Genomic DNA, 135,892 nt, shown 5'->3' on the forward strand with positions numbered 1-135,892 from the left:
AGCTTTAATATATTTTCTTTTGCACATAGATCGCCAATGTCAGTTTTTTGCAAATTTGACATTTTTACCCAATCCCGTGATTTCAAAGCTGTTGAAAGCTCAATTCTTGGGATTTTACATCGATACATGATATGCACGATTAGTCCGCCAGAACACATTTAAAATCATTTTTTCTGCACGTAATTTCATCAAAACCGTTTCAGCTTTAGAATGTTATCAAACAAACGTATCTCAGACACATTATTTGCTGACAAATGTAACAAAAAGCTCAATTTCTACGTTTTATCAGGACTATTTTGCGGGTTACACATTTGGCCGCGGAATCTTATGGTGGTGTGCTCCCTTATACATACTTATGTCAGTAAGCTTCAGCTACCATAAAGATGCTGGAACTGACTGACAATAGCCATAATATCAAAGAATAGCAACACTGACTGCTAATCTGCAATTATCAATGTGAGGCTTTGAAATTAGTGCAATTATGAATTCTACTTCGCAATTATGCAATTTTCAAATTGTCAGTAATGTTCATGATAGCACAATTATGAAGTCTACTTTGCTATTATGCAATTATCAACTATACATTCTAAAATTAGTGCAATTATGAACTGAACGTTGCAATTATGAAACTTTCAAAATGCTCAATGAAAATAGCGCAATTATGATAATCAACCTCATTTTGAAATTATAGTTGATAATTGCGTTATTTTATAAAATGACATTTTCACTTTACCTCTCCACTGAAGTGATAATTGCACTATTCCGCTAGCACTATTTGATAATAACAGTGCTAATTTCGCAATCTTAGAAATAAATGACAAAATAGCGCAATTGCAAGAAATATAAGAAAGAGCGCTATTATGGCTATTATCAGTTATAGCACCTTTCTCTTAGCTACTGAGCAAGTCAGTAATGGTAATAATTGAATTTTCAAAATGTCCTACTTTGGTCCAAGTGGTTCCGATCGCGTCACACATGTAAGTTGGAAACAGGGTTGTAGCTACGCTGGGCGGTGGCGGGTGGACTCGCCCGGCACTTTTAATTTCCACCCGGCACTCAAGTTAATTTTGAGCCCAAATACCTGGCACTCCAGTCTCAAAATCAATGAACAATCAGTATAAAAATGAGCAATTCTTATCAAAATTTGAATTTTTTACCATTTATTTTATGTTATAAAAATTTCACCTGGCACTAAAATTTGCCTAGCTATAACCCTGCTGGAAAAGATCATAGGGGTGGTACATAGGTTGAATATGGTAATAATTGATCAAAAAGAGAATTAAGCGAGACCGAGACAAAATAAATACAATTTAATTTATTTTATTGCTTTTCACATACTTTGAAAAATTCAATATACTATACATGTAAATAATGCAGAATACCAATTTGGTTTCCTAAATGAATACAAAACATTACAGAATAATGGTGGGAAAGAAATGAATTACGACTCGATGAAGGCAATATAGGTGGACGGATGAGTACAATGCATAATGCGAATTAAAGAATATACAGGGTGTAACAATAAAATTTGTACAATTTTGAAAATAGAATGACACAAGTATGCCGCCTCTTTTTTGGTTTGATATTAATATGTCTATCAAGATAATTTCTTTAGCCACCAGATGAGCTTTGTTTCAATAAAATTGTAGGTATACAAGTGAAGATATAGCCAATTATGTAACCTAGTCTTAAAACCGCTTGGGCCACTTTCGTCTAAGTGTTACAAAAGTGACTGAATAGAGTTAAACCATGGACCAGTTAGACGGTGCGCTTATGATAGGTCAATTTAAACAATGCGGTATTCGAAGTGGTAGAAATGATTACATAATAGAATATCTCCTTGAGTTTTTGAAAGTCACAACTAAGCACTAACATAACAACCTCATTTACTAGAAATCGTGGCTGCAGCTCAACACCTTCAACCCCAATTCATATTGGAAGAGCGTATTTTAATGGTTGTGACATTCGGTAGCACATGTAGTCAAGCAGAAACCATCAGATTGTTTATAGATCATTTTCCAAACTCACGTCTTCCTTCAAGGCATACAATGAGAAGTATGTAAAATTTGTTGACAGAAATGCTGGCAATAGTGGTCGCCCAGCCCAGCTGAACTTAATTTCAAATTTTTATTGTTTTGTACTTATGGGTGCAAAAACTGTTCTTAGTTTTACCAATGATATCTCAGGGATATGAGAAATTACTTTATTTATAAGATAATTCGAAAGAGATTTCATGACTTCACTTATAGATTTTAAAGAAATATCATATTATTATTAAGTTCATGTTAATTATTTGAAGAAACACCACTTATAATTCTTTTGTGTCAGTTCTTTGATGTTCAATGCACGATAAACACAATCTACGCGGTTCAAACTTGATATACGCTAACATGGCAAAAGTGGCCCAACACGTTTTCTGGACGATTTAATTAATCGGACATAACTTTTGAACCTTAGCTAGTAAAGAAACCAACTAAACGTCTTCTTTTAGCCAAGATATCACTAATTCTATGGCATATTACATTTTTGCCGTGACGCTTTTAGTTTTTTCCTGAGAAGTCAAAATGCAATTGTACAAATTTTATTGTTACACCCTGTATAGTTCATATACTGAAAATGTCGTAATGTTTACACTTGCAATTTCTCAGGCTTAATTTAATTTCCAATCAAGTTTATTTGTGTCAATTTCGTTGTTGTCTTTGTGAGCATCATTTGAAAACGATGGGAAAAACAAGTGACTGTATATAGTACAATATTGATATAAAATTGGATTGATTGAGCTCATCTATTGTTGGTCGAGCTATGAGTTTTAAAATAATGAACGGGACATTGATACAATATGTGTACATCCATATCAAAACGATGCACTTGTCGGTTGCTACATGTGTCTCATTTCACATAATAGAATAAATACCAAACCAAATCATCCCCAGGTCACATGGTTTAGAAATACATTCTCTGTATTCATAAATCAAGTGAATTTAGTATGATTTGAGGTGATCTCCACTTGAGATGAGTCTGGTATTTATTCCTAGCTATTATGTGAAATGAGACACATTTAGCAACCGACAAGTGCATCGTTTTGATATGGATGTACACATATGTCAAATCAAATGTTTTGAATCTAGTCATAGTGAGATCAATAAATATTAGGTGCAAAGCATCCAATTTTATCATTATTATGTTTTAGATCCAATATTTTCACACACTTGGATTCATCAAACATAATAATACTACAATAAGTAGTATAAGAAAAGGCCACAGACCCACAGTATACCATAGAGACATTTTTTCATCTTTCACTTATCTTCCCAATACAATTTTAGTTATTCAATGAATTGAATTGGAATTGATCCTTTGGAGCAACTGTTGAATGCCACATTAGACACTTGCACACAATTTAGTACTAAACACAGAGAGTCACGCTTTATTCCGTGTTGATGGATGTTGCATTCAGCAGTCAACCCAATCATTTCATAATCTTACAAATTACTTGTACTTGTTATAAACATTTCATTAATTTTCAATTGAAATGTTATTATCAACAAGTCTTGCCATTCTTTTTCAACATTCTGTCATATTTTCTTTTTAATATCATTTATTTAGAATTCCTATGATAAATACACCATATACACAAATATTCATTTTTTTACATACATTATTTTCAAATGATTTTAATTCAATAAGGCATTTATTGTAGAAGACAAGGCACAACTTCACAGCTTACGTCTCATATGATTTGGTTCAGACACATAAAACAAGGTCAATACTATAATTATTAAAAGTACTAGTACTGGACATATATAGAGGAAGTACTTGGCTAGACTGCTGAACTCAGTCTTCAAAGAAAAGAGTTTCAGACAATAGCTAGGGATTACTGGGGTATATAGGTTATCTTTTCATGGCAATGGAAGCATTGTAAAGGAAACTCACATGAATTACAACAATAGAATGTCAAAGGGCATGATAAACAACTTTTACTTCACCTTATATGCTGCTTAAAACCTGGCATATAATTATTGCATACCCTATCAATTAAAATTGCTACTACAGAAGAATGGCACAACTGGTATACCGTAAAAACTCGATAGTTAGCATATGTGCTTACTATCAAGCGCTTTTGTAAACACGAAATTGTACCAAAGTCTGGCGCATTACCAACTGAGCTAATGGGGTTGAGACACACATTTGCAGGTTTACTAAGTTCGTATAACTATGTGTATCGATGATTTGCTCAAAACCCTTTACACTTTTGTGCATGGGGCTCTTCATGTTTGCATGTTTAAATTCGTATAACTATGTGTATCGATGATTTGCTCAAAACCCTTTACACTTTTGTGGATGGGGCTCTTCATATTTGCATGTTTTAAAAGCGCTTGACAGTAAGCACATATGCTAACTATCGAGTTTTTACGGTATATCACTTATATAGTCATATCAAATTTGATCCAATTTGGTTGATTCACAATACAATGCACCGCCAGTGATTGCTAGGGAGAGGCAAATTATGCAATGCATCACATGAAAATGTTGACATCCAAAGCCCGCGTAATACGATTTGCAATTATTATACATACATTTTCAATCTATTGATCACACAGAAACCTTTGTGGAGCTGTTTTAACATTATCACAAGAAAATCGCTAGAACGGCGATGTCGACCCTAGAGGTCAAGGACTGGCAAAAGCAACCGTTGGTGGTGAATCGGAAGAATCAGGGCTTTTTAACAGGCATTACTTAATGCAGCTAAATCCCACACATTTTTCGAGGTACCTTTTCTGGAATGTTTTACTTTTTCTACTGTGCTGGAAAGGAAAAGGATTTTATAAAAATTATAATCCAAAATAAGAAAAATATAATAAAATAAGTAGTGCACTTGCACAGTGCAGAATACTATCTGTAATTTTGGTACCCTTGTGTCAAATATCACTCTACATATATTGTGGTAAACAAGAGTCCATTCACCCAACCCAAACGTTAATTTCTCCGTAACGACTCGACACACGGTGCTGGAGAGCTAAAAGAATGCGTCTTCGTCAAATGCGTCTCTCTGTCTACCTGAATATCTTCTCTTGAATTCATCATCAAATAATTGTAAATCTTGCTCATTGCGGATGACGCCCTGTAAACATAAAAGGAAAAAAATACAAAATGATCTCAATAAGTTGAGTTTTTATTCAAATGCTCAAACAAATTAAAGTGTTATAGTATACCATAACATTTGTATTTCCAACTTAAGGGGGTAATACACCCCTGTGGTAAATTTGTGACTATTTTTGCATTTTTCTCAAAAAATAATTATACAATGGTAACAAAGGTTATGTATATTATTGGGGCAAGGAATTTCAGTGACTCAAGACAGGAGGTTGAGTATATATGATAGGAAATGAGGTACATCCTAGCGGTACCTTATTTCTTATCATAAATAACAAACCGCTTGTCTTAAGTCACTAAAATTCCAGTGTAGTAATTGGATTCCTTGCCCTATAATATACATAACTTTTGTTACCACTGTGTTATTAGTTTTTGAGAAAAATGCAAAATAGACACTAAATTTATCGAGGGGTGTAGTACCTCTTAAAAGGTGAGTGGTCCGATTGTAACATACATGGTGTTTTTTATCTCACATCTCATCACCCAAACATTCTTATTCCAAGTTTTTAGTTAAATTGCTCCAGCGATTTAGATTCTAGAAGCAAAACTGTGTATTACAGTTGTTCACTTATCCAAGTCCAATCAAGATTCCTAGTATTCTTCCCTACAGAAATATTTAGGGATACAATTTGTTATACAAGTTGAAAGTTTTGAAATAAAAGAAAATCAAGAAAGAGCAGAAAACACAAATGAAGATAAGAAAGAGAACTAAACATTATTGTACATTGTATCATTGCAACTTTTACCTTTGGTAGATATCCCAGTAGTTTTGTGGCATGTTCCTGTAGTAATCGTTGTCGTTCTTCCTCTATGATTTGCATTCTTAGTTTCTCTAGGTTCTCTTCCTCTTGCCTTTCTGCAAGCTCCCTTGCTTTGTCTCGGGCAAACTGTTCCCGGCGATCTGTTATTAGATCCTCTACCGCCCTCTTGTGCTCTTGCTGTTTCATACGTCGCTTCTGCGCATTCATCTGTTCTATTCTGTCATCCTCTGCGAATTTGGCTAACATCTGTTGAAACAAGCAAGTCAACCAAAATATTGAGATAGAATTATGATTGTGATGCGTATTATTCAGTGGTTTCAAGAATAACACGTACGAGCCAAGGCTACGCAACCTAAAACAGGCAGCGACGTCATTACCAATCTTGTAAGAAGCAGTAAAGTAGGCTGAATATTTGTATTCTACCAACTGCGCAGGTCTTTTCAGTAAATGCTTCAATCAAGTGTTAGTGATGACTGAAAAATAGAGTTTCAGTAGCAAGACTTGTTATTGCATAACTTGGAATTTAGCATGCATCAGTGAATGTGTTCGGTGAACAAATTCTCATACGGATAACTATGGAATGTCCAGAATTAGTGAACTACATTTTGAGCAATACCTGCCGTAAAAGTCTCATGTTTTCTTGACTGATGGCGCCAGTCTAGTTTAGCAGGTAGTCTGCATCAACAACAACAACAACAACAACAACAACAACAACAACAACAACAACAACAACAACAACAACAACAACAACAACAAAATCTGCCTTACATTTCTTCTGAATTCTTCCTCCTCGTCCCTCTCCGCCTGTAGTTTCATGTCCTTCAATCTGAGCTGTTCCATGTGTGTGTTCTCTGTAGGTCAAGACGCTGTCTGATTCGGCGCTCTATCTCCGCCATCTCCTTCTGTCTCTCGGCTTCTTCTTGTTCTTCCAGATACAACTCTTGTCTCACGTTCTCCATCTCTTCTTGCTCGGCTCTCTTAGCTGCAATTTCTTTGCTTAACTGCAAAGTGAAGAAACAATGTGTATTTAAGTTAAAAGTTAACATCATTAATGCTTTTATTTCATTTTATGCTTACTGCCTGGCAAGGGTGAAAATAAGAGAGCTTGAACCAGGGCCCACTTTGGCAAAAAAAGTGGCCCCTGGTTCACCAACATTTGGAAGAACCAGGGGCCATTTCCAATTACCAAGGGGCCAATAAAAATAAAGATGTGCTGGATGAGTTAAATAAGCACTATTTGCTTGTAATTTGATATTTTTGGTTCACTATCCAGGGGGCCAGTTTTGTGAGAAAAGTGTCCCCTGGTCAACTAAAATTGAGATGGAACCAGGGGCCGTTTCAGAGTTTCTGGGGGCCAAACGGCTCCCGTCTCCCACTTAATTTCACCCCTGCTGCCTGGCTCATAAAATGTGATTACTACATGAAAAGAAGAGATTGCCATGTGACTTTTGTTAAATCAGAATTCTTCTTAAATTTGCTTTTACCTGACTTTGCAGTTATCACAATAGATAAGACCCAAAATCAAATATTTTCAAACTATTATTAGATCTTAGCTTAATTCTCATTCTTAAAATTATGAGTAATATTTTTATAAGAAATTCTATCAAAATCTTTGATATCAGTCATGCTTGTTATCCCAGCTTGAGCTGAGCCTTGAGATGCAATAACCAATGGTAACATTGTTATTCCAAAAATGGTCAGCAGACCCATTACCGACAGACCAAAGGATGTTATCATTCAGGCTTTACCAATATAGAACTTTATAAAGAGTAAAAACAAGCAAAAAGATCAAAATCTATTATTCACACCGACTTTGTCCCTCAAAGGAAATTGGTTAATTTGGCCATACCTCTCACCAATTGGGTTATTTCAGTTGAAATCCATATACACCCAATGGAAGACATGCCCTTAATCTCCCCAATCTAGGGGTGTAGATTTCAAATGGCATCACCCATTCAGGCAACCCCATTTCAAATTCACACTCCCTGTGCGGAAGATTAAGGTCATATCTTCCATAGGGGTGTATGAATTTCAACTGGAATAGCCTAATTTGGGGGTCATGGCCTCATCAGGATTCAAGCATGTTTCCACACAAACCTACCTTATTCTGCACCAATGCCTTGGCCTCCTCTTCTTGTCTCTTGCTCTCCATGCGTTCCTCTTCCCTCGCTTGCTGCATATGTGCAAATTCCATAATGCGTTCATTCTCTTCCTCCAGACGGCGTGTTTCCTGGTCCTTCCATTCTTGACGCTTCACCTTAAATTCATCCACATATCGCCTGGTAGCCTGTTGCTTGTTGAAAGCTATCTCACGTTCTCTGCAAAAAATTGAACAATTCCACGAGTAAAGTCGCACCCCAAAAGTTATTAATTTTTTTCAAATTCAATGCATTTTGAAATCATTAATAGAGTATGACATGAAAACAAATTATCAATTTTCATATTAAATTTTTTTTTTTTTTTTGAAATTGAGTATAGTCCCACCCCCAATTTTGAAAAATGTTCACCCAAAAAGGGGTGGGACTATACTCGCGTCAGTACGGTATGTTAAAAAATAATGTATACATGTCGTGTATGTTGCATATAAAAAAGCCACAAGACTTAAAAACCATTGATATTGTTAAACACTTTCACATATACCGGTATTCCATTTCTTGGATCACAATTTACACTGAACAATGTTGTTGCAGGACGAATAACTAGCACAGGGTCAGAGTTTTGTTACACACTGCAAGGATTCATTTGAAATGGGCTATTCCAGTTGAAATCCATACATCCTCTAAGGAAGACATGACCTTAATCTCACACACAGGGGGTGAAGATTTCAAATGGATTCACCCATTCAGGTAACCCCATTTGAAATTCACATTCCCTGTGTGGAAGATTAAGGTCGCATCTTCCATAGGGGTTGAATGGATTTCAACTAGAATAGACCAATCTACTGAAAGAATTTAATGAAAATGTTTTGATTCCCTAGCATTTGACCATTGTATAACCCTAATACATTACAACAAGAATCGACTTGTCATAAATGTAGTCAGGAGAGTCTTTGTGAGAATGGATTCGTCGAATGTTGCCAAGTTTCTGACCCTGTAGCAATCTCTTGTAAACAACATTTTATTGGTTTTGTGATAACATATGGGACATTTGTAGTCGGGTAGTACAGCATACTACTCATAATCATAAAATTGAGGATTTGAGCCACAATATGGCCTTGCATGTTGTTCCTTGAGTATTCACTTCTTGCATGGTCATCAAGTTTGAAGGTAGAGCCGCGATCTGGCAGCATGGATGAATGGGAATTGAACGAGTCAATATAACATTGTGTAAAGTGACGTAATTCTTTCTTTCATGTCTATTACCATTTTGAGGCTCTACCCAATATGGCAGAACCAGGCAAGGGGTGAATGACACAAATCTTTTCCGCCCATATGTATACATGCCAGAGCACAAAAAGACAGGATTTATAAGTACTTTTCATTAATTTTACCCAACATTTTCTCTGTGGTACATAAGCCTCCTCCCACCACCCCTGACCCTTACCTCTCATCCTCTTCCTGAATCTTGCGTACCACCTCATCAATCATCAATTTCTCCTTGAGGAACTCCTCGTAATCTTCCTGCTTCTTACGCTCCTGCTCCTCTAGTTGTTTCTCTAGCTCCTGCTGGTATCGCACACTCTCATGGTATCTCTCTACATCTTTCTGGTACTCTTCTTCCTCTGCTCGCTTTGCTTCCTCTTTCATGAGTCGGGCTATTTCTGCTTCTCTTGCCTGCAATACAAGAAAATAGATCCAGTTTATACCAAAAAACTCAGCATGTGGTGCATTCTTTTCTTTTCAGATGAAATGGAAGAGTAAAAATAAAACACCTTTCTTTGATATTCTTTAAGGATTGTATATATTGTGTAATGTGTTTCTTCAATCAGGTAATATTTGTTCAAGACAAATTCTGGTTAACTTCAAACAACAGAGACAGATAACAGAGATTTCACCTATATCATCTTTGTCCGTGCAGAAGGAAAATTTTCTCACTCAAAACGCATGAATGGAAGTAATCGTAGCTTGTGATACAGGGTGTCCAAATTTATTATTAAAATGAACTTGAATGGTGTGAATGGGCAACAGGGTATATTTCTTAGATTCAAACAAATGTGCAAATACTTCCATCTTACTAACCACTTACAGTATAAATGGCTCATAATGTCAAGCTGAATTTATACTCAATCGCTTTTGCAGAAAAGCAAATTGCGTAAATGCTCACTGAGATTGCTCAGTATGCAAAACTGTAGTCATTTTTACACACACTGAGCATGTGTGTGATTCGCTTTTGCAGTCAGGTATAAATTCAGCTTTAGAGTAAAGCATAGGCCTACTGCTTTTCTTACAACCTGTTGTCATAACTAAGGAAATCTCATGACATTATCATTTTAATTTCTGAGATTATGCAAATTATACTTACAGTTCTTTCATAAGTCATAGCTACTTTCTCAGCTATCTGTGCAGACCTTTCCCTGTTCATATACCCGGATTTGATTTTCCTCTCCAGTTCTCTCAGCTCTAGACTATTCTCCCGGATCTGTTGTCTCATCTTGGCATCACGTAGCTCTTCCAGCTTCAGTTTCTCCAGCTCTCTGGCCATGCGCTCTTCTTGCTCCAACTGTTGTTCATGTTGTATTCTGGCCATTTGAGACTATGGGGAAAAATGTATTCAATGAGCGTAAGATTAAGCTGCTTCTTTTTTTCCAAATGTTCACAAAGTTTACAAAACATGCCAAAACACTACCGGTACTACAATCGAAACTAAATTGCCTGGGATATTATTTGGAAGTCTTAAAGAAGGCATAGAATTTGATGACTCGTGGAAACCATTACATTTTAAGAACTAGTGATGTATGAACTTAAGACCATTTTTGCATTCCCGTAAAACTTTGCCTTAAACTATAGCAAATTAGCTGTGCCAAAACAACGTGAAACCAATATCATTAAGTTTTGCTTGCTTTGTAAAGATTCCATAGTTTACCATTGACAACATTTTCTTAGGCCTATGCTTCACTAGCCAGATGGGCTAGTAATATGAAGTTCACACCAACTAACACTAGCTCTTACTGAAATTGCCAAAACACAGGTAGGTTAGGTGCCAGCAAAATATCCACTCCTAATTCCTGTGTTGAGAATTGGTTTGATTTTGGGTAATAATACATACACAAACTGGCGGGTGCAAGGATGAAGGATTCATGCAATGTTCTTACCTAATTTTTTATGGAAATGTTACAACATTAGCTTCAATCTATACACTGATACAGCCCTAAAGTTGTTTTCTTTTAACTTCCGTGGTCGTGCCTGTGCGAATCGCGTACACGAGCGTAAACACAAAAGCAATAAACAATCACGCTGATTGGCTTATCAATGCACTTGACAACAAGCCGGCTGACCCATTGGTCTTCGGCGCGGCGCGTAGTAGGCGACATTGTCACTTCTACGCGATTGCAATTCACCAGCGCGTACCCGGACCACGGAAGTTTAAAGAAAACAACTTTATGTACAGCAAAATCATTTTTACATAAAAGTAACATACCTTTATAATAGATTCCTCTGTTTCCCTCTCTTGTTGCTCCCGCTGAAGCGTTCGAATATATCGCTTGTTTTCCACCCTCTCATCACTTGCCATATTGGCCTCCAGGAGCTTTTCTCCAGCAAGACGCTTGAGGTGGTCATCTCGCACGTCTTCTCGCTTTCTTGTCTCTGCCAGCATGCGCTCCTGCTGAGCATGTGTGAGTGTCCGACGGACGGTTGTCTATTTATAAGGAAAAATAATAATTTTTGATCAGTTTCACAATTTTATCTCAATTACCAGCTTCAAATATGATGATAAACTTACAAGAAAGTCTTCAGATACCCTTTAAAAGATAATAATAATAATAATAATAAACCAATATTTCTAATTCTATAGCGCAATTTGCATCACAGATGCCCCATTGCGCTTTACAACTAAAAAAGGAAAATGCACATAAAATATACAATATAAAAATTTACCCATACAACAGATTAAAATTACAAGAATGATGACACTGATAAAAATATACCGGTAATTGTAAAATTTTCCAACGACTCAGGGGTTGCTCCCAGCGCCCGCTTATTTCAAGGCTTGATTATGTGTACCCTGGGGTGGTGAATTCTCAAAATGGTCTGCCAAAATTGCTTGCCCCCCTTTGACTGTGCCAAAAATCTTTGCCCCCCTTTTGAGTTTGACATGCCAAAAACCTTTGCCCCCCCTTTTGATGTGCCAAAAAATCTCTGCCCTTCCTTACACATGTAATGCAAGATTTTGGGGAACCTGAATTTAAAACTGTAATCCGTATATAGAAATAGGGCCAATAATATCTGTGCCAAAAATCGCTTGACCCCACCCCCTTTCAACCTGCCAAAAATGCTTGCCCCCCCTTTTGGCCTGCCAAAAATCTTTGCCCCCTATAATTTAGGTATCCTAGGTGAATTCAAATTTGCCATCAAATTGCATCGTTTTATATATCAAATTAAAGCCCTTGAGTAAACTAAGCCAACACTGAAAACCTTTTTTCATAGCACTTTCCGTAGCAAAGTTACATCTTGTCAAAGATTGACTTTCATCAAAAGATTCAGCTAGCAAAATTCCCCAAAACGGCATTTCGGGGTGTTTCTAGATCTTAGTCTCATGGCGATGGCAGCTTTTTTTAATGGAACTGCTATCAAAATCCTCTAAAATTCCATGTATGCGACTTGATTATCACCATAAAAATCATATATTTGGGTCAAGTGAAGTATAGAAAACATATTTATGTAGGTTTCCTTCACCCACCTATTCTCGAAAAAAAATTCAAATTTCTATGTAAATATGCATTGTGTTGGGGCCCGGTCTCGGCGAATTAAGCTGACTAGTAAATGTGTTAACTAAGGTTTGCCTAGGTTACCTATATAATTCACCACCCCGGGGTACACATAATTATTGCAACACCCCCGACAGGGGCACATCCCCTCGACAGCCACCTGTGTGTTGCGCAGGTGTAAACCACTTTCGGATCATATTTCACAAACATTCTGTCCCCCACGATCAACTTCGGATCGACACCCTTCTTCTTCTTTCTTGCTGTACTCCGATTAAGCAGGACTAGCCTACATCACATCAGAGGGTTATCTGCTTTTTATTTTTTTATTTTTACTGTACAAAAATTATCTTGATAAAAAAAATGAGTTGTCCAAAAAAAAGCAATGTCAACTTTATTTATTATACCCCGTCTGGTTTAAGACTTCGTTTCACACATTAGCCTTCATACTCACCATGTTGACACCTTATTTATTATTTTAGATCGAAATTCGTGTGAATGTTAGACTCTTTATAACCTGCAAAGTAAGAAAATCTGTCCACACTTTCCCGCAAGTTGTTGTTGATGTCGCCAAGAGAACGGTCAAATATCGAACTTTCTCGTTTCTGTTTAAACGAGATTCACCATAGACAGCAGTGTACAGTTATTTGAAAAAATTTAGCAATTTAATTTTATTCCAAATTTAAGAATTTATAAATAGTAAGTTTTTACATGTATTATATTAAATATATATAATATATTTATTTGATATTACAAATACTAAAAATGATATTTTAATGTATATATTATTTTAATAATTTCGACATTTAAGGTACAAGGTATGTATACAAAAACATCATGGCGGCCTACGGACAGATTCAAGAACAATTTTGGCAAAATGGACCAAGCCCTGGTGCTCTTTATGGGTTCCCTGGTGGAAAAGTAACATCACCATGTGGACCCGTAAAACATACTTTGTAAGTGAGGAAAGTTTGGTTGCGATTGCTGGTCTCGTTTATGTACAAGCATTGAATTGATGTCTAAAAATGTGTTCGGTCACAATGACTAGCTTATTTTTCTACACTAACGTATTCTAACGTACAGTTTGTGATGGACGATAATTAAATCCTGGTGTTGAATTCCATTTTTCTGATCTTATGTCTTGTTTTGTAACCAGTTTTTTGTAATAAATAACATTTTATTTACTGTGTCTGCTGGTTTTTGAAATTTATTTGTGTCAAGATATGATTTTTGATTATTTTTTAACTCGGTTGTTACAAGGTCATACTTCATCAACTGAGCGGTATAAATATGAACATTTTATACAAAAATTATAAGCTTAACTTGTGCTTTTTGTTTAGTTTTCATTAACCCTAACTCGTAAAAATCTTACAAAGGAAACCACTGTGCATGCATGCATTTCATGTGTCCACAAGCAAACTTCCGTACAAATTCAAACTATGCAAATGAGTCGACTGTGCAGCTCATTCATTAGGCCCTTCGCCCGGCTTCGCACTTGATTGTTAGTTTCCTGTTAAAGATTTTGAAAAAGGGACGAGGTGACTTTTAATTATTAATTATTAATTATCTTTTATTTTCTTTATTTAGTTTGAACTATTGACTCGTTTTGACTAGAGCGGGCATTTAATTATATCACAACAATATTTGATTTTAAAATATAAAAAGTGGAGTTGTACTCTTTAACTTTGTTCATTCATCATTATTGTTGAATTATTAAAGTCAGAAAATGGCAAGCAGAAGTACGGTGGTTGAAAGTTATTTTAAAGGAGAAAATTAGAAATAAAAATAAAATAGGTCGCAAGTCATAAGTTGGGTATGCAAAAAGGGTGGAGGGATTACACTTTTCTGAAAATTGCGTTACAAATTTGATTGGCTTTACGTAACCATATCCTACAGCAGTGGTTGATACCTCATTTTAAGCCTAATTTTATACTCTTTCAATCTACTGAAGCATATAATTATACATTATTCAGTAAAAAAAAATCACATCAGTTGAAATGAAAAATGCCAGGGGTGGAGGAGCAGGCGGATGTGGAGCAGGCGGATGCGGAGTGTGCAATAGGGCCTATGTGAAAATTCACATGTCAGCATGTCAAAACTACTGGTTACTTTTTCAAATCTAGTGAGCGTATGGTGTATTGACAGCTTTGAATGTTGAATTTGTACAACTAAAACAATTACTGACTACTTAAGGTGGTACTACACCCCCTGATAAATTTTGTGACTAATTTTGCTTTTTTCTCAAAAAGTAACTTCAAAATTACTACATTTTGTGTACACACTGGTAACAAAAATTATGTATATTATTGGGGCAAGGAATCCAATATACTTTCAGTGATTCAAGACAAGGGGTTCATTATATAAGTTAAAAAATGAGGTACATTCTAGCAGTACCTCTTTTATCATAAATATTAAAGTATACCGCTTATCTTGTGTCACTGAAATTCCAGTGTAGTAACTTGATTCCTAATACCCCTATAATTTACATAACTTTTGTTACCAATGTGTCATTATTTTTGAGAGAAATGCAAAATAGTCACAAATTAATCAAGGGTGTAGTACCACCTTAAATGGTTATATGTTCCATTTTTTTCATTTTTAATGAAATCCTAGTTGAATTTCAGTATTTTTAGCAACATGCTAATGTACATTTCTCTTCTTGATATTCACTTCCTTAATAATAGAATAACCGTCTCGCACATTACTTGTAAAAAGGTCATTGACCTTCACAATGTAATTAACATACGTACAATTATTTCAAATAGTTCATTTGAAGCATTAATGTATTGAAACCATATCCTCCAAATCTGATGACATTCAGGGGTAGCACTAGGTTTTAAAACCAGGGGTTCTCAGAACCCCTGAACCCCTGAAAGTGTTAAAAATATGCGCTCAAATCCTAAAATGAGGGGTTCTCTAATCTGTTAAGTATTGATGTACCATTTTATATGTATCAGTATCAGATTTTGTGATTTTGGCTATAATGATGTGTTACCGGTACCATTGGTATAATAGTTGTTTAGCCCAGCAAAAACGTGATCTCGCTTTTCACGGCACGATTCTCGCCTGTAACCAACTATCTCGCTTTTTAAGAAAGTTCCGAGCAGTTTACTTACTATAAAAGTGTTGCTTTATGCCATAAAAGTTCGCGAATTCCACAAAATGCAGTTCAACTTGGCAAAGTGCAGAATTCAACACCATTGGCACCACATGGAAGCAATGCTTTACTCAATAAAAAATGACTTTTCATTGCAAATGAGTTCAAGTTTAGGCCAACTATTATGATATTTATTGGATTACTGGAGTATTATGACTATAAAACATAACTAAAGGGCAACTTTTTGTCATTTTTTTCTTCTACTGACCGATCATTGTGTCGTATTTCACTGATGGCATATCTCTACACACCACCCACAAAGCATTTCTTTCCGATCCTAGAATTAGAAATTACCAACTCACGACGTGTGTCATCATTCAGTACTGCAATAATTCATCAGCAGTGATTCTAGACAATATCGCAATCTGTGTAATTATGCGGTGGTGTGTATTTTATTTCTATTTTTAAATTATGTTACAATGCTACTGGCGACTTCAATTCAACATTTATGTTACATTGCATTTTATGTTACATAATTTCTGGACGGGCCGTAAATGTAAATATTGGAGATCGAAGCTTTTATTTTTCTTTCACATGTTTTCATTTTTCTCTGCATGAAAACCCCTGAACTGATATGCAAAAATGAATATATGCGCACAAACTTAAAAATATGCGCGTGGCGCGCAAGAACGCAACTTAGCGCGACCCCTGATGACATTCTTGCATAAAATAAAAAATTTACAGTCATTTTTGTAATTGAGGTCCGATTTGAGAAAAACTCATTTGAAAATTGAGATTTACATAGACACCTGTGTATTAATTAAGTAGTAATTAAGCATTATCTCATAAATTAAGCATGTGATAAGGTTAAAAATGGTGTTAATTATTAGAGGTTTTCAATATATACAACATATCAAAAATACATTTTTTGTCATTTTTGACCATGTAATGGAAATTGTACCCAACTCATGACATGCGACCAATAATTAATTATTTTGCGATTTTCATTTTTGGACGCGGGCGGTAAACAGGAAACTAATAATCAAGTGCAAAGGGCCTTACATGATTGATGATAATCATTGATCATGAATTATTAAACATGATGATTATTCAGATTATAACCTACATCTCGCACAACTGAATGACTAGCTCTATTAGTCCCATTGAAATACATGTAGGCCCTAACTGATGTAAGTGGCACCAATATTACCGGTACCATACCCAATTTTCAAGGGCTTTTTTTATATATAGAAAAGTTTTTTCTGGGGTTTTTAAAGTTTTTTGTGCTTGTTTACAATGATCGGCTCTGTAAGTTTCTTTAAATTTAAAAATTGCTTTCTGAGGTACCGGTATAGAATGTTTCGTCATCTTTTGGTTGAGATCATTTCCTGTGATTTCCTGCTTGGTGAATTACTAAATACAGTTTGCACGATTTCAATCACTTCACCAGGAAAATGTGCCCCATCATACTCAACAACATGAACAAATTTTGTATCAATCATACAAATCTCAGTATCAACTTGAAATGTCACTGTGGCTGTTAGCTAGTCTCAGGATTTCCAGTATCTATATTTCTTGGGCTAGATTTGGGGGAACTAAATTTTGGTTGTATCATTTTGACCAGGTATTAGTAATGGGATACACTAGAGCATTTTTTAGAGAGACTGTACAAGTTTAAGTCTTCAAGCTTCAAAAAAGGGACTTTATTTTGGTAAAAATTTGGTATATTTACACTATTTTGGCGCATGATCAGGTGAAACTGGCTCCTTGAACCTTTTCTCTATCTATGCCTTCCATATTTTTACTTTCATTTTTCTGTCAGAAGGGCACTTTTATCTTTAATTTTGGGCCCCCACACATGTGTGTTTGCCTGGTTGTTTCTTTGTTTGTTTCTTTGTTCGGCTGCTCGGGTGGAAGCAAATTGATTAATCCACTGTGCAGCTTCAACGCAATAATCGATCAACTACATACTTGGTATACTATGCCAGATAGATAGATAGGTATGGTGATAGGATATGGTGGCTTGGTGTGCTGTGTAGTTTTGTGTTATGTTATTTGCATATTTATGAATATTAATGAGCTTATTTGCATATTTTGCCTACATTTTGAGGAATTGCAGTGGTGCCCTTCTCAAATTTTCAGCAGTTGCCATGATGCCCTTTTGACTTTTCAATGAAAATCCAAGGCAATTATTTATCAATTTACCCTAAAAAAGTTGCTGTGCCCCTTCAGATCCTTAATTTGAAGGGGCACATTCATTCGATCGTAGCAAAACAACAACCTTACCTTGTAAAATATTTTGTTTACTTCAAGATGAGCTCTGTGTCAATAAGGAAACTGGGGAAAGGGATTTAATATGGGATGAGCCATTCCAGATGAGTGAATCCGCCATCTAGATCAGCTTGAGCTGGTTCATCCAACATTGAATGAATCTTTACCTAGCTTATGGCACATAAAAAGCAGGAGTCTTTCACTCTTTCTTGTGAAGTTTAATTTCAACTTGTGAATTTTATTTTGAGGATGAGTGATGTAGTATTTGATAGGGTCTATGATATTGGGAATTTAAATCAGAACTTGCTAAGTTATCATCTATCATCTTGTAGGGAATGAGTTGTATAATTTATCACTACATGTTTATTTATTAACAGCTTTTCTCAACTATATATTTTTCAGACAACCAATGGTAACAGGAACCTCTGTTCTTGGCATCAAGTTCAATGGTGGTGTTATGTTAGCTGCTGATATGGTTGGCTCCTATGGCTCCATGGCACGCTTCAGAAATATGTCCAGGATGTTCAAGGTCAATGACAAAATAGCGCTCTCAGCCTCCGGAGATATTGCCGACTTCCAGTTTTTAAAAGACATCCTAGAACAGAAAATGTAAGTTAATTTTCTATAAAAAAAAGTAATGGGAATACCCTGTACCCTCACACTAAACTGTAACCCCTCCCCAAACCCTAATTCTAAGCAAAGCCCTAAGGTGCGACATAAAAGTTTCCAAACTTTTCCAGTTAATGTGTCTTTGCAGAAAATGTCGGTTACTTGGTCAAACATTTTATTTCACAAAATATATTTTAAATCCCGGTCACCTGCTGGGGAAGAAATGGGTCAGTCAGTCTTAGAAATATTTTATTATCCATAAATATTTTTACTTCCATTCCCATTTTCCAACAAATTGCAATGAATAAGCAATGTCTGCAAATATATGATTGCATTAAAAATATATTTGCTTAGTAAGTCCCTTGCATTACATCTTGCAATAAGACTGATAGATAACGATATCCTATGCTGCCAGTATGTAGCTTAGATGATGACTGATAGATATAGCTTGGGGAACTGAAATTTTTTTAACGTTTCCAAGTTCTAAAAATATGAAGAAGGAAAATGCACTGCAAGTCTGTCAAATTTGGTCCAGAAAAGTATGCTTGTGTGTTGACTTTAGACTTTACCCATATTTTATCTTTTAGTAGGGATAACCATCAAAATTTCATGTTGCCCCCATTGCTACAAAAGATCGTTTTCTGGATAGAACTCATCAATAGAAGTATTTTGGTGGTTAAATGGTCAAAATCGGTCAAAAACTTTTCGAATTATAAATTTCCAAAGTTTCCCATTCTGACCGGTTAAATGAAATGACAAGGTCCAAAAATAGCAATTGGGAGCAAAATTGGCATAAGCATATATTTACCTTTATATATTTCTGTATTTTAACATATATATAATGCAAACATGAAACAAGCATATTGTGAAAGTATCAAAGGGGTTTCTTATGAAATGGCACTTTACTAGTCAATGGCATAAATTATTTTTTCAAACCGAGGCATTGAAATCATGCATTTAGAGAACATTTGGCAAAAATCATCCAAGATGGCCGATATGGCACAAAATCCAAATTGCACTAAGTAGGCTACAGGTGAACTTTTTTTTTCACAACCAAAAATTTCAATGTTATTGGCTTTAATATGGCCAATTAGTAGGTGTATGCAAAGAAAATCTTAAGTGTCATTGAAGGTCATTGACCCATTCACAACAATAGAGGTTATCCACTTCACTCATCATGCTCATGTGTGACTTCTAACAAAAGGTGCTGGTTCCCGTAGTATTCCTTATTCAATACAATTCAATGCATGACCTCGAAGTTAGCTGCATGACTTTCGGCGGGCTATTTTGAAACAGTTATGGTTGCACATTCAGGTACTTCTTTTGAAAGTTCTAAACAAGGTATAGCCAGCAGCAAGTTGTAGATGGTATAGGCCTAAATATAAGAAAAGCGTTTAGGGTTGAAATCAGGTGAACAATACATCGAATGAGCACGAAACTTCACATTTATGTTCAGAAAGGTGTCTTCTTAGCATGATTCGAAAGGAGTATGAAAATTTCCAAAGGGAAGCTGGTGATTTAATTTGTAACTAGAGATCTACTTGTTCAATTTTTTAACCTTTTTACAGAGGGTATTATAGAGGTATTACTGGCAACTCTGCCAAATGTCTGTGTAGAATTAGATGCCTGGACCCCTTTATTTGCCAATTTGGACCCCTGGCCTCGGCAGGTCACCGCTAACCCTGCTCAGTAGGCCACATTGTTCACCTGATCTTATTGACATGAATATTTTGTGCCATTCTTGAGCAGTGCTGAACTCAGCCACTGGCAATTAAAGCGCACTGTGGCGATGGACCAATTTTGACTCGCACTTACAGGAAAATGAAATAAGTTATGTTGCTGTAATTTGCAAGATAGTTACAAAACATAATTGGCATTAACATCCCCAATTTTTACAGAAAAATTATGAAAAATAAAAGAATGAGCTGAATTTAGAAATGTCTGTGCAAGCAGTACACAGTTGAGCTCCCTGCACGTCTATGGGAGTGTTCTAATCAAGTTGATGGTTCATTGGTCATCCCTACTTTTAGTATTGATGATGAATGTTTAGATGATGGCCATGGCTACCGAAATTTATTCTTGTGTGTTCACTTTAGACTTTACCCATATTTTATCTTTTAGTATTGATGATGAATGTTTAGATGATGGCCATGGCTACACACCTCAAGCTCTCTACTCATGGTTAACAAGAGTGATGTACAACAGACGCTCTAGGTTCAACCCACTGTGGAATGTAGTTATGATTGGAGGATACCATAATGATGAAGGGTGAGATTACATATGCACATGCAGAAGGGTGATGGGGTGTTTCTTGTGGTGCATGATGCACATATTGATGGGAACTTCAACTGGGTACATGGTGCTAGTGTTGGCTATACAAATTGGAATGATCATACAAATGGACAATATGACTGTGACATTTGTATATATACAGTCAGTCGAGTATTGTGCAGGTGCCACTCTGTGTGTGGGGGAGTGTCAGGCTTTGACTTTGTGGCTCAATTACAAAAATTATATTCAATTTAATCACTCCCCTCTCAGCTCTCCTACACATCTTCAGTGAAATGTCAAACCCTGATGGGTTTTGTATGGGTGTGGGTGGGTTGTGTGTGTGGAGGGGGGTAGTGACAGTATATGTGTGCAGTGAAGATAAACTTGGGAGTAAGCTGTACAAGTTCTCAATTTGTTTCATGTTCTTGATAATATACTTTCTGGTTGTCTTTCAGCTTTCTGGGGTACATAGACAAAATTGGTGTAGCATATGAAAGTCCAACAGTAGCCAATGGATTCGGTGCATACATTGCTTTGGTAAGTTGATATTATCTACAGTATCCCAAAAGTCCTGCTAATATATTGAAAATTCAAAACTTATATACTTATCTAACATCAAAATGAGAATACCTTTGAATCATGAGATCTTGCTATTTAAGACCACACTTGACAAAAAATTGATAAATAAATAGTAAGTACTGTGAAACATTATGACATGCTACATACAAACGCATGTATATTTTTGTATGTATATAGTCTTGACATTTTTTTCCTCAAGTACACTGTAAGACGTCAAATTATATCTCTGGCTTAAGGCACATAGTCTTCTATAAATAGCAGAACTTTTAGAGTCGACCAGGAACCATCCAATTCACATAGTTCTCAATCTCAACCCTTGTCAGGGAGCAGTGGGGCACACTGGTCATGGACCTTGTGTTTGGTGCGAGAGGTCCCAAACAAAGAATTCAAATAAAATCAGCTCTCCCTGTAGTCATATGGAAAAGGCGGGGTAGATGACCCACACGCTATCTACTATGACCCCTTTTACCAGGTCACTCTGCCTGTTTGAAGTTTTGTCAGCACTATCTCCCTGATTGAAGTTTTTAATGCCTAGATGTAAGCATGACACTTGGCCTGTTCAAAGTTTCGTCAGTGTTATCCCCCAATTTGCAGCTTTTGATGCTTAGATGTATGTGTGACATAAAAGATGACGGGACATTTGAAGTAATAACTTCGTTGGTTTGAATGTTTTCCTACAGCCTCTGATGAGAGATGCCTATGAGAAGAACCCCAACATGTCAGAAGCAGAGGCAAAAACACTACTAGAAAGATGCATGAAGATCCTCTTCTACAGAGATGCTAGGTCATTCAACAAGGTCAGTCAACTTTGGTAATCATAAACTCACTTATACAAGGAATGTTCTATTTTGAAATAATTGATGTGTGCTGCTGTTGACATTCTGATGATGTTTTTAACCAATGAAACAAAATGATTTTCACAATGCAACAAAAAATGCTCCAACTGTTAAAATCAATTGCAGCAGCATTGTCATGGCACTCTGAAACCATCTATCAAACATTTTATTTCAACACGATGATTGCAAGGATTCAGCTAATTGATTGAAAAATTTGTTGATGGTAGATGTATTTGTGGGCAATGTGCATTTCTATTAGAAGAAAGTTACCTTTATACTTCAGCTTTGATTAATTTACTGTTCAGAAAAACACATGGTAAGGTTTTGTTGCAAAAAGGATGAACCTTTAAAAACAATGGTAGTGATTTTTGAGTGAATGTTCATACGTGTTGGTTATTCAAAAAGCGAAGTAAGTTTAAACAGTCATTCAAGACAAAATTATGTGCATTTCTATTAGAAGAAAGTTACCTTTATACTTCAGCTTTGATTAATTTACTGTTCAGAAAAACACATGGTAAGGTTTTGTTGCAAAAAGGATGAACCTTTAAAAACAATGGTAGTGATTTTTGAGTGAATGTTCATACGTGTTGGTTATTCAAAAAGCGAAGTAAGTTTAAACAGTCATTCAAGACAAAATTATTGAGAACTAACCTCAATATTTCGACGTGTGACACACATCCTCATCAGGAGAACTCCAAAGATGTTGTGAAGGAGTTGACTTCAAGATTGACCTGAGATGACCTTAGGTCTAATCAGTGAAGTGTAGTCTTGATCTCGCGGCCCTGGTCACGGTTGAGTTGCGGCGCGTGTCTCCTGATTTGTATGGCTTCCCTCACTAAGCGTGAGTACTCTCTGTCTTCTCTGTCAAAAACTTGACACAATGGTGGTGATTATAATAGGCTTGTCAGAATATCGTTTTGAACCAGACAAAATTGATATTTGTAAGCTGGTAAATTTAGTATAATTGTATTCAATAAATTAATTTGATTCTTGTTATTTTGTGTTTTTCCAGTATGAAATCACAGTGATCACAAAGGATGGAGTAAGAATAGAGCCTCCAGCCTCTGCAGAAACAGAATGGAGTATAGCACACATGGTAGAGTAAGTATCTCATTAGGTGTTGAAATCAATTTAATCTAATGCCTTAGTGGTGTTAAATCGAATATCAACTTCGCTTACAGTTAGCTATTAGGTCCTACAACCTTATCTTTTCTTGGTCACCCCTTAACAAGCCAAAATTTCAATGATGTTCTATAAACGAAAGTCCTTTTGTTAGGGGAGAGGATCAGAGAGTCTGATTACGTTTGTCAAAGTTGATCATTTGAGGTTGGTATATTTAAATATTTCAGAGAGGGAAGTAAGGGCAGCCTCCAAGCGAAAGCACTTTTATTTATAGCGTCATCTAACTTTTGGGTTGTTCTCTTACTGGGTGGCTGGTAGCATTGTAACAGAGTGGCCAAACATTGAAGTCTGTGTGAAGTCTTGAGTCACAAAGTGCTATCCTATGATGAGGAACCTCTAATCATTGCCATGCCACCCAACATTTTCATTTACCTGATTTTTAAAATGTTTTTAAAAAAAAATATTTTCAAAGTAGTTTTTCATAGCAGAAAACTGGTGAAACTAGGAGTTTTAGATTTTGAAAAATTAAGATCATTTAGCCAGCCACAGGATATACCAATATTATCTTTGGAAGCATTTTTTTTTTGATATTATGAAATTCTTGGGAATTGACACAGGTGTCTTGTAGTATTTGCAATAGGTTCACTAGCTTGTTTTCTATTTACTACTGTTTTGAGATGATAGAAATAATGTTAATATAAGGTTGTTCAAAGAAAGATGAAATAGAAATATGATGTGTTATCAAAAGTGAAGTTGTATGCTTACACAATGTGTTTCTTGTGTTTTGTTCTTACAGAGGCTTTGAATGATGATGTTTCTCATGGGAAGGGGTTTGGGTATAATACAACTGAACTACACCAATTGAAGACAGGCAGCACAGCACTAACCGGCTTGAAACCACAGATGAATGATATTAAAAAATAAGGACAAAGGCCATATCCATCATTGGATATTCACACTGTCAGTCAGTGGGGAAAATTTGGACACTATGAGGAGTCTGTCTGTAAAATTCTGATGTAAATATTTGTGTGTATACTCTGACATGTGATGTCTGAGCAAGTTGATAGGGAAACTAATAGTAAATTGCTGAAAACCACTACTACATACGTCACACATTCAGTGTGTTTACACAATCTGCTGTTGTGGTGGCAATGCTCTACGCTTTGTAATGTGTTGTCTGCTTCGCCTTGTCAAGATCATGGAAGTACGGTCTCATCGAAAGTTTACAGCAATTTACTATTATGCAAACATGCAATATATAAAAGAGCCAAAATGGTCTAATTTCCAATTTCATAGTTCAAGAACCTATGTGGAGTATGAGTATAAATTTGTATCCAGATTTTCCCCATTGCCTGAAGTGAACAACATGTCTATCGTATTTAATTATGTGACTTAGCATCTCAACCGATGTGGATAGGATACTTTGGATCTGCCCATGTAGAATCATTTCTAATGTTTTGAGAAAACACTGGCCAAGTATTTCTCTTATTTAATACACATTTTATGGGAAATGTGTGATTGCAAATTTCAAATCCAAGCAATCCTGTATAAGTTTTGATTTTGTATGTAATTTTGAGATATCATTTTCAGCCTTTGGTTTCTGATATTCAGTTTTTTAAGACTGTTTATTTAAATGTTTACGAGTTAAGTTGGAAATGGCATTCTATATGTCAAATGTAAGCTCTGCTCAAAGTATATTTAAACCATTTTGGGTATTCTGGTTATTTTGTTACCGGCGCATGTAAATGCAGCAATTGATTGTGTTTAAATTTCTGACTTTTAAAGAGTACAGAATTCACAGGAAAATCCAAGTCAACATTTTGGTATACTAAATAGTCTGAAATTAAAAATAAAAGCGGAAAAAAAACTTAATGTTATTAATTTCCCTTGACTTGGGAAGAATTTTGTTACACCTAGCTTAATTCAGGCAACATCCTTTTACAAGAATCCTCATTCATTTAGTGTGTAGGCTCAAAAAATCGGGTGAGAATTTTGCAAATCAATTTAGAAGAATTCCTGTAAGGATGAATTCTCATATTTTCTTAGAATTTCTGAGCGTGTGACTGTTAGCAACTTATAGATTTAGTTAAACAGAATAGAGGTTGTCATCATAACATTACATGTCGATTCTCTTTAGGATATGTACCAGTGTCCCAATCACTGCACCTGTTCTACATGGACAACATCCCACCCGTACCCATCTATGATGGGATTATTCTTATTTGATGGATGCCAAGGTGCCACATTCCTGACCAACTCGACATTATTTTTTGTCTTGGCGAGGTAGTGACATCAATGTGATGAGGCAGCTGTTTTGTGCACACATTTATGTGTTGTCTTTACACATGTGTATGCTAAGGCTTTGATCGATTGCTCTGTTTGAAACTGTGCCTAGTTATATGCGTACTGACGTCACTGCTTCGCCACATGCTCATACAGGGTGTCTCAAAGTGATTGATACTGGTATTTGCCACCTATAGATTAATAACATACAGATAGTACCCCATCAGGCAGCATAGCCTAGCATCGTCTATAAATGAGGGCTGATCATTCCATGAAATATGAGACAAAGATGCTACACACACTCTGCACCTGTCATGGCATATTTTCTTGATATCTTTTGTGGAACCGCGAATGCACACATTAGTGTGTGATTTCTTACGATGCAGGCAATACATGTAGAATGATGGCCCTCGTGGTTATGCAAGAATGCTCATGCATACAAAGCACAGGGATTTGTGACTGCTGGTGCACTATCTGTCTCTGTTAGTTTATTCCACCTTTCCAAAGACTTTCCAGTATCAGTGCAACGTTGGAAGTCAAATGCCGCCATTCAAAATTCAATAGTTACTGTTATGTCACTGATTTAAATGGTCACATAACATATACCATGTGAACTGAATGGGTACTTATCATTTTGGGAAACCCTGTAGAAAACATCCACAATGATATTGAATGTGACAGGGAGCATTGGATAAAAATACAATCTTAATTCACAGCATATCCCCCTGTTAAAGTAATCCAGTAATGATATAATGAATCTGATGTGTCCTTGAAAGTCCATTTGGTGTGATAAGAGAAATCCTGATTTGTTCCATTTTTGTGTCTGTTCAATATGGACATCTTTAAATCAGATTTGGTTGCCATGGTTTTTCCATGTCAAACTCTCATTGATAAAATCTGTGTGAATTGTTAATCATCCTTGACATTTTTGTGTTGTAAAACAGTGCTAAAAGTGACTGTGAATAAATATTTGAGCAGATGTACTGATAACATCAATCTCACTCTGTCTAGTTTCTGCTTAGTGGTCAACTGCTTCTAGGTTAGATTTAATATGCAGGGCACAGAACCAGAACTTGCAATATCCGAAATGTCTTGAACTAAGATATCATCTTTACTATAGAAAAATAATTTAATTCATGTACATTGTGGAACATACTTTTTGCGTGGCTGTGCGTAGTAAGCTGTTGTACGCAGATAACCTCGCTAATATGGATGCGTAGAGTAGCATTGTATGCTTGCATATTAGCATGATTAGTCGCAGAGTAACAACCATAGTTGAATGTTCCACGATGTACACAAGTTAAAGAATTTTTCTATAGGATAAACATCATCTTTGTTTAAAGTAGACATTTATAACTCACAAGGACAAATTTTATAATTAAAAGGATAAGGACTTATTAGTGAACTTGTGCATAACATGCCTCTGTTTGAAACCCTAATGTGCACATTTTATGAAAAACAAAATGCTTGTTTTTAATTTTGGAAGTGTTTTTGTAAACAGGTTGTTTACATGTAATTCTATGGAGATAATTGATATTGTCATTGAAGGTGCTGTTGCCTTGGATTCATTACGTTTTAGGTTGGCTTGTAGTAAAAAAGCAACTGTTTTTCTCATAAAATTTGTTAATTAGTTATTCAACAACTCTTCCTATACCTTTGTACAGGAGCCAACCATTGTTAAACCGTGATGAACCCACACTTTTACTGGAGCGTATACTGTGACGCGAAAGCGAGACTACTGGCGTTCTGGCGAGAAGCGTAAAATTCGTCATGCCTGGAACCTTTGTGCGTATGCCAGCTTACAAGTTGAATTCAGTATTTTTCAGGTAGCTGCTAAACATTGCCGTTTTATTCTGTAGTTTTATTGCTGATATCAAAAGAGAAATCATCCAAGTTTTTGTAAGGCTGAGTGGCAATGATTAACTGACATTCCTCGTAAAATAATCGTGAATTATACGATATTTAGCTTCTTTTCGTTGTTGAAAGGATTCAATCATGTTTCACCGTTGTTCATCACCGTTTAACAACTCGCGTCCGGCAGCGTCTGCGTCAGTTTACCCGCTCGGGCAGCTAAAGCTGCCCTCATGAAATAAACCACTCAGACGTCATGACCGCATCGTTGTTAAACGGTGATGAACAACGGTGAAACATGATTGAATCCCTAATTCAAACATGTGTATACTGTGCAATAGTTCACTCACAAGACCTTGTCCTCAAATAATATCTGTCCTATATGCCAATACTTATGAAACATGGGTGCTAATGTTAAAATAGTGGACAAAACCGCACTACCCCCAGCCATTTGTTTCGTAAACTTTTAATTTACCTGCATATGTGACTAGTTAACCAGGCCACAATTCTAGTTTGTTCTGCTTATAATTGGTGAAAATGAGTGAGAAACGTTGTGTAGTGATATAATCATGGAAATAGTAGCTATTTCCATGATATAATAGAGTGGCATGCATGCAGTTAGGCACAGCACAATGTATGACAGTCGTGCTTAAGGTGGTACTACACCCCTTGATAAATTTTGTGACTAATTTTGCATTTGTCTCAAAAAATAACTACATACTGGTAACAAAGTTAGTATATTATAGGGGCAAGGAATCCAATCACTTCACCGAAATTTCAGTGATTCAAGACGAGTGGTTCATTATATATATTAAGAAATGAGGTACATTCTAGCGGTACCTCTTTTCTTATCATAATAACGTACCGCTTGTCTTGAGTCACTGAAATTCCAGTGTAGTAAGTGGATTCCTTGCCACTATAATACTTAGTATACATAACTTTTGTTACCAGTGTGTTATTATTTTTTGAGAAAAATGCAAAAATAATCACAAATTGATCAAGGGGTGTAGTACCACCTTAAGCGAATTTACAAGATAGTTTGCAGTAACAAAAACCTCTTTTTGCCAATTATAAGCCAAACAAACTATATAGATGTGCAGTAATAGTTTCAGCATGTGCAGCATTTTCTTCCATTTCATATTCATATAGTGATGAGAAAGAATCTGATGAATGTGATGGGATCAAAGCATTCCTATTTGAAAAAAAAGAAGCCAGTCATTATTTGAATACACATTCGTATGAAAATATTTATTGACATTGTGTAAAACACAAAGACACAGATATACATAACGGCACTTGATTACTGTAGTGAAGACAAAAATACTTTATCCAAGGTGTTCCTTTAGTTATCCATTTAGCATGTTTTAGTGTGCATATATTTAAACGCATACCCAACATTTTGTAAAATAAATACAGATGCTGCATGTGGCTTAGTATCCCTGGGCTTTGTATGTGCCCAGTATTAGGTAATAATATTGTTTTTTCTTTATAACACATTACACAACATGTTTGTCATGCAAGTCTGTAAATATAATCCCTTTGGTTTTGCACTCTAAATCACGAAAAAATATCTGCACAAAATCCCTAATGTTAGTACATAAAAGTGGACATAATATATATTAAGTTTTTGGTAAATAGGTGTTATATATCCTAAGAACAACTGCTTTCTTAAGTAAAACAAACAAACAAACAAACAAACAATGAAACTGTATTTGGTTTCATGGAAACATTTGATGACTTTCAAGGGGCGCAACAATGGATGTGCCACTAATTTTATTCCTGTGACCATTAGCTTCTGTGAGTTAGAAATGGATTGAGGACAATTATATTATACATCTGCTATAAACGGCCAGTCAGATGGGGGATCAAGGGAGGAAGATATCCCTTTCGTTATCCCATTGGACCAACACAGGTAGGGGATTTCCCCTTTGGACAATACAGGTTGTATCAGATGATTGGTACCCATTTGTGTTGTTTTTTATTGAAAAGCCCAATTCTTGCACATGCAACATAGAATCCTCTTGAAATTGCCAGAATTTATAATTTATAACACTTTATTTATCACATTAACCTAACAAAAATATATATTTGTTTTACAAACTTAATCATGTTAATCGGACTTTAGATATTTATTTTTATATCGGCCTTCCCTTAAGGGCTGGGGTATGAACGTCAAGTTGGGCAGTATTTATTGTGGGACATTAGAGCATATCAGACATATCGAATTGCATTCTGAATACGAAGAATGTCCTGATGATATCAAATAATTTTGATTTTTGAAATTCGCAATGTAATACACATTTTATGGCAAATGATTAAAATTGATATTTTTGATATTTAACAATACTCGAAGTAAACTTTATAAATCTGATGATTTCTTCCTAACTTGAGTGTATGCAGGTGGGATGAAAAGCCGACGTTCAATTGAAAATTTTGACCTTTCGTATTGAAGATATGGATTTTTTCCCAAAACACCAAAAAAAATTAGGTCTTTTGGGGAAAAAATCCATATCTTCAATATGAAAGGTCAAAATTTTCAATTGATCGTCGGCTTTTCCTCCCAGCTACATACACTTTAAGACTATATCATTAAATTATAAAATTTACTTCGAGGACTAGGACTGTTATATCTCCAAAATGTGAAAAATATCAAATTTTAATAATTTGTCATAAAATTTGTATTATATCGTGAATTTCATAAAATAAAAATTATTTGATATCAGAAAGACATTCTTCGTATTCAGAATGCAATTCAATAGGTCTGATGTGCTCTCATGTCCCACAAAAAATGCTGTCGAACAAAACGCTCATTCCAGTTCCCTTAAGGGCTGGGGTATGAACGTTTGGACAGTATTTATTTTGGGACATTAGAGCACATCAGACATATTGATGTGAACAATACTAGTCTCGGTACCAGCCGGTTTGTGTTCCTCCGTCACTAAACAAACGTGTTTAGTGACGGAGGAGCACAAACCGGCTGGTACAGAGACTAGAACAATACAGGCTGTATCAAATGATTGATACCCATTTGAGTTGGTGTTTATTGAAAAGCCAGATTCTTGCAAATGCAACATAGAATCTTCTTGGAATTGCCAGAATTTATAGTTTATAACACTTTATTTACCACATTAACCTAACAAAAATTAGTGGACCTTATGCTGCAGTTTGAGGTACCGATACTCTCTGAAAAGTCCATGAATCTTGTCCACAATCACTGAAAATTGATGGGTACCGATCATTTTGATATAGCCTGCAAGAATGTGTTTAGAAACGTTATGTTTAGAATATGGATGTCAGATGTTTAGAAATTGAACACCATGCATCACTGGCCAATGTTCAGAAATTTGACACCTGATGTTTAGCTAATAAACGTGTTTACAAAAGTGAAGGCAAAATTGTGTTTAGATTCACTTTCAATACTGTAAATACAGATATCAATGCAGAAATTCAAAGAAATATTGAATATGTTCCACATCTGAATCATCTCTTTATACTTTATCTCACACATACACTCTATATATTATATTACATACTCTCCCGACGAAAAGTTTTTCCGCAGTAACAATTGTTGAATTTTTAGAAAATAATACTAACTTGAAACCTATTTATTTACTTCAATATCATCTATAATACCTTTAATCAGTTTTAATCAACTTTTCAACATCAAAACATTGCTGGAAAATAACGAAACAAACTTTCTTATGATCTCATGTTATGCAAAATCCCCATAGCAAACGTGGCGGCGCTGTGCTTAATTAGCTAATTATGACGTCAGTCCTTGACGACCACCATAACAACAGATGACGCCCGGGGTATTTGAACTCTTTTTTAAAACATGTGATGCATAACAAATGATCAAGGTTATGAATTGTGATACTAGAGGAATAAAGCTATCCCCCGATTACAACGGATTATTAATTGTTATGCGATTATGTTATTTGCCACGATCCAAAAGAGATAAATTCCATTCAGTTAATATCATGCAGCCTCACTACAGGGATTTCCTATCTAGCAGCGCATTATAGTTTAATTTCGACTTCCAAAATTGCTCAGTTTTAACATCAGATCAGGCTCAAAATGTCAAAAATTACCGATCGTCAGAAGGAAATGATAGAAGCATATCATAGTGAAGGAAAATCTAACCGTGAAATTGCAAGATTATTGAATATTGACCAGGGATCTGTGTGATATAATTTGAGAAAAACAGGAGATTCATGGCTCAATGGACAATCGCCCGAAATCTGGACGGCCGAAAAAAAACACCAAAATAATAATAACAACCGAACCCAACTAGCGTTTGCATCAAACCACTGTTGCATCAAACATTGTTGATGATGACCAGCAGTGCAGTCGGGATAACTGCAAGTCGATCATGATAACTTTTTTATTTCTACAGGGTATTGACATCATAATGAGCCTCATTAAACAGCGCCGCCACTTTTCTGAACGGAATTTTACTGCGTAATTTACCGCAAAATAAGAATATTTTTTCTTTCTTTATTTTTGAAATAAATGAGGGTTCCAAGTTCCTGCAATTATATTTTAGTGACAGTTAGGTTTGATACGTTTTCCATTTGTAGTATCATTACAATTTAACAATTTCTGCGGTTATAGAGGGTGCGGAAAAACTTTTCGTCGGGAGAGTACGTGTTTCAACAGTTCAAGCTAGTTCAATAGCAACATGATTAAAGCAGGGTTCGCAGGTTTTTGCAGCAGGTGGAAAAAACCGCGGTTTTAACCGCTTGGCAAAAATTTTTTAAACAATTTTTGCCAGTTTTTGCCGGCAAAAATGGCAAAAACTAAAAAAGCGATTTACAGTTCAGTTTTTTCACCTCAAAACAAATTATTAAGTTACAAAAATCATTTCCTGAGTGTAACAAGGCCAGATTTTGTAATTACCGGGTATAAGTAACATAATTAAGAAATTAAAGATATGCGTTTTCATTGATCAAGTGCATTTAACCGAAATGTGGCATACCTACATCAGATTCAAAAATTATGTTGATGATTCATTAAAAGTTGTGTGCTGCTGTTTATGAGCTTTTTGTGTTACTTTTTAAATTTTGAGTGACTATTATGTGAGCTCATGTTTTTGCCATTTTTTGCCATTTTTGTCGGTTTAAACCAGGCAAAAACTGGCAAAAGCAGGTCTTTGCCACCGGCAACGGCAAAAACAGGTTTTTGCCGGGGAAAACCGAACCCTGGATTAAAGGTTAGAGACGATACCAAAAGTTCGATGACGTCCTATAAACGAAAGTACCTTTCCCTCCCTCCCTCCCTCTAACGTAAGTTTGAAATGTTGAAAATTCCAACCCGAAATATCAACATTAACCAATATTTTTTTACAAACGTAATCGGCCTTCCCCCTAACGAAAGGTCTTTCATTTATTCCATAGGTCGTTATTGAACTTTTGGTTTGTTTCCTTAAAGAAACATCAAAATTATTTATAGGTGTAAAATAATGACAACTTATATCGTGTACCAATTTTCGTGCATGTATAATATATATATATATATATACCATTGTATACTCCCGGTCAAAATACCCCTCCCCGAGCAGAAAATATAGGTGTTCGTATCCGTTCGTTAAAGCATGGTTATCTTCAGTTCGCAATGATTTTTCTGCAACTTACGTCAAAGAAAGAAGACATTCTTAGCCTTATATAAACACTAACTTTCACAGACGTTGGTTTTCAACTTTTGAAGAACTAAAATTACCATTTAACACTTGCACAATTTTTTTATTATAAAAATTGGACACTGGTGTTACATAATCCAATTTATCTCCTCACTATTATTCTCCAGATTGCACAAAAAAACGTTAATTTTTGCAGAAATCTGTTATGCTAGTTGGATTCCTTGCATCATTTCTTCCTGAAAATGTATACTTTTATATAAAATATATTATTACATTTAGAAATGCAATAAAAACTATTATCTGAATTACCATACAGACTAGTAATTTCATTGACATTGATCAACAACTTCTGGAGACAATTGTAAATGCGCATTTGTACTTGGATCCCTATGCAGTGCGCATAGGGGATTTTTTTTGAGCGGGAGTGTTCGGTTTTACTACAAACGGACAAATTATACTTAATATCAAAAACGTCAAATTAATTAAAAACGTGTTTTGCATATATTCGATGATATTTGACAATGTTTCTATAATGATTAATTATATAATTACTTTATTATTGATAATGCCCATTTAGAAAAAATTATACATATTATTTATAATTATTACATTTAAATTTTTACACAGAATGTTGGAAACAAAGTTTAAAAAAATACCACACCACCAACAAAAACACACACAATGTGAAAATATATTTTAAACAATTACAAAAGGTGTACTGTGTAGTATACTGTATAGTATGAAAATACATGATCATGTTCATGGCTCTACCAAGGTATATTAATACCGTATCATAATTCATATTAGTGCATACATTAATTTGTTCAAGGCATTCATTCTATAATTATAGTACAAATACAAATATGTTATCATTGGTACAAAAGTTACCTTAAATGTGTGCCTGTTACTATCATACAGCATACTTTTAAAACCGTTCGATCAAGTTTCTCCGAGTATTATATGTTACAGACCTTATAATAAAAACCCCATCATGATATTCCAGACGAATAGTCGCGTACCGTACGCAGTCTTTAGGCAGCTCAGCTAGTTTACTTTCCAGAATCATCGGCAAACATATCGGGATTACGTCATCGTCGCGCGCTGCGACTGTGTCTCTTGGTTGCATCTACCAGGGAAATTGCATGACGGGATATGGCGGGATATATGGAAATGGTCTGTAGACACGTTGAATTTGTAGTTCAACCGTTAGTGATGAGCAATATCTTTATATTAGGCTATTCCATTTAAAATCCACACTACCCCTGTGGAAGATTTAACTAAAGTCTTCCACAGATGGAGTATGAGTTTCAAATAGAACAGACAATTGGATAACTTTTGAAATACTCAATCCAGTTGTGGAAGATATAGGTAAAGCCATAATACAGGGGGAGTATGGGCTTCAAAATGTTTAACCCTGACCAATGACATTTGAAAAACATACTCCCTCTGTGGAAGATATTTCCAAAATCTTCCGCAGGGGTGGATTTCAAGTGGAATAGCACATTGAACCGAAGAACGGGATTGTAACCTACTTCTCATCTCAAAAAGTAACGAATTCATAATTCTGGTCAATGTTCATGCAATCACTAATCATCAGCATATGAGTCGAGCTTGAGTTCTCGCTTTCAAGTTAGAAAGTGACTTTGATAATAAACGGACTGTCTGTAATATGTTTATCATCCCATTTGACACTGACGACGTAGAATCCAGGTAGGTTGACCTCATAGATGACCTCGTACAAGTCATCTCCAGTGTATACAACGTTAGATTCGACTACAGTATGAGGTTGTGGTCCGCGAATAGAAACACCTAGTGATCCGTCACCGGCATTATCAGTCTGGACCTGAAAGAGTAACGGTTTGAACATGGTTAAAACATTTGAAGATTGCTCCCCAATACGCCTGAGTAGAGCGATGCATGCGTACCCTATTTTGGAATACTCTTCACACGCACATTTTAGAAAGAACATTGGGATTGCAAGTCTAATTGATAACAACTTTTGAAATAGTTATTTTTGCTCGCATTCAGGTATGAATTTTCCCATTGAACAACTGTTTAAGAATGTTCCATGCTGCTGATGCAAATTTTACAGGTTATGCTGTTGAAGCAAACATTAGTTTGGTTTAAAGATTAAACTGTTCCGCTTTGGAAGTTCACAGCATCTTGCGAATGGTAGTGAGCTTTGGCAAAGTTGCATTGATCATTTCATAGTGAGTGTGTAGAAGAATTTAAATATCACAGATATACTTTTGTAGGTCCTGTGGTTCTTGAGTTATGTTGTAAAGAGGACCGAAACAACAACACTTGTGTAAAACGTACATAACTCATTAACAAGTTTAACAACAATAAATCAAGCAAGTTTTCAAAGTATATGATTTGTAGAATGAACCTTTGCAAAACATCAAAGTGTTATTTTTTCAATAACATATTGATTCAGATAATGAAAATCGGTTGTTTCGACCAACAATACATCGTCTACCCTTAACGAAAGAGGTAGTCGTAACCGTTTGCGCACTACCGCCAAATGACTTGTGTAATTTTAGGACCACGTATTCTTTGCGCTCATTTTAGCAAACAATATGCTTATATACTCGTAGACCTCGTCTAATTCAGAAGTGGCAATTGTAACCCACATCACTTTCATCTAACAGTATGCATGGTATGTAGTGGCGTAGTCAGGGCTTTGTTTAGAGGGAAGGGAAGGGGGCAAGGGGCAACATTTTACAAGAACGGTAAAACATGGGCTAAAAATTACAACAAATGGTTTAAATCTCAAATATCCGTGGGGCAGACTTCCCCCTGCCGCACCCCCTTGTCTACGGAACTGCCAGTGTGTCAAAAGGCTAACCCATTGCGCTACAAGTTACAAGTTGGCTTTGTTTTGAATGTATCTAGTATTTCGCGAGGCGGATCCACATCATGACATCAACGTTGCCATGATAAATGGAGAATGTCGTCGTAATGGGCAAAGAATTACCAGAAGTTGAGTCAAATATCAAGAACATAAATTATTGGTCAAAAACAATTGATTGAAATTTACCATATGTCGGGTAAATTTTAACAATTGTTTTAAAACTTCGTCCAATTAATAGCAATTAATTTAGCCTATTGATATTAACCCAACGTTGGTTGGGGAAAGCTAACTTTTGTGATTGGAAAAAGGATAACACTTACTTGGAAATTGTTCTTGGTGTTGACTAATCCTTGAAAGAGTCCAGCTCCTGAAGCACGACATCTTTCAGCAAGAGGCACAGAATTGGTACTCTTAAAGCTTTCAGGGCGAGGCGACAATCCTCCAACTTCTCTATCTAGTACCGATTGGTCGTAGCTAACTTGCAAACTCTCCACCGTATTTTCTCGTGGAGACGCAGGTCTAAACTTACGCAGAAACTCCCGCGTGGAATAGTCAGGATCGTGTTCTAAACTTTGCAATAGAGTATCCAATGACATGTCACCGCTAACTAACTTTTCCCCAATATCGCGAGCCGACAAACCTGCTATTGGCGAAGTACTAGTATTATTCGTATCGACGCTGGTAAACATATCAACCTTACTATCTCCAATTGGTGAGTTTGAGTTACTGCTATTAGCAGGTGTGGAAAGTTGACTTGGAGTTGGCAGAGGGGAACCCCCGGGTGTTGGATTAGTGGAGCTTATCAGCAATGCATTCCCTACTGTTAAAGTTCCGTGTGGAGAAACTTTTGGAGATAATGACGTTTCTGCATTAAGTATATATGCAACATCCTGTGCCGTGGTTAATATTGTGTCACTCTTTGATCGAGCTCCTTCACTTTGTTCGGATACTTCTGCTTGTTCAATTACTGGTGTTACTATTGGCGGTTTGTTCTGCAAATGAGTTTGTCGTTGTTGACTTTGTTCAATAAGTATGTGTGCTTTAGAATCATGCCCAGGTGGAGTCAAAGCAGAATGCGAACTACTAGCAGAAGCTGATCTGCTATTCCATGTTGAATGATTCCTACTGCTTCGTAAACTAACACCGTGACTTTGTGCGTCTGAATAGCCACTATCAAATGTAGCCTGTCGTGTCATCGATCGCGATCGCTGACGAATAATAAAGGCCGAATCGGATGGAATTCTCGAGCGAAATGGGGTAGTCTCAAATGTTTCGGGTTTTGAGTTCAATAACTCTTCCAATACTTCTAATGGTTTGTGGTCCTTCTCTACCGATTTCCAGCTGGCAACATCAACATCTCGTGAGTCGGTATTGGAAGCTAACATAGAAGAACCTCTGCTTTCTCCTAAGGCACTGTCATTGTCTGTATCGTTTTTCTGTTTAGTTTGAAAGATAGTTCTTCGACTTATCCAGCCTGTTTCATCCTTAATACCCTGTGCAGTGCACTGAGATGCTTTGTCTGCTCGTGGTCTGTTAGCAGGAAGGCGTTTTACTTTTAGAGTTACAGGCTTTTCAGATTCCCCGTTTGGTAATTGGGAGTCTTTTATTTTTGGCGTTTTTGTCTTTTCCTTCCATTTACTAGTACTCGTTTCATTTTCATTTAGTCCCTTTACAACCTTTGTAACTGGAGCAATGTTCTCTTTGGTATGTTCCTGTAATACATTTTTCTTGTTTTTGCTGCTAAGAAGTGATCCACTAGGTTTTGGTTCCCAAGATTTACTTCGAGAAGCTGTTAGTTTCTTATAATTGGATGGTTCTTCTTCTTCGCCTTTCTCTTGACCATCGGGACCATTTCTATTAACGGTTTCTAACAGTTTAAGTTCGTTTTTTGCTGGAGTAATACTTGCTTTTTTAAATGGATTATTACCACTCCCTTTGCGCTTACCGCTAGACTGCTCACTGGCCTCTTGACCTAGAGGGCCCTCACGTTCAGAATTGGATGTATCCGAGTCACGACTTATTTGTGGCGAAAATTCTTGTGTATTTTGTTGTTGTAGAGGCTTGTTTCCCGTTTTGGAGCCTGGCTCTTTTAAAGTTGCGTTAGAATCAGCTGACAAAGTGCTAGTAGTTATTTTTGGTGTAGGTGATAATGTCTGCGATTCTGTCTTTGGTTCCACAAGTTTTGGTTTGACCTGGCCATTTTTGACAGCATTCGAATTTTTAGCAATCTCGGTTTTAGGTTTCACCGTTTTATCAACAACCGTTTTTGTTTTTGCCTGCTCGTTAGAGCTACTCATTATCATCTTTTTAGACACTTCATATAATGCTCTCCCTAGTATTATCTTAGACATCCTTTCTCCATATTTAGTCATAACTTTTTCTTTATTCGGCGCAGCTGCAGGTGGAGTAGGAGACTTTGGAGGTCGCGGAGACGCAGATCGTGACGAGGATTTGTCACCAGTGGTCATTTTGGAAGTTTCTCTGCTCAGTGCTTTTTGCTTTGCTTGTTCTTGAGGATAATGAATCAATTCTTCTTTACCACCAGCTCCTTTGATGATCCTCCGAAGGACCTTTCTCTTTGTTCGTACACGCGCTGGCCCGTCAACTGCACCATACATAACGGAACTACTCCTCGACAAAAGAGACCCACGAGAGGCCGATGATGCTTGTCTACTGAATTGATGATGCAGATGTGTGGGTGCATGAGATTGCAAATCGGTACCTTCTTTGTCCACACTTGCTGCAATGCTACTACTCATGCTACTTAAAGCTGAGAGAGTACCGCTACCAGAGGATTCGGACGAGTCACCTCGCTTGGTTACGTTGGATTGTCTCACAAGAGATTGTCTGCGACCTTTTGAGGCAAGTGATCCAGGGTGACTTGGAAGTTGACCATCATTCTCTGATGGTTCCTCTGGTACTGCTTCGGGGATCACAGGACCACTGTCATCTTGGAAAGACACTGTTTTAGTCTTAAAAGGTGGCGGCGGTTCGGCACCTTTTGCTACTGCAGCGCGTATATTGTATGGACTATTGTTTATGTGTTCTCCACCCCATGTGATAGAGATTTCATATATTCCCACTACTCGTGGTATGTAATTGATTTGATAACTTCCAGCTTTAACAAATTGATAATTAAAGCTTACAATGTCAACCCCTTCTACTACCTCGTCCTTTGACGATTGCCTAGCTGGTCCACTTCCCCGAATACCGCCATGAATATCTACTAATTTCTTTCGCAGTCTGTCTCCACTTGGGCCGCATATTTCCACAAATAAATGTTTGCTTTTGAACGTCTGTGTGGCGACATTAAAGCGCGCTCTTTTTCCAACAACAGCAAGAACAAGACCACTTCCATTGGCAGTACATTCTGATTTTTCTTCCAGTTTGATTTGCCCACCTGCATCTGGTATCTTTACAGGTACTTCTGGTATTTCTATTTGGGTTTGACTGGCATATTGCATAGATAACAGATATCTCTTCATTTCATCATCTTGAATACGCCGAGGATCTGCCATCACTTCAGGTGCCATCGGCTGCAATGAACAAAAAGGTGGGAAATCATGAGATTAAAATGACCGGAAAGGTTGCGGTGCCTACTTTTTAAAGTACAGATTGTATTTGGTTGGATATATTAATCTGCTATATACATGTAAGTGCGTTGCTGTGTTTGATGTGGTGGGGTGTGCATGGGGTGGATGTGTGTGTGTGGGTGTGGATGCTAGTGTTTGTATTAACGCAATTAATTCCAGGTTTGCGTTCGGTTTTTTGTGTGTTGTTTTTTCTTATAACAAAATGAAAGGATATATGAATTCCTGGTATGAATAATGCTGAAAAGGCCGATGTTGTTGGCGTATCAATTTTTCTGTTTTAGTGTGAATATGATGAAGAAACTTAATATTATTATTTTGTGCTTTTTAATATCTGACAAAGATGCCTCATGTAAATATGCAATTCGCAATTAACCACAACACTAATACTAATGTATGAAGTGACGGTAGTGATAATGTATATGCACAGTTGCACAGTCTAACTGCGAACCGTTTTTAATTGCATTTAGTTCCTTTATTATGTGAGGATGTGTGGGTGAGGGGAGGTGTTGGGAGGGGTGAGTGTAGTACAGGTGTTTGCGTTTACGCAATTTAAGGGTCCGTTCACAAACACTTGTGGGGGAGGGGCTGATGCAAACAAATTTCATCGCGAAAATGTTGCGCCCCCCCTTTCGAGATCTCAACAATTTCAGGGCCCCTTTTTGACATGAAAATTATGGGTCAACCCCATAGAAAAGCATATAAACTCATTTTTTCAGGCCCCCTTAAGAGGGTCAAATATTTTAAGGGCCCCTTTTTTTGCATCAGGCCCCCCTAACAAGTGTTTGTGAACGGTCCCTAAATTAATAACAAGATTTCTGTGCGCCCTTTTTCCTGTAACACAATAAAGGATTATGAATGAAAAGGCTGATGTCAGATCGTTTGAGTACCGAATTTTCTGTTTTAGTTTAAATATATCAAAGAAACTAAATATTAACGTTTTTGAGATTTTTAATATCAAGTACAAAACATGACAAAGATACCGCATGATGTAAACATGCACTTAATCATGCATGAATTGGCGGAAAGGCAAGGTTCTCCAGTGAAAACTGGCGTATATATCTATATTATTACTAGCTATTCTTAGCACTTCCTCATTATAGTCTCAATACATTTGCCGCAGTCTGTAATGTTGCCCATCTATTCTTTTCCTTTCTACTTTTCCTTTCAAGGTACTTAAAGCGAGGAACATGCACAGATAGCGGACTGGGTATTAAAGGTTTTCAGTCGCTCTTCAGTATTGACGTAATCATTGCTTATTACCCATACTATCCATGCAAATAACATTTTGACATCCGTGTTTACATTGCTTGTTTCCTGTTTGATGCTTCTTTATCATCCTTTAGCTTCCTTGTACTTGATGTATCATAGGTACATCCGTCCTATTTCATCTAAATCATCTATGCTTAGTACCCGGGTCTTAGTATTTCACAAAATGGAGTATAAACATGACCATTGTTCGTCAAATCCCACCCCTAAAAACTACCTTTCTTCTTGTCCTCCTTTCCTGGCTACGCCACTGAGTATATGTGTTATATTTTGAACAATTTTCTTTGTATTGAGATGATTCATTTTCATAATTATATTAAGTTGTTGTGAGCATGGTGAGTGTGATTTGCTGAACGCCAGCATTTACCAACCAAACTAAATTAAAGAGACATAAGCAACACCTTTGTTCTGTTCAGTGATTTTAGAAATAAGGCAAACGCCTTCTTGCCGCAATGTTTGAGCAAGTCTGCATTAATAGCTAAAGACAACCATTAAAATCCAATTTAACACGACAACCATACACGAAACGTCGCGTATAAATTACACCCAAATAAGGTAGCAGCCGTATGTAAATTCGTAATGTGCCGTGTAGTGCTTTTATATGACTGCACTTAAATCTACATAAATCCATAGCTATTAGACATTGTTAGATACTATTTCGCGCGTTATTTTGTTTAAATTCAGCTTTGCTAATAAATATGCATAATTTACTGTTTTGTTTAAGGAATCGGATAGCAACGTTTTCACTTTTTTTCCCAAACCGTATTTTTTTTGTGAAAAAAATGTATATCTTCAATACAAAAAGTTAAATTTTTTAAATGATGGTCGGCTTTACCTCCACCCTACATACACTTTAGGTACATATCAATACTTTGAGGACTGTTAAATATCAAATATAACAATTTTTAATCATTTGCCATAACATTTGTATTATAGCGCGAATTTCACAAAAATCAAAATAATTTGATATCAGAAGGACAGTATTCAGAATTCAATTCGATGTGTCTGATGTGCTCTCATGTCCCAATCAAAATACTGTACAAATGTTGCTATTGGAACCATTAACATGTTTTACATTTTACAAATATTATATGCTTTCTCCTCCTCTTCTTCTTTTCTCCCACGAAATGAGCTGCAATGGTTAATAACCTTATGTCATTTATTGATCGTGAATGTGTAAATCAAACATAATACGCCAATTGTGGTTGAATGACATTTTCTCTTTAAGGTTATTAATTATTTTAAACTGTTGCGATTTGGTAGTTCACAGCATCTTACGAATGGTAGCGAGCTTTGGCAACAACTGTATTGCTCCATTCATAGCGAGTGTGTAGAAGAATTAAAATATCACAGATATACTTTTATAGGTGCTGTGGTTCTTGAGTTACGTCGTAAAGAGGGCTGAAACAACAACACTTTTGTAAAACGTACATAACTCATTAACAACAATAAATTAAGCACGTTTGCAAAGTGTATGATTTGCAGAATGAACTTTTGCAAATCTTCAAAGTGTTATTTTTCAATAATATATTGTTTTATATAATGAAAATCGATACTTTTTGGCTGCTTCGACCAACAGTACCTTGTCTACCCTTAAGCATTAACTAATGTGTAATAGGTACATATAGCATTTTAAATCGTAATTCGATATGAACGTATTTATGACGCGAGGGGATGACGTCTATCCAAAATTCCCGTCTCTTACATTCCTTTTGTTTCTTTCCTTACAATAACATATTTCGTAACGTTTGGATTCTCCAAAATGCATATCGTCGCGGCGGATGTTACAACGCAGTAGGTGGCTCTGTATTTGTTTGCTACTTAGTCTTTGTGGCGTTCTCTCAAACTCAACGAAATAAAGTGTTATCGCATTCGGGATTCTCCATATGAATATGTATAAAACGACTGCCATGACCATGTACAGTTCGTTGAAAGTTTTTGATATGAATAATATTGTCGCTATCTTCAGTTGATCTGTGAAAATTATTCTTTTGTGATTCAAGATCTTGATCTTTGGAAATTATATGAATCAAGATCTTGAGGGTCAAAGGAGTGATTGCGAGTAGTACGCACGTGGATGGAATGCACATGTCAAGATGAATAATCCAATAATGTTAAGGAATCAGATAGCAACGTTTGCACAGTATTTTTGTGGGACATGAGAGCACATCAGACATATCGAATTGCATTCTGAATACGAGGAATGTTCTCCTGATATCAAATAATGAAACATTTGACTGCTTTCGTGGATCACTGAAGCTGCTTTTAAAACAGTGACATGGCTGGGGAGCCCATACATTCATTATTCAGGGATAAAATGGGGACGGCAAAGAGTAAAGTATCATAAAAATAACTGAAAATGGGACAAAAACTTGACAAATGGGGAAGAAAAGTTGGTTTTGCCCCCTCCCACAATGCGAGCGACAAAAAATGGGACGAATTTGACTTTGTCCCCCTCACACTAAACGGCTGGCTACGCCCCAACTTTAAAAGCGTCTTTACATAAGTGTGCATGGCAATCTGAAATTACGTTATACAATGTTGATAATGCAAGTTATTATTAAAGTTTAGATTAAGCCATGCTTTCAGCAAGTTCAGCATTATGAAAGAGTTCAAACATGTGTTATTCTTAAGTACAAGACAAACTGTGCAACTTTAAAGAAAGAAAAGCTACGAAAGACGTATGCGATTATAATGCGAGGAAAACGTATTTTTAGCCCTCATGTTTACTTAAATACATGAATGTAAATCATATTGTGTATGCCGGGGTGTATGTATATTTATAGCTTTTAAAGAAGTAGAGGTTCATAATACGGGGGTGGGGGAACTTAACGGGTAGGAACTCCATGGGAAGATATTAGACGACAAATATTTGCTCAAATTCAAATGTGTATTTCCTTTCCATGTGGGTAGCCACCAAATCTACTGTGACATCACCTCAGTGAATTATATTGTACCTATTTTTTTTCTCTATACATTATATTAGCGCCAGCACATTGGTTTTATCAGGGCTGATAGTCTTGTTCCGGACCGAACGCGCTTTCAAACAAAGGTACAAAAAGATAGACAGACAGACACATACACACCCCGACAGACAGACAGACACACAGACAGACAAAAAAGTACTTCGTTATGAGTTTTGCAGACTGCCGAATCTGGATTCGTCTCTTTGTGAAATTCATCTTACCCGTGAATTCTCATGAACTGGCGAACAGGAGATCAGCGCTTTGTTTGATGTGATCATTTATTATTTTTTCTAACAAAACATTATATAATGTTTATTATTCTAGACCTGAATAATACCGACAGCTATCACACTAATAAACTGTATAATTTTGTAGCAATTTTTAACATAGATTTTCGTTCTTATATCAAGTTATTCATCTGTTACTGCTTTTTTCTGATGATTTTTAATCTGTAATCTGTACATTTGTGTGCAAATTGAGGGCGCTATTTATATATTTAAAAAATTTAAATTAGCCAAATAATATGAGTTATACCATACATTTCATGATAAAAGTTTTTCTTTTAAATTCCTTTGTCATTTGGTAGTCTTTTTGCTGATATTCTAATACCATTATACAAGTGTCTACCCCTTGTAAAGATACAAACAAGATATAAGATAAATAGCGCCATCATCGTTCAACTTTTCTTTAAAATGAATCCGTTTTACATGTAATCAAAAGGGCTGCATTTCAATTATCTCAGGGGTTTCATGTGCAACATGAATTTGACAAAGAAACGGAATCGAAATTCGGCGCTCTGTCAAACTCATAAAGATAAACAAATACAATCAAACAAAGACCTACCTCTTTGATTCCTAGTCCTCTCTGTACCAGCTTCATTCCCAACCTACAATTATTCACCCTGGTCTCTGGATTTAGTAAATCATAGCGTGGGCACGTATCCGGTACCAAGGTTTCGATAAGGGCACATAGGCTGATTCCATTGCTCCATGATCGATTGAGATCTACAATCTTCCTGGCTGGGATTTGTTCTTGTACCCATTTTATCAGACGACGTCTATTTGCTTGTTCTGAAAGGAAAAATAACAAACGTACAGATCAATGAAGACCTGAGCGCAAGAAGACCGTAAGTCTACTTGGCCCCTCAACATGTATACACTAAAGTTGCGTATAGTTTCGTATTGTTTGATAATGTTTTATACATGTTCAGGGGCCAAAACAAATCTTTCACAACCTTTCATGATGTTTTCACCCCGGAACATGTATTAAACATTATAAAACCCTAAGAAACTATACGTAACTTTAGTGTATACATGTTGAGGATCCAAGTGGACTTACGGTCTTTTTGCGCTCAGGTCTTTAAACTAGAACAGGAGTTCTTGACATGAAGAAGGCGTTTGATACGGTGCATCACCTGGTCCTTCTCAATAAACTTCTACCGCATATGTGTGGAAGACTGGAGCTTCGACTTGTTGGATTGTAAACGGGTCACAAAAATAGTGACGGGTAAGTGTATCATCACCAGCAACAACATTTTAAACGCAGAAATTAAAGCTGCCAAATGGCTGAGTTAGACATGCACAACTTTCTCACTCATAATGCTAGGAAAATTCTGTTTTATAGTAACTATTTGGTCTGATAAAGTTAGCTATTTTACGCACGCGACATAACCTTGTCAGTAGGCCTACCAATGAAGGAGACCCTTCCTTTCAGGCATTACTTTTTCAGTATAACTTTTCAAAAATTGTCCAGTATTCGAACCACCGTCAAAATATTGAAGTGTCTTCCCAAGAAAAAGCAGTGTGTTTGAAAAAAGTATATACAAAACGTTTTTCATTAATCATAGTCTAAAATTGGATTGTTGACTTTGTGCGATTTATTTGAAATATTTTGAAATAACAGCATGCAGCACTTACCAGTTCGTACAAGCTGACCAAACCATTGCGGGAATGTTGCAGAATACCCCACAAACTCTCCATGTGCATAGCCGGCATGCTTGCGTAATTGTCTGCTTCGAAACACATGACAAAGGAAGTACCAAATAAAGGGTACAAAGTTCAGGTATGTGACAAAACTGAGTATCCAAAAGAGAAAATGGAACACAGAACTGATGCCGGCCCAGATTTTACCGAAGAAACCTTTTGAAGTTCTCGCAACTGCAAAGAGAAACCAAATACAAATGCATAATGTTAAGGGTATATCAAACCATGAAAACTGATTGTGTGCTTTCTGTCGTACGTAACATCGACATAATAATACAATGCATGTTGTTTGAAGGCCCGGATCAAATACTCTAGTTCAGGACACAATGTACAGGCTGAGTCAAAAAGAAGTAAACTCATGTTTGAGGGGCTGTAACTCGAGATCTGTAAGGAATCTGCTAAAAATGAAAATACCACTGGAAAGAACAAATTCTACACGTCTAAATAAAAAAAGAATTGTTGCAATTGCTCACAGCAAACTCAAGTTATACTCATTTGAATACAACCACCCATTTTTGTAGCTGCACACGGTTTCACTTCCCAAGTAGGGGCCTACCTATTATATTGATTGGTAAGGCGCAATATTCAAATGCAAATAAAGTTCTGTGGCAGGTGTGGCTTCAATCAATAATTCCTACATGTTAAAGGGCTCTTTTCAATATGAATTTTACCTCATTGCACCACATTATAATAAAACGGGCCAAATGACAACATGGCACCACAATTTACCGCACGGGAGCGCACGTTTCAGTCGACGAAGTATCATGAAACTAAGAGTCCCACTGAAGTTCAGCGTCTTTTTCGTCTCCAATTTCCTACAGCTAACCGGGTTCCATGTAAGGGAGCAGTATATAAGAATGTGAACAAGCTCAATATGCACACTACGGAACAGACAGCCGGAAGTTTCAGGCAGACCACGAACTGCTAGATCACAAGTGAACATTGCTAGAGTTAGACATGCGTTAAATACAGCAAGACCAAAGATCAGCTAGCTCAACCCTTTACCCAACATTACCGGTACCCAATTAAGTTTCTGCCGGATCGTTCGTAAAGACTTGAATTGGTACCCCTACAAACTATAGTACCGTCATGGACTTTGTTGAATATTAATTAAAAGCAAAAATTGTCTTTTCAACAATAAATCCTGTTAGCACTTTGCTGATTCGTCGAAATTGAAATGAATGAAAATCAATCAGCTGTGTGCAGCTACAAAAATGGGTGGTTGTATTCAAATGAGTATAACTTTAGTTTTCTGTGAGCAATTGCAAAAATTCGTTTTTTATTTAGATGTGTAGAGTTTGCGCTCTCCAATGATATTTTCATTTATAGGAGATTTCTTACAGATCTCGAGTTAGAGCCCCTCAAACATGAGTTTACTTCTTTTTGACTCAGCCTGTACGACTTATAGAGGTTGTGCGTGAAATTATTGATTGGCTCCAAACAAATTAAGGATTTGAACCGGTGTTCTTCACTGGCGCAGTGCAGTCCATTCAATCAAATGTTGTCATCAACCTATTTGATCGTAGTGCATTTGTTATGTGAGTAAGACGAACTGTCGCGATAGATTGCAATTATGCTTTTGTTGAATGCATTTGAGTAGTCCGCCATATTTACGGTATGATACATCATATGTACAACCTCTATACCTTTCCAGATCAATTAGATCCAGTATTCTATTTACACTCGGCTGTATCATCTGTATACATTTCCATACTATAATAATTAGTTTGGCATATTATTAATAAAAAGAAGAAACATTGGCCCGAGAATAGAGCCTTGTGGTACACCATCGTAATTACATAACTTTGAAAGAACACGGTCGTTTACAACATGCTGACTTCTGTTTGTAAGGTAAGATTTGAGCCATTTCAATTCGGGGTTATTAATCTTTTAACCTGCCATATAAGATATTATGATTTGTGACTGGACGCGGCGAATCAGCCGTAAAGTCGGCCCCGGTCAATTTTGTTTTATTTCGTGTTTAGAAAATATATACCATAAGCTTTAAAATGGTATATCATTTGACTTCAAACGATATCCAAAAGCGGGGTTATGATTTGTTGAACTCTGTTCCTTCGACAAAATTGTATTTTTATCGGTTCTACATGTGTCTCTTTTTCTACATTTCTGGTAATAAATATCCAACAGTCATAATTGGCGGTCATTTCAAATCATCCCCAAGTCAACGAGGTTCAAAAATATCCTCTCATTGTTCATTGTTGATTATACATACCTAGACAAAATACAATGCTTTGTTATCTACCACTTGAACAGGATTTAGCCAAAGCAAACAAAGACAAGAACTATTCTATAGAAATAGGTAGAAGCTTATTATCCTCTTCAGCAGTAGTATTATTGATTGATTTAAACAGCGTTTGATAAGATACTTGTCGCAACGAATTGATACACCTATGAATACGACCGTCACATACATTTTACACTTTAACTCAGAATACAATTTGCCGAGTTTACGGCTGATTCGCCGCGTCCACTCACATTTATGGTACCAAAAAATGTTTTCATTAAGATTCCTTTCCAGATCAAGTATTCTATTCAGATACGTTGTTAATACATGAAAAATATGTCACACTTCTAATAACTTCTGGGTAATAATTTCCGGGAATATGCCCCATGAGACTTTATACCCAAATGAGCATTGAGGGCATTGCTATCTCAAATGCTGAATAACACACCATGGCATTGGTGGCTCGGGCACGTCACATGTTAGTATTTCACCCCATCTACTACCCCATCGACTCCGTGGAAAGGCTTGAAAATGAGGGAGTTTCGTAAAATTCTTATATTTCAAGAACGTTATGGTCAATTGTCAAAATTCAAAAAGTATGTGATAGCTGATTTATTCCTTAACCACACCAAATATTTAGTTATGTTTAGTTGTGGTGTTAAAATACCCAAACAATTAAGTTTCCGACTATACAGTTCTTTCAGGGACACCCTGTATCATACTACTTCATCCACTATCTACTGCTAATAGCTTACTTTTTCATGAACTAACTACTTGTGATAGCAGAGTACTTCATCCAACATCTACTGCTGATAGCAAACTACTTCATCCACCATCTACCCACGGTTGTTTGATGTGATCATTTATTAATTTTTCTAACAAAACATTATTATAATGTACAATTCTAGACCTGAATAATATCAACAGATATCAAAATAATAAACTACATATACACAAATATTTTGTAGCAATTTTTAACATAGAATTTCGTTTCTATATCAAATTATTCATCTTTTTCTGCTTTTTTGTGGCAATTTTAATTCTATAAATGTACATTTGTGTGCAAATTGAGGACGCTATTTATATTTTATATTTAAATTCGCCAAATAATATGAATTATACCTTTCATGATAATTTTTTTGTGAAAATTCCCATACCATACCTAATACCATTTTACAACTGTCTAGCCCTTGTAAAGATGCAAACAAGATTTTAGATAAGTAGCGCCATCATTGTTCAACTTTTCTTTAAAATGAATCAGTTTTACATCTCATCAATCAGCCGTGATACTGCTGATAGCAAATTAATTCATCTACTTTCTACTGCTGATGGCACAGTAATTCATCCAGCATATATCTACTGCTGATAACACACTATTTCATCCTCTATCTACGGCTGATAGCACATTATTTCATCCACTATCTACTGCTGATAGCACACTATTTCATCGACTACCTACTGCTGATAGCACACTACTTCTTCCACTATCTACTGTTGATAGTATGCTATCAGCTGATCTGACTGCAAACTGACTGCATCCACCATCTACTGCTGATAGCACACCACTTCATCAACTATCTACTGCTGATAGCACACTACTTCATCCACTATCTACTGCTGATAGCATACTACTTCATCCATCATTTACTGGTGATAACACGCTACTTCATCCACTATCTACTGCTGATACCACACTACTTCATCCACTGTTTCAAACTACTTCATTCATCTATCACACTTCTTCATCCACCATCTTCTGCTGATAGCAAACCACTTTATCCACTTTTTACTGCTGATAAGACACTACTTCATCCAACATCTGCTGCTGATAGCAAACTACTTCATCAACTATCTACTGCTGATAGCACAGTAATTCATCTAGCATGATAACACACTTTTTCATCCACTATCTACTGCTGATAGCACACTATTTCATCCACTATCTACTGCTGGTAGCAAACTACGTCATCCACCATCTGCTGCTGATAAGACACTACTTCATCCAACATCTGCTGCTGATAGCAAACTACTTCATCAACTATCTACTGCTGATAGCACAGTAATTCATCTAGCATGATAACACACTTTTTCATCCACTATCTACTGCTGATAGCACACCACTTCATCAACTATCTACTGCTGATAACACACTACTTCATCCATACTGGTGATAACACACTATTTCATCCACCATCTACTTCTGATAGCACACTACTTCATCCACTGTGTACTACTGATAGCACACTGATAGTCAAGATTTGTTACCCCCCCATATGTAATCATCTCGATTCTTATCCGTCACATGATCTTTTTCATAATAATTAAATTTCTTGCAAAATGTAATTTAATTACGTACAGTGAATGACAGGTATTGGACACAATTATTAAATTATGAGAAAATATTATTTGACGCGTCTTTTTCTTCATATATATATGAAGATGTATTTTCGCAAGCGCAACCTTGACATATCAATATTCTCTCTGTAATTGCACGGTTTTCAATAATCTAGAGGGAACGTGATCAAAATATATTTAATGGTCCTGATATTAGGTGCCACTTTATACTATAGTAAAAGAAGTAAAGGGCGTGCCGGTTTCAGTTTATAATAAGGCTATACATGTTGAAATTCACCATAATCACCCACACAGGAGTGTAGATTTCAAATGGAACCACCCATTCAGGTAACCCCATTTGAAATTCACAAATGTAATATGTAACATCAAAATTGCAAATGCATTACGGGTCCTTATTATGCAATTCACCCATCATAGGACACCTGCCTGTGTTACTTTACGCGTTATGTCAACTTTTAAGTTACATGGCCGCAGCCACCCTTTTATAAATCCACTTTCTTAAACACAAATTACATTATCCATTAATCTTTTCGCTAAGCTCATGTCTATTGTCTACGCCTGTTTGTCCAATCACTTTCATCATGTTTTGTGCCCCCATTATTTGAGGCCATACACATCAATTTTGAAGTTTATTGTTAAAAACCACAGATTTTCCTTACTCTGGGCCACCATCAATATTTAATAACGACAAGATTGACTTGAATATGTTGAAATGTAAACAAATGCAGGGTGAGTTTTAAAAATCTGTAAGCAAGAAATCGTACGTTTAGCCTTATTATTTATATCAGCCTTCTAAATCCGCGTATCGCCGTGATTCTTTAAAGTACCCGGATGACTTGTACGATATCAAAAAAACAAAAAATGCGCAAATGGTGTGAGCGCGTACATTTCCTTGATCGGCATTACACCCGCAATCAGTCAAAGTTGATTTAATTTTCCAAATCAGTCTGATAATAAAAGTACTAACAATAACAATAACAATAACAATAATAATAATAATAATAATAATAATAATAATTGTTCTATCACAGACCCTGAAACTTATTTTCTGTGTCATTAGCTCTATTCCGAGGCCTGATTATATGGGGCGTTTTGATACACGCACGTTTTTGCTTATAATATCCAAATTACTGTAACAATTCCACTCGGGATCAGATTGGTTTGGTGATATGCTTCAATGTAACAGAGAAACACTTGTGAAACCAGCAATCCCGTATGAACAATAATCCTTTTTGTCTTATTCTTTTGTTGATTTGTTATATACTACTATAGGTTATTTCGAGAAATCAGATTGACGCTTCAGATTGACCCCGCGAGTTGATCTGAAGATGGGCAGATAACGTGAATTTTAAAATGATTTTCCGTGGAAGAGTAGCATGCTTATCAGTGTCTTACAAAAGAAAGCTTCTATTTTTGTATCTAACTTATCAGCAGATGTCTGAAATAAGGTAAACTCACACTGTAATGTTACAGTTTCCAATCAACATGCTAAGGAAGTCGATATTTGGTAACTCTACACGGGAAGACTGAGCCGTATCAATGCGCACTCATGTGATGCGCTTCTATTCTTTAGGTCCCCTCAAGTTCGGTTATCAGGAACGTCAATGCCTTTTCGCGGTTGCGCTACAAGCGTGGCGACAAACCGCGCACCCTTGAACGAGTGTGTAGGCCTACGCTCTGCGTGATTAAGGGCTGGGGTATGAACGTTTGGACAGTATTTATTTTGGGACATTAGAGCACATCAGACATATCGAATTGCATTCTGAATACGAAGAATGTCATTCTGATATCAAATAATTTTGATTTTTGAAATTCGCAATTTAATACACATTTTATGGCAAATCATTAAAATTGATATTTTTGATATTTAACAGTACTTGAAGTAAACTTTATAAATCTGATGATTTATACTTAAAGTGTATGTAGGTGGGATGAAAAGCCGACGATCAATTGAAAAGTTTGACCTTTCGTATTGAAGATATGGATTTTTTTTCCCAAAACACCAAAAAAATTTAGGTCTTTTGGGAAAAAATCCATATCTTCAATATGAAAGGTCAAAATTTTCAATTGACCGTCGGCTTTTCCTCCTGCTACATACACTTTAAGAATATATCATTAAATTTATATAATTTACTTCGAGGACTGTTATATATCAAAAATTTGAAAAATATCAAATTTTTATAATTTGTCATAAAATTTGTATTATATTGTGATTTTTAAAAATGAAAATTATTTGATATCAGAAAGACATGCTTCGTATTCAGAATGCAATTCGATAGGTCTGAGGTGCTCTCATGTCCCACAAAAAAATACTGTCGAAACGCAATAAACGCTCATTTTGGATCCCTTAACCTGACGCGTGCGACTCGATATTGCGCCGGCGAAATACGCACCTACGTCACTTCCAAACTTGAGGTGAACCATTGTATAGTATGGATGCGGATCCCAGGAGATCGTATTGATGTGGATCCGGCTCCAGTATGGTCTCACCCATTAAAGACCACACATAATTAAAGACCATCACAATATTGATCAAGTATTGCGCTTTAATAAATCACAAGAAAGTGAAAACATAACATCTCAATAAAAGAAGGAACTGTTTTATTCTACCGTCTAAAATTGACATCTACTTTGTCATAATTGTTTTTACATGACCGCATTTCTTGTCGTTCCCGCTATTTATAGTGTCTTGACGTAAATACTATATGAACATGATGAATGATAACTAAACTATGCATTACACGAATACGAATAAATGGCGGAGTAAAGAATTAATTAAACTATAGAATTAATTTTTCTGAGACACATCGTGTTCACTCATCACATTGTATTTTGGTATGATGTAGGCATACTAGTCAAAACGTTGTCGAATAAACGGAGATATGCGAGATTGTTTCAAAACTGTGTCACTGTGACAAAAACAAAAGCATGAACCTCAGGAAATCTATTATACGAGGGTCGTTTAATAAGTTCTACCTACGCTCTCATATCTTTGTTTCTGTAAATGGCAGCTTCTTCAAACTTGGCACTATATTTCATTGGAAATATCACCTACAAATATGTGCAAAGGCATTTTGATAACTTTTGTGATGATGTTTGTTGATGACATCAGAACCAAAATCAGATTTGATATACCGGAAACGGTAAAATAATACCGTAAAACATTTACATAAAGATATGTGTCGGATTTTATTAAACGAAATTCACAACCTTAACCCATTTGGAAAAAATTGCACCATAATTTTTTGAATAAACAAAATCAAGTGAAATTTTGCTTTTAACAAACTCACTATGCACGAGATTACATTGCAGCCCAGACTAATATGCTATTGTTAAATATGACAGCTAAACAATGACTATTGTCTTGGGCAATTTCCAGTACTGTCCTTAAAATAGTAAGATACAATTCAAATTTTACAGTGGGGTTCCCTTTGAAATATCAGCTAGACGGACAGCCATCATGTGACAACTTCCGTGTTATAGCTTATACCGTACCAAGAACGACATACAAAATATGATAACTCCTTTTCCAGGATCTCATAAGTTTTCGAATCAGAACAACTACAACAGCAAAACATGTCGGAACAACCACACCCGCGCCAAGCTGACCCTCTTCACATACAGACACCACACCCCATATACACCTGATACACACTTAAGGCCAATGAACAAATATACAAAATATAATATTCCAACCTTCAAGCAAAACATAGTTAACATACAAATACAATTATACAAAACTTGGAGCCCGCATCACTTAAATGATGACTGAACTGGACTTTCTTACTCTGGACTAATTTGGAACGGTTAAACGTACCGCGTGCACTCTAAGATAAATAACATTATGTGTGTTTATACTAGTGGTGGCTACATGTAACATCATGAACACTGTTTATCAAACACTTTTGAAACAAAGTTTGAAGTGAAATGCCCACATACGATTGCATTTGGTTTTGATCTTGACTATATCCTTAACATCCACATTTAGTCACCTTGCTGTAAAAACCACTAGCACAGCAACCAAAATAATGGCTATGTGGGTTAAAATAAGAAGAACTTTTGTATGGCGATTTTCATTGTATTCTATTTTGTGCACTGTCAAGTCACCTTTGGTAGTTTCTGTTTTCATGTCCTTACCAATATCACTGAACAAGACTTTAAGCACCATTTCATTCCATCTTTTTGTTATTGGTATCATATATAATCATATAATTGATATATAATTGATAATATCATAATTATAATTGATATAGTAGCAGGCTGGTATAATTACAGTAGATTGTGTACCCTAATGTATTTTGGAGGGGTTCTGTGAGTTTTTACAAAACGTGCGCCCTAAATGTTGGCCTAAGTCTGGTTTTTAAAATGTAAACAATATTTGTCCATACATTAATCAGTATCTGAAATATAGTTAAGCTTAATTCAGCGTCTTTCGTGTAAAAATGCATGATTTTGTAATATCAGATAAGCTTAACGCGACACTCACAATGGGTTATGTGTCTTATCATGCTTATTGCCAACATTACAGAATTTGTCTTTGAAATTACTGCTTAAAAAAAAATCATGCCCGAAGGGTTTTTCTTTTCTGCTATGCAAGTACCATTGTCTATTACCATGATTACGAAAGGGAGCCTGTAACCTCCTCGCTATCACCGAATAACTCTGCGTAATTGTAGGATCACGAATGTATCCTTGCGCTTATTTAGCCAAACAATAACCAACATACACGTTATCTCATTGTATTAGAAGGATTATCACCTTCAAAGGTCAAGAATAGGGTGACTGATCGTTGTTGAAACCGCATAAATGATTAAAATATGGGAACATTTTATTTGACGCGCCTTTTTCTACATATGAAGATGTTGTATTTTCTCAAGCGTAGTGACCTTGACATCTCGGCGTTAGATGTGTATAATTTGCACGTATTTCAATAATCTAGAGGGAACGTGATCAAAATATATTTAATGGTCCTTATAGTAATATTATGTACCACTTTATAATATAAGTAGAGGAGGCAAAGGGCATGCCGGTTTCATGCACATGCTGAAGCAAGAAAAAATATTTAATAAAATGACCCAATGTCTCTGAATGAAAATACCTTCAAAAATCTATCGTTATAGAGGTCATACAAATTATAGAAAGCAAAAACCGAGTCACAGATATGTCGACAGCTTGGAGCACAAACAAAAGTGCTTTTTCCAAATCAGTCACGGATTATTAGCATTGTAAGGTGCAAAGCCATTAAGGGTAACGAGTATTTGATACGACCAAGCAAAATCAGTCGGAACTCGGAAATATTGATTTTGAGATACAGCCAAACAAAGGAAATATATCCTTTTGTTTTGGAAACTCTTTAATTGCTCATATCATTGCAACTGGTTGTTCAATTTCAATGGGGTTTTATGGAAAATGCAGCTTTGTAAATGTTTTTACTATCCTGTAAGAAACTGAAAATTTAATATCTCCGAGTTCCGACTGATTTTGCTTGATCGCATCACATATGTCCTATCAGACTTGACGAGTACTGTCAGTAAGTAAAGCAGTATGCAGACTCCGAGTATTAGACGTACAATATTGCATGTAACATATTTACGTTATTTAATCTATTGCCATTCTATTTCCAGTAATGTTTAAGTTCTAACGAGTGTTTGATGACGTAAAATCGAAAATATGTTACGTATAATATCTGGTAGAAATATATTATCGATTTCACGTCATCAAACATTCGTTAGAACTTAAACATTACTGGAAATATAATGACAATAGATTAAATAACGTAGATATGTTACATGCAATATTGTACGTCTAATAAAAAGTCTGCATACTGCTTACAGCTAAACAGATCAGACTTGACGTGTACTGTCAATAAGTATAACAAGGGTCATTATACTTAATTTAGGTGTATGGCTTACTCTGATGACGATAATGATTTATTATAATATTGTTAAAGCTTAATTTATTAATGTTGTCCTCCACACCCTTATTAAGATCAGGTTAATTAAATGTTGCTATAATTGTATTATTGTTTGATTCCAAGACATGATGATTTCTCAGAAGCATCAAGACAATGCATAACCTTGGATCATTGACATCACACATTCTTAGGCCATGTTTGGTGTCCATTGTCATACATAGACAGGAAGCTATTATGTTCCTGAATCCTGCTCACCACATACCATAACATTGGGCCAATCAGAGTGAGTTCATCTCTTACTCCCACACATTTGTATCAACCAGTGAATTAGTTATGATTGGAGATCTGTCGAGTTAGCATCGTATTATGGTTACATAGATATTAAATATTACCACTTTACATCTTGTTCCCCGTTTGACTTATTTATATCACGGTTATATAAGTAACAGCACTACATTTCTGAAACGTCCCATGCCATTGGCTTTAAATGACACATTGCAATGCTCATAAACCAGTGTGTTGAGGTGACCGTGCTCCAAGTAGTAGATTTGTTGCTTATATATTGACTTACTATCCTCACTATGTACATCTACAAACATCTGCACCACATAATATTCTCTTAATTAGTTAATTTCGTAATTGCTTCTTAAACAAAATGCGTATTACGTAATCACATGCTACACTTTTAATCACCAAATTATGCATTAACGTTTAGTGAGGCTTTTTCAAATAAAATGAGAGGAAATAAAAAAGAATAAAAAAAGTAGGTATCTATTACATTTTGACAAAAAAGAGAGAAAAAGAAAGAAGAAAACACCAACAAAAATAAAAACAGTCACCTCAATAAATTTATTATAAGTTAGTAAATAAGTAAATAAATAATAAATAAATATATAAATAAATAAATAAACAAACAAACAAACAAACAAACAAACAAACAAACAAACAAATAAATAAATAAATAAATAAATAAATAAATAAATAGTGGCTAAAAGAATAATCGCATCAAGTAAATATGTATCTGACTATTAATGTATTTTCACGAATAAAAGTGACTCTCCGCCTTGTACATGATCTGCTATTAAATTATCTAATTAATATTTGAGTGTGATTTACCACCCCTGCAAGGTTCTGAATGAAACACGTCTTAAGATATTTAGCAAGTCATTATTCAAGTTCTTTTTTGATATCACTTGACTTCTTTGAAAAATATATTGTTTTTGCTATTACGCCGAACATAATTATTTTTTCAACTTACCAAGGTGTTACTTAAAACCCTCAATATGCTATTGTTAAATATGACAGCTAAACAACGATTATTGTCTTGGGCAATTTCCAGCACTGTTCTTAAAATAGCAATTTGCAATTCAAATTTTACAGTAGGGTTTCCTTTGAGATATCAGCTAGACGGACAACTATCACATGACAGATTCCGTGTTATAATAGCTGATATATTTTTAACCGAGAACGACAAACAAAATCGTTAGTCATTGAAAATTGTATGATTCGTATATACCACCGGCATATATGATTGGAAGTTTGTGTATTGTGTATTCACATGTTCACTCACAGCTGATGCATATTAAACAGCCTAAATGATAACTCATTTAAACCATGATATCAAACAACAACAACAACAGCAACAACAATAATAACAATAACAATAACAACAACAACAACAACAACAACAACAACAACAAAACAAACAATGTGAACAACTACAGCCACACCAACCTGCCACTCTTCGCATACAGACTCTTCACATACCCCCATACAGACCAGATACACACCAAAGGCCAATGAACAAATATTCAAAATATTATATTCCAAGTGGAAGAAGGGCCCAACTCCATTTTTTTTAACGAAAATGAGTTAGACCCATCATTGTATTGCCAGCAGACTGTTCTTCATTGCGTGTGAAAGTAGGGCCCGAATTCACTCTCTGAATAGTCTTCCAAGTACATTTAATCATGGTTTTCATGGAAGAATGGAGTTGGGCCTTCTTCCACAAATATTGGGTTAACGTGGAGTTTTGTTTCTGCTTTTCACTACAATAAATTACATGCTTTTACTTGTGCAATTAATACATAATTAACAAATTTCTGTAGCTATTTTATAACACATCTGCTTACGGAACTAGCAATTGTATATATTAGTGGAAGAAGGGCCCAACTCCTCCTCGTATTAAGACATGTACCGTTGCCATGGAAACATCATATATTACTTCACATGTATGTAATAATATATGTTCATGTATTAAAGGTCCACCGAAGATGAAAACATTTTGTCTCTAAAACTCTCCAAATATTGATGTTTTGATATAAAAAGTTTTGATGGAGTTGGACTCTTCTTCCTCTTAGGTATTCAATTATACATAATTTGGAATCTGCATCTAAATGCTGACTGCGGGGCTGACTGAACTGGATTTTCTTACTCTGGACTAATATGCAATACGAAATGTGCGTAAAGTGGCAAGTTGGTGGTTTTGAGACCATCCAATTGTTGCTGTTCTTTGTTTGAAGACACATGTCATAGTCAAGGGTATGTCCGTTCTGAATGGGGACATATATGGTGTACTCTATATTCAATTTTGTCTTCATTCACAAAGGACATATTACTGCCAATATAGGGGTCTTCAAGCAAAGAACAACAAGTGAACAGATGGAATATTTCGAAACTCTCAATTTATTTCGCGGGAGCAAGTTACATATATTTATTTGTTTTTATGCACTGCCAAGTCACCTGTGGTAGTTTCTGTTTTCATGCCATCGCCAATATCACTGAAGTAGACTTTAAGCACCATTTCATTCCATCGTTTTGGCATCATTATAAAATATACACACCAATGACAATTGATTTGGTAACAGGCTGGTATAAAATATACACCCCAATGACAATTGATTTGGTAACAGGCTGGTATAAATAGATTGTGAACCCTAATGTATTTTGAAGGGACTCTGAGATTCCACAAAATAAACGCCATCAGTTTTGTCAAAGTCTGGTTTTTAACATGTAAGCAATGTTTGTCCATGTACTAATAATAAGCATCTGAAATAGTTCAGCGTAATTAATGCGTGTAAAATTCATGATTTTATAATTAATTCCCCAACACAGTTCAATGGCATGCTTATTATCAATATTACAGATTTGTTTCTCTAAAATTACTGCTTGGTACATGTAGGCTCTCTGAGAATTCAAGCAATCTTAAAATAAGGCAATGTTTTATCAATTGACCATTTTTTCCAAAATTTCACAGAGCCTCTTCAGGGGATGTGCAATAAATAAGAGCCCCTGAGGGTGAAATTGCCAAAGGGCGTGCCAAAAGTGCTGCAAAAAATTGCTTGCCCCCCTCTCGGCCTTCAAAAAATCTTAACCCTCCCTTTGCACATGCCAAATTTTGCAAATCCCAATTTACAAACCACTAATGTATAGATACCCAGCAAACACAAAACGTTTTCGACATCATTTGCAAAAGGTTATAATAGGTTGTCAGAAAACGTTTAAATGTTGGGTTATATAAAGGGTATATTAAGGGTATAAAACGTTTTCATAACATTAAAAAACATTTTTTGATAATCTACTGCCCAGCAAACACAAAATGTTTTACAGAAAACGTTTAAATGTCGGGTTATATAAAGGGTATAAAAACGTTTTAATAACATTCCAAAAACATTTTTGAAAACTTGATACAAAACATTCTAAACAGAATGTTATTTTGGTGTTGAAAAAATATTTTGCGAAAAATGTTTTCCCAAAATATTTGCAATAACGTTTTAAAAACGTAGTCATGACCTTTATATAACCCGACATTTAAATGTTATTAAAACGTTTCGAAAAAAGATTTTAAGAACATTTTTGTGTTTGCTGGGTGCAAATGTTTTAATATAATGGTATTTAAATGATGACAAAATATTTGGCATAAAATGTTTGCAAAAATAGTTTACAATAACATTTTGAAAACATTTAAAAAATATTGCTGTAGTGTGTTTTCATACAAAACGTTTTAAAACGTTTTCATGTCCTTTATATAACCCGACATTTTAATGTTATTAAAACGTTTTTACCTAAACCAAAAGCCAAAATATAACCTATTTAAAATGTTTTTAAAACGTTTTTTGTGCTTGCTGGGATATTTACATTGCGAGGGTAGTGAGCATGACAATTTGCATATAAGCGTTTGTGTACTGTTTTCCTTTTTAGAGCGTTTTATTTAAAAGGCGCCTTGTCAAAAATTACTTGCTCCCCCTTTCTGCTGGCCAATTCTTGCTACCCTCCCCCATGGCTCACAGCCCCTTATTCAATAGCAGGCGAGAATTGTGAGAGCGCTGATGCCATTCAATGATAATTCGTATACACGAAGAGGTCAATGACAACAAAGAAATCTAAACTGAATTGCCATTAAAACGTCCCTCGATTCGCAGAATTAGGTAGTGCCTCGATTCGCAGAGGAACAGGTTATAGGGAGGTGAAGATCTGATCAATGGAATCTGGACATTTTTCCAAGGATGTGAATATCCACTTCTGTAATTTTTAAAACGTGAATGACCAGGAAGTGGTATAACCCTCAAGTCTATTACGAAAGGGAGCCTGTAAACCTTCATCGCTAACTTGCGCACTACAACCAAATAACTCTGCGTATTGTAGGACAACGATTGTATCCTTTGCACCCACTTAGCCAAACATACACGTTATCTCATGGTTAGACTAATTAATATCATAAAACCTCATGAATACGGTGCATGACTGATAATTGTTGAAACCTCATGTGTTTAATACATCATCCGTATAGTCTTCCACTGGAAAACACTGGAAATTTTCAACATTTTTGCATTGAAACAATTAACCTATTTAGGTATTTCAAATGACTCCGTTATCATCCATTATCATATTAACTTGGTCGCTAAATTACGCACTACAACCAAATAACTCTGCGTAATTGTAGTACCACGAATGTATCCTTGCGTTGATTTAGCCAAACAATAACCAACATACACGTTATCTCATTACTCATGGTAAGACCAATTATTATCAAATCTCATGAATACGGTGCTTGACTGATGATTGTTGAAACCTCATGTGTTTAATACATACATCCGTATAGAATTCCACTGATAACAACAGGTTTTCAACATTTTTGCATTGAAATGGTTAACCTATTTAGATATTTCAAATGACTTCGGTATCATCCATTATCATATTAACTTGGTCGTGACATTTAAAGTCAGAATGCTGAGGATAATTTGTTACGTGCTGGTCAATTCAATAACGTAACTTATTCTCTTTGCAATAAATTACTTATTAACTAACTATGCGAGGCTATTGATAGATATTGTATGCTCTATAGTATTTATGTAGGCGTGGTAAAAGCAGCATATTTTTCTAAAAAATCACCTGTGGTCAACATAGTGAGCAAGTTAGCAAAAATTGACTGAGGAAAAGAAGTAATACTAACAGCCCCGAAGAGCAAGCGGTCAATGAACCGCCATTCTTTGGGAAAATGGTATTTTCTATGAAAAGATACTTTTTTTTCTTAGCATTTAAGTTTGACACTTCCATCGCGCTTTCCAAGCATTCGTATACTCGGAATATAGAGGCTTCCAATAACGGATAACTACTTTATGCACTGGGAATACTTGGAATACACGGTGTAACAATCATATCAATTTGTAAGCGCTCTTTAGCAAAGTCATAGTTCATTGAATTTACAACCGTAAGACAAAACATGCGAAAATAGTAACTTTTTGCACACGATTTGCAATTTAAAGAGAATTGACCATTGCTCATTCTAGTGACGCTAGTGTATGGACAATATAGGTGTGCCTTTTCATTTAATGACATCGAATTTGGTAAGGAACACTTCAGGTTTTGACTTTTAAAACCTACATTTTGGTCAAAAATGTGCTTGGATAAGTATTTTTTAACAGATTAACCACATTCGCCTTGCTATAACATTGAATTGCGTTATCTGTTGACCTAGTGGCGAAAAGTGTTTTTAGGGGAAGTGTTAGCTTTCGTTTGATATAAAATAATTCCGATTGGATGAAGGGAACATTTGAGGTTTCGACAAAAACCAATTACAGAGGCCCATTTTCCAGCTAGAAGCGCCACAGTTCATACGATGCTATGCACTCAACCGTGTAGTGTAATCAAAGACTGTGGTGGAGACAATTCACTGCTTGCTGATCTCTGCTTGGAAGCTCTTGGACGAAAATGTGTGCTCAGGTGTACCGAGGTGGAAACTGCGTAGATGGTTTATAAGAGAATCGTTTTTGTATAGAAACCTTTCCATATGAAAGTTTATACAATTTGGAAAATAAAATTGGACAAGTATGCCGCGAAATTAATTTTGTTGGTTTGATATTTATATGTCTATCAAGATAATTTCTTTTGCCACCAGATAAGCTTTGTTTCGATAAAATCGATGGTACACAAGTGAAGATATGGCCAATTATGTAAACTAGTCTTAAAACCGCTTGGGAAACTTTTATCTGTGTGTGACAAAAGTGACCGAATGGAGTGGAACCATGGACCAGTTGGTCGGTGCTCTTATGATAGGTAGTTTTAAACAATTCGTCGTCCGTATTCCATAGTGGCGTATAGTGGGGCGCCGCGAATAAACAACTTTTCGAGAAAATCGGGTTTGAAGAAATGCCAATTTAAAATCGAGTTGTGTAAATCAGACATTCATTATATTTTGTAAATGATGTGAAATTTCTGTAGTAAACTAAATAGATTTTATTGTTATATATTTATCAAAAGAAATAAATACATACTTTTGCTGGCAAACTGACAATAAAACTATACGTCACTATGGAAAACGAACAAAACGCAATACCCTAACCTTTTTCGTATTCCATAGTGGCGTATCGACCATACGCCACTTTTTATACACATTTTATAATTATGAAATATCGGCAAAATGAAAACATCGTATTCCATAGTGGCGTATAGGTCCGATACGCGTACGCCACTATGACATACGATGTTTTTCATTTTGCCGATATTTCATAATTATAAAATGTGTATAAAAAGTGGCGTATGGTCGATACGCCACTATGGAATACGAAAAATGTCACTTTGTAACTATACGCCACATTTAATTAATCAATTACTAATTAATTAGCTAATTATGACTGATGAGACTTAGAAAAAATGAAAGAGAACATCATTAAAGACATATGTGCCAATTTTCAAAAAAATGACCAAAAATCACTATACGCCACTATGGAATACAGCCGACGAATTGGGTATTCGAAGTGATAGAACTTATTATATAATAGAGTATCTCCTTGGGTTTTTGAAAGTCACAACTAAGCACGTCATTTACTAGGAATCATGGCTTAATGACTTAATTTCAAAACTTTTATTAACATTTATTTTGTATTTTCAGGGATATGAGAAATTACTTTATATATAAGATAATTTGAAAGAAATACCATGACTTTAAAAAGTTTAGGGAAATATCATAAAATTAATTAGGACATGTTAATTATATGAAGAAAACCCACTTGTATATAATTCTTTTGTGTCAGTTCTTTGTTGTTTAATGCACAATAAGCATAAAGTCTGTTTTACGTGGTGCAAGGGGGAGGCAGAGTGCCCCCTGACAAAAAATGAAAAAGAAAATCAGGAGGACAAAGGAAAAGCAAAATTCTACCCGATCATGTGCCAAAATAATGTTAAATGCAAAATTTTGCCCACATTGTAACGATAAAGCCCTTTTCATCCTGATAATGGACAAAATAGTGTAAAATACCATAATATCGTCCCAATAAAGTCTTTTTTGGAAGCTCGAAAACATACAGTCTCCATGTATTGAGGACACGGTGGCTCAGTGGTTACGGCCTTGGACTCATAATCTGAGAGCTTGCTCGACGTGCGTTGGTTCGAGTCCCCGTCCCACCACCGTGTTGCGCCCTTGGGCAAGGCGCTTTGCCTCGCTTGCCTCACCCCACCCAGGTGTAATGGGAAGCTGTTAGGGGTAGTCACAGTCGTTGTACTGATGAACCCTGCGCCAATTATATTCTAATAACGGCGGAATAAATGTAAAAGTGCTTTGAGGCTGTTTACGGCATAAAGCGCTATATAAATATCTACATTTTATTTATTTTATTGTATAATACAGCTGCAATTTTTTCGTCTGTGCCATAGGCTGAGCAGTATATCGCGTTTTTTGCAGGTTTACATGGTCCAATAACCATCAGATGATTGACATGTGGTAACAAAGGAAACAGTCACTGCAATTTGATTACTTCCCCTATGATTGGCCATTCAATAGAGGTTATCCACGTTACTCATGTGTGACTTTTAACAAAAGGCGCTGGTTCCCGTAGTATTCCTCAGTCAACCCAATTCAATGCACGACCTCGGAGTTACCTGCATGATTTTGGCGGGCTATTTTGAAACAGTCATGGTTGCACATGCAGATACTTCTTTTGGAAGTCCTAAACAAGGTATAGCAGTCGCTGATAGGATATGCAGCTTACAGAACACGGATAACCTCTAGGCTATACATCCCTGTGATACACCATAATACAAAATACAATCTGTGTACAGACAGATCACTGTGTGGGTATCATTATAATAGAGGCGTGTCCAAAAATAAGTTCACACCCGTACCCGTTCAAATATGAAGATATACTGACGACCATATGCCCCGAAATATTATTTTGCCCCCCCCCCCCGACCAAGAAAGCTGGCTACGCCCCTGACCCCAACCCAATGCACCCCAAAAGAAAAACATTCCTGGCACCGCCACTGGTTCGTGTACAATCTATACTACTAAAATAATGAGCGAAAATGGGGTGGGGGTGGGTGGGGGTGTATGTCTGTGTGTCTGTCCGGCTATGCGTTTCGCCGCGCTTCGACGCATCGATCCGATACATGTTTTAAAAATCATCGGAGGTCAAGGTCGAAGGTCATGGAGAGTTCAAATGTCGAACTTTGTCCGACATGACTTAAACTTGGTGTGTGGAATCCTTAATACAAGGGGATTATATGTGCGAAATAAAATCGAGGTCAACCGAGGTCAAAGGTCATCTAGGGGCTAAATTCAAACTTTGCCCGATCGGTCTTAAACTTGGTGGGTGGAATCCTTCGTATAAGGGGAACACGTAAAACTGTAATCGAGGTCATCCGAGGTCAAGAGCTAAATTTTAAACTTCACCCGATTTGACTTAAACTTGGTGAAAGTAATGCTCCATATCACGTGAGCATGAACAAAATCAGACCGAGGTCTCTCAAGGGCAAAGGTCATATGGGGTCAAACGTTAAAGTATGCCCAATCGGGATTAAAAGTGGTAAAAAGAATTCACACTATGACGGGAACATGTAAAAGTCAAAAGGGTCATCAAGGGTCAAACAGCATCGCTATCAGTTGCTCTCACAGCTACGTGTGATCTAGTTAAACACAATAGTTCGTACTTATTTGGGAAAATGTTAAAGAGCAAAGGACCTCCACTACTGTCAGAAATAAGGAACAAGCTTAACATGATTATTTGACAAATTCTTCTTATAATTACGCAATAGAGGTAAGTACTGCATTGTGTGGGGTCACTGAGCCCCTAGACTGTCCCACAGTCTCGGTTCGGTCCGGTCTCTGGATAATTGAACGAAACATAATTACATAATAGCTTATAAAACTACAAAAGTCCTTTAACTCCCCCCCCCCACACACACACACCTACCCGTCCGCTTCTAAATACATAGCGCCAAAAACCAATTCCTCTTCTCTCTTCACAAATCGATGCCACCACACTGATTACACCTCCTATATTGAACCCTAAAATTCAGTAACCGCTCCTCATGTATGTGGTTGATTTTTAATGTTATATAATCTACGTTACCAGTCGTTCTCCATATCTGAGGAATGTCTACTGAGCCACTCAATTATTAACACCTGTTTAAAAACAGGTTATTCCAATTGAATATGGAATTATAAACAAAGACTCATTTAAAAACAAACATCCTACAATCATTCTGCATCACATATGACTTTCATTTCAACAATTTAAATAGAAGGGATCAAAACTAATTTAATAGCACATATATCTGAGCCAGATGCTAGTACTAAAGGCACAATTCGTGCCTTGCTAAATCAGAAAATCTACAGAAATGATAAATAAAATCAGATTTTGGCCATTTTGTATAAGTATAAGCGTGCTAAAATCCACACAGGCATAGACAATAAATATGACAGGAACACAATTATTAACACAATTGATTTAGATAATCAAAATCAATTTTTTGGTTGCTGCGACCAAAAATACCGCATCTACCCTTAATGCAATCATTGGGTACCTTGTCAGCGCATTTTTAGCAACCATAGCTCAAATAGCCTTAACAAGAGGCGTGGGCGTCTGCAGAATACGCCCGCATTACAAACATGACAAAGAAAATTATAATATAGCGCATTAGCTGTTCTTGCTACTAGGTTATTACAGGTACTCTTTACTGGGCATGTTCGTACGTGGGGTTGGTTTTGCGGGGTTGGTTTGTACTCAATTTTAAATCAGTACGAATCCGGCATACATTTGCTTGCCATCAAACATGGTTTAGCAATAATATTGCTTATATAATTCAGGGCTGTAAAATGGTGGGTATGATTGAAATTATGTTTTGATGGGTATAGATAAAGTGCATGGGCGTGGTCATTCTACATCAAAATGTCTTTTTTTAAATAGCTCTTCATTTTTGTGCACAATATTCTTATAATCGAACTGAGAATGCTAGATCGATGTAATGACACAGAAATCAAATAACCAAATTTGTGATGTACTTTGTGTTTCAAAAACAAGTGACAACTGACGAATCATTTTGTATTAAAAGCAATTTGTTTTACAAGACAGGACTATTAAGGTATGATACAAGAGAAAACTGTTTTTTAAAACGGATTTATCTCGTTTGAGCAGATATGCATTTGTTATGTCGAGGTATAGAATGTCATCGATTTCAGAGAATCTCATTTATCTTCAACAAATCAATGATAACCGCGTCTGCATTATTTATCAGAGTGTAGTCTCGACTTATAACAACGTATATATTAGCAGCTCTTCATCTTATAACTCACTTTAAAAAGACCTCGTTACAGTCGGTTCCAATCAGCCCGATTGTTGGCTATTTGCCTGTCCTTTAACAATACCCAAACCAGCTATCTACAACAACCCCCTTCACCAGGTCACTTGTGCCTGGCCGAAGTTTTGTCAGCGTTATCTCCTACATTTCAGCTGTTTTGCCTAGATATGCTTGACACACAAAAATAAATATATATTTTACCGTAGCTTTAGGTTGACCTTTATAATTATTGGAAGATGTTCACCGTTATTCTGAAATGTCACATTGCATCATGTATAGCCTACGTATTACAACAAATGGCTACATGTAAGTCTGTGTAATGTAGGTCACTGTAAATACACAGTGACAAAAGCTCTAAATTGGAAGTGGAAATCTTAATACATAAAACTTGAATTTCCACGAAGGCGATTTATTACACGCTGGAAACCATCGCAAATTGACTCCTTTCCGATAAAACAAACAGTTGGACAATTTGTGATTTATAATTTATGAATAATACAAATCGGGTTGTTATGAACCATTGAACCTACCACGATTATGTAATTCATATTTTTGGAAAATGGTCATGGATTTGGCCTGGGATTATGGTTGAATAATGGAAGGTACGCTCAAGATACAAATTAGCAATCGTTTCCGGTCTCGTAAAATAAACGCACAATTTGCATGATTTGTACCAATATTAAAAACTGAAGAGCGCACTGAATGTTTTGAGAATTACAATTTGTTGTGAGATATAAAACGAACAACAATGGATTTTGTATCTCACAGGTTAAGATGTCACAAAAACATTGTGATAATTAAAGATAGATGGAAAAGAAGCAGTTCACATTTAGTTCAGAATTTGCTATCCAAAAAGCCTTAGATATTTGTTCTCACTTTGCAATTACATGTGACACATGGTTATGTGTGTTTTCTCTCGTAGTAACGACCGGTTGGTTAGGCAGACGCAGATTCTGATTACTATGTAGCATGTGATTGTCATTAAATCAGTCACCCACGTAATAATTGAGTTACCGCATGCCAGTCCATTCTGTCAAGAAACTGGTAGAACTACTGGTGGGTATATTGAACATATTTGGTGTGATCAAGCAAAATCAGTCTGAAGTCGTGCATATTTTAATTTTCAGTTTCTTATAGGATTGTAAATAGCATTTACAAAGCTATATTTTGCAGAAAATCCCATTGAATTTCTACAACCAGTTCAAAAGATATGAGCAGGTAAAGAATTCATTAGAGAATCCCTCATTTCAAATATATAGTTTTGGTTTCTCTTTTGTTCAGAAACCAAAAATCAAGGGATTAAAAAGTAGAGCTGATCTGGTCTGCAATCAGAAACACTATTATGCTGGGAGGACACAGTATAGGGTATATAACCAGAAGTATACAATAGCCTATTGTGCTAACATAATTATTATCATGATTGATATCGGAAATCTATCCCGCGGACGACAGTTGATGCTCTCTGTCGACGGTAGGTGGCATATTACACTCACGAGTTCTAGGCCTAGAAATCATATACATGCGCGTATATTGAAGGATGGGGTGGAGTGGGGGGGATTTGTTTGTTTGTATGAAACATAAACGATGCATGGAGATGATTTGACTATGAATTAGTTTATTATCCCCAGGAAGCACAACCCATACCTCTTTAAGAGGGGGCTCCCTCCTATATAACCACATCTTCCCTAAATTACCCCTTTCCCCTCCTCCTCCCCTACATTCGATATCTTCATCTCGAGCTCTCCTCCCCATCTCTTTCACTTCTAATGCTCTCTCTCATATGTTTCTCTCTCTCCCGGCCCATATCCCCTTGCCCTCCAACAACCCCCCCCCACACACACACACACACACAATCACAATCTCTCCTCCCTCTATCTTCTACTTTTGCAGTAAAAATTGCTTCAGTAAAAGTCATTAGGTTATTAGAGGTCATATCATATAATGGCCTTCCATCGATTCTGGTACATGGGATTAAGGACATGAATCCATTTTGTTTATAGCACCTATACAATTACAATAGTGGCCCTTTTGTAATGTCGAATGCAAATATTTCGATGGTCTATATATTTTCACAGTGAAATCAGCTTAGGCTATTTCGTAGTCTCAAGTCAATGCTTTCAAACTAAATCAATGCTTTCAAATGTAGACTGCTTTGTTCGACTTCTCTGCTCGTGAATATTGCACTGCGAAATTTAAACATTTCTTTTGTATACTTAGATCAGGTAACTCGACAATCCTGTAATTTTATTCGTCACACCACTTATAAGAAACTGAAACCAAAACCGAAACTACCTGTCACAAATGTTTAGTTTTAAACAAAAGGTAGAAACAATGAGTTCGATATCTTGTGATTCAAGTGGTTAGGCAGGACAATAGAAAACCACGTGACCAAAACCAAAACCAAAACTAAAACTCAATATTTGAAATGAGGCAATGAATTTGGAGAAAACCTTCTGATAATTACAAACACTCGCTGAGCAGCAAGACCTTCCCTCTAAGCTTTTAATACGATAAGCTGATTATCTATTTGTTTTCATGAATTGGGAGACATTCTTTGATGTATTACTGAGCTCAATCTGAAATTACTGGAGCGTGAGCCACCCAGGCTGGTGGCTCAGCATAGTATTTTATTAACAGAAGGTTTTCTCCAAATGCATTTCCTAATGTTGGTTATGTCTCAAAATCAATATTTCCGACTTCCAACTGATTTTGCTTGACCACATCACATAATTGGTTGAAATTGAATGTAATGTTTATTTTTCATTTATTAGTTGCATGTAACACACGGATATTCAAAGAAAGTTCTATATATTATACTAACCGCCCATTCAGCTTAACCGCTATCCTTTATAATTCTTGGAAGATTTTATCCTTGACTGTGAAATGTCACTTTGCATCATGTATATATATTTCAACAAATTAATGACTACTTTAGTTCTGTAAAATGTAGTTCACTGTAATACAGACTGACAAAAGCTCTAAATTGGTTGTGTAAATACATAAGGCTCTAACTTGAATTTCCACGAACAAAGCAATTACACGTTGGAAACCATCGCAAATTGATAAAATCTTCTTTCCCCATAAAAAGGTTGGACAATCCATGATTTGTTATTTATGAATAAATACAAATCGGGATGGTATGCACCGGCACGCTTTTGTAGTTCATATTTTGGAAATTAGGGACCGTTCACAAACACTTGTTAGGGGGCCCTGATGCAAAAACATTTCATCGCGAAAATTTTATGGGCCCCCTTTACAGACCTCAAAAATATCAGGCCCCCCCCCTTTTTTACATGAAAATTATGGGTTAACCCCATAGAAAAGCATATAAACACAATTTTTCCAGGAAAATTTGTGGTCATATTTGTCAGCCCCCCCTTAGGAGGGTCAAAATTTTCAGGCGCCCTTTTTGCATCAGGCCCCCTAACAAGTGTTTGTGAACGGTCCCTTAGTGTCATGTATTTGGCCTGGTTGAATACTATACGATGGAGATACGCTCAAGATGCAAATTAGCAATCGTTTCCGGTCTTGTAAAATATTTTACCTATATCAAAGCCTGAAGAGCGCACTGAATGTTTTGAGAATTACAATTTGTTGTGAGACATCAAACGAGCAACAATGGATTTTGTATCTCACAGGTTAAGATGTCACAAAAACATTGTGATAATTATAGACAGATGGAAAAGAAGCAGTTGGCATATAGTTCAGAATTTGATATCCAAAGAGCCTTTGATATTTGTTCTCACTTTAAAATTTCTTAATGATTCATTCTCAGTTGCATGTGACATACGGTTATTTAAAGAGGCATGCGTGTTTTCTCTCATAGTAACGACCGGTTGGTTAAGCAAACACAGGTTCTGATTATGAAGTATGTGATTGTCATTAAATCAGTCACCCACGTGATCACTGAGTTACCGCGCGCCTGTTCATTTTGTCAAGAAACTGGTAGAACTACTGGTGGGTATATTGAACATATTTGGTGTGATCAAGCAGTCTGAAGTGGGGCATATTTTAATTTTCGGTTTCTTATAGGATTGTAAACAGCATTTACAAAGCTACATTTTGCAGAAAATCCCATTGAATTTCTACAACCAGTTCAAAAGATATGAGCAGTTAAAGAGTTGGTTTATCAAAATCAATATTTCTGACTTCCGACTGATTTTGCTCGATCACATCAAATATATTGTTTGAAATTGAATGTAATGTGTATTTGTTATTTATTAGAATTTGCATGTCACACACGGATATTCAAAGAAAGTTCTATACTAACCGCACATTAAGCTGTAACCTCTATCCTTTATAATTCTTGGAAGATTTTATCCTTGACTGTGAAATGTCACTTTGCATCATGTATATACGTAGTTCAACAAATGGCTATGTAGTTCACTATAATTACAGACTGACAAAAGCTCTAAATTGGTTGTGTAAATACATAAGGCTCTAACTTGAATTTCCACGAACTAAGCGATTACACGCTAGAAACCATCGCAAATTGATAAAATCTTCTTTCCCATAAAAAGGTTGGACAATCCATGATTTGTTATTTATGAATAAATACAAATCGGGTTGGTATGAACTGACACGATTTATAATTCATATTTTTGGAAAATAGGGCCATGCATTTGGCCTGGAAATGGAATGATGCTTGAATAATGGAATACAAATTAGCAATCGTTTCCGGCCGTAAATATAAACGCACAATTTGTACCAATATCAAAACCTGAAGAGCGCACTGAATGTTTTGAGAATTACAATTTGTTGTGAGACATCAAACGAGCAACAATGGATTTTGTATCTTACAGTTTAAGATGTCACAAAAACAATGCGATAATTATAGATTGATGGAAAAGAAGCAGTTCACATTTAGTTCAGAATTTGATATCCAAAAGCCTAAAGATAATCGTTCTCACTTTGATTTAAAATTCTTAATGATTCATTCTCAGTTGCATGTGACACACGTCCGGTTATTTTAAGGCAGACGTGTTTTCTCTCGTAGTAACGACCGGTTGGTTAAGCTTAAGCAAACACAGGTTTTGATTATGTAGCATGTGATTGTCATTAAATCAGTCACCCACGTGATCATTGAGTTACCATATACCAGTCCATTCTGTTATCAAATTTGTTGGTCAATGCTGCATTCTTTTTGAAGAATGTATATTGAATACCTATTGTTTGAAATTGAATGTAGGCCTATTGTTTGTTAACCATTTGTGTTTCAACCGCTAGATTTTAAATTTAGTCACAATCCGCGAATATGTAAAAATGTATCGTTTATATTATTATAAAGATAATTTATATTTATTCAGATTGAATAAATTGTACACTCAATGAAAATAAAAAAGGTGCTCAAAATGTGGATGCCTCAAATTTCACAAAGTGTCTATATTAGCTTATATTATTCAAAATGCTAATTCAAAATGTTAACAATTTGCAAGATAGGCCAATACATAATAGTGGCGATTTGCAATCATTAGAAACATGGAGGTGATGAAATCAGATGGAAAGAAAATTATGAAGAACTGTATAATGAAGGAAACCAAGTAAATCTGGAGCAACAAAAGAAACACTATACCACAGATGCCAATAACAGACATCAAACCCGAATAATTGATGATGATGAAAATAAAATGAATGAATGAATGAAATAAAGAAAGAGGAAGTAGTATCAGCCAGACTTGTACCCGAGTCCAGCTTGTCCGAGTCCGAGCCGAGCCGAGTCCATTTGTATCCGAGTCCGAGCCAAGTCCGAGCCCTTTTGTGTCCGAGTCCGGACTCAAGTCCAAGTCCAGGGGTGCCGAGTCCGAGCCGAGTCCGAGTCCAACAAAAATAAGACCCGAGTCCGGACTCGAGTCCAGCTCGAGCCGGACTCGGGGTGAGAGTCCATGCCCGGTGGTGGTGGTGGTGGGGGGGGGGGGTCATTCAACTTTAATGTGACAGGTATTTACCTATTGGCATTGCTTAGTTTGGGTATAACAAAATTAAAAAGGGGTAATTGGGTATACAATTTTGAAAGAAGGGGTCATTTGGTACAACATTTTGAAAAAATGGGTCATTATTTGCAAAAATGGAGCAAAATTTTATATTTTATTTCTTATTTGAAAAATTTACAATACAAATTTGCTGAAAAAGGTCAATTTTAAAGTTTCCGCATAATTTTATGGCATTTTGATGATAAAATTGTAGAAATGTGATGAGAAGGTCACTCACTGCATCACACCACACACCACTCTACCAAACCCCACCCAACAGCTCCCAACACTGTTGACTCAACCAACCAACCCACACCAACCGTACACACTTTCTTCAAAAGCCATGTCCATGAACAGGTTACTCCTGAAGGTAAAAACTACATATCAGACCACCTAGCCTAGTACCTGTATCAGACAGCAGGCATGTGGGGGTATTTTGTGTGTGTGTGTGTAGCACACTACATGTAAACCCACAGTTAACTTAATTGCGCCTAGGGACAAGGCTGTAGGTATGCCAGGTGAATTCAAATTTGCCATCAAACTGCATCATTTTATATATCAAATTAAAGCCCTTGAGTAAAGAAAGTCAAAACTGAAAACCGTTTTGTCATAGCACTTTCCGTAGCAAAGTTACATCTTGTCAAAGATTGACTTTCATCAAAAAGATTCAGCTATAAACAAAACAGCATTTCGGTCATAGACATACCACCTAGACCTATGACTGCCCATCCCTTACCACAGCGGGAGGTGAAGCCCCGTATCCAAGGTGATATTGACGGATTGACGGGGTTACTAGGCGCGGAGATAATCGCGTACATTCTGACGCTTTTGGTTGCGTGATTACTGCGCCGTTATCGCCCGCGTCAAATGCAACATGTTCTGTAGACACGAACATTATCTGCTTGTTTGCGTCCGGGTATGCGTCCTTGTTCAAGTCGTTGCTAAGCAGTGTCCGCTTCACTACGCGAGTCAAAGTCACTGGTCTAGGCATAGACATATCAACCTAGACCTATAACTGCCCATCCCTGACCATGGCAGTAGGTTAGGCCTCGTATCCAAGGTGATTTTGGTCGGGTGGTCGGACGCGGAGAAATAAGCGTTCATGTCTGGAGAGAAAAACGCGCTCGTTTGCGTGATTGTTGCGCCATTATCGCTCGCGTCAAATGCAACATGTTCCATACACGCGAACAAATCTGCTTGCTTGCGTCCGGGTTGGCGTCTTTGTCAAAGTCGTTGCTAAGCAGTGTCGGCTTCACTACGCGAACCAAAGTTCTTGGTCTAGGTACTTGTTTGTCTGGGGGTCTAGGTACTAGCATGAAGCAATTCGTACTAGTTTGTCTGGGATTTCGGTGGTGTTTCTAGATCTTAGTCTCATGATGATAGCAGCTTTTCTATAGAACCAGAGAAGATGTATCTTCTCTGGTGGAACTGTTATCAAAATCCGGGTCAAAATCCCTATAAAATTCCATGTGCGAGTGTCTCATCGCCATAAAAAAATCATATAGGCCTATTTGGGTCAAGTGAAGTAGGCCTATAGACAACATATTTATGTAGGTTTCCTTGACCTACCTGTTCTTTTAAATTTCTATGTAAATATGTATTGTGTTCTAGGCGAATTTGGCTGACTAGCAGATAGGTTTGCCTGGCATACCTATAGGCTGTGTGCAGTATTACATGTAAATGAATTGCAACATATTCAAATACATTATAGAAAATTAACATCATCATCATTATAATAATAATAATACTAACAGAAATTCACCTTTATAATTCTAAACATATTTTCAAAATTGGCCCACACAAATGTCATGTGTACTCACTTACTGAGCACATGCAAACTATAGCCCTACTGAGTGGGAGCTGAGATGTATGGTCCAGTGTGCATGTTTCTCTTTCAAGAGCTTAATGGATTGGAAAGTTCCATGAAAGAAGTCTTACATTGTAGACATTTTTATACAGTCCAAATATTTAATAAACTTATGCATTTGATTAATTATCAATTATTTCATTTTAAATGATAACAAATATGATTCTGCTAAGTGACAGATAAATCTAAATAATTTGGTGGATATGTAGGATAATAACAGGTCACAGATTTGACAGCCCCAATTAATTTGGAAAATGGCCAAATAAGTAAAGTCAACAAATTTGAGATCTATTTTTACATTTTTTGAAAATCATTTCACATTTTACATAGAATTGGACATTGGACTGGACTCGGACCGGACTCGCCTTCGAGTCCGAGTCCTTTTGTGTCCGAGTCCGAGCCGAGCCGAGTCTGTTTGTGTCCGAGTCCGAGCCAAGTCCGAGTCCAACAAAAAGTGGACTCGAGTCCGGACTCGAGTCCGAGTCCGGACTCGAACGATACATCTCTGGTATCAGCTATTGACAAACTTTGAGAAGGAAAGGCCATTGGCTTGATGCTATCAGAAGAAGCTAGAAGAAACCCAAGCTGCAAGAGAATTCCTACATAATTCACAAACTATGCAATATAATCTGGGAAACAGATATAATATTTCTAGCACATTGGGGTTAAGCAATTAACTGCGGTAACTATATCGCGGAATCCGCCTGCGAATAGTCAAATGGGTAAAATTGTCATGATCATTCTCCAGAAGACGGCTGAGGAGATCATATTATCAGAAGCACAGTCTGGATTTAGTCCAAACGGATCAACTGTAGATCAAGTCTTTGCATTACGACAGATCATTAAGAAATACTGGAAAAGAATAAAAACTCTAGGCTACAAAAATATCTAGGCTACGTAGACTTTCAAAAAGATGGACCAGTAAGGAGGTATCTGTGATGCATATGGAAGGATTATACCCTATTCGCCGTAGCAGTGATGATGTAATAGGATTAACTACCATAGCAATAGATACAATTTTTGAATATATAGCCCTGCACTACAAGCAGGTTGAACTCACCACCTGTGAATGTCTGCAATAGTTTGTATACAATACCGCTCTTTTCAAAGATACAGGTGCTTAGGGACCGTTCACAAACATTTGTAGCAGGGGAGGGGCTGATGCAAACTATGCAATATAATCTGGGAAACAGATATAATATTTCTAGCACATTGGGGTAAAGCAATTAACTGCGGTAACTATATCGCGGAATCCGCCTGCGAATAGTCAAATGGGTAAAATTGTCATGATCATTCTCCAGAAGACGGCTGAGGAGATCATATTATCAGAAGCACAGTCTGGATTTAGTCCAAACGGATCAACCCGTAGATCAAGTCTTTGCATTACGACAGATCATTAAGAAATACTGGAAAAGAATAAAAACTCTAGGCTACAAAAATATCTAGGCTACGTAGACTTTCAAAAAGCATTTGATTCCATCTGGCAAGAAGGACTATGGAAAGCAATTTTATGTATTTTGAAAGTTGATAATAAATTAAAGTAATTGGGACATGTAGGAAACCCTAACCAATCATGCAAGCGGGGAAACTCCATACTGTATAGTTTCATCATAAACGGGGACACCCAAAGGTTTAACCCAAGTATCATAAACAATCTGCAATGGAAAGATACAGTTATAAGTGATGTCAAAGTCAAAGTAGAGTGATTGGAACCAGATGGACCAGTAAGGAGGTATCTGTGATGCATATGGAAGGATTATACCCTATTCGCCGTAGCAGTGATGATGTAATAGGATTAACTACCATAGCAATAGATACAATTTTTGAATATATAGCCCTGCACTACAAGCAGGTTGAACTCACCACATGTGAATGTCTGCAATAGTTTGTATACAATACCGCTCTTTTCAAAGATACAGGTGCTTAGGGACCGTTCACAAACATTTGTAGCAGGGGAGGGGCTGATGCAAAAAGAAAAATTCACATTTTTTTTAGGGCCCTCCTTTCGGACCTAAAATTATATTCATATTCAGGGCCAAATGAAAAATGAACGTCAACCCCTTAGAAAATAGTGTAAACTCATGTTCTACGAGAAAATTTAAGGTGATATTTTTAAAGCCCCCCCTTTCAGAGAGATAAAAAATTTCAGCCCCACCTTTTTTTGCATCAGGCCCCCCGTTACAAGTGTTTATGAACGGTCCCTTATGATCAGTATATATGAATATTCTGTAGAATTACGATCCAGGTCTTTGTCCCTGTTCTTTGACATTGTAGTGCGGGGCGATATATACAAAAATTGTTTTAACATATTGCTGTGGTGGTCAATCCTGTTACATCATCACGTCTACGCCAAATAGTGCAGACAGATTTGGGTCTGACTTGAGCCAGACGTTTTCTCAGAAGTCCTTCCATCTGGTGCAATTGCGTTCGTAAACGGAAACATCGCATTAACAGTATTGTATTGCATGTTTTATTTCCTAGATTGGCTAACTTTGGTGCCATGGAAAAAACAGTGAATAGAGTGGGATTTAAATGATTTAAAAATTTTTACTCGGTATAAAAGTGATGTATAACATGTATAATGAAGACATTTTACAAAAAAGATGTTGTTGTTTCACCCTATAGAGATGATTCATCATGTTCATTTGTAATATCAAGGTCAGAAGAGTTTACAAAAACAATGTGTCTGTTTTTTAAAATTATTATTCCAAAGCATGCAAATAAATTTAACTCATCATCAAGCGGGAATGGAGTGGAATATTTGGTCGAATGGGACATAAATGAATTTAACTCATCACAACAATAAAGCAGAATATGTCATCCCCAAACAGGACTGTGAGCCAAAGTAGTATCATTGCCGATGTCACAGTCCATTTCCTTCTAATTAATAGCCTAAAATTGACATCAGGTAATGAAGTATGAGTTTTGGTATATATGCTGTACACAAAACAAAGAAATCATCAAAGTAGACTTTCCTGCCTTTGAATGTCTTCATAAACTTAATCTATCATCAATATTATCCCTTAATAATCATGCACACATCCATAAATACGCAGACGCGCCACTTTTTGAGGACAATATGTTAATAGTGGATTATATTGTATGACATACGCCTTATATAGTTCTTTATATATGAAGCACGTATCATTTGTGTGTGTAAAACGATGTAAACACCCTTTTTACCTTGAAAACGAGGGTTTTGTTTTTCATTAAAATTGCACATGATGATCAGTTTTTCAAATATAATGTCATACAATAGCTTACTAATATGATCTTGCCCTTACATACAATATGTGATTTAATTTGTACAATGTCAGTCCGCTTGAAACATCGGTAATGGTAACGAACACACAACCATCCCTTTACAAACAACCCCCTACCCACTCCCACACACCCCACACACAAAACATCCATCATTTATAATATCATGATCAATATTAAGAAACTCAAGGATGGGAAAATAGAGAAATGGAAGGGAATATTTATCAGCCAGGTCTTACCAGGTTGAGTTTGAGATGCTGGAGGTGTTGTCTCGTCGACCTGTTGCTGGCTTTCTGCTTTTACACTCATCATGATCACTACTAATTACGCCATTGATGATTAGAACCAATTAGTTGATTTAATTGAACAGGTTGAAATAAGGCTTCCCCATTTGTGTTATTAAGTATACCAATGTTTGAGGATGACAATGCAGCATCCGTAACACTCCATCTAAAAGCTATATGCTTTATGCAAAGCGAAGGAGCAATACGTCTCATATGCTTGTCAACTTGTCTTATAATTGGTATGGATGCCTGAAGCGTCGCTGGTGCAATATTGTCATCTACTAAGAATTTCTTAGAATTACAATGACTATCATTTCATTGCATTGTGAATCCCGGTGTGGTATCCAATATAAGGCGGCATGTCACCAATTGTACCGTATTCTTGCCTTGATCATAAAATTCATTGAAACTCCACTGCCTTTTCTTTCCATAATGTCAAATACCAAGAAGTACACAAAAATATTTACCATTTGTTTGGACGAAGTCGTTGTTGAGCCTCATTGTTTACTGTGTATCCCCTCGATAATCCTTGACATTCGACGATATTTGATTTCTTATTGTTTTTTCTCAAGAAAAACGGTATTTAAAAGGTGTAGATGCCACTATACGCTAAAACCAATGTGATAAAAAAGGCACTCGTCAAATACATTCATCCTCCTCGAGAATATAATATCATACCATCATGGCCATAGTTTCCTAAATCAGAGACGGTTGTGTATAAGCGCAATGTGGTGTTATAAACCAAGTGAATTGTGAATGCATAGGTTTCCATAGCAACGGTTGTAAATGCTGATTTTCCCTCTGCTATATTAGTAGTAGCAATAATTCAGCCCTATTCTCTATCATGTCTATAGTAATTCCCGGATGCTATAAAGCATCAAAACGAAGAAGAAGAAGAAAAAAGGATTTGAAAAAAAACCCTGTGTGTTAAAATGCATGGGTTGACTGAAACACACGAGTGGTACGTTTAAATGTTAATAAATGAATGAGTTGGCTAGATTTAAAGCATGCACTGATATATCACCGATTCATTAGTTGTAACTAATAGCTCTATGTTGATTCTTTAAACAGAATAACGACAGAGTCAGCGTTGTGTAATATCCACCGTCACACACTATTGCTATAGGCAAATAAGAAACTGTAATCGGAGCAAGGAACTACAACCAAAGCAGGATTTTTTGTTGTTGTAATTTTGAGTTACCAGGTTTTTTTTAATTATTTATTTTTGACAATTAGGCTGCCTCATTATGAGCGTATTTTGCTGTAAATAGAAGCATACACTATCATCCTTGCTCTCTGCATTTTTTCCTCCACTGATTAAAATTCACTCCATGAATCCTTATACATATAGCCGCTACCTTAAAGGGCAACTCACCGTTTTTATATATATACTAACTTATTTCTGTAAGTAGCCCAATCGGAAGATCAAGTATGTTTTAACATATGAATGTAAATAAATTAATTAAAAAAATAAACGAGGACAAATATTTATGATACTGATAAAATGCTTCTTATAATAATTAGCCTTTGAAACACGTATGCGCCAGTAGTCGAGGCTGGAGATGTCAATTATTTCTTTTAGAGCCAGTCATTTGCAATATCGTATGATACTAGTACTAATAGACATTAAATCTAGATATTATGATCAAATTATCCTGTTTGTGATTGTTAATTGTTTGGGGGAGCATGCAGTATTAGACTATTTAAAGAAAATATGCGATTCCCATTTTAAACACGCTATATGACTGAGTGAAGTATACTGTAAATCACATCGAAATGGGATTTTTGGGTAATATGATTACATATTTATCAAAAAAATAAAAGGGGTGAGGGGGGGGGGATTGGTTAATACGCCTTTTTATTCGACGTTATATGGCTATGCAACTCATTCTGTTTGTCAGAGACACAAATGAAATTTGATAGGGCCGGGAGCTATTATTATTATTATTATTATTATTATTATTATTATTATTATTATTATTATAATTATTATTTGTGTTATTATTATTAGTGTTATGATTATTATTATTATTATTATTATTATTATTATTATTATTATTATTATTATTATTATTATTATTATTATCATTATTATTATAGCGGACGCTGTAAATATAAATTCATGCAAGATAACTGTGAAAAATCACAATAAAAAGGTAAGATTAAGATTATCGCTAAATGTAGCAGTGTAACTAAATGATGCAGTATTTGCTGTCAGGCGGTGCCGGATATGGTAAATCGACTTTAGACTTCAAAATGCGGAAGAGGAACAACGGTGATTGATCACTGCTACATCTTGAATCGTAGAGTAGCGACGGACTTGTGATATCTTGATCAAAAACAAACAATAAATCTTAGCAAACTTACAAAAAGTGTTCCTTTTCTAGCCCAAAAGTACATGAGACAATAAGAAAATGGTACGGTATTCTGTATTAAAATGGCCCCGATTTCAATATAATGTGGCGCAAGTTGTTCGTTTAGTTTAAGAGGGATCAGAAGTAATGCAGAAAAAAACATAAACACTATCTGCACTGTAAAGCTTCTAAAAACAGACGTTTTTGACCTCGTAATTACATAGCATAATTACCCATTAATGGCAGAATAGTAAATTGCTTTTGTATGCTAAAAACAAAATGCTTACAGACTTGACCCGTACAATCATCCACTGTAAACAGTCAAGAGAATTACCTTTATTGTTATTTTGTTGTAGCATGGACATGGCGTTGGCGTTGGCGTTGGATGAAATTCTTACAGTATAGGGAATCCGGCACCTTTGAGTGACACAATAGGGTGGTAATGCGCGCGAAGCGGAACGAATGCAGAAGTGGAACAAATTCGCCCAAGGAGCACAAAAATTGGCATTTTAGGCTAAAATGGCCAAATATGAGGTTATTTCCCATTCCTCCGTTTGTTCGACATTGTGCTTGTTTGAGACGATAATCTGAATCACCTATTGAGCCAATCAACAACAAACACCGGATCACTTTTAAAACTGGACCTTCGTCTAATCAAATGCTTGTAACTTTGCTTCTTGAGGTCACATTGAAGACAACAAGGTGTCATAGGGCCTAATATGCAGGATTAGATAGTGCATCTACTAAATAGATAAATATTTATTTTATTTACTTTATATACTGCGCCAAAAAGTATCCGTAGTACGGACACTTAAGGGGGTACTATAGTCAAATGCAGCAAACCTTTGACAAGCGCGACTACCGTGATGTTGCAAATTCGGCGCTAACAACGCGTACGGCGCACAGTTCATTCATAAATTTCCACTCAGCAACAACATATCGCCTTAGCTGCCAATCAGAGACAAGTTCGTGCAATTCAGTAAATACGCGGTGTATCCTTACAATACGCGCTCGTCAAAGGTTTACTGCATTTTAGTATACACCCCTGCCCAAATTTGTGCCTATTTTTGCATTTTTCTTTAAAATTTTAGCGCATTGGGGACAAGTAAGATATGTATATTATAGGGGCAAGGACTACAACTACTGCACTGGAAATTTTATTTCAGCACAGACAACAGTTGTGGAGTTACAGTCAAAAATGAGGGAAAATCAATATTTGATCAATAAATCAATAACTACTAACTTTGAGTTGCTGAATTTTCAGTACAGTAGTTGTAGTCCATGCCCCTATAATATACATATCTTACTTGTCACCAATGTGCTATAATTTTTGAGAAAAAATGCAAAAATAGGCAAAAAATTGACCAGGGGTGTTGTACCCCCTTAATTGGCGCAGTATATAAAGTAATCCAGTGTTTGTTGTTGATTGGCTCAAGAGGTGATTCAGGTTATCGTGTCGAAGAAGCAGACTGTCTAACAAGCTGAGGAATTGGAATTTGTTAGACTCAACGGCGTAGATCCCGGAGGATGGGGGGGCGAATTCCCCTTTTTCCAAGTGTACGAATACATTTTCGGCGCAGTATATCTGACTTTCACTATGGCTTTATAACAACTTTGCATTTTAATGCTCTTGTGTAGTGGATTGTCATTGATACGCAGCTGTTGCTGCATATACAATCGTCGTGGTATGTACAACCCTCGTGATACAATCAATATAATAAAAGTAGCTAAATCACGAGTCAAGGTGAATGCTAACAATTGTAATTAATAACATTTCATTCAAGTGGCAAATTGGCAATACATCAGTTGAAAGAAGAAGCATGTTCATTTTCAAAATAACGATGTACCTAATAATAATGCAGTTTTACCACTTCTTGGTTGTCCACATTGTTACAAGTCGTAATGACTCAAGGCCAAAATCACCTTTTACCCGAATTCCCACGAATGCACAACAAAAATACACTGTTTAATTTAGTTAACAAAATTTAAGTCTTTAATTGAAAGTAACATATGATTGGTACATGGCAACAATTGCACATACAATATAATCACACAATCACAGTCACAATTAACTAATCAGTACTTAACCAGCAGTATTCTTCTTGGTGATCATAGAGTTCTATAGAGGTTATCCGTGTTCTATATAAGATGCATATCCTATCAGCGACTGCTATACCTTGTTTAGGATTTTCAAAAGAAGTATCTGCATGTGCAACCATGACTGTTTCAAAATAGCCCGACAAAGTCATGCAAGTAACTCCGAAGTCGTGCATTGAATTGGTTTGAATGAGGAATACTACGGAAACCAGCGCCTTTTGTTAGAAGTCACACATGAGTAACGTGGATAACCTCTATTGCAATGTTCTGGCCGGCTGATGTACTAGTATTATTATCCTTAATCACTTGTCCTGGAAAATCACTGTTCAGCGAAGTCCACTGTACACTTGCATTTATAATCCTTTGCGTATAAAATCCTCGCACAAAAATGGCGCTGTTTTCTCCAAACACTTAATTCCTTGCGCAGTTCTCCAAACACTCACCTCCTTGCGCCGTTCTCCAAACATTTAACTCCTTGCGCAGTTCTCCATATACTTAACTCCTTGTGCAGATGACAAAAAATGCTGCTTCTTTGACCAATCACTCTTTCTCCAGGAAACATCCTTATTTCTGCACTGCTCCACTTTATTGACAGATGTGTTGTTTTATAAACCAGATTCCAGCAAGTCTTTCGTACACTCAAAATCTCCTTCGTTGCTTTAACAAAATAGCACATTATTGGCTATGTAAACAGGTTCAAATGTACCTCTTTTTGAAGCACACTGAAACAACACGTAGAAAGTTTACAAACTCTCATGATATTCTGCAAAGAGCAAACTAAAGCTTTCCACTTTTATACTCACAATCTATTAATAGACCACTCTGTCATTCAATTCCTGGGGGATTTCCAAAATGATGTCATCATATCAATTTTACAATCTAAGGGAGTTTCCCAATGATGCAATACAGAGAATGTTCTGAATAGTGGGGATTTTCCAAGACTATTAATAACTCTGATTGAGTTTGTTTATTGTAACCAGAGGATTTCCCCCCAAAAACAAGCTTCATGTTGTAAACAAATATAAATAATCAAATTAAATTACACAGGGCATATCACAACATTAAATAGGTTTACTTAAGGTTGCCTAATTTACAGTGACTCACTATATTTTCAGACAAGGTCAAAATGTTCATATGATGGTCGGCTTTTCATCCCAGCTACATACACTTTAAATACATATCATTAGATTTATAAAGTGTACCTAGTTTTCTTCGAGGATGGTTAAATGTCAAAAATCATTTTTTAATATTTCGCCATAAAATTTGTATTATATGGCGAAATCCACAAAATGTAAATTATTTGACACCATCAAGACATTCGTATTCAGAATGCAATTTAGTGTGTCTGATGTGCTCTCAAACTCCACAAAATATCGTGCAAAGATGAGTTACAGAGCTCCTAACGAAAATTACGAATCCTTGTTTAAATTGGCAATGTGAGCAATAATACGTGTCCATGATATATTTAAATCATCTGAAAAAGTTCAGCGTGAATTGCCGCCAATTAGACACCAACTAATTAACCTCCCCTCCAATAACATGCTACAAAGTCTAATTGTTGATGACTGAAATATACTAACTAATCCAATAATTTGGGTGTAATTTTCAAATTTATATAATGTTGCAAGTCGTCGAATATATACAGCAGGAACAAAAACTTGGGAAAAAAGCAGAATTATGCAATACAAAACACCTGCTATATTTAATGGGTTCTCTCAAGAGTAAAACCAGAATTATGCAATACCACACCCTACTATAATATTTAATGGATTCTCTCTGAAGCTCAGAATACTCAGAGTGAAATGAAATGTTTGAAGTGTATGGTATTCAGGTACCGGTTTAATGCATTTCATTGTCTGAATACAATGTTCATACAACCAGCTAGATGTTTAGGGGGAGAGGGAGAAAGTGTCAGTAAAATTAAATGACTGAAAATGGGGAAAAATGACAAATGGGGTCGAAAATGTGGCTTTGGCCCTTCACAATTTGTCAACAAAATCGACAAACGTGGACGAAATTTGGTTTTGCCCCCCCTGTCAATAACATGTTCATCATATTCATGTGTGGAAGTAAATTGAGCATGCAGAGGCGAATTCAAGGAAACGGGCGCACGGTTAGGACCGGCCTTTCCAGAAAGCTTCAGCAGCGGATCCATGATTTCAAGTATTTAAAAAGGGCGCAAAAATTATATTTCTGTCTTTTCTGAGGAAAGCGTAAAGGCAAATGTGATCTGATTCAAAACATTTGTCAAAGAAGGGGTCAAAATTGCCATTTTAGGATATAATTATCTGGATACTTATAAGTCGTTCCGCTGCTCGGATCAACTGAACAAACGATAATCTACAGGGAGAAATGCGAGAGAAGCGCGCGCAATAAAACATTACTGACTCCAGATGAGGTTTGGTAGTTACTAAAATAGGAAGATGCATACATGAATGTATGAATAGCTGAGGCACGAATCGCTCCATTCGTAAGACAATAGTGTGACGTTAATGGATAATACGTTGAATAATGCAAGTACTATAAAATAACATAGGCCCAATCATATTATTTATATAACAAGCCCAACTCCTTCGAAAAATGCAAGAGAACATCCTGCTATAAATTAATGATATCAATAACCCACACATAAACACAAGCTAAGAACAACTTGCACAAATAGGCACTTTGATTTTTTTATATAATATTTTTCCCGTACTTGTAATTACTTAATGCACTTGCTTATTCAAATAGGAATACTTGAAGAACATATTTTTCTATACATACTCAATTGGGCTATTTAATAATGGAAAGTACTTGAAGAACATTAACTTTATATACATACTCAATTGGTATTGGAATCACAAAACTAATCAACATGATCAACCGGACTATTAAATGCTGTTTTTTTGTGAGGCTACGGTTTTGCACCTTATCCTATAGGTGCATCTTAGACCGTCTGTTGATCTATATACAATTATTGGGCATCGACCTGTGACAAGGTGATGTATGTTGCAAGAGGTCTTCAGGAATGTTTTCAAATTATGGCGCACATCGCCCCCTTCACCCAGGTATCGTCGACGTAACGAAACCAGCGCGTCCGACCAGTGAACGAATCTAAAGCTGTGCGTTCAAACTGTTCCATATAAACATATTCACCACGATCGGTGATACAGGTGATCCCATCGCGCAACCATGGCGTTATCTATAAAATTTGCCATTATAGATGAAATAGATTATGTCCAATAATCCGCAAACTTCTGTCATAGCCATTCTTTTCCAGGTGTTATCCTTCGCTAAGCGTATACGACGGCTACATCTTCGTAGCTTGGGTGGCACAAGTTTATAAGATGCTATAACATCATACGAAGTTATACTTTTTTTCGTGTCATACCTGTTATAATGATACAGAAGTTATCCCCCAAAAGTGGCGTTAATTGCAACCCTTACGTGTTATTGTTTACTTTCTAAAAAATATATCATTTTATGCGAAAATCACCTTTAGTTCCAAATCCCTTAAGGTTATTAATTATTTTAATCTGTTGTGATTTGGTAGTTCACAGCATCTTACGAATGGTAGGGAGCTTTGGCAAAAACTGCACTGCTCAATTCATAGCGAGCGTGTAGAAGAATTAAAATATCACAGATATATTTTTATAGGTGCTGCGGTTCTTAAGTTACGTTGTAAAGAGGGCTGAAACAACAACACTTTTGTAAAACGTACATAACTCATTAACAACAATAAATTAAGCAAGTTTGCAAAGTATACGATTTGCAGAATGAACTTTTGCAAAACATCAAGGGGTTAATTTTCAATAATATCTAGATAATGAAAATCGATTTTTTGGTTGCTTCGACCAACAATACCTCGTCTACCCTTAATAGTGTATAATACCGTACCATGTTCTTTGATAGCAAACACTTCGTCCATGACAATATCTTCAAGGTAGATTAGGTATAGATAATTTATTGGGCTAAGCAAATCTTCAATATACCTTTATAATGTGATATTTTGATAGAGACACATTAAATAACACAGAGGCTAATGGTGTATGCACTCATCTACCGTGTCTACAGAAACATTCATTTTTTTGTAAATGTTAATTTATACAATATTTTGAGCCCAGTTTTTAGAGTTGCTTAAATGATATAGGCCTACGTTATTATTAAAGTGAATTCATATGACATTTCCAGATTAATAGAGTAGGTTTTTTTTAGATAATTAATTTACTTCATTGCCAACATTGATTGCTAATCAAGTCTTCAATATACCTTTATAATGTGATATTTTGATAACAATCGTATGACTTTAAATAAAACAGAGCCTGTTCTTATATGCACTCCGACTTGCATCCACGCTGCTAAGGTTTTATATTATCAGATAAATACGAGATACTTGGTTTTTTAAGTACCCATTTGTGGGTTGAAAAAACAATTTCTGTAAAATGTGATATTTTGATAAAGAAAGAATGACTTTTAAACGAACCATCCAACCACCTTCTTTAGTATCAAGCTACGCTGTTAACTTGATCTATGTGGGAGATAGTGCGCCATAATGTGGGAATAATTGAGTGAAAAGAAGGCCAAGGTCAAGAATAATCGAACGTTTTTGTCAGGAAATAATTATAAGATATCCATTAAAGGTATTATATTAACCTTCACTAAGGTGAATTTCGAAATATATGAATAAATCTGAATCAAGAATGGAGCCTGATTTGGAGGGGAAAGTGATGTGGACTATAATGGCAGGTTATTTTCACCTTCCTTGATTTTCTTTATAATGCAAATCACACAAGATTAAAGCAATATGCTTAACTTAAGCAAATAATGTTAAGATATTGTGTTCTTTCATCATCAAATCCACTATATACATTCAAGCACTCGGGTGTGAGTTTTTCCTGGATGAAGGTGTACGAGATGTGCCACGGCTTTGGTGTAGGGCCATACCTTTTCAGCAATTTTGGTGGGTTTCAGTGGATACCAATGCGCTTGGGCAAAAGTGCCCTTTTGAAGAACCTTCCGGGCACGGACCCCGTATTTTTTAAAAATATAATAATTATTATTTCAATGGATTGTCCGGGTTTGGACAATCGACATGTAGTACGCTTCCCAGCAAACACAAAAACGTTTTAAAACCGTTTTAAATAAGTTATATTTTGGCTTTTGGTTTAGGTAAAAACGTTTTAATAACATTAAAATGTCGGGTTATTTAAAAGGTCATGAAAACGTTTTAAAACGTTTTGTATGAAAACACACTACAAAAATATTTTTAAGATGTTTTCAAAATATTATTGTAAACAATTTTATCAAACATATTTTTTTCAACACTAAAATAACATTATGTTACAATATTTGCACCCAGCAAACACAGAAATGTTCTTTAATGTTTTTTCAAAACGTTTTAATAACATTTAAATGTCGGGTTATATAAAGGTCATGAAAACGTTTTTAAAACGTTATTGCAAATATTTTGGGCAGACATTTTTCGCAAAATATTTATTCAACCCCAAAATAACATTATTTAAAATATTTTGTATCAATTTTTCAAAAATGTTTTTTGAATGTTATCAAAACGTTGCGAATTATGTCGAAAACGTTTTGTGTTTGCTGGGTTAGCACCTGCAGTATATATTTCATTAAAACGTATCATCAAATGTGAAACTGGTACTCGAACCTGTCACACACAACTATACCCACAATCCACATACGTCCCACACTTAAATGAATGAATAAATAACAAGTAAGCAAACAACCAAACACACGTTTTACAGAAAAGGTTTAAATGTCGGATTATAAAGGGTATAAAATCGTTTTAATAACATTCATAAAACATTTTTGAATACGTGATGCAAAACGTTCTAATAGAATGTTACTGAACTGTTGACAAAATATTTTGCACAAATGTCTGCTCAAAATATTTTACAATTACGTTTTAAAAACGTATTCATGATATTTATAACCCGACATTTAAATGTTATTAAAGCATTTTGAATGTGTAGAGCATGAATGTGTTTGCTGGAAAACGAATGCACACTGTAATGAAAACAAACAGATACATTACAGAAGACGAGAAGAAATCTACTCACACTTTTGACGGCATAATTCCGCTGCTGATGTTTTTGGATGAATTTTTCTTGTAGTTCTTGCGGCCATAATTATTCTCAAAAAATATGTTTATCTCGGTTTGAAAGTAAGAAACATCCACAAGACTCTAGCAGCAATATCCTTGCATATCGTCCCGCGGGTTCTAACATTGCTTACTACACAGAATTGTACCCGATGACTTACATGCGTTGCGATCTCACATGTTCTGCTCTTTATCATATACTGAATAAAAATCACTTCTCTTGTTGTCCCGTCGCACTCAATATAGTGTAATTATGTTATTCTAGGTTCCTTTTTGAGGATATTTCTCTCTTTCCGTCTAGTTTCTACGCATGCGCGTCATTTTAATTGCATCAATTTGCAATTGCGAATAGCCTGACTTGATTCATTACGTGATCTGAGGTCGGCGTAATTACAGTTATTTATACTTTATATGTTTCTTTTTATGTAATTGGAAGATTTCAACTCATGTCGAATAAACTGAAAATTTGATTTTTTTTTACTTAATTTTATTTTACCATTGATATAATATTGCCCATCTAGTATTTCTGTTACTTAAAAGGGCATTTTGTGATCCACATCATCAACCCCCACTTGTCTCATAATGCTTATGCACAAAACAATTCTTGCAGATTAATTCGCTATGCAAAAATATCTTGAAATTTGAATTACAACAGAACGCAATTACAACACATTGTCTATGGAGCAGTGTAATACATAATAATCATGCATAACTCGCAAACGCAAAATCGGAATCAACTGAAATTATTGTAAAAAAACATGCAAAATTACGTTTTTGGCCCTTATTTATTATTATTATAATTTTTAAAGTCAAACATTACAATTTGACCAGGAGTGGGCTATATCATTCGACATAACAGGATAACATTTTTTAATCACAACAAATGAGTGCTGTATTTTTCTGTAATCGGTAGAGGATAAGACTTGTGTATATTATCTCAGACGCCTATTATTGTAACAAACAAGGCAGTGTGTAAAAAATAATCCATAAGTTTATTAGTGACAACGTAAAATCCTTAACGCATTAAACTGGGATCAAATTTGATGTTGAAATTACTGCGTATCAGGGTATTGTGAAAAATCTATACATTTTGTTTCAAAAACTTTCACTATATACCATTGTGACAAAGTACAGAACGTGTAATTGATTAAAGGAAACGGCAAACATTATTGATCGTCATGAGATGGCCCTTAAGTAATTTGTCGTGATTGAATGTTATGAAAAGGAAAAAAAAAAGATATGAGGTGAGATGAAATGAAACAAGAAGATAGTAACGAGGTGGAGAGCAGGCCTTGTAACCAGGATTTATTTAGGGGGGGGGGGGGGGCTGGTTTTGAAAAAGTGGACCTGTTTCCAAAATTTATACCTGTTTTTTGACCAAAAATGCATTAAAAAAAATCATTTTTGTTATTGTTGGTATTGTTTTATTATTATTATTATTATTATTATTGTTATTATTATTACTATTATTATTATTATTATTATTATTATTATTATTATTATTATTATTATTATTATTATTATTATTATTGTTATTATTATTTGTTTATTTTCACCGCCTGGTGGGAATCGATCTAGGGGCGCTGAATTGGTCAAATCGGCGCCCCTAAGACGGCACACAGGGCACGTTCCCTCCCTTGCCCTTATAGTTTTCTCAAAAAATAATAGCTAATAATAACACACTGGTAACAAAAGTTATGTATATTATACGGGTAAAGAATCCAGTTACTACACTGGAATTTCAGTGACTCAAGACAAGCGGTACGTTATTTATGATCATGACACATTCTAGCGGTACCTCTTTTCTTAACATATTATATAAATGAACCACTGGTCTTGAATCACTGAAATGTCCTTGCCCCTATAATATACATAACTTTTGTTCAGTGTGTTGTTATTTTGTGAGAAAAATGCAAAATTAGTCACAACATTTATCAGGGGGTGTAGTAATCCCTTAAAACATCAAATTACAGAAGCAATGGGTTATTTCATTTAAAGTCCTCACTATAAATATAATTTTCAAACTCTTCATCAGGGGACTGAATTTCAAATTGAATGACCAGATTAGGCAGCTCCATTTAAATCTCATATTTCCTCTGAGAAAGATTTAAACGGAATCATCCACTGAGGGAGGGTGAGTTTAAAATACAGCTGATTAATGTGTTCATTATTACATTCTTACAATTCATACTCCCCCTGTGGAAGATATTTCCAAAATCCAGTGGGAATGTGGATTTTATATGGAATATCTCAGTATATTTCCCAGAATCACGTGATGTAACGGCTGGTACACGCTATTACGAGAGATGATTTCATACAATATTAGCTTCCTATTGACCTATTCATAATTTAGATTGAATACATTTGCGGAAATTGTTTTTACGCGAATACATGTTATTTCTGTCATTATTTTCGGTCAGTGAATTCAGTCAAAGCAGACAATTTGATAACATATATGAGGGATTGGCAATGAAGGAATATATCAACTTCATATTTTAAAAGTCTATATGCGTATAATATAAAGACAGACATTTTTCATCTCATTTGCATAATTAATTAGCTAATTTGAATAATTAATTAGCGTTTAAGGTCTGAAGGTCAAAATTTAGCTCTTGAAAAGATTGAGTCCTACAGGGGGTAAGGTAAAATTAGACACTTTGATATTTCTTACATTATGATCTCTGATATTTTGTCTGGGCACCTCAGTGGTATGAAATTTGTTCAATCTTAAGGGGTGGGGTATGAACGTTTGGACAGTATTTATTGTGGGACATTAGAGCACATCAGACATATCGAATTGCATTCTGAATACGAAGAATGTCCTTCCGATATCAAATAATTTTGATTTTTTGAAATTCGCAATGTAATACACATTTTATGGCAAATGATTAAAAATTGATATTTTTGATATTTAACAGTACTCGAAGTAAACTTTATTAATCTGATGATTTATACTTAAAGTGTATGTAGGTGGGATGAAAAGCCGACGATCAATTGAAAATTTTGACCTTTCGTATTGAAGATATGGATTTTTTCCCAAAATACCAAAAAAATTAAGTCTTTTGGGAAAAAATACATATCTTCAATATGAAAGGTCAAAATTTTCAATTAATCGTCGGCTTTTCCTCCCAGCTACATACACTTTAAGAATATGTCATTAGATTTATAAAATTTACTTCGAGGACTATATATATAAAAATGTGAAAAATATCAAATTTTAATAATTTGTCATAAAATTTGTATTATATCGTGAATTTCAAAAATGAAAATTATTTGATATCAGAAAGACATGTCTAATGTGCTCTCATGTCCCACAAAAAATACTGTTGAAACGCTCAAAACGCTCATTCCAGATCCCTTAAGCTGTTTGATTGAGGTCCAGATTATAATGCATATTTCTGCCAATTTTGAAGTGTAGGGGTGTAGTTTTGAGAAACATTTTTTCAAAGTTCGAAATTTGACTGAAAAAATGAAATTGCTGAAATTATTAAAGATTTTATTAGATTTTGAACATTATGATATCCATTTAAAGCCTTAAAGTACGATTTCCGTCAAATTTTAATTTTGTTATTCTTTATTCAAAATGTTGAAATAATATTAGTAATAACTACCGGGAAGGGTTGCTGTCCATTTTAAGTTGAAATAACATGGTAAAGTGAAAGAAACCCCACTGGTTATTTTGGCCATTTAACATGCAGTTCTATGGGAGGACATATTATCATAATTTTTAAATTATGATAATATGTCGAACTTTGCTCTGTTGACCTACAAAGACAGCAAATTTGGCCGATTCCATTTAGGTGCAAGTTTGGACATGTGTAAACATTACAAATATGCAAAAAAATCAGGTTTGAAAAAAATTAACCAATTTCATATTATAAGATCGTACATTATGGCTTTAAATTAATGTTCTGTCTATTTTCATTTTTGAAGCTATTTTGAGCCTGTGGGCCGCATTCAATTCAGCAGCCTGAGAAACCCTTATGATACAGGCTGAGTCAAAAAGAAGTAAACTCATGTTTGAGGGGCTGTAACTCGAGATTTGCAAGGAATCTGCTAAAAATAAAACACCACTGGAAAGAGCAAATTTTACACGTCTAAATAAAAAAAGAAGTGTTGCAATTGCTCACAGCAAACTAAAGTTTACAACCACCTATTTTTGTAGCTGCACACGGCTGATTGATTTTCATCCATTTCAATTTCGACGAATCAGCAAAGTACTAACAGGATTTATTGTTGAAAAGACAACTTTTGATTTTAATTAATATTCAACAAAGTACATGACGATACAATAGTTTGTAGGGATACCATTTCAAGTCTTTACGAACGATCCGGCAGAAGCTTGATTGGGGAATGTTGGGTAAAGGATTGAGCGGATCTTTGGTCTTGCTCTAACGCATGTCTAACTCTAGCAATGTTCATTTGTGATCTAGCAGTTCGTGGTCTGCCTGAAGCTTCCGGCTGTCTGTTACTTAGTGTCCCGTGCTCATTGAGCTTGTTCACATTCTTATATACTGCTCCCTTACATGAAACCCGGTTAGCTGTAGGAAATTGGAAACGAAAAAGACGCTGAACTTCAGTGGGACTCTTAGTTTCATGATACTTCGTCGACAGAAACGTGCGCTCCCGTGCGGTAAATTGTGGTGCCATGTTGTCATTTGTCCCGTTGTTATTATAATGTAGTGCAATGAGGTAAACTTCATATGTAGGACTTATTAATCGAAACCATACCTGCCACAGAACTTTATTTCCATTTGAATATCGCGCCTTACCAATCAATATAATAGGTAGGCCCCTACTTGTGAAACTGTGTGCAGCTACAAAAATGGGTGGTTGTATTCAAATGAGTATAACTTGAGTTTGCTGTGAGCAATTGCAACAATTCTTTTTCTTATTTAGACGTGTAGAACTTGATATTTCCAGTGGTATTTTCATTTTTAGCAGATTCTTTACAGATCTCGAGTTATAGCCCCTCAAACATGAGTTTACTTCTTTTTGACTCAGCCTGTATGAGCTTTTATAAGAATAGGGGTATGATAGGGGTCCAAATGCCAACTTTTTGGTGCCGTTGCCATGGTACCCAAACGGTAAACAAAGGAAAAAAGACAGACTTTGCATATTAATTGCCGTATAATTACCTTTTAACATTTTCTTTTTTCCTGTGTTAATTAGAGATATAAGCAAGCAATTAGAGACTCAACACTTCTTAATTTTACAGAAAAAGAAAAATCACAAAATCATGACCATTTTGAGGTATCTAATCCCTCATGTGACACCAATCGTGTTATATGTTGTGGTGCATGCACATATTATTCTATTAATACATATTTTTTCATTAATATTTCAGGTAGGTATAGGATAGTTCATCTGGTTACAGGGGTAAAGGCAGCTTTGGGGAGGGGGGGGGGGGGCAAAAATCGGGGGAAAAGACAAAAACATCACTGACAGAAAACAACAACAACAGCAAACAAAACAACAACAAAAACAGGGCTTTTATTGGGTCAATGTGCGGATTATTTTGGCCTGGATCGGGGTGACATTTGGTGGGAAACGGGTACCGTCCTTGCCCCCTTTTCTTTTCCTTTGCCCTTCCGATTTTCTATTTTAAATTTTTGTCACGGTACTTTTCTATCTTTTTTGTCACTCGTGGTAGTCTGCCCCCTGGCTACGCTACTGCCTAGAAAGAAGATAAATGTCCTCGGAAAATGATACATATAGTTTAGTGCGATGACATCGGAAGCCGACAGTGGCGTAACTAGGGGTGGGGGGGGGGAACGTGCCCCGGGCGCTACCACTAGGAGGCGACAAAACGCCAAATCATAATGCCGATGCCATTCCCACATCCCTCGTCTAAGATATTCTCGGGTGGGGGTGGCTGGGGGTAGGGGCGCCAATTTTGTTTCTTGCCCCGGGCGCTACCAACCCTAGTTGGGAAGTAGTGACATTTTATACATTCGAACCCCCCCCCCCAACCACACACACCACGCGCCCCCCCCCCCCCCCACAATACGCACCCATAAACTTCCCCACAACCCACACACAATGATGATAAAAATACTCATAAACGAGGAATTTCAAAATTGAGGAAGAACTTTTATTTCCTTTATCACCAAAAGCAATAAACCATAATAATATATATCAAGATTTACAAAAATAAAATAATGAGATCTAAAACCCACTCCTGATTTGGTCACGAATAACAGAAATAAAAACCTAACCAAACCACCATGAACAATCAAAAAATGTTCACAGATTTTTACATTGAAATAAGAGGTACATTATTTACCAGTGATTATGATAAGCAAGGAATTAATACCTGGTTTGTTTTTAAATTTAAGCTAAAACATAATAAGGTGACCAATTTTTCATCCGATGATTGCCATTGCAAGTCATGAACTTAAAATGTACGAACTACTTCGATGTTTAGAAACCCAGTAATTCCAGTCAAGTGGAAGTACAATTTTTATTATAATTGTATAACAACAATAAAACTACCCTAGAACTACGAAGGGGTGGGTTGTACCAACCCCCCTAAGATTTTTATCAGTCATAAAAAACGTACGCGTTTACGCCCAAAAGACCTAAGCTAATCGTAGATACATCCTTTGCGCTCATTTTAGTGATAACATTTTTACCCCAGCACCTTACCCGGGGGTAGGTCCGGCCATCAAAGATGACCATAGAGGGGGTTGGTGAGGCCCCAATGATTTTCATTTCACTCTTATAAAATTATTCCAAGTGCTACTGACTTTTTACTTGTTAGTTAGGTGAAAATAGTCATTTCCTTGCATATTTAGGAGAAACTTTGGTGAAAATCGTATTTTTGTAGGATTTTTTGGCTGAAAATCAATTTTGCCTATACTTTTGTACGTATAGCCAGAATTTCCCAAATTTGCATGGGCGACCTCATATTACGACGTCATAGCGACATTATGTGGGGAATGTTTGTACTTATTTTGGTATCACTGGATAGAGGAGACTATAGCTATACATTAATACCAAATATAACGGTATTTATACTGTTAAAAATTATGGCTCAGTAGTTCTAGGGTGAAGTTTTAAGGTGAGGGATTGCAAACTTGTTTTTAAACAAACTGATGTAGCAGTGACGTTATACGCATTTCATTGGGGGGCAGCCTCAAATCGCTAGCGTTCGCTCAAAGCTGCTTCAATGCGTTCACGTCACTGCCACAGATGGGTGAAAATAGTATCGGAACTTAGGGGCTGTGCAATAATTATGAGCCGGGGGCGGCAAGAAAATTTGTGGCGAGCTGAAAGGGGGGGGGCAAGCAATTTTTGGCAAGCCTAGAGAGAGAGAGAGGGGGGGCAAGCGATTTTTGGCACGCATACATGGGCGCCTTTTAAATAAAACGCTCTAAAACGGCTTAGGAAAACAGTACGGAAACACTTAAATATGCAAATTTTCCTGCTCGCTACCCTCGCAACATGTATCTAGACCATTTAAGGGCAAAGAATTTTTGGCGGGCCGAGAGGGGGGGAAGCAATTTTTGGCGGGCCGAGAGGAGGGGGCAAGCGATTTTTGGCGAGCCACCCCCGGGGGGGGGGGGCTCATAATTATTGCACAGCCCCTTATATCTTTGGGAAAATAATAAGTATATCACAAAGGACTCAAAAAATATAACAAATTGTATGCATATTAAATACCTAATTTGCATATTAAAATAGCGCAAATCATGAAACAAAATGCATCTCTGCAATAAAACATCACAGAAATTTGGTTGAGGTGTCATAATGAAAGCTTTGTAAAAGATCTATGCATTGGTCATACTTTGGGAAATATTTCAACTATTAATAGAGGTGTAATATATGAAAAAAATGTCATTCCCCACGAATATTGGGGAAAACGACTAGTGCTATAGTGATAAGCAAGTCTGCACCCAGGTGTTTTTTAAAGTAAGACAGCTGTGCTTTAAATGATTTGTGCCGAGTTTTAGCTCTATTATGGGATAGAGGTTTTTTGCGTCTACATTTTTTTGAAAACTTATTTTTGGTAAAATATGAAAGAAGAGAAAATCTACTTTAAAGTTGTAACATTGAAATATGAATATTAATTAGCTATTTTAAATTAGCATAATATTCTGATTAGAAAGTGCTGTTTTCACTGTCATAATATTATTTACTGTGAATTTTATATTTTCAACAATTATTTTGTTGAGTTTCATTGATGTATTTTGGCCTATAATTAATTTGTATTTATTATTATTATATTCATTTACTTAAAGCCATAATTATTAAAACATTTCCGTAAGAAATAGAATTATACATCTTTTGGTATAAAATGTTAGTTTTCACTGTCAGATATGTCCTCTTTAATTTGGGCCCAAACAGACGACGCAATACAAAGAAAATCGCTATTTATTACCAGCGCATATGTCGCAGCGAGCCACGTATTCGAACGCGAGTCGTGTCGGCTCTTTTAATATGTCACGACTGCCCGCACGCCATGTACGTACTGTGTTATGTACATCGTGTGCGGGTTCGGTTAATATTTCCATGGTAATAATAAAACGACGGTTCTATCCTAAATTGTTGGTCTAAAGTATATAAAAGTATATATAATAATGGCAGAGACTTGATGAATGCACATGTGAGGTCAAATTTGGGTAAAAGTGCTCCGATTTTCGGATGAATTTATCACTAAAAAAAATAGATAAAAATATCTGGGACCTGTTTTTTATCTTTTTTGTATTTTTGAATTTACTTTGAGAAATTTGCACCAAAAATGGCCGAAAAAATCATAAATTTAGATTTTCACCCAAATTTAACAGTTATGGGAGCAAATTATGTGTGTGTGTATGGGAGGCACTAGGCATGAGGATGGCGATCGGGTCACCCGCCTTTAACTTATACAATAGAGTAATACCAAAATACCATTATAACAAAAAGTAAATTTAACATACAGAAACCCAGTTGAAATTCATTTTCTTCCATATAAAAGTAAGTACAGGACAATATTAAAACTACTCCATCATTATGGTCATACTCCTTTCTTGACTCTCCGTTCTCCAACATATGCCACCTTTTTACACAGGCAAATGAAAATGAATAGAACTACGGTGACAGCGCCACCAGTGTACATCAGAAACCCCTGCGGAAGGGAAACATAAATAGACTGTGAGGGCGTTATTAAATAAAAGAAGAGATAATATTACATGAATTGGTTTGTAGAAGAAACGGTGTAAAATTATGAAAATGTGAAGTTAAAATAAGCCTGGTTTCGATATTGTTTACCAACCATTTATGTAAACAATGAAATGTAATGTAATGTAATGTAATGTAATGTAATGTAATGTAATATAATGTAATGTAAGGTAATATAATGTAATATAATATAATGCAACATAATGTAATGTAATGCAATGCAATGTATGTAATGTAATGTAATGTAATATAATGTAATGTAATGTAATGCAACATAATGTAATGTAGCAATGCAATGTATGTAATGTAATGTAATGTAATGTAATGCAATGTAATTGTAATGTAATGTATTTTATACACTTTCAGATAGCGAGTGTATTTCATACACTCTTAATGGCATAATACAATGCATTACAATACAATGTAATGTAATGTAATGTAAAGGGTTTTTGGCAATCAAATGTTATACTTACTTTCACTTGAACAGCTGCTCTGCCCAGCTTTTCTTGTCTGCAAAAGAAGGTAAGTGATGTTTAGTTGTAGTTAAATAACCGACCCCTCCGACCACCGACCCCTCTTACCCTACCGGGCTGCCGTACTCAGTTCGTAAGGATTAATTACCATAGCGATAGATGATAATATTTTTGAATAGATCGCCCTGCACTACAACGTTCACGCGGTACCTATGCATTGAACTATTGATGTCAAAGAAATGCTAATCAGTAGTTGCACCTGTAAGATTAGAATCTTTGAAAAGAGCGGTATTGTATTCAATCTATGATTGCAGACATACACGGGTGATGCGTGCAACCTGCTTGTAGTGCAGGGTGATTATTCAAAAATTGTATTCATCTATTGTTATGATAGTTAATCCGATTATTACATAACTTCGGCAGCGAATATATTCTACATTGTTGTCAAACAAAGTCACCACCATGGCTATTTTTACATCTCACTTATCGCTTAGAAAAGAGTATTTTATACTCGGATGAAAGTACTCCAGTGTTTGCGTAATTTGGGCGGGAAAATAGGTCTTGACTTGATTTTGCGTACAATTACTCCAATAACTATTTTACGGCGTACTTTACCAACTCGTTGGTTTTATTCCATAGTGGCGTATAGTAAAATGTTGGTTATTTTTTTGAAAATTAGCATATTATTTTGTTTTTAATGATGTTGTCTTTCATTTTGCTAAGTCTCAGCAGTCAAAATTAGTTAATTATTATCTAATTAATGGAAGTGAAATTTTGTGTTTTCCATAGTGACGTATCGACCATACACCACTTTTTTTACATATTTTATAATAGTAAACAAACTAAGAAATATCGGCAAAAATTAAGAGAAAACATTACATGTCATATAGTGGTGTTAGTACACCTCGCTACATAGCGGCGTTATAACGCCATAGGGATTACACGGCGACCGAAGTGGCGCAAGGTTCTGTCATGTCAGTGCGTGTTTTCCATAGTGATGTATAGTTTTGTACTTTATGTTTTCATTTTTCCAGTAATAATGTGTCTTTATTCCTTTTGAACGTTACACAAAGATAAATCTCAGATCAGTTACAGAATATAATGAATTTATAGTGCGCTACGCACAGGCACAACGACTAGACGTTGATCCACAAGCCTCAGCACACTTTACAGGTTGTCGCTGACCACTACAGCCCCACATCATTCCATGAACCATTTAACAACAAATCAGGGACTTTGCTGCTTGAAGAGCGCACACCCTAGACAATCTAAAAATAACCATCGCAACCAGGATCATCTCCCCGAGTTTCGTACGGGATACAACGAGACAATTAGCAGTTAAGTTTCTTGTCCAAGGGAATTTCAAGCTAACTCAATTTTTCCACGAGACCGTATATAGGCACCACCAGGGTTCGAACTCGCAACCTCTCGCACCATAGTAGCTCATAATCGAACGCCTTACCGATTAAGCTAACTTGACTGCTAATCTGTTATTAACATCGCCCACACAATTTTCAAGATTTAAGCGCACAGGTCAAAGAAAAGTGCTCATCTTTTTATTAGGATATTCATTGCCGTATACTTACAAAGTCATACTAGCTTCTTTGTATGTTTCTTCAATATGTCGAAGTGTTAACCTCTCAAGAAATTCCAACTGGATCATATCATCTTTTCTAAATCTGGGAATATTGAAAAGAAATATTATCTTACGAGTGGATATTCATACGCAGTGGTAGATAAAATGAATAAACAGTTTAACTTCGACACTACATTATTTTTCGCTCACCTGGAACGTTTTCGCTAGTTCGACTAGTGATATTGTGAGGATATCTTGTCAACAATCGGGATATTCCTTACTGATGACGTCATGTGATTGACAGTATGACGTTATAAGATGTTACGACGCACAGCGTCATCATCCCTATATCTTCCTGTCAAAAATTGCCGTGATAGTACGGCGAATCCTCTCGTTTTTCAAAAGCTACGCATGGCGATTTTGTTCGAGATAGGCCTAGCGACTCAGGCTAAGCATACCATTTACAGGATATGAGATACCACAGAGCCTGCCGCAGTGTTTCTATTCTACGATTTGCGCATGATCAGTACCACATTGGTGTTGCCATTCAAGAAAATTCGACTTGTTGTCAGGTAAAACCCAGGTTTTGTTTCCAATACACTAACTCGAAATGCAATACACTAATTAGCGGACAATGCTGTTTGCTGTGGATTTATTTTATAAGTCAAAATTTTAATATATTTAACTGCTTGAGAAATAAATTATATAAAGGAACCCGTGTAAGATCCAGGTGCTGTATCTATAATACAATGTACATTATCGACACATTATACCACTTTCTTTATCTGCGTCAATAATAGAATATTGATTTCAATCGAATTGAATACATCTCTCCATTTTGAGTTTGCACTCCACCACTGGGCGATCTAGCGATCGATTTCTAGCCAATCAGATAGGACTCCCTTTCTTGCGTTCGGTGAAATACCAATCGCCCGTCGCTCACCAACGGAGTATTAAGTTTATATTTATAATACTGGGTGTCGACACTGTGCGATGTAGTGCCCCCGGGCATCAGCAGGTTATCCCAAATAGGACCTATTTCTACTTTCGGTTTTCATTTTAGTTTGCTTCATAATGTGTGACCGCAAAATATCAGGTTTGAAGTTACCCCGATCAAAGTGTTCAAAAGAAGTTCATGACAAACCAAAGTTTCAAAGAAGGGAAGTTTACCGTCTTCCCGCTTAAATTTGATGTTAGGATCACAGTTTTTATGATTACGAAGGTATCATCAACATATCGTTTCTAAACTCGCGGCGGATAACCGGGTGGGCTGGCTTTCGATGTTAATGCCTAAATGTCTATAATTATAGTGCTTAACTTTAAACACTAAAGATGTTTAGTCCATAAACAGGGTGTTTATTAATACCCAAATGATTTGATGTGTTCATCATTAAGTGTTTAGGAGCGTCTATGTGTTTAGTTTAGCGTTGAAAGTGTTTAATTTAGTATTTACCTCTATACCTTGACCGGTGTAAACACCAAGAAGAGTTTTTAAAACCGGCTGATTTCCCCGGCTGATTTAGCATGAATAAATACTAATTATCATAATTAAGGGTAGAGACAATAGAAATATTTACCAAAGGAACATATTCTTGTTTATACCATGGTATTGTTGTATCTCAATACTATCACAACTTCAGCTGTGTAACTTACCTACAAAGTGGTTCTTTTAATTAAAAATACAATAAATAAAATCACTCTGCACTAGTTCTTCAATAGCTACGCATGGCGATTTTGTTCGAGATAGGCCGAGCGACTTAGGCTAAGCACATCCATTGAACGATATGAGATACCATAGCGTTTCCATTCATTAGCTGAAATGACACGTTTTACGATCTGCGCATGCTCAGTATGGCTTTTGACATTGATAACACAAGAAAATTCGATTTGTTGTCAATTTTTTGTTTTCAATTAACTAAGATACGATTATCAGATTCTTTCAACATATATATTTAACTGAAATTCCACCGAAACGTTTTTAAATTGACAGATAATATTGTTATATATTCAACTGATTGAGAATATACCAACATGCATATCCCATTCAGCTCAGACCCACGTGCTTTACAACACTTGTTTCTCTGGCTATAGAATATTAAATCACAAGTCTATAGTACAGTAGAGCATAGTGAAACACTATACAACTTTCTTTATCTGCGTCAATAATAGAATATTGATTTAAATGGAATTGAATACATCTCTACATCTGAGTTTGTACTACCTCACTAAGCGATCTCGGTTTCTAGCCAATAAAGACTCCTTTTCTTGCGTACGGAAAAGCGAGCTATCTTATTGGTGAAATACCAATCGCCCTCCGCTCACCAACGGAGTATTAGGACGTGATTCATTGCAGGGAAAAATAATTATTTACCCGTTGTCGACGCTGTGTTTATGGGGGTGAGGTGGGGTAGGCAATTAACAGCTGCCTGGTACCATTCAACACAATCTGTCACTCTGATACTATTACGGCTTGAAATTTGAAGGCAGCGGGACTTGAGATGCTCGCAGGATGAACAATCTCAAATGCTCTACTTCTTATATCAACATGACATTATAGATAATAAGCAATGAATTCCACCAGTTAATGGTTTTATAGTTTATTATTTGGTTTACCAAAAATGAAGAAATAAAAAGGGTTTATGTCCATTTTAAGCCAAAATAATGGAATAAATTAAAAATAAAACGTACTACACTATATCTGCATAGCGATAAACTTAACCAACAAACCCTATAGAAAACAGACTCAGTACACAACTCAGCGATTATAAACTCTCTTCATTTCCCATTCATTTATCTAATGTAAAAAACAATGAGACGCTTATTTATACGCAAGACTGGGTTCAGCTGTTTGAAATTTGATCAACCCTAAACAAGTTGTTCAGTTTCAGAAAACGACCCTTATTCTTGAAAATCAGTGTTTTTTAGACCCTAAATACGTCACTAGCGTAACTTGCCTTGCTTAGTGCACAGTGGCATATTACTATTAGGGGTGAGCAGCGATGAAAATGTACCTGGGGGTTTTACTGGGACAATTGCGCACGAAGCGCGCAAAACCTTTCCATTTTATTTTAGCCCAAAACAAAGGTGATATGTTGTGGTAATTTACAACAATAATTTTTTTTAAACCCGTTAAACATCTTAAAAGGTGATACGATTATGAAGATTATCATTCATCCAGGTATAAATAACTATGAAATTATTATAATCTGATCTACTGGACTCTCACTCACAAAAACGTAAGTCCAGTAGATCAGATTATAATAATTTCATAATCTTAAAAGGTGTTTAACGGGTTAAAAAAAGAATATGGACAGGGCAATTCTAGACAATTTCTGTCCAGTAGATGGAGCTGGCTAGTCCGGTAAAGTCGTCTGGCTCCACGACCCCCCACACCTGTTGTAGATTTTATCGTCCAGAGGCTTTCGCCCACGAGTGACCGAAAAATTGGACAGAAAGGGCGTTGCCAGAGTCGTTTTGAGGCAATATTTGCTTGATTTTTTTCCCCGCCAAATGTTTTAATGATTACCACAAACTGTAACCTTATTGCACATAGGATTTTCCGACTCGATCAGTTTTACTTTTTGGAGGAACTTTTTTAATTTCCTGGTCATTTTTCGGCCTGTATTGAAACTAGAATATAAATATTTTAAGCACGGATTTTTAAATCTCATTGCACGGATTTTTATTCTCACTGCACGAACGTACCAGGAGGCACGTTAAAATAGTCCCTAGATGTTGCTTTAACATGTTTAAACTGTCACATTGGTGAATCCGCAAGAAAGCTTGAGAAAAGGCTTAGCGAACTCAAGCCTACTGCTGGCAGCTCCAAATCAGCAGTCAGGGATGAGATCCTAAGGTCACCAGATTGATTGGAAAACGTCAAGGTGCTCGAACATGAACAAAAACAATTTTCCCAGAGAGTTCTTGAAGCTTCAGGGTGTCCCTGAATTGTCGAAATTCAAAAAGTATTGTGATAGCTGATATATTCTACAACCACACCAGTTGCTTAGTTATGTTTAGTTGTGGCGTTAAAATACCCAAACAAAGTTTCTGACGATACTGTTCTTTCAGGGACACCCTTAAAGTTAAAAAGTTAAATCCTTCCCAAGCCTTTCGGCCCATTGAGCGGACCCTGTATACACATAATAAAATACTCAAACGCCAATTTGGGATAACCTACTGGGTGGGGCACTGCATCGTAACATTCTATGACGTCATACTGTCAATCACGTGATGTCATCATTGAGGAATATCCCGATAGACAAGATATCATCACAGCGTCACCATCTGCTGAAGACGCTAGTCGAACTAGTGAAAACGTTCCAAGGTGAGCGAATAATAGTGTAGTGTCGAAGTTAAACTTCATAGGATTACTCACACTAAAATGCTATATTATTTAAGGGATCGGATAGAAATATTTGCACAGTATTTGTGTGGTACATGAGAGCACATCATATTGCATTCTGAATACGAGGAATGTTCTTCAGATATCAAATGATTTTGATTTTTGAAATTTGCGATACCTTTCCTATTGAAGATACACATTTTTTCCCAAAAGACCCAAAATATATTTTATGTCTTTTAGGAGAAAAAATGTATATCTTCAATGCGAAATGTCAAAATTTGCAAGTGATGGACGGCTTTTCCTCCCAGCTACATACACAAATACATATCATTAGATTTAATAAGTATTATTTTTCAGGGAAACTTTGGAATTAAAAGTGCTCAAACCCATTACAGGTGAGCGTAGAAACAAATTCAAAGTATAGACCTCTGGAAAAGGCAACCGTTACTACTAGTTTCACAGTAGTAACGGTTGCCTTACTTACGATCATTGGGTATACCGATCGTCAGACGGATAATTTGTCATGGTTTCAAGTTAATACAAATGCATATACATGTATATACAATTATACATATCATTAGATTTATAAAGTTTACTTCGAGGACTGTTAAATATCAAAATTATTTGATATCAGAAGGACAATCCTCGTATTCAGAATGCAATTTTGTGTCTGATGTGCTCTCAGGTCCCACAAAAATACTGAACAAACGTTTCTATCCGTTCCCTTAAGTTGAAATAGATAAAAATGAAAGGATACTCACAAAAACCAGCTGGGTATATTACTTTTATCTTTTAATTTTCCAGCCAACACTTTGTTTTTAGAAATGTCAACTATGCCGATATTCAATTTGTCTTGTCTGAAATAAAACAATAGACATGTTATGTATTAACTATTTTTAAACACTATTTAAAAACTATTCATTTTTAAAAACTATTCAACTATTTATATTGTCGGCAAAATCATGTCCTCGTCGGTAAATTCCAACGCGTCTTGAAATGTTTAGATTGGTGCGTGTTCCTGGGAACACGAGACGCTGTATTCGCCGTAGAAGCGACGTACTAATCGGAACTACCATAGCAATAGATGAATACATTTTTTGAATAGATCGCCCTGCACTACAACGTTCATGCGGTACCTATGCATTGAACCATAGTAATCAAAGAAATGCTGATCACTCGCACCTGTAAGATTAGAATCTTTGAAAAGAGCGGTACTGTATTCAATCATAGACCATTTGGTCTATGATTCAATCTATGATTGCAGGCATACACAGGGGATGAGTGCAGTCTGCTTGTAGTGCAGGGCGATCTATTCAAAAATTATTGTATTCATCTATTGCTATGGTAGTTAATCCGATTATTACGCCACTTTTACGGCGAATTGCAATATCAATTTGTTTAAAAATATAGTGACTATTTAAAAAAAAAATCCTCTCATATGTTTTTGTACCCTTCAACCCTCCCCCATTTTCCAGAAATATTGGTGTCAACAATTTCATAATAATTCAGTCGGCAAAAAAAAAAGGATTTCTGACGTCAAAACATGCAGTACCCGCATTTTGACTGGCCATCCCTATCATTATACTTAGCATTGTGCTTAGTATCAAATTTGAACATAAAAATCACTATCTTTGAGCAGTTGTGTCAAAATGAAGAGATATTTAACTTGCATATTTTGTCAATAATAGGTCGCAGATTTTTCCTACCCAGGGACATAATTTTCGTTACAAAACATTCATCTGTACTATTCCGATATTTTTACACTTACTTTAAGGCTAATGTCTCTGTTAAAGCTAACGGTCGCCAACATTTGGGATCTTGTGGATCGTAGCTGTAGATAAAGTAAATATGAGTTAGAAATAAATTAATCTATGACAAAATTTAGTTTCAACTTTACAATAATTTTTCCTAGCTAGTATTTACCTCTTTTATTCTTTTTACAAAGAAAAAAACAAACACCAAAAACTGAATACCCCTCCGAAATTATAGTTCATACATGATCGATCATTAAATTACAAAATTTAATATGGCGGGTTTAGAACTTTGCTTTGATCAATATGTTAACAAATAGATTAAAGATATCTTCAGTAAAATAGTTTTTTTCTTGCAGAGGTGTGGGGCTGAGGTTATCCACGTTACTCATCTGCGCAAGGAGTTAAGTGTATGAAGAACTGCGCAAGGAGTTAAATGGTTGGAGAACGGCGCAAGGAGGTGAGTGTTTGGAGAACTGCGCAAGGAATTAACTGTTTGAAGAAAACAGCGCCATTATTGTGCGAGGATTTTATACGCAAAGGATTATTAATGCAAGTGTACAGTGGACTTCGCTGAACAGTGATTTTCCAGGACAAGTGATTAAGGCTATAATACTAGTACATCAGCCGGCCAGAACATTGCAATAGAGGTTATCCACGTTACTCATGTGTGACTTCTAACAAAAGGCGCTGGTTCCCGTAGTATTCCTCATTCAAACCAATTCAATGCACGACCTCGGAGTTACTTGCATGACTTTGGCGGGCTATTTTGAAACAGTCATAGTTGCACATGCAGGTACTTCTTTTGAAAATCATAAACAAGGTATAGCAGTCGCTGATAGGATATGCAGCTTATAGAATACGGATATCCTCTATTCCGAAATATGGTCGCAAATATTTCGGTAGTCTAAAAAATAAAAAGGTTCGATATTATAGTCCGAAAGTAAGGTAGTGTTGGGGTAAGGGTTAGATTTAGGCATGGAAGTAAGGTTAGGGCACTTGTAAACTTTCTGACTAGCGACCGTAGGTCTAGCAGATCAGTGTTGACCGAAGTGAGTTTCGTTTTTAGACAGTCGACTTACAAAAGTACAAGCCATTGTGAAGATTTTTCATCCGTAACAACCACCGTCCTATGAAAATTGTCATCTGTCAGTTCTTTTACTGCTATCTTGCTGTGATTTTCTACCCAGCTCTGAACACCTGTGGCTGTTAATGCACCTGTACACGAAACGTAATGCAATAGAGACGTAATGCAATATCCAGTGGCCTAGCTAGGAGTTGTGGCGCCTGCTCGGGGCACCTACTCGGGGGCAAGGATACAGCACGATGCCCCTTTATTTTGCTCAAATACCACTTATTTCGGTCTTAAAACGGTCTTTCATATAATCCTACTACATGTATTTTATTTATAATGTTGAAATGCGCGCTGTCACTGCTTGGAGGGGCGCAGAATCAACATAGGTAACGCTGAATCGATTCGGCGCCACATCCGCTAAGACGGCGCCTGCCCCCTCTAGCTACGCCGCTGAAAATAATAAAAAAGATCTCTATAATAGTGATCCCTGCAAAATTGTTTACAAAATTTATTTAAAACATGGACAATATGAAGTGTTTGGTGTTATCAAGGTATGTAAGAGCACCATTCTCTTTTCAAAAAATATGTTGTTTGATAATTTGTTCTCTTGACCCATTCAGGGGCGTAGCAAGCGGGTGGACAGGGTGGACGAAGGGTTCAGGGGCCCCGAGCACAAAGGTGAAAATTAAATAAGGGCTGATAATGGAGAGCAGGGTCGGATTTACTATTGGGCCAGATGGGTCCAGGGCCCCCCAAATTGCCCTATGCATCTTTCTTTTAATCCCAAATAACCATGATAACAGCATGTTTTTGGCGAAAATAGGGCAAAATTGTAAAATATTCCGCGCTTCGCTTGCATTCAAATAGCAATATTCATGTTGATCTGGGGCTAAAATAGTCTGAAATTGATTTTTTTCGTGTGCTTTGCGCGCAAATGTCCTAGTAACATCGGAACAAAATATGTTAGTCCCCTTCTACATTATACGTATACCAAAACTCGGCCACTGACTTGAGGGCACATGCCTTCCTCGGCACATGTGTTCGGGCCTCCACATTTTGGCCTGACCCAGGGCCCCCATAAGGTAATTCCCGCCCTGGTTAAAAGGGCCCGTACGGCTCCTTGTCCATGGGCCCCTGGTGCTCTTGCTACGCCCCTGGACCCATTTTTGGAGCAAATGTATTTTTTCAAGATGCGCTTTACATGCGTCCCCATACTCCATAATTTATATAAGGCAAAACAAGCGTACAATATACTATATTCCTTCTCGGAAGTTGTAAAATTGTCACGGCCGGCGAAATCGCGGCCGTATGAAGTGGAGTAAAGGACCTATCTTTGAGCCTTGCAGAACTCCGCAAATTATACTTTTATGTTGAGAATTCTTATTAGTGAAATTCAAATATTGTTTTCTATCACTGAACCAGTCGTAAACAATTCCTCTGAATTCACAATGTTCTAACTTACAATGATCCCGGCTGGCTATGATCATTCGTGTCAAAAGCTTTTGATATGTCTAGAAACGCTCCTATATATAGTTTTATTATTTTCTGCTGCGTCATTTATTTTATCGACCAGATGCATATTTAGTAATTGCCATTTGAGTGGAATCTAAATTCAAATTGTTTGTCATTAAGAATTTCATTGTTATTACATGTAATAAATTCAAGTAATAAATTTGAGAATGTCTCGGCGTCGTCTTTTTTTTGATAGATAGGAATTGTCTTAGCTAATTTTAATTGATAGGAACATAACCTGCTGACTAAGACAAATTAAAAATTGCTGTAACAGGTTGGGGAAGTTCTTTAGCTAGTTTTTTGTACAACGAAGTTTCCTATGTCGTTGCGCTTTTATTAATTTTGTTGATATTCTTCAAGATCTGTGATTTAACTAATGGTTTCAGAAACAGGCGATAGGGTAATAGTAATATTTGTCAGAAAAATAATTATCAAGCACAAATCACGTGGTTTTTATTTATTTATTTATCATATTGACCATAAAAACGATTAAAAACACCCGGCTCTCAATATGCGATATTCAAAATTCCCGCGCCGAAATTGTCTAGTGCAATGACGTCATGCTTATTTGTGCTCAATTCTCGTTGCCTTCATTATATTACTTGGACGTTATTGCAGCAGACAATTTCGGGCCCGGGAAATTTTGAATATCGCGTGTTGAGAGACGACTGTTTTTATTCTTTATTATGGTCAATAGGAGTTTGTTTTCAATAAAAACCACCAAATTGTTGCTTGATAATTATTTTTTCACATATAAGGCATAATGTGGTGATTGCCGGAGACTTCCTTTAACGCTATATGATGTCGTGTACGTGCCTGTAGTATAATATTTCTAACATAATATTTTTAACATATTTCGTGCCGTGTCTATAATATGTGACTCCTCGCCACAACTGAGCCCGGATGTCGCCAGTGCCACTATTGAGATATGCTCCATCGAACTTAACAATAAACAATAGGAAAGAAAGGATTTATTGACTGTTTTATTGATTTTTCACTACTTAAATGTCAAGTACTATAGACATGATATACATCATTTTAAAGCTAATTTCAAGCAGAATATTTTGGTTGAATATCTCAAAAATGATGATTGGCGACATCCGGGCTCAGTTGTGGCGAGGAGTCACATATATGTATTAGATATTGTGAGAAAAAGACCATTACGTGATTGACAAATACCAGCCATTGATTAGGACTAATATTTGATGAAACCTTGCACTTTACCTTCATATAAGACAGGGATGCCGTGTCTGTAATATAATATTGCTGGATATTCATCTTTTTGGAAATTAAACTCATCCAATAGTTGTTTTTCTGTTATAAGATAGGCGTCTACCTTTTGCTTCGTATCATGAAAATAGTGCAGAACAAGGCGATAGTCCTCGTAGAATTTCTGACACTTCTCACATCCAAGATTTCCTGCAAGATATAAAATAAAGTAAAAAATAAATAAAATAAAAAGACAAAAATAGATATTGAAAAAAGAAGGCACAAGAAGAAATAGTACCAAAAATGTATATTGTTAAAACTACCTCATTAGCATGTTAGCATACAGCATCTATGAATAGAAAACAGATGCTGCCGTTTATTTAGGGCGTTTTTTGAATATGTCTACATCTCCTCACAGACATGACAGATAGCCATACTATCATGACTATAATAGGGCATGGGTGTCAATCCCCCTTAAAATGGATACTAAAACATCCTGATAGTAGCCTACTGAGAAAGCATAACAAAATTAAAATGGCTAGAATTCGTATACTAGTATTTTGATTTGATCTTGCAAAATGTATTTACTTTGACAGAACTTATATACGGAAATAATATGAGATTATAAATACTTGCTTCCCGATTATATTTTCCATAATTGTTCTGGTAAAAAGAAATTTCGGGTTACATTTAATGTTTACTTTTACATATCCAAGTTCTATATTTATCTTTAAGGGTAGACGAGGTATTGTTGGTCGAAGCAACCAAAAAATTTTCATTATCGTATATTTCAAATCGTATATTTTGCAAACTTGCTTAATTTATTGTTGTTAATGAGTTATGTACGTTTTACAAAAGTGTTGTTGTTTCAGCCCTCTTTACAACGTAACTCAAGAACCGCAGCACCTATAAAAGTATATATGTGATATTTTAATTCTTCTACACGCTCGCTATGAATTGAGCAATGCAGTTTTTGCCAAAGCGCACTACCATTCGTAAGATGCTGTGAACTACCAAATCACAACAGTTTAAAATAATTAATAACCTTAATATTTAAAAAGGATAATTATGTGCTGAAACTATACTATACATTTACCGTGAATAATCATAATTGCCTTTGTCACTATGACCCACAATGATCGCATTCTAATGACATCGTTCATTAACCTCCAATTATACTGAACTTGGCTCAAAACGCGACCCTTAATATGGGGAGTATGAGTTTTTGTACCCAACACATTCGCAGGACATTGTACGAATGTAAACATATCAAAAGAAGTAACTATCCCCCTTAAATAATGGCCATTATTCAAAAAGGGGCTATTGTATTACAAATCTGTAAAATGCGTTGGAAGCAGAATTTATTCCTGCGCATTTTGACACCTCATTTGATATGATAGCCCAGAAAACAATAAAACATCGGTCAATTTAATGTAGTGAGGTCCATATTTGAAAGTTGCACTTACATACAAATTTTTACAATACAAAAACACTCAGATATCATTACACAGATTTCCTTCCATTACACTGAATACAAAATCAATACAATTTACTGCAACTTCCAAATCTTGGGTTACATTGATCTAAATGTACGCTGTGACGTTAATATTTAGTCAATTGCTGCAAATGAGGTGTCAAAATGTGCAGAAATAAATTTTGCTTCCAACGCATTTTACAGATTTGTAATACAATCACCCGTTTTTGAATAATGGTCATTATTTAAGGGGGGTTAGTTACTTTTTTTGAGATGTTTATAAGCCGATGCTGGGGTTATAGAACCGTGTCCTAACAGATGCGCATGTTAGATGATAGCAACAATACCAAATCTGACACGATTCAATGCTAAATATATTGATATGGGAGCTTGGGAACGGATATCACATTGTGATACATTTGTTATGAACCCTATTTGATAGCTTTTAATATTGTGAGTCCGAGCTAGTCCGTATGGATGGTTTCCAATATCCGAAAATGTACGCGTGAGAATAATTATTATACATCTGGCCAATTGTCAATGAACACGAATACACGGTTCCCATCTGTTGCCAGGGTATTCCTGTAATCGATACTACCAATCTTTTCACACCGTTTATACCGAACATAACCAATATATTGATTATTTATGGGATTTTAATTATTGTGGATTTATAAGCGAAATGTGGAATTTGATTAGACACGCTACACGCACAGGTGCATGCGCCCCGGCACGCGCTCAGATTTGCGAAAATTACTGCGGACCGCATGCTCATCGAAAACCATGAAAACCTGAAGTGACACCGTGGGTCCAGGAAAAATGACAAATTCTGTGGCCACTTTAGGTACCGTATAAAGTTAAAATTATTCATAAAAAGTAGTCGAATACAAAAGATTTTATGTTTATACTGTGTGATATTTTAACCTATTAATGGGCTATTCCAGAAAATAAGTGCACACCCCCTACAGAGGAGTTAAGTTTCAATCAAAGAAATGTCCGGATTTCCAAGTCTGCTTTCTGAAAACGACTGGAATTCCAGTTGCCAATGTCACTTGAAAAAGCTTGGAAATCCAATTAAATGAAGGAGGAAAAATCACGGAAATGTCCCAAATGAGCTCTCAAATTTTCTGGAATAGCCCAATGCGTGCTGAAGCAAATTTGTTCAATGATAACCAAAACTAGAAAATTTCAGTCAGATGAAACTTTTTTGAATACATAATCCACACTTCATTCAGACATTTGGTTTTAAAGGCTCATCCATCAAAGTTCAGATTTTGGTACCTTTGTCACTGTCATATATATGTGTTAATATAGCTATAGCCTGCTAGTGGTTCAGCCAAAAGCTGTGTATTGAAGAAAAATAAGGCGTTACATGACTCTATAATTTGCACACTGCTGTTTTCTTCGTTTGTTTGCAAATTTTTCTTTTCAAAAATAGCAAATGACAATTTGAATGACCTATCATTCACTTAAGCAACTTATAAACAATTTTATTTCTTTTACACTTGCGCTGGGAGCAACAAAAATGTCCAACATGTACGGTCTCTGTTTAGGAATATCTCGCATTTGATAAAAGAATATTTACTTATCAGTATACGTACAACACAACTAGTACAGGATGTCCCAGAAAAAGTTACCGGGCGAATAAATTTGGACGTAAGTCTCATTGTGCATTTTATACGCTAATTTTATTGGAATCAGTTGATTGATTGCGAAGAAATGAGCGATTACATAACGCATGCGTAAATTCACTTCATTCCAAGTTTGAAAGAAAGATCATTCAACACAATGCGCACTAGTGGTTAACTGTCAATGGGCTTCATATTTTGTTCGGTGAAATCCTTTTCGTTCTTTTTAAACAATCTAATTCTTGCAAAACATTTAATTAGGTTGTGTTCAAATTTGAAAATCTGCACGATATTGAAAATGAAAGCTTGCATGTAAGATGATGCTCGGTACTTGTAAATATCATTTTCGTTAATGTTGATATAAATGTTAATTGCATAAAAAATTATTGCATAAAGAATTCCAGCCGGCTTAAAACAATTCTCACACACGTTAATGTTTTTGGAATATTTCCAGGAAATTGTAATGCAAAGTTTAAATCTTTTTAAACTTCAACATTAATGTTGCATGGTATCGAAAATCACACGTAAAGCTGTAAGCACTTGATCATTGTTATTCTTGGCTCAAATGTTGTTTGGAAAGTTAAAATATAAGCTTCCAATTGCAGAAATCAAAGTTTTCTCGGACAAACTGTTATTCATCTTCAGTGAAAGCATGAATAATATAACACCGTCGGATTATGAAATAGATAATGTGGACTAAATTTAAGGGCTGGGGTATGAACGTTTGGACAGTATTTATTTTGGGACATTAGAGCACATCAGACATATCGAATTGCATTCTGAATACGAAGAATGTCATTCTGATATCAACTAATTTTGAATTTTGAAATTCGCAATTTAATACACATTTTATGGCAAATCATTAAAAATTGATATTTTTGATATTTAACAGTACTTGAAGTTAACTTTATAAATCTGATGATTTATACTTAAAAGTGTGTAGGTGGGTTGAAAAGCCGACGATCAATTGAAAATTTTGACCTTTCGTATTGAAGATATGGATTTTTTCCCAAAACACCAAAAAAAATTAGGTCTTTTTGGGAAAAAATCCATATCTTCAATATGAAAGGTCAAAATTTTCAATTGACCGTCGGCTTTTCCTCCCAGCTACATACACTTTAAGAATATATCATTAGATTTATATAATTTACTTCGAGGACTGTTATATATCAAAAATTCGAAAAATATCAATTTTTATAATTTGTCATAAAATTTGTATTATATTGTGATTTTCAAAAATGAAAATTATTTGATATCAGAAAGACATGCTTCGTATTCAGAATACAATTCGATAGGTCTGAGGTGCTCTCATGTGCCACAAAAAATACTATCGAAACGCAATAAACGCTCATTTTAGATCCCTTAATGAGATACACAAACTTTAGGTAGCGGTGAGCGAATATGATAAAAGCGCATGTTGATCAAACTTGGAATGAACTGCATTGATGCGTGCATTATGTAATTTCTTCGCAACGAGTCAACCACCTCCTCCTCCTCTTCTTCTTCTTCCTCCTCCTCCTCCTCATCATTAGTATCATCATCAGTTTCGATATCGTCATCTTCTGTTTGCTCAGTTTCCTCAATGTCATGATCATCTTCTGATGCATCCTCAATGGGTCCATCTCCACCCCCTTCGACCACTTTGTCCTCTTCAGCTTTTAGCTGCTTCTGCCAGATCAATGTGTCCTCATGCACGGGAACGTTCAGACTTTTCACTATTTACCATTTTTAACATAGTCGACGAGTACTTTTCCTCGTGCATGCCCGAAAGCTTTGGAACTTGAACGTTCAGTTTTTCCTTTGGTATATTTTAAATATTTCATAACTTTTAACATTGTGGACGGGTACCTTTTCCTTATGTTTGACCGGTGGCTTCGGAACTTGACCATTTAGTTTTTCCTTTGGTATTTCCACTTATTTATCATTTCTAGCATTAACATAATCGACGAGCTCTTCTTCCACATATTTGACCGGCAACTTTGGAACTTGAAGTTTCAGTTTTTCCTTTGGTATTTCCACTTATTTATCATGTTTAGCATGATCGACGGCTACTTCTTCCTCATGTTTGACCGGTGGCTGTAAAACTGGAACGATATCAGGTTGTTGCTTGACCATCTCAGCAATAATTAAATCACAAAGATATAAAAACAGAATGTTTTTAATGACACGAGTAACTTCCATTATTACTTCCTGTACATGTACGCGTAATATAAAGGATTATTTTATATTGTTATAATTTTATTAACGTGAATCTCAGTTATAGGTGAAATTTCTGATTGTGTTAGTGTTAAAACAATGGATAAATCGATTAAATATCGGTGACAGCATCTTGTTGCAATGCATTTTGATGCAATATTCAATAAACTGCTATACATAATTATGTTATATAGGAAGTAGTTACTATAGATGACGCATGATAATGGTGGCGGCGGTGTGGTGGGTGTGATCATAGACATGCAAATCATATTTTGTATTCAATTTAAATGTATAATTATCTTTATGCAGATTTGAGTTATAACTCCCACCCCCTGAATATCAAATGGTGTGCCCCTTAGGCTATAGACTATACCATAGTCGATTTTTGATAAATACAAAAAAACATCATTATACAATCATGATGAACGCATTCAGTTGAACTCGAAATTATGCAGATCTTTATCACAAAGTAGTCAATAATGGGTCATAAAGTTGCAAAAAGTTGTCCAAATTGTCCAAAAACGTCTGACATTTCACATTTTATAATGTTACGTAAAAGTTCGTATTAAGAGTGTGCAAGGCCCAGTGAAATATTTTCTGCAACTTTGTACAATCCGCGCTCACTTTACGCAGTTTGTGCACAGGATGAAGTAATTTTGAGTCATTTTGAAATAGAGAGTGTTTTCACCAACTTCAGAAAAATATAAAAAAAAAAAAATTATGTTAAGCAACTTTGCGAATCTTTGAATAACTTATTTTGAGAAATGTTGAGCAACTTTGGGAAACTTTGAATAACTTTTGCAATTTTGAGAAAATGTTATTAAAGCAACTCTGGAAAACTTTTGAATAACTTCATGCAATTTTGAGAAAATGTTAAGCAGCTTCGGTAAACATATTATTATCATGATTATTTTGACAACTTTTGGCAATTTCCCCTGTGACATGGGGCCTTATATAATTAATTGGTGCCATTGACAGTAAAGTATACGTATGTTATTGTACATATAATTGTAATGAGGGCTCACTAACTGAACATTTCTAATTTTGGGATCTACAGTTTACTGACCGCGAAACCCCGAGTAAAAATGAAAACTATCAAACAGAGGGAGTACGTGAAAATCTATCAATTGTACACAAATTATCACCGGCGTTGCATCCCAGCTACATACACTTTAAGTAGATATTATAAGATTTATAAAATTTACTTCGAGGACTAAAATTTGAATTATGTCGGAGCGATATGTTATGAACTTTATAATACATTCGCAGTTTCATACAGGCAGTTGATTTAAAATGAGCAACAAGAATCGCAACATATGTGTCTGTTTAGGGATATCTCAGTTACATTTTGAAGACTATTTACCTATCAGTTACTTAGACGTATGACATGACAAAGTCGTCATAGCGTACCGGTACCGCGGTAATATTCCTATGCTTTTAAGGGATCGGATACTGGACTTTCGTACACCGATAACAAACATGACAAATGTCATGACACTCTTATTAGTCGTTGGTAAAATTGTATGGAAAACAAAATCCAATAATACCTCACAATTCAAAGAATGTATGTAAAACATTTTAAAAGTGGTTCTATATTTCCTCCGCAGATTTACTTACCAAAGCAGGCTATAAATATGTTTCCCAGTTTGACATTTTCAAGGAACATGCGTTTGTTGATCAGCCATAGACTTGGCACCTTCCTCTTTTTCACAACAGGGAGTTTTACTTGCTCACGTTTTTTAATGGATTCTTCCTTCTTTTTCTCTTTAAGTACTAGACTTGACCCCTTCCAGTTTTTCACAACAGGCTGTGTTACTTCCTTCTTCATTCGTAAATAATCCTTCTCGAAAACCCCATCCTCATCCGAAGAAGCAACATCGGAAGTATCAAAAGAGGAAATTTCTCCCTTTTCCCTGATTTCAACGCCGTGGTGGAACGTGTGGTAGAGTCCGTCGTCCGAGTCCGAGTCCGAGTCGTCTTCCTCCTCCTCCTCCTCGTCGTCGTCGTCCTCCTCCTCATCAGTATCCTCATCAGCATGATCAGTTTCGCTATCGTCATCATCTTCCGTTTGCTCGGTTTCCTCACTGTCATGATCATCTTCCTGTGCCCTTTCAAAGAGTCCATCTCCACCCCCTTCAACTACTTTGTCCTCTTCAGCTTTTAGCTTCTTCTGCCACATCATTGTGTCCTCATGCACGGGAACGTTCAGGCCTTTCACTATTTTACCATTGTTAGCATAGTCGACAAATAATTTTTCCTTATGTTTATGTTTGACCGGTGGCTTCGGAAGTTGAACTGTCAGTTTTTCCTTTGGTATTTTCACTTTTTTACCACGTTTAGCATGATCGACGAATAGTTTTTCCACATGATCTGGATCTTGAACTTTTTCTCTTGGTATTTCCATTTGTTCACCATTTCTAGTATGGTCGACGGGTACTTCTTCCTCATGTTTGACCGGTGGCTGTAAAAATGGCACGATGTTAGGTTGTTGCTTGACCATCTCAGCAATAAATAAATCACAAAGATATAAAATCAGAATATTTTTAATGACACGAGTAACTTCCATTTTTAATTCGTGTATTGTTCATTAACGTGTACTACATGTGACATGGGGCCTTATATAATTAATTGGTGCCATTGACAGTAAAGTATACGTATGTTATTGTACATATAATTGCAATGAGGGCTCACTAACTGAACATTTCTAATTTTGGGATCTACAGTTTACTGACCGCGAAACCCCGAGTAAAAATGAAAACTATCAAACAGAGGGAGTACGTGAAAATCTATCAATTGTACACAAATTATCACCGGCGTTGCATCCCAGCTACATACACTTTAAGTAGATATTATAAGATTTATAAAATTTACTTCGAGGACTAAAATTTGAATTATGTCGGAGCGATATGTTATGAACTTTATAATACATTCGCAGTTTCATACAGGCAGTTGATTTAAAATGAGCAACAAGAATCGCAACATATGTGTCTGTTTAGGGATATCTCAGTTACATTTTGAAGACTATTTACCTATCAGTTACTTAGACGTATGACATGACAAAGTCGTCATAGCGTACCGGTACCGCGGTAATATTCCTATGCTTTTAAGGGATCGGATACTGGACTTTCGTACACCGATAACAAACATGACAAATGTCATGACACTCTTATTAGTCGTTGGTAAAATTGTATGGAAAACAAAATCCAATAATACCTCACAATTCAAAGAATGTATGTAAAACATTTTTAAAGGTGGTTCTATATTTCCTCCGCAGATTTACTTACCAAAGCAGGCTATAAATCTGTTTCCCAGTTTGACATTTTCAAGGAACATGCGTTTGTTGATCAGCCATAGACTTGGCACCTTCCTCTTTTTCACAACAGGGAGTTTTACTTCCTCACGTTTTTTAATGGATTCTTCCTTCTTTTTCTCTTTAAGTACTAGACTTGACCCCTTCCAGTTTTTCACAACAGGCTGTGTTACTTCCTTCTTCATTCGTAAATAATCCTTCTCGAAAACCCCATCCTCATCCGAAGAAGCAACATCGGAAGTATCAAAAGAGGAAATTTCTCCCTTTTCCCTGATTTCACCGCCGTGGTGGAACGTGTGGTAGAGTCCGTCGTCCGAGTCCGAGTCCGAGTCCGAGTCGTCTTCCTCCTCCTCCTCCTCCTCCTCGTCGTCGTCGTCCTCCTCCTCATCAGTATCCTCATCAGCATGATCAGTTTCGCTATCGTCATCATCTTCCGTTTGCTCGGTTTCCTCACTGTCATGATCATCTTCCTGTGCCCTTTCAAAGAGTCCATCTCCACCCCCTTCAACTACTTTGTCCTCTTCAGCTTTTAGCTTCTTCTGCCACATCATTGTGTCCTCATGCACGGGAACGTTCAGGCCTTTCACTATTTTACCATTGTTAGCATAGTCGACAAATAATTTTTCCTTATGTTTATGTTTGACCGGTGGCTTCGGAAGTTGAACTGTCAGTTTTTCCTTTGGTATGTTCCCTTCTTTGCCACGTTTAGCATGATCGACGAATAGTTTTTCCACATGATCTGGATCTTGAACTTTTTCTCTTGGTATTTCCATTTGTTCACCATTTCTAGTATGGTCGACGGGTACTTCTTCCTCATGTTTGACCGGTGGCTGTAAAAATGGCACGATGTTAGGTTGTTGCTTGACCATCTCAGCAATAATTAAATCACAAAGATATAAAATCAGAATATTTTTAATGACACGAGTAACTTCCATTTTTAATTCGTGTATTGTTCATTAACGTGTACTACATGCGATAGTGAATCTCAGTTATTGGTGAAGTTTCTGATTGTGCTAGTGTTAAAACAATGGATAAATCGATTACATATCGGTGACAGCATCTTGTTGGGAAGCGATTTTAATGCAATAATCAATAATTACTACATATGTTGTATAGGTAGTAGCCTAATTACTGGATGACGCATATGGTGGTGGTGGTGATGGTGGCGCGATGGCGGTGTGGTGGCTGTGATCATAGAAGTACACGCGCGATAGCGGTTGTGGTTTTAAAACTCGCTACATTGGTTCATACCTTACGAAAAATATCTTATTACATTTATTAGGGTAATGAAACAAATGTATGTGTCATTTCTTGGGGTGCACTTTTGAACCCCATTTTGAAAGTTGTGGTGTAATTTCATCTGACGCAGAGCAAATTGAAGTGCGGTCTCATAATGTCAGTCAATGTGGTATCGCAATTTTGCACTACACTTTTAAAGTTGTATCACAACAGACTAATTTTGGGGTGCAAATTGCACTGCGATTTCGAACGCTGGTCACACCCCTTTAAATGGCCAAAACATGCTTACAGTGTGGCACCTGTTACCAACGGTAAAGATTTGATAACCAATTGCCATTTTAAATTAAAATTAAAATCATGCACATTTTGTCGAAGTCAAAACTTTTAAGGATAGCAATGTTTACACAGTATATTTTGTGGGACCTGAGAGGACATCAGATACACCAAATTTTATTCTGGATATGAGGAATATCTTTCTGATCCCAGCAAACACAAAACGTTTTCGACATCATTCGCAAAAGGTTATAAAAGGTTGTCAGAAAACGTTTAAATGTCGGGTTATATAAAGGGTATATTAAGAGTATAAAACGTTTTCATAACCTTAAAAAACATTTTTGATAATCTACAGCTCAGCAAACTAAAATGTTTTACAGAAAACGTTTAAATGTCGGGTTATATAAAGGGTATAAAAACGTTTTAATAACATTCCAAAAACATTCTTGAACACTTGATACAAAACATTCTAAACAGAATGTTATTTTGGGGTTGAAAAAATATTTTGCGAAAAATGTTTGCCCAAAACATTTGCAATAACGTTTTAAAAACATTTTCATGACCTTTATATAACCCGACATTTAAATGTTATTAAAAGGTTTGGAAAAAAGCATTTTAAGAACATTTCTGTGTTTGCTGGATTCAAATATTGTAACATAATGTTATTTAACTATTGACAAAATATTTGGCAAAAATGTTTGCAAAAATAGTTTACAATAACATTTTTTGAAAACATTAAAAAAATATTGTTGTAGTGTGTTTTCATACAAAACATTTTAAAACGTTATCATGACCTTTATATAACCCGACATTTTAATGTTATTAAAACGTTTTTACCTAAACCAAAAGCCAAAATATAACTTATTTAAAACGTTTTTAAAACGTTTTTGTGTTTGCTGGGATATCAAATAATTTTGATTAAAAAAAAAAAAATTCGCGATAGAATACAAATTTTATGGCAAATTATTAAAACGTTATATTTTTTAAAATTTAAAATTTTTAATATTTAACAGTCCTCGAATAAAACGTTATAAACATAATCTAAAGCCCAGGTTTTTTTAGATATGTATAATCTTCAATGTAAAAGGTCAAATTTGTTCAAATGATGGACGTCGTTTCCTCCATGCTACATACACCTTATCATTAGATTGATAAAGATTACTTTGCAGATTGTTAAATGTCAAAAATATAAATTAGTATTTATTTGCCATAAAATTTATGTATCGCGAATTTCAAAAAATCAAAATTATTTGCAAACGTTGCTATCCGATTCCTTAGTTTGTCTTCGACAAAATTTGCATGATTTTAATTTAAAATGGCGATTGGTTATCAAATCTTTACCGTTGGTAACAGGTGCCACGCCTCACTGTAAGCATGTTTTGGCCATTTAAAAGGGTGTGACCCGATCGACAGGCTCGCTCGCCTTTCATAAGAACTATTATATTGGTATCAGAAGAAATCGCACATTTTTTTTTCATTTTTCATAAATGTAATGCCGAGATATATTTTTTCGAGTTTCAAAACATCTAAATTATTTGATATCATCATGTGTCTGATGTGCACTCAGGTCTCACAAAAGACACTACTGTGCAAACGTTGCTATCCGATCCCTTAAATATTTTATGTGACTTTTTAAGGGCTCTGGTAGCAACGTTTGCACAGCATCTTTTGGGACATGACAGCACGTCAGACATGTCGAATTGCATTCTGAATACGAGGAATGTCCAAATGATTTTAATTACAATACAAATTTTATGGCAAATTAAAAAAATTGATATTTTTGATATTTAACAGTCCTAGAAGTAAAATTTATAAATCTAATGATATTTACTTTTAAAAAGTGTATGTAGCTGGGAGGAAAAGCCGACGATCATTTACACTTTAAGTACATATCATTAGATTTATAAATTGTAAATATGTTAAATATGAACAATAAACAAAATTTCAATTTTTAATTTTGCCATGAAATTCGTATTATATCGCCAAGTGAAAAAAAAAATCAAATTTTTGATATCAGAAGGACATTCTTCGTATTCAGAATACAATTCGATATGTCTGATGTGCTCTCATGCTCCACAAAAATACTGTCCAAACGTTGCTACCGGAGGGTGTATAAATTTTAACTGGAATAACTCATTTTCATTCGCCATGTGTTCATGCATTTGGTATAAAATAAGCAGCAAGATATGTCCAGCATGATTGAAAATACTTTCTAATTCTAATCAATTGTTTTAACAATTGATTAGAATTAGAAAGTACTTAAAAGTACGCAACATACATGTACAAATTAAATTTAGAGCAAACCGTTACATAGCGATTCTTATATGCTTTTCTACAAAATTACCTGTAAACTTATTATGCTTTGCGGACTTCCATACAGCAATATCAGTACACATGGCACTTTTGTCAAGAAAATAAGTTTAATTTTAAAATTGTACAGAAAATTTAAAAAAATCTAGCAACTCAAAAAATCTTCTTGATCTTTCAATTTGTATTAAGTGGTTCTATTTCCGCCGCAGATTTACTTACCAATGTTGGCTATAAATTTGTTCCCCATCCTGACATGTTCAAGGAATGTGTGTTTGTTGATCATCGATAGAGTTGGAACCTTCCTCTTCACAACAGGGGGTTTTAATTCTATGTGCTTTTCAAGGAAATCGTCCTTCTTTTCCTCTTTAGGTTTTTCCACTTCTTCGTCCTCCTCACTATCACTATCGTCTTCGTCTTCCTCCTCCTCCTTCTCCTCCTCCTCCTCCTCGTCTTCCTCCTCCTCATCGGTTCTGGTATCTTCCGTTTGCTCGGTTTCCTCAATGTCATTATCATCTTCTGATGCATCCTCAATGGGTCCATCTCCACCCCCTTCGATCACTTTGTCCTCTTCAGCTTTTAGCTTCTTCTGCCAGACCGGTTTATCATCATGCACAGGAACTTTTTGTTTTTCATTTGGTATATGCTCTTTTTCATCATTTCTAGCATGGTTGACAAGTACTTTTTCCGCATGTTTGACCGGCTGCTTTGGAGCGTGAACTTTCAGTTTTTCCTTTGGTATTTCATTTTTAGCATGATCGACGGGCACTTTTCCCTCATGATGTTTGACCGGCTGCTTTGGAGCGTGAAGTTTCCGTTTTTCCTCTGGTATTTCATTTTTATGGTCGACGGGTACTTTCCCATCATGTTTGACCGGATTCTTTGGAGCGTGAAGTTTCATTTTTTCCTGTAGTGTATCCAATTTTTTCTCATGATCGTCTAGTACTTTTTTCACATGTTTTTTCGGCTTTGGAACTTCATTCGCATCAGGTTTGACAAACTCAGCAATAATTAAATCACAAAGATATAAAACCAGAATGGTTTTGATGATACGGGTAACTTCCATTTTGATGCGATACAGTCATATAATGTACACGTAGCATAAATGATTGGTTATATACCGTCTATTAATTTTTGGTAGTGAATTTTGTGTTAAATACCTTTTAAAATATCTGATTGTGCAAAGTGTTAAAACAATGGATAAATTGATTACTTATCGATAGGTATAATGCGCATCTGGCACGGGAATAATTACCGCTCTCATACATGAACAAGTACCATTCTATTTAAATAAATATAACGCATGGAAGATTTAATGTTTCAATGCAGATTTTGTTGCATTAATTATTTATATTATATATTCATTTCATTTTCATTTAAAGCCATATTATAACATTTGCTGAGGAAGACGCCCTCACTGAATTTTTAAAATTCCTTTTTTACGCGATTAAATTGTACTTTATTAAACCAATAAACCCTGCAATAATCAAGACGCTGGGTGCTGTAGTTTTGGCAAAATCCGAGATTTTGAATAAAACGCCGGATTCGGCGCTTTATTATTACGATGGAATTATTAGTCGAACGCATACACGATGTTCATAACACACAGTGCGTACACGGCGTGTGGGACGGTGATATACACAACAAAGGGTCGTACCACAACATGACCGAAGGAGTGGTACGTATTGGCGACATGTGCGCTGGTAGTAAATTCCAATTTTCTTTGCTTTGCCGTAGTTGTTCGGCTCAAAAATAAAAGGGATATATCTGACAGTAAAAGCTAATATTTTATGGCAAAGAAATGCTAATCTATTTTGTTTGAAAATGTTATAATATGGCTTTAATGCACATCATCACTGGCGTATAAAATTGACCGAAATCGATGTCGAGGGGGGGGGGGGGGGGCAAGAGCAAAATATGGTTATGAGGCCAATTTACACGTGGTTTTAAATTTTATGATTTTAAAAATTTTATGATTAAATAAACTAATATACAGTATCAATAAGAACAAGGGAAATATATTTTTTCCCAAAAACTTTATAAATCTAATGATATGTACTTAAAATATAATGTAGCTGGGAGGAAAATCCATCTTATTGAAGATATACATTTGTCCAGGTCAAAAATATAAATGTTTGATATGTTGCCATAAAATTTGTATTATATCGCGCATTAAAAAAAATCATACATATTTTATATCACAAGGACATTCCTCGTATTCAGAACGCAATTCGATGTGTCTGGTGTGGTCTTAGGGACTGATCGTTATTTACGGCAGGGGGGGAATGGGTGTTTTGGAAAAAATATCGACAAAAAATTTCGCGTTCCCCCCTCGCGTCCGCTCAAAATTTTCGCGTTCCCCTTGTTTTCCCAATTTTCTCCATTTAAAATTTAACAATCCCCCTCCTGGTTCAACTAAAAATTTCAGGTTCCCCCTAAAGACCCCAAAAAAAATTTCGTGTTCCCCCTAAATTTTCCCCCCCCTCTGTCATAAATAACGATCGCTCCCTTAGGTCCCACAAAATACTGTGTAAAGGTGGGTGACCTATCCCTTAAAGGCGCATAAAGGGAACCACATACAATTGTGTAACACAATTCGCACTCAATGCTCCTTGAGCAAGTACGAATACAATTTAAATTACATTCGTACTTGCTCAAGGATCCTTCTTGAGGAAGGGGCTATAGCCAAAACAACCTTAGCGGATATGAAACAAAGATGTAACGGGCATTGACTTTTCCCCGTATTACCATGTGACCTTCTTGAAAAAGATGTTAAAGAAATAGAAGCACCTCACGCAAAAACCACGATCTCTTCAAGAAAATAACAAACTAGCAGTTCAAGGGTTCTAGAAGCACCGCAGATTTGGTATTTACAGTCCGACAATAATCTTTGAAAGGGGTAAAGGAAGACGTAAATACCAATACACTGGAACTTTGTAGACTTCAAAGAAGCATTTGATACTATAACCTTTGGGAATGTCTGCGATTAGCTGGAGTAGACAGCAAACTGGTGAACCTCATTGAAAGAATGTACGAGCAAACCAAAATGAACAGTCACGATAGATGGAAAGATCACTGATTGGTTTGAAGTCTTGATGTAAGACAGGGTTGTCTTCTCTCGCCATGCCTCTGGAGTTTGTCATGAAAGATATCCCAAATCTATAGGCTCCGGTGTGCAGATGGGTGACATGTGCATTAACAGCACAACACCCATTGGTTTTTAGAACCTGCAAATCTGCACAAAGGAATTGGAAAACGCATGCAGTAGCTGGGGAATTGAAATTAAGCTGAAAAAATTGCAAAATCATGCCTGACGATTCTAGAGATATCATGCTAAACTAAATGCCTATAACTGTGTCTTTCTTGGTTTACTATAATTAGTGTGCCCTTAATAGAAGAGGATATTAAACGTCTCACAAAGTTGGCAGCCTAGGTATTTGGTATAGACTATCAGGTATAACCATGCATGACATCTCCAGAACCCTAAAAAAGGCTCTACCAGTCGATCATCCTCCTTATTGCCATCTATATGTTAGAATCCTGGGCTGTGGGCATAATTGAATGGACGAGGCTTACTCGGCAGAGAGCAAGGGGACACAAAAACTTGCGCATCTAAGTCAAGTCAAGTATCACGGTAAGGAAACATCTTGGCTGAGGCAAACCTGTATCTTTATTTGAATTATTTATAGGAGACATACAATTCCAGCCTAGTTTGATGAATTAAAATTGGAGCAGTTTTCAGGTTTTGACCCCTGTGGAAACAACAAACTGTGGCCTTCGACCTTCGTGCTGTGACCCCAGAAAGGTATGTCACAGATAGATAAAAGTATACTTTTTTTCTGGATTCTTATGACAAGAGGAGTTTACATTTGGCCAGTAATATTTTCAACAATATTTGAGCAGTTTTGAATTTGACCTCTGTATGCATGTCACGATGTGCCTCAATATACCATTGCTGACAGAGGACCAATAAAAGTATCTTTGAAATAGGTGGTCTTCAGAAGCAACAGCGTCAACAACACCGACGCGACACCGGAATGCATAATATGCATTGTATATGAACTAAATGAAGTCTCGTTATTAAAAGAGCAACTGAATTTAATTTTTTGTATAATACAGGGTGTCTCTGTAATTTGTTAAAAATAGTATTCTAATGTCACAACGAAATAGAAATATATACAATTATGTTATGCGTTAAACAGGTTTCTCAGAGACACCCTGAAGCATCGCAGAAGACACGCGACATAATTCGCTTTTATTGAGAGTTGACATGTTTTGCAAATGACAAATAAAAAAACCATGGTTACCATAAAGTACCTGAAGTAAAATATTAATAAACATTGAAAGAGCGGGAAAGATACTTCATTAAGACATACACTAATATTGTAGACCTTAAGTTGTATAACCAACTATTAAGGTGACGCACCAAGTTTGTCCAACATGACGGAATTAGTACTTTGTAACATGGTGCAATAAAACCCGTGGCGTTGCTCATCACGACTATCGGTAAACGGGCCATGGTGAAAAAAAATGGTAAAAATTTACGGTGTCAACCATAGACAATTTTTGTGAAGGTTTAAGAAACAAAGTAGTCCTACATGCTACTCCAGATACAAATTGGAGGTGACCCTTCCTGTTTTGTCTGTTACCGTTGCCATATTGAAGGTTATTGATATTTAAACGTAAACGCCCGATGAAAATTATGTGAAAAATCTTGCTCTGCACACCCTCCCCACTTTTTAGATTCTTGAGCGCGCTGTGCCACCCCACCCCCGTTCCGGAAGCCTGGCTACGCCACTGAGTAAAACTGATTTTATATGTTTTTTAAGTTCTAATAATATACCATTTTATAGAAATACTTCATTTTAACCTAAGTCATTGTTCATTGAAATGAAACTAGTAACTTTTCGCACAAGATTTGCAATAACGAGAATTGGACATTGTTCATTGAAATCATGCAATTTGTATATGGTCAATATAAGTGTGCTTTTTCATTTAATGACATAAAATCTGAAAAATAATTGTAAGGATCACTTGAGGTTTTGACTTTTAAAAGCTACATTTTGGTAAAAACTTGTACTTGAATAGGTCGTTTTCAACAGATTTACCACATTCGCCCTGCTATAAACATTGAATTGCGTTATCTGTTGACGTAATGAAAGAAGTGTTTATAGGGGAAATTGTTAGCTTTTGTTCAATATAAAAAAATTCTGATTGGATGAAGGGAATACTTGAGGTTTTGACATAAACCAATCACAGATGCCTATTTTCCACAAGTCAGCTAGAAGCTCACACAACTCTAATGATGCTATGCACTCAACCGTGTAGTGTAAACAAAGACTGTGTAGAGACAATTCATTCCTTGCTTGGAAGCTCTTGGACGACATTGTGTGCTCAGATGTATCGAAGTGTTAATTGTGCATGCGTTTGTAAGATAATCGTTTCATAGCGAAACCTTTCCTTATGAGACATTGAGTTTTGTCTCCTAATAAAGGGGGGAGGGAGGGTAATTACTTTTTGGTAAACTAGTGCACCTGTAGCTGTGAGAGCCCTGGCATGATAGCGATACTGTTTGACCCCAGATGACCTATGACCTTGGTGTAATTTTTTTTCATGCCCCCCTCATACAAAGGATTCCACCTATCAAGTTTAAGCCCAATAGGGCAAAGTTGAAATTTAGCCCCTACATAACCTTTGACCTTGGTTGACCTCAATTTTGTTTTGCGCATATATTCCCCTCGCATCAAGGATTCCACCCATCAAGTTTGAGGCCGATAGGACAAAGTTTGAAATCCATGACCTTTGACCTTTGACCTCGGATGACCTCCATATAATGTTTTTCATGCTCCCCTCATACGAAGGTTTCGACCCACCAAGTTTGAGCCCGATCGGACAAAGTTTGAAATTTGACCTCTCCGTAATGACCTTTGACCTCGGTTGACCTCGATTTTATTTCACGCATTATATTCCCCTCCTATCAAGGATTCTACCCACCAAGTTTGGGCCCGATCGGACAAAGTTTGAAATTTTGACCTTTGACCTTGACCTCCGATGACCTTCAAAACCACATGGCCAACATGCTTTTCCCAATACCTATCTATATCCAAAATTTCAGCACGATGCGATGAAATGCGGTGAAACGCATAGCCGGACAGACAGACAGATAGATACACAGATAGAGACCGCTTATTATTTTATTAGTATAGATGTTTATTATAATATCGCTAATAATTGTAATGTAATAGAAAGGGGAATAGGTGAAAGTAAGGGTTCGGGTAGCGACTATGTACATTTTATTGTGGGACCTGAGAACACACCAGACACACCAAATTGTATTCTGAATACGAGGAATGTCCTTCGGATATTTTATTATATCGCGAAATTCAAAAATCAAAATTATTTAAAATAATTTTGATTTTTGAATTTCGCGATATACCGTAATATAAAATTTTACGGCAAAATATTAAAAATTAATATTTTCGACATTTAACAGTCCTTGAATAAATCTAATGATATGTACTTAAAGCGTATGTAGCTGGGAGAAGAAGCTGACCATCATTTGAACATTTTGACCGTTCGTATTGAAGATATACAATACATTTCCCCCTAATTTTGAATATAGTTTGATTTATGTCACTTACGTCTTATTACTTCTGTACTTCCTAGTGTGTTTGCATATAAAACGTTTTAAAACGTTTTCATGATCTTTATGAAACCTGACATTTAATGTTATTGAATCGTTTCTACCTAACCCCTCAACGTAAAATATAACCCGTTTAAAACGTTTTGTGATTGCTGGGTTATGTGCGTCAATCCATTAACGTAAATCATGGAAATTGCGGCACTACCGGGCATAGGGAACGTACAGGGTGTATCAAAATGACTGGTACCCATCAATTTCGATGTTGAAAAGCCTATTCCAAATACAACACTGGATACTCTTGAAATATCCAGAATGTATAGTTTATGACTTATTTTACAATCAATCTACAAATTATTTGGATTTTATGTTGAATTCTGATGTGCCAGACTCATCCATTATCAATGAAAACTGGTGGGTATCAATCATTTCGATACAGCTTGTAGTCTATATTCTCTTCTCTATGTTCCTGCAAAAAGTCAGAGGGACTAATGATTCCTTTTTAATTTTTCTATAGGTGATGGCCTATTGGCTCTAGAAAATACAAAATTCAGCACATACGATTCGGATCAGGACGGTGATAACAACCAAAACTGGGCTGAAGAATACCAGACTGGGTGGTGGTTTAACAAGGACTCGCCAACACCGCCAATCGGTAATCTGAATGGCTTTTATTATAAACAAGGAGAATCTCGGCCATCGTGGCATGGTATTATATGGTGGCATGGTATTATATGGGTCCATGATATGTCTTTGAGGGAAACAGAGATGAAAATCAAACCCCCATAACTCTGCATTTTGTTTTGGGTGGCGTCGGGTAACATGCTAAAACAACACTAAAGGCCCAAGTCATTCAAATTGTCATTTGGTATTTTTGAAATGAAAAATTTAGCAAAAATTAAGAAAACAGCAGTATTGACGAAGCCTCATGTCTCCGACAAGCACAACATTATGCCCTATTATGTTAGAAAATTAATTATCAAGCACGAATCACGTGGTTTTATTTTAAACAAACTCATATTGACCATAAACACGAATAACAGCGTTCTCTCAACATGCGATATTCAAAATTCCCGGGCGCCGAAATTGTCTCGAGCAATGACGTCCCAGTAATACAATGAAAGCTGACGACAATAAATTGAGCAAAATAACTATTACGTCACTGCAGTAGACAATTTCGGCGCGGGAATTTTGAACATCGCGTGTGAATGAGAGCCGGCTGTTTGATTCGTTTTTATGGTCAATGTGAGTTTGTTTTGGATAAAACTATGTGATTCGTGCTTAATAATTATTTTTTCTATAAGGCATAATGTTGTGATTGCTAGAAACATCCTTTAAGGGGTACTACACCCCTCGATAAATTTGTGTTTATTTTTGCATTTTTCTCAAAAACTAATAACACACTGGTAACAAAAGTTATGTATATTATAGCGGCAAGGAATCCAATTACTACAGTTGAATTTTAATGACCCAAGACAAGTGGTTCGTTATTTATGATAAGAAATAAGGTACCGCTAGGATGTACCTCGTTTCCTATCATATATACTGAACCTCTTGTCTTGAGTCACTGAAATTTCAGTGTAGTAATTGGATACCTTTCCCCAATAATATACATAACTTTTGTTACCAGTGTGTTATTATTTTTTGAGAAAAATGCAAAAATAGTCACAAATTTATCACAGGGTGTAGTACCCCTTAAATACATGTAGCTAATTTATACACTGTCAGTATATAAATTACAGATTCATGTAAATGCCTTATTTTGTCTTAAATACACGGCTTTTGGCTGAACCACATGCAGGCTATGTTAAGACATCTACGACAATGACAACGCCAAAGGTACCAAAATCTGAATTTTGATGATTTTTACGATCGTCAGGACATGCAGGATGAGCAGCAAATTACTGGGCCTTTGAGGTGGACGAATGTCGTTTTGCGGAGCCATTCTTACCGCGTTTATTTATTTTTAATTTGAGAATCCAGATACAATCTGAATGAATAAGCCTTTAATGACCAAGAAAAATATTGAAAAACATTTTTCGCATACAATTTGTTTTTAAAATGGTAGCGCTTTCCTTCAAGTTTTATGTTGTACACCGCGACTGATAAAAAAAATGACAACAAACATTAGACGGAGGCGCCCTATTTAACGTTAGCTTTGGACATTTAATCATATTATTGACTTTTTCACCCGGGTAAGTCGGGTGAAAATAAATAAAATAACTAAATATCCAAAGCTAACGCTTAATAGTGCACCTCCGCGATTTGAAGCATATTTTACCATATTAATCATCATTCAAAAATTAAAACCTTTGTTTTGGAGCACCTGCAGGAAACAGACATGTATTTTGTGTGCACTAGCTTAAACCGATCCTTTGCTACCTAACAATTGTAGTTAGATAGGCCTATATTACTCTCCTAATTTCTAAAATCAAAACATTTAGAACATTATAATTTTATGTATAATCTATCGACGCGACTCCATGAGACGGATGTCAAAAATGTCAACTTATCGATATCCATATCATAAGAAATAAAACAATGACACCGCAATAGGTCATTTCTATAGCGTTTAAGTCGTTCAAAGGACACGACTCATTGTTATGTAAAATACATAATAATTAGAAATAAATAGAAACCAGCAAGTTACTAATAACCCAGCAAACACAAAACGTTTTCGACATCATTCGCAAAAAGTTATAAAAGGTTGTCAGAAAACGTTTAAATGTCGGGTTATATAAAGGGTATATTAAGAGTATAAAACGTTTTCATAACCTTAAAAACATTTTTGATAATCTACTGCTCAGCAAACAAAAATGTTTTACAGAAAACGTTTAAATGTCGGGTTATATAAAGGGTATAAAAACGTTTCAATAACAATCCAAAAACATTCGTGAAAACTTGATACAATACGAAAAATGTTTGCCCAAAATATTTTCAATAACGTTTTAAAAATGTTTTCATGACCTTTATATAACCCGACATTTAAATGGTTTTAAAAGGTTTTGAAAAAAAAATATTTTAAGAACATTTCTGTGTTTGGTGGGTTCAAATATTTTAACATAATGTTATTTAAGTATTGACACAATATTTGGCAAAAATGTTTGCAAAAATAGTTTACAATAACATTTTTTGAAAACATTTAAAAATATTGTTGTAGTGTGTTTTCATACAAAACGTTTTAAAACGTTATTATGACCTTTATATAACCCGACATTTTAATGTTATTAAAACGTTTTTACCTAAACCAAAAGCCAAAATATAACTTATTTAAAACGTTTTTAAAACGTTTTTGTGTTTGCTAGAATTCTACTACCAAATACCATTTTTGATTATAATTGCAGACCGAATTAAAAATGCTAATTTGCGTATGACGTCATGTCAAGCATACCAAAAATGCCGAACTGCGAATGTCAGTAACCAATCACGTTGCGCCTTTGCCCTGACGTCAGATTCAAACTAGTTTTTTAATTCGGTCTTCAATAACTGGGTATAAAAAGAGCCCATCAAATACGTAAATCTGTGAACTCATATTCGTGTTGTGACTACGGTATTTTTGACGTTGATTTTTGGACGTTAATATAACGTCATAATGACGTTGTAATGACGTTGTTTCGACGTTGATGCAATGTGTTTGACCAGACCTGGTGACAACGTTTGAATAGTACGTTCAGAAAACGTTACAAATATACGTATCTGAAACGACATGGAATAGTTTGGATGTTGACACCATGGAATGTAAATTCTTCAATTCCAAGGAGATGGTTGTCTAGCCAAAATTTCTCTATCGTGTCATCTGACGATCTCCTTTAGGCGTGAAACTCAGAGTAAAGACTTCTATTCCTGAAGTTCTAAACTTTGAATTTTCATAAGCTCTCCCTTCTTGGGATTGAGCATCTCTGTTGCCGGATGTTAATATAATGTCATAATCAAGTTGTCTCGACGTATAAAGCACGTGGTTAAAACGTGGTTTAAAAGTCATGAACTGACCCAGATACAACGCCATCTACGGACGTCGTTAGTACGCAAATTTATGACGTTGTTTCGACGTATAAAGCACGTAATTACAACGCCGTATAAATGTCATGGTCTAACCCCGATACAACGTAATCTACGGACGTCGAAATTACGTTAATTTGTGAACTCGTATTCGTGTTGTGATAACGTTATTATCGGACGTAGATGTACCGTCGTAGTGACGTTGTTTCGATGTTCACAACTTGACGTCGAAACAACGTCAAAATGACGTTACATTAACGTCCGTGAATAACGTTGTCACTACACGAATACGAGTTCACAGATTTACGTACTTACAACGTCCATATGTTACGTTTATTCCACTTTATAGCTGGGTTGTTATCCTTCAAAAATGAGTAGTATAGGCTTATATGTGACAAAATTGTATTTTCTGCTGCAAATAAAATAAGTTCGCCAATAATATTCTTGACACTTTCTACTTATTAATAACTCGGTGACGAAACTCCTAATACATCAACAGCTCAGACACAAAGGGGGCAGTCTGATGGTGCTGCGGTCCTGGGTTCGATTCCCGGGCGGAATCACTTTTTCTGCTTGTCTCCTTTATTATTTGCGACGGCGAACCTGATGAAAAATTATGCTTATTTATATAATTACGGTCGATCATGCCACTGTTTTTCCATGTTATATTAGATGTAGATGTACCGTCGTAGTGACGTTGTTTCGATGTTCACAACTTGACGTCGAAACAACGTCAAAATGACGTTACATTAACGTCCGTGAATAACGTTGTCACTACACGAATACGAGTTCACAGATTTACGTACTTACAACGTCCATATGTTACGGAAAGGACGGCAATTTATTTCTCGCATTTACGGCCCTTGAGCTATTTGTGGGGAGAAGATATTAAGTTTCAGTGACCCCTTGTAGGTTCGAATTTCAACTATAATCACGACGATCCAGAAGACAAGTGACTAAGGATAAGGCACAATTCTTGTAAATCTTGGGAATCACTTTGGCTCTACCTTCTCACATTCACTTTCAAATATACCCTAGTATTTCCTGTTTTTCCATAAAAATCATTACATTACATTACATTACATCAAAAAATATACTGTTATTGCGTTATTTTCTTTCCATTTTTGAGTCATTTAAATGTATCGCTCCGCGGTCTTTCTCTCATCAATCACGCTCGCCTAAGACCTTGTGTAGTCGATAGCCAGTTATTGAAGGAGACGGACCGCAAGGGTATTCAATCCGTAATCTATATTATGTTGTGGTACTTTGTTGATTTGGTGATGCGGAATTAAAGATTATTGTGAAGTTATATTTTGTTATCCGTCTATTTCTGTTAGAGTATTCAGCGAGTCTTTTCCCGTGAAACTTTGAGATCCATTGGCCATGTATCTGGCAGGCGGTGGTGGATGCGATATCGTCATTTTGACGTCGCCATTGGATTAACACATAATCATGAAATCTTCACAAACAATTCTAAATTTGTTATGTGGTGTCAAAGCAAAATTATCTTACTCTAAAACCGTTGGGGTACGACAATGTACCACACTGTAAGTATGTTGTTTTTCAATTTATAACTGCTAACCGTGTATTTTGAATGGGGCTGTCAGCCAAGTTTTCGCCAGCCTCGAACGTCACGTGTCGCGTGTCCTATGCCACCTGGTATCTGGTATGAATTCTAAAACCAAATTACTGGCTAGTGGATTTCGTATAGGTTTAGCTCCATATCAATACAAACATGATACACATGGAGGAAAAGGCTGGAAGACCAAACAGGCCTAAAATCAAATGAAATTGGCAAAACAAAGCAACTTTACCAAACATAACACCCTATATACAAAATATGTACCCCATTCACCAAGAAATCAAGTTTTTCACAATTCTTTTGTTCTTTCCGGATCACAGCACACATTAACCGTTAAAAGGATTCAAAATGAACTGTCATCGTTAAAAAGACTTCAAGGAACAATTTAAGAAGTCAATTTTCAAAGTCCAAAAATTGTTTAAATGCTGTCTTATTATACGCTCTAAATTTAAAAGAAAATACTCAATGTTGACTAAAAAGGGAACAGAACAACGAAATGAGTGAAATGATCTCAATGTTGAATAAATTATACTTAAATTGAGTAAAAATTTAATCAATATTGAGTTCCATTTGACTCATTTTGTTGCTCTGATCCATTTTATTCAACATTAAGTAATTTTA

The 135,892-nt window shown here is 35.9% G+C and overlaps 4 protein-coding genes across 6 annotated transcripts; 1 reads left to right on the plus strand and 3 right to left on the minus strand.

The window, feature by feature from the left end:
• Nucleotides 1-2,603: 2,603 nt before the first annotated feature.
• Nucleotides 2,604-13,360, minus strand: LOC140142844 (meiosis-specific nuclear structural protein 1-like). The gene is given in 9 exon segments (XM_072164862.1): nucleotides 2,604-5,122; nucleotides 5,901-6,161; nucleotides 6,684-6,761; nucleotides 6,764-6,916; nucleotides 8,017-8,233; nucleotides 9,459-9,688; nucleotides 10,377-10,607; nucleotides 11,493-11,711; nucleotides 13,232-13,360. Coding segments are annotated over 9 exon segments (1,497 nt in total). The 5' UTR covers nucleotides 13,235-13,360; the 3' UTR covers nucleotides 2,604-5,017.
• Nucleotides 13,361-13,594: 234 nt separating this feature from the next.
• On the plus strand, nucleotides 13,595-26,841 carry LOC140142845 (proteasome subunit beta type-4-like). Its single transcript, XM_072164863.1, has 7 exons — nucleotides 13,595-13,733; nucleotides 18,548-18,754; nucleotides 20,876-21,022; nucleotides 21,481-21,562; nucleotides 22,285-22,401; nucleotides 23,453-23,541; nucleotides 24,359-26,841. The coding sequence occupies exons 1-7, from the start codon at nucleotides 13,615-13,617 to the stop codon at nucleotides 24,369-24,371; spliced, it is 774 nt and encodes a 257-aa protein (XP_072020964.1). The 5' UTR covers nucleotides 13,595-13,614; the 3' UTR covers nucleotides 24,372-26,841.
• Nucleotides 26,842-34,954: 8,113 nt separating this feature from the next.
• LOC140142847 (uncharacterized) lies at nucleotides 34,955-79,599 on the minus strand. Its single transcript, XM_072164864.1, has 5 exons — nucleotides 78,919-79,599; nucleotides 45,930-46,169; nucleotides 44,857-45,083; nucleotides 36,509-39,724; nucleotides 34,955-35,177 (listed from the first exon to the last, which is right to left on the minus strand). The coding sequence occupies exons 1-5, from the start codon at nucleotides 78,989-78,991 to the stop codon at nucleotides 34,965-34,967; spliced, it is 3,969 nt and encodes a 1,322-aa protein (XP_072020965.1). The 5' UTR covers nucleotides 78,992-79,599; the 3' UTR covers nucleotides 34,955-34,964.
• Nucleotides 79,600-98,214: 18,615 nt separating this feature from the next.
• On the minus strand, nucleotides 98,215-124,152 carry LOC140142848 (uncharacterized). Of its 3 annotated transcripts, none has more exons than XM_072164868.1 (8): nucleotides 119,206-119,896; nucleotides 110,639-110,833; nucleotides 107,910-108,045; nucleotides 106,845-106,907; nucleotides 105,838-105,933; nucleotides 100,742-100,834; nucleotides 99,156-99,192; nucleotides 98,215-98,653 (listed from the first exon to the last, which is right to left on the minus strand). In XM_072164868.1, exons 1-8 carry the CDS (start codon nucleotides 119,780-119,782, stop codon nucleotides 98,519-98,521), a joined length of 1,332 nt encoding a protein of 443 aa, XP_072020969.1. In that variant the 5' UTR covers nucleotides 119,783-119,896; the 3' UTR covers nucleotides 98,215-98,518. The 3 variants fall into 3 exon arrangements, with proteins under 3 accessions (XP_072020969.1, XP_072020966.1, XP_072020967.1); XM_072164865.1 differs by lacking the exon at nucleotides 119,206-119,896 and adding an exon at nucleotides 123,273-124,152 and having other exon boundaries at nucleotides 98,220-98,653; XM_072164866.1 differs by lacking the exon at nucleotides 119,206-119,896 and adding an exon at nucleotides 123,273-124,152 and having other exon boundaries at nucleotides 98,221-98,629.
• Nucleotides 124,153-135,892: the final 11,740 nt, after the last annotated feature.

The sequence above is a fragment of the Amphiura filiformis genome, chromosome 20, assembly GCF_039555335.1.
Source record: "Amphiura filiformis chromosome 20, Afil_fr2py, whole genome shotgun sequence".
In the NCBI taxonomy this organism is placed as follows: domain Eukaryota; kingdom Metazoa; phylum Echinodermata; class Ophiuroidea; order Amphilepidida; family Amphiuridae; genus Amphiura; species Amphiura filiformis.

What these genes read in the sequence shown, in the direction of transcription:
- LOC140142845 (XM_072164863.1), top strand. Translation starts at nt 13,615, where the DNA reads ATGGCGGCCTACGGACAGATTCAAGAACAATTTTGGCAAAATGGACCA. An exon ending in GGATACCATAATGATGAAGG is followed by an intron (nt 21,023 to 21,480) that starts GTGAGATTACAT and finishes GTTGTCTTTCAG; the next exon opens with CTTTCTGGGGTACATAGACA. An exon ending in TCGGTGCATACATTGCTTTG is followed by an intron (nt 21,563 to 22,284) that starts GTAAGTTGATAT and finishes GTTTTCCTACAG; the next exon opens with CCTCTGATGAGAGATGCCTA.
- LOC140142848 (XM_072164865.1), bottom strand. Translation starts at nt 124,116, where the DNA reads ATGGAAGTTACCCGTATCATCAAAACCATTCTGGTTTTATATCTTTGT. An exon ending in CATCCCTGTCTTATATGAAG is followed by an intron (nt 108,046 to 110,638) that starts GTAAAGTGCAAG and finishes TTTCGTGTACAG; the next exon opens with GTGCATTAACAGCCACAGGT. An exon ending in AATATACCCAGCTGGTTTTT is followed by an intron (nt 100,835 to 105,837) that starts GTGAGTATCCTT and finishes CAATATTCCCAG; the next exon opens with ATTTAGAAAAGATGATATGA.
- LOC140142847 (XM_072164864.1), bottom strand. Translation starts at nt 78,991, where the DNA reads ATGATGAGTGTAAAAGCAGAAAGCCAGCAACAGGTCGACGAGACAACA. An exon ending in AGCATCTCAAACTCAACCTG is followed by an intron (nt 46,170 to 78,918) that starts GTAAGACCTGGC and finishes TTCTCTTTGCAG; the next exon opens with TTGCGAGAACTTCAAAAGGT. An exon ending in TGGTCAGCTTGTACGAACTG is followed by an intron (nt 45,084 to 45,929) that starts GTAAGTGCTGCA and finishes TTTTCCTTTCAG; the next exon opens with AACAAGCAAATAGACGTCGT.